The sequence below is a fragment of the Meles meles genome, chromosome 20 (assembly GCF_922984935.1).
Source record: "Meles meles chromosome 20, mMelMel3.1 paternal haplotype, whole genome shotgun sequence".
In the NCBI taxonomy this organism is placed as follows: Eukaryota; Metazoa; Chordata; class Mammalia; order Carnivora; family Mustelidae; genus Meles; species Meles meles.
The window spans coordinates 14,138,392-14,253,614 of NC_060085.1; the positions used below are offsets into that span (position 1 = coordinate 14,138,392).

A 115,223-nucleotide genomic window follows, 5' to 3' on the forward strand; every position below is an offset into this window, starting at 1 on the left:
CGTCTGCGTATTGTATGACCCCGGGAAACCTGGTTCAGAACATTCAGCCGGACCCTGGGGACAGAGGTCAGCCTGGGGTAATAGCAGGCCCAGTGCAGCTCTGGGAGACCTCCTGGAGGGAGGGAGGGAGGGAGAAAGTATGAGGGGGGCAGCCGGGCCAACCCCCCACCCCCAGGTTGCAGATTCTCAGCCCTGGCTGGGGCAGGGCCCCCGCCTGGGACTCAACATTTCTGATAAGCCTTAAATTGTTCCCTTTTTTATAGTTGGGTTTGTTTGTTTTTTTTTTTTAATTAAAATGTGGGGAAAGAGACTATGCTCCTTGCCTTATTTCCTACAGCTGCCAAAGACGAAGCCGAGTAGCTTTGGCTTCCACCCTGGGTCAGAATCTCCGGGATTGAATGCCAGGCTAATGGAGAGGGTTTTGAGAGGGCCCATTGTCCAGAAGGAGAAACTGAGGCCCAGGGACACATAGGAAGGCTGAGCTCAGATTGGAGCTGGACCCCATTCCCCTTCCCTGGTGTAGTCACAGAGGCTGGGAGTGTGAATGGGGGAAGGCTTCTGTTTTCAAGACAGTTCGTGTACCGTGAAATAAGCCACGTGAAAGTGTACCGTCTGGTGGCACTTCGTGCGTTGACATTGTCAGCCACCTCTCACCTCCATGTTTAGCTCCAGGACATTCCCATCACCCCAGGGGATGGCCCATCCCCTGGCGCAGTCCTTGCCCACCCCACCCCCCTCGCTCCTGGTACCCACTCATCTGTGGATATGCCTGTTCTGGACATTTCCTCTACGTGGGATCATGCTCCCTGTGGCCTCATTTGTGTCTGGCTTTTTACTCAGCTTAAAGCTTCATCCAATGTTTCATTCCTTTTTATGGCCAAATAATATTCAGTTGTGTGGATGGACTCCCATTCTGATAGGCATTTGGGTCATTACCACCTTTTGGTGAATGTGAATAGGGCTGCGGGGGACATGGGTGTCCAAGGATTCGTTTGAAGACACTGGGCTTCCAGGCAGCCCTGGCGACACGGAGGTCGCGTCTTCTGGAGGTGAAAGTAGGGAAAGGGAGTCCAACAGAGTGAGGTGACTCGTGCAGGCTCTGGAGTCGCCACTCAGAACACCCACACCTCACAGATCAGCGACACCCGAGGCCCGGCGCTCCCTGCTGGGTAGGGGCTCGAGGCCCTGCCCCAGACTCGAGGCCCCTCCCCAGACCCGAGGCCCCACCCTCCTTGGGGCGGGGCCAAGTTAGAAGCCCATCTAATGGCTCCAGCTGGGATCACAGTTTGTCCAAGGCAGTGAAAATTAAATGGCGGTCTGGGATGACCATTGGCAGGGCTGAGGCACAGGGATGAGGATGGGGAGACCCGAAGGTTGGACACTGGCAGGTATGGGTTCAGGCTTAGCTCTCTGAGTGACCACGGGCAAGTCACTTGCTTCTGAGCCGGTTTCCTCATCTGGGACTCCGGGCACCTCTCCGCCACCGCCTCAAATGCCTCCCATCCCTTGTCTGAATTTGAGTCCTGGTTTCCACCTGCTTCTGGTCCTGGGGTTTACCCAGCCCTCCCTGTCTGGCAACATCGGCCCTGGCATCTAACTCAGAGCCTGTCAGGCTGGGGGTTCTTCTGGGCCCAGCAGAGGGGAGATGGACCCACATGGCACAGTCACTCCAGACCCCCAACATAGCAGCCTCGGGAAGAGGCAGGTTCCCTGTCACCGTGGGTGTGCAGGACACAAGACCCCAGCTTCCGGGTCCGTGTTCCCAAACCAAGAAGAGTCTAAGACATCCCATTACAACTGCAGATGGGGGTACGTAGGAAAAGTTTCTCCCCAGCAGGCTTGGTCGGACAAGCCACCTTGTGTCCCCAGGACTCCTGCATCTGCAACTGTCTGGAACCTGATCCCTAGAAGAAGTGGATTATCTGGTTCAGATAAACGAAAACCGGAATAGAGCAGGCTTGGGTCATCCAGAATTCAGGGAACTCCCTGAACACAGAGTGAGACCCATAGGGTATCGAAGAGGCTGGCCAAATATTCTTCTCCTAAAATAAAATCCTATCCCTCTCTAGGCCCCTAAGATCTCTCACCACCTCTCACCCACCTCTCCTTCCAGCTTCCCCTGAGTGGCAGTCAGGATCCCTGACAGCTACTCAGATACTCCAAGCTGGCTCCTACCTCAGCACCTTTGTACATGTGGTTCCCTCTGCTGAAAGGCTTTTCTCTAGGACTGGCTCCTCTCTGCCTCCTAGCCTCAACTTTTCAGGAAACAGCCCAACCTCCTGGCTAAAGGTGCCAACCCTGTTACTCCCTCTCCCATCCCCCTGTCCTATAGTCTTCATAGCCCTCATCGCTCTCAGGAATTTTTTATTTAGATATTCACCTGTTTGTCTGAAGCTTTGAGGGCAGGGTTAGAGAGGGCTGTGTCTCTGGCCCCAGCACCCAGCAGGCATGAGAGGCATGAAGGGGGTTGTTGATTGGAGGAGACTCCCCGCCCCCGGTAGTGTGGACCAAGATTCTGATGGGGATGGGGGTTTTACCACCTTACATTGTTCCCAGGACCACCTAGAATCAGAACTTGTCACTCATTCGGAGAGTGAAATACCAGGTCTCTTCTCTGACTCACCCTCCTTATCACCGCCCCCTCCAGCTCTGCCTCTCCATGTTGTTTTTGCACTGTCCCTGTTGCTTGCCGTCTCTGTCTCTCATTGTCTCTGTCTCCCCTGTCTTCTGTCTCTGGTTCACCATCTCTGCATCTCTCTCTCATTATTTCTTTGTCTCGTCTCTCCCTCGTCATCTCCTTGGTTATCTCTCAGGCTCTCTCAGTCTCTGACACCTTCAGCAACTCTGTCTCCTCCCCTGGCCTGGCCCGGTCCCTGGGCCACAGGGTGACAGGCAGGCAGGGCGCCCTCCGCTTGTTTTCCGCCCTCGCTGGCCGGGGGCCCAGCTGGGCTGCTGTTCAGGAATCTTCCAGCTGCCCAGCTCCAGCCACCAGGCATAGCTGCTGGCCTCTCCTCCCAGCACATTCTGTCCCGAGCAGGGAGCACTGGGGGTGGGTGGGGTGGGAGTGGAGGGTTCCTGCCAGGCTCCGGTTACAGGACAGCCCGTCCTGGTGGCCTTGCTCCCCACCAGTGCTGCCCCCTGCTGCCTCTCCTCCCTACTTTGGGCTTAGATCTTCCTGAATGGGGCCCCTCTGTCAGATCATCCCTACCTCCGGGGCTTTGCACCTGCTCTTCCTTCTCCCTGGAGCTCCCTCTCCTCAGCTGTGCCCAGGACCTTCTCCCTGGCAGCCTTCAGATCACAAATGACCTCTTCATCCTCTGTGTCTCTGGGCCAAAATGCCCTGCAGTTCCCCAACTTCTGTCCTGATGCCTGTTGCTTCCTGGTCTTTCCCCTTCCCCCGAGTTCTATATTTACTTGTTTGTTGGCGTGGTGTCCGTCACGCCATTGCCCTGCTCTATCTTCAGCCTTGGGTGTGCACTAGATGCTCAGTGAATATTTTAGAGTTTGTGCCATTTCATCCCCAAAGCTCAGCTCTGCCTTAGCCCCCAGGCTCCCACACACAGCTCCCATCCCTTCAGCCGAAGGACCAACCCACTCCCTGTGCCTCCTCCCACCCCTGCGGCCTCACGTTACCTGCACACACCTCCTGCCGCTGTCCCCTGCACCCCCAACACACCATCTCCCAGCCCTCCCATCTCTTCCCAGGGAGTTCCGCCACCTAGATGCACCTTTTCCAGTGAGGGGCTGGTTCTCTCTGTCTGGGCTCCGCACAGGGGCTGTTAGGACACACACACACGCACACGCACACACATGCATGCACAGAAATGCATGCACACACGGGAAACATAGAGATAGGCCCCGGGCTCGGGGCACACAGCCTGGACCTCGATGAGCATGGACCCACGTGCACATGTATGCACGCGCGCATAAAGCAGGCGCAATAGTACTGACACTGGGCGCCCATGGCTTGAGGGGGAGGGCGTGCAGGCTGCTCATGTGCGGAGTCCCCCAGCTCTGCCAGGAAGCAGGCAAGATGCCCTCCATCTCGCACATGGGTGCAGGATGGGGGCTTTGAACCCACGCCAGGGTGTGCACAGCCTTGTCTACAGGCGTGCCTCTGCCCTCGCTTCCCCCACCTCATTTCTGATGGTCAAGGCCAGGAAAGTCCCCAGAAAGCACAGGCCGGGCAAGGGGCCCAGGAGGAAGAAGTGACTCAGCCAGTGTCCATCCGGGCCTGCATAGCTGGGAGACGCTTTGCGGGGGTGGGGGTGGGGGGGGAGGGGAGGGGAGTGGGGGGTTGGAGGGGAGAGTTCGGGGATTCACGGTAAACAGGGCCAGCTGAGCAGGGTTGGGGAAGGGAGAGATGGGGCATGCCTCAGTGGGTCCGCAGTGCTCCAATACCTCCCTTCTGCTGAGCCCGAGTCACAGGTGGGGAAACTGAGGCACAGAGAACCGGTGACTTGCCCAAGACCCTCCGGCCAGGATAGGGCAGGCAGAAGACACCTTAGTCCTTGGTCAAAAGGTTCTGTGGTTTTGTGGCTATTCTCCTCACCTGCCTTCCGGCAAAAGAAGCCAGGTCCCCTTCGTTGCTCCAGATGTGGACATGTGACCAGATCTGGCCAGTTAGAGCCTTTTGTGCCACAGACGCAGGGATTGGTTCAGGAATAGGCATGTGACTCTGAGTGGGCCAATCACCCCGGGAGTTTGGGGGCCCCTGAAGGTGAGAATGGGCGCCATCTTTGCTACCCTAAGGAGGGGCAGAACAGAGAGTCCTTAGGTCATTGTGGTGAAATCCACAAACACCCCTAGCCCTGTGGAGTGAGGCAGAGCCCGAGGGAAGGATGAGGGTAGGAGAGCCTTGGGAGGGCTTCCAGGAGGAGAGGACCCTGGAGTTGGGGCTTTGATGGATGAAGAGGAGTTCGCCAGGGAGCTAGAGAAGGGCATTCCAGGCAGAGGGAACAGCCTGTGCCACCACAGCAGGCCAGAGAGGGCCAGGTGTGTCCTCAGTCATTCGCGCAGCCCTGGGTGACTGGAACACAGAGAGGACAGTTGTAGATGTGTGGGATTCTCTGCTCTCTGGCACCCCCATCAGCCGCTTAAGGGTGAGACCAAGTCTTTGCCGGCAGCTTTGTTGGAACCTGACGTTTCTTTACTGTTTGTAGTGTAGGTGGCCCTTCTTTGGGGACACGGATGAGAGACATGGGTGGGTAGTGAGTGGGAGAGTTGGGTTCACAGGGCAGGAGAACCTGGGGCTGGGTGAGGATGGCCCCAGGAACCCGGGAACAGGACCACAGTCCAAGGCAGGAGGGAGCCTTTCCCTTTTCCCGTCCGTGAGCCCTCAACCCCAGGCATGGTGCTCCAGGGGGAGGCGGGATAGGGGTTCAGGGTCTGGACACCCAGCACTACCTCTTCCTTCCTGTGTGACCCTGGGATAGTGGCCACACCTCTCTGAGCCTTGCACTTGTCATCTGGAACCTTACTTCGTTGTAGGACCGGGTCAGCACTGGGCACAGAAGCAATGAAAGGTCTGTGGGCCTGGATGGGGTGTGCTGAGCCAAGGGAGGAGGGGCTGGGGCTGTCCAAAACATTCCCTCAGCAGTTCCTGGCCTCTTTGAAAACAGGAAGCTGGCTCTCAAGGGAGCCCCCAGCAGTGTTTCCTGAGCCTCCTCATGACGTGTGCTGTGCTTGCGGGGGGTGGGGGTGCGCGCACACATGTGGGTTTGCAGACAGCCTGGAGATAAACGGAGCCCCCAGTGCACACGTGTGTGTTTGCACATCAGCCTTGGCTGTGGAGTTGCCAGAGGCACGTGCATGTGTGTTGCGTGTGCCCAAATGTGGACTGACACATCTCAGCCGGTATGGGGAGCAAACAGGAGCCACCTGGTGCATTTGCGAGTCTGGGTCTAGGTGTTGGGTGTAGGTGTTTGTTGGTAGCGGGGACTGGTGAGTGCTGGCAAGAGCTAGCTTGCGCTGGGGTATACTGCTCTCCTTTCCTTCCATCTGCCCCTTCCTTCAATGGCCTCTGACCCCCTGGCTCTTCCTGGAGACTGTTAGGTAGTTCTTACCTCAGGGCCTTTGCACCTGCTATGCCCACTAACCAAGCTACTCTGCCTTCCATTCCTCTCCATCTCTCAGGCCTCGGGACAATGGCCTTGAGCGAGTCACCCCGCCCACATCTTGGCTGTTCCCCTGCCCTTCCTTAAGTCCTGACTCAGCTTTGACCACTTCCCTCTGCATCCTAGGTTGTGTGGACTCCCTCTGTAAACCTGTTTATTCTCCTGTTACTGGGGCCAATCCCGGTGGTGTCTCACTTACCTAGAGTCACCGAAAAAGTGGAAAGGGTTGACTTCAAGGCTGGAATGGCCAGATTGACAATGCATAAAGCCTTTGTCCTGACTCACATCGAGTGGGGGAACACCTGAGGGGCAGGGGATGGTCTGGGGTCCACTCAGCCACCGGGACCAGATGGGGCCAAACTGGGGACTCCTGTTTGCCATGTGCCTGGAAGAACGGGGACTGCCCCAGAGCTCAGAGCAGGAGTTGATGAATTTTCTCTGTAAAAAGTCAGATAATAGGGGCACGTAGGTGGCTTAGTGGGTCAAGTCTCTGCCTTTGGCTCAGGTCATGATCTCAGGGTCCTGGGATGGAGCCCCACATCGGCTTCTCTGCTCAGCAGGGAGCCTGCTTCCCTCTCTCCCTGCTTGTCTCTCTGCCTACTTGTGATCTCTCTCTCTCTCTCTCTCTGTCAAAATAAATAAATAAAATCTTTAAAAAAAAGTCAGATAATAAATATTGGAGGCTTTGTGGGGCATACAGTCTCTCAGCTGCCAGACGGCTCCCTTGAAAGCAGCCATACACAGACACAAATGAGTGGGCTTGGCCGCATCCCAATAAAACTTTATTTGTAAACACGGAACTTGAATTTCAGATAGTTTTCATGTGTCATGAAGTCCTCTTTTGGTCTGTTTCCAACACCATTTGAAAGCATAAAAGCCACTTCTGGGATGTGGCCAGAGCTGCTGTTGGCCAACCCCAGGACAGGGAACTCATCAGGCAACTAAGTAAGTATCAGGACTCCCTGTTTACAAAATATTGGAACTCTGCTCCAGGTGCTTTCAGGTCAGCCAGCTATGACATAGTATAGAGCTGGTCAGACACCAACAGTGTCTTACCATTGACAAATAACAGCTATCAAGACTCGCTGTTTACAGAGTATTAGAACAGAGCGAGCGAGGATGGCTCACCAGGTGTCGGGACCCAGGTTAAGTTGCTTGAGCAGCGGACTGACCAAACAGGGTGCTGCTGCCCATTCTCAGAACACTGTTTACCGAGTATCAAGTGACAGGGGCCGATGGCAGAGTATCGAGTCACAGGGCAGTCACACTGAGACTTGGGCACTGTGACAACAGCTCTAGACACCAGCTGTTTACAGTGACATGAGACCGGCTGTTTACAGGGGGCCCAGCTGACCACCAGCTTCCGGATGCCAGAGTGCAGATGGCAGGTGGGATGGGCCCCTCTGCAGGTGTTTGCAGAGGGCCCTAGGCCTGGGGACCCCTTTTGCTTGGCTGCCTCCGGCACCAGGAACGGGAATGTGGGAAGAGTTCTTGGCCCAGGCAAGGCGAGGTTTTTGCTCACCGAGGACCCCCAGGCTCATACCCGCTCTTCGGAGGCAGGAATTGAGCCCTGCAGGTGTCAGGTCCCAGGGTCTGGCTTGCATCCTCTCTCTCTGCTTATTCCCAGCTGTGCCACCGTGCGCACATCACGAGCTCCACTTCCCTATCTGTAAAATGGGCATGCCGATGGATCAGAGTGGCCAGATGAAATACAGGGTAGATATCCAGTTAACATTGAATTTCAGACAACCAGCACCCCCCCCTTTTTTTTTCTTCACATGACCTGATTTTTATATTATAGCAAAACGGGTGCTATGGAGAGGGGCACATAGAAGCAGTTGATTCCTTCCAGTGAACACACCCATTGTTATTTGTTTGTAAGCTTTTATTTATTTGAGAGAGAGAGCATGAGGAGGGGGAAGGGTAGAGGGAGAAGGAGAGGCAGGCTCCCTACTGAGTGGGGAACCTGATGTGGGGCTCCATCCCAGGACCCTGGGATCATGACCTGAGCCAAAGGCAGATACTTAACCCACTGCGCCACCCAGGCGCCTCTCACACCCCTCACACCTATTGTTCTAAAGCTTCTCACATGATGATGTCATTTCCTCATATTACTGCTGTTCTAATATCATTCTGTGGCCCACTAGTTGCCATCCCCACGCGTCTATCTGTCACAAGATTCCTGAAGGGATCAAACCCCCACAGTATTCCTCGGGCATGCCTGCCACCATTTAATTTCAATGATAATATCTTGTCCATAATTTTTTTCAACTCGGGAGGGTGAGCTTTGCTTATGGAGTCTACTCGGCAAGCTCAAAGATCAAGCAATATATTTTTAGTATAAGCATATCCCAAATATTGTATGGGATTTACTTACACTAAAAACCACAAAGCAAACAAACAAGAAAATGAGATGTTTATTTGTCACATCTGCCTTTCCTGTGAGGACGTCTTCCCGAAGGGAAGCTGTGAAGGTCCTGAGGGGACTCTCGGGCCAGGCACAGAGAAAGGGCCCAATGCATCGTAGTGTTGATGTTCACTGTCCTTGTCTTCGCCAGGACCTCGTCACAGGGATGAGCCCAAGTATGGTCTGTTGATGAGCTCATAAATGCATCATGTGTCTCTGGGGAACAGGGCCTGGATGACAAGAATGGCACCATTCAAGAATTTCACTAGGATGTCAGCAAGAGGTTCTGGGCCACAGGAAGAAGCGGGGGTTTGTTCACAGGATGTCCCCCGCACCTTGGTGCTTTGACAGGCTCGGGAGTTGCTGATCAAATGTAAGACGATGTTCAATAAACAGTTGTTGAATTCACTGCTCGATTCCATCACTCTTTATTGAATACTTGCTGTATGCCTGGTACTCCAACCCCTGCTTGCTCAGGGCTCCCATCAACAGGAGAGATGGATGTTAATACAGTCATCACTAAATACAAAACTATAACTCGGACAAGACCTGCCAAAGGGAGATACTCAGTGCTAGGACCCCCTGAATAGGGTCCAGGAGGGCTTTCTGGGAGAGGTGACACTTGCCAGAGACCTAGAGGAGGAGGTTTGCAGGAATAGAGAATCCTAAGCAGTGGGATCCATGTGTGCAAAGGTCCTGGGGTGAGAGGGAACATAATGATTTCAGGGGCTGGCTTCATGCCACCCCCAGCTCCCTTTGACAATTTGCAGGCTCCAGCAGATAGTCAAAGCTAAGTTTAGGATGGCCAGTGTTGCCTGACAATTCAGGTAGGATGTAGTGCCCTCGACAGCCCACAGGTGGAAGGACAAAAGTCTGAGCACAACCTTGGCCCAAGGGCCAGGAGAGAGTGATGGAGGGGTGGGCAGCAGGTGAGATGAACAGCCCTCAGCCTCACCTCTGCACAGGAATTTCCTGAGCCACCTGCTTCCCCAATGCACCATCCTTTGCCCCATTGCCATGGCTACCTCCCAGGACACAGAGCAGGAAGAATGAGATGAGACCGCAGGCTGCTGGAGTCAGAAGGCAGAGAGAAGAGCTTTGGGATGCCCAGCTGGGAACTCTCAGGACTGAGAAACCAGGGCTGGGATGGAAACAGTAGCAACCACAGTCATCATAGCTGTCTAACGTCTCCAGCCAAGCCTTGCTGGAGCTACCTCTTATAGCCACAAAAGCCCCCAGCAGGCTGGTCCCAGAAATATCCCCATTTCACAGACCGGAAGACCGAGGGAAGGACGAAGCTACTGGTTGAGGGCACATGGGGACCATGATGCAGCAAATCTTCGTTCAGGCTGCTGTGACAAGCTACCATAGAATGGGGTTAACAGCAAACATGGGCTTCTCACACTTCTGAAGGCTGGCAAGTCCAAGGTCTGATGTATGTTGAGGGCTGATTCTGGGTTTATGGACACACACCTGCTCATGGTGTCCTCACACAGCAGAAAGTAGGGAGAGGAAGCCAGCTCTCCTGTGTCTTTTCTTCTAAGGGCACTAATCCTATCATGGGGGTTCCCCCTCATGACCTAATGACCTCCCAAAGCCCCCACCCCAACACCACCACACTGGGGCTTAGGGCTGCTTCAACTTATGAATGTTGGGCAGACACATTCAGTCTGTAGCAACGGCCACCTTTCCTTTTTGTCCTCAGTTTCAAGGCGAGAAGATGGAAGCCCAGGTTCCAGGGCTGGACTCTGGGTCACTGGACCCTCTCGGCCATTTGTCTCTGGCCTCAGTAGTACCGGCTATGAAATGGGACTTTGGCTGTATCCATAGGCAGACCTTCACCCCAGGCTCCTGGACCCGTTCTGGGCTCAACCCGGGGGGGACCATGGCAAGAGGCAGTCTCCATCTCCCCACCTGCTGAATCTATAACTCACTGTTTCCAGTTGGTAAAGGCAAATGTGTTCACCCAGTGTTTATAACCTACCATATACATGGAGAAGGGGATTGGCTGCAAGGGGGTGGGGGGCAATAGAACTTTCTAGGTAATGGAAATCTATCCGGAGTGATTGTTTCAGGATAGTATCCCTTTGTCAATACTCATCCAACTGTACTCTGTTGTATGTGAGCTGTGCCCCAACAAAGCTGACCTTTAAAATAGGTATATGATATTTTATTTTAAGACTGTGGGGAGGGGAAGGCAACATCGTAACAAAATCCAAATGCTTTGATACAAAGTCTTCTGCTTCAGGAACTTGTGTGATAGGTTACAGCCAGGGAAGGATGAAAAACATTTTCCTACTTTAGAGTCTTGCTCTGCAGCCATGCCTCTTCGTGTTCTTTTTCTCACTTCAAAATAAAGCACATCGTCTTTTCAATCACGTGACTATTAACGTGATACATACAAAGCCTTCGTGCAATTCACATGCGCATACTATTAGGTAAAGGCGTACACCCCAGCCGTATGATGAGGTCGTAACTCCCTGGCCACATGGGGACCAGATGGGTTGGGTTGGGGGTGGTGTAATGGGTGCTATCGAGGAGGGATAAGTAAACCCTGGGTTGGAATTAATATCTTTTATCCTCTCTGCTGTATGTATTTGCTTTCCATTCTGATGGCAATCCACAGAACGGAGATATCGCACATCGCGCCATGGCCCCGCGCTTGAGCTGTTCGTCTACAGGACAGGCTTGCTTGTGTGGCCCAGCCATCCCCAGTGCACAGCCGCCCCCTGACAAGGTCCACTTGTGGTGCTGCTTCTATTCTAGAACAATCATGGGGATGCTGAGGAGCCCAGGCCGGCGTCCTGAGGCCCCGGAGTCCCTGGGTCATTAGGAGGTTGGACTCTGGGTGACAAATGGGGGAGCTCATGGCCCTTCAAGGGGACCTTTGCAGCGCAGGGTGGGGACTCAGCACTGTGACTGTCAGGATGGGGGTTAACAGGCGGGGCAAGGCAGCTGGGCCCCGGCTCGGGCACAGCATGGACAACTTTGACCTCATTCAAAAGTCCGGCCTGTCAACCACTGACTGGACAGTTCAACAGTATGTCTCTTCCCATTCAGACTAGAGGCCCAGGGGTAGATGCCGGAGTTGGGGGTGGGGGTGGGGCGGGGTGAGACTGGGCACCCAATCCACCTGGGAGAGAGACAGAATAAGACAGACAGGGAGAGAGGACAGAGAGATGGGGGGAGGAGACTAGGAGAGAGATACAAAGAGATAGATGGGGGAAAGAGAGATAAAGAGAGACAGGGAGAGACAGAGATACAAGGAGACGGAGTGAGAAAAGATTTCAAGAGTGACTTAGATTTTGGAGCGGGGCTTGTCCTATGAGAAGCATCTCAGGTCTCCAGTAAGGAGTGTGACTCTGGGATGAGCAGTACCCTAATAAGGTCGAGGGGGAAGGAGCGTCATGGACATGGGTCAGTGCCTCCTGGATCACTGCAAGTCTGGGGACAGCCCGTGGGGTCAGTGCGTGTTCTTAACTCCAGGGCACATTTGAAATTTTCCATAACACAAGCATTTTAAAATGATCTCTGGGCTCCTGGGTCTGATCCCAGGCCTGATGTCCAGGATGGAGGGAAATCTCAGCTCTTCCTGGAGACCAGCCCAGAGGCGCTGGAGTGGGGGCTGCCGAGAAAAGTCTGAGAATGCCCCAGGCCTGAGACAGAGGCACCAGGCAGCCTCAAGGAGGCGGCTCGGAATTCTGCCCTTGGCATCTCCCTGCCATTTCAGCAAGAGGTGGCTCACACCCCCACGCCTGCCGGGAGCGAGGCTGGAATGACCCAGGCAGTGACTGCTGCTTCCTAACTCTGGGGAGGCACTTGTAACATACAGAGTGACCACTCCCCCCGCCATGGGCTACCATTCCGGGAGAGGCTGGGGGTGAGGGGAGGCCAGACCAGAAGAATGAGAGGGAGTGAGAAGTGATGGCCTGAGTTTTAGGGGAACTGGGCTGGGAAGAGTTCCAATGGGGCTCATCCCATTCCCTGAGACTGGGGAACTGAGATTGGCCTTATCATTGATGTCCCTGAGGAAATGGGCTGGAATCCAAATGACCAGATCTGGAGAAGCCCCTCATCTCACCAGGAAAAGCCTCTGAACCATGGCCTCCACCAAGAGTGGGAACAGGAGGACAGATAGGCCAGAAGCTTAAAATGAACTTGATGTGTGCCCCCAAAACTGACAAGGGGAGATACTGGCCATGTAAAAATGGGTCCCTCTGAAAACAAACAAACAAACAAAACAACTTGGTACTATCAGGAATGCAGTGGGGGAAACCATACCCTGGTCAAACAGAAGGTCAGCTGGAGGACTCCCTACATGGGAAAGAGAAATAAATGAAATAAATAGTGTTCTCAACCCTTCAGGGAAACAGAAATGGCTGCCTTAAGAGATGCCAAGGAAGATGCCTGGGTGGCTCAGTCGGTTAAGCATCTGCCTTCAGCTCAGATCATGATCCCAGGGTCCTGGGATTGAACCCCACATTGGACTTCCTCCTTGGGGGGGGGGTCTCTGCTTTTCCCTCTGCCCCTCTCCCCTGTTCATGCTTTCTCTCTCTTTCAAATAATAAATAAAATCTTTTAAAAAAGAGAGAGGAGAGAGATCCCAAGGAAGCAACAGGGATAGTGGATGTACCATATTCATGGACAGGGAGGCTAAGGCTCAAACAATGCTGATTCTCCCCATCTGTAGGTTTGGGGTTTTTTTCCCCCCTAACTGAAGTTTTAACACCATCCAAATCAAAGTCACAGCAGGGGATTTCCCTCTGGAACTTGATAAGATGATTCAAACATTTACCTGGAACTTGATAAGATGATTCAAACATTTACCTGGAAGAACAGACGGTTGCAAATAGTCAACATACTTATACAGAAAAGGCGGTGTTACCTGTCCTACCAGATATGGGAACCTATGACAATGCCTGTAATTAAGTCAGAGGGATACTGGCACAGGGAAAGACAGGTTGACCAACGCATTGGAATTAGATGCCTGCAGACACCCTATACACGTCAAGGATTTGCTCCAAGATTGAGAAGGTCTATCCCAGCAGCAGGGAGGGGACACAATTCTATAAAGGAATCTGTGAAGTGAGAGGCCCTGTCAAAACCAATTCACTTGGGTCCTCACATCACTTCACACAAAAAGTTCAGTCTTTGGCTCCAGTCTCTGCTTCCGTCTTACCTGGCCTGCTCGGCTCTCAGATCCTCCCCGCCTTGCTTTTATCTTATAAGCAGACTTATCATTGGATTTGGGGCTCATCCTAATCCGGGATGACCATATCTAGAGATCCTTACCTTAATGACAACTGTAGAGACCCTATTTCCAAATATGGTCACATTCACAAGTTCTGGGTGGCCGTGTCGTTTGGAGGACACCATACAGCCCACTTTGGGGGACCCCGATCTTAAGATCATACCCTAACACCCTGAACATCCATCAACCTGAGGTTCACAGGTCATGTGTCTGGTGCTGCTAATTCTCACTTGCCTCCGTGTCCCCAGTTCTGGCAAGGACGTGGCCCACAGCAGATGGGAGGTGATTCAAGAGCAGGGAAGTGGACGGATTCAGGCTCCAAACAGCCGGGCTTTAAGTCCTAGCCCTTCACATCAGTAGCCTGATCTCTCTGTGCCTCGGTTTCCCCTAAAGTAGTGCTGATAATACCTGCCTGGAGAACGTTAGATTGTGGTCCCCAAAAGATAAGTCTACCCAGAACCTTGGAACGGGACCATAAAGAGCATTAAAAAGAAAACCACCGGCCTAAAAGGGTATTGCTTGGGCCAAGTCACTAGAAAGGGGCTTAATGCCTAACCTAATTGCAGTTTCAACCTCCCCCAGAATGTAAGTCTTAACCAGTCACCCAAGAATTTTCTGATCAACACCAGTGAGCTGTCTGACATGTGGGCCCTCTCCATCCCACTCCCCTAGGGAAGAGGAGGTAATCCACCTAACCAGACCCCCTGTCCTTCTCCCTAAGGGAAGGTGGCCTTGCTTGGAATAACCCTTTCTTTTCTTTTGCTGATAACTGTCTTACCCCATCCTCCTTCCTGTAAAAACCTTCCATTTTGTACAACTCCTCAGCTCTCCCCTCCACCTGCTAAGCTCAATGTTGTCCCATCCATTCGTGGCTTCATAAGGCCAATGAGATCTTCAGATTTACTTGGTCCAATTTTCACAAGGGTCCCTGCAGATGGCATGAGTTATGGGTCTGGGGACAAGATCATCCTGGACTCCGGGGATCCTAAATCCAGACAGGATCCTTATAAGAGAGAAAACAAAGAGAGAGACAAAGGCCACAGGGAGACAGAGGCAGAGATCGGGGTTCTGCAGTCCCAAGCCAAGGAACCCCAAGGGCTGCTGGAAGCCTCCAGAAGCTGGGAGACAGGCCTGGGATGGGCTTTCCCTCTGAGCTCCCAAGAGGAACACACCTTGCCACCACTTCGATTCCAGACCGCTGCCCAACCCCCACGCCCGGCCCCACTGGATTATGTAAGAATATTTTAGTTGAAACCCAGGCAGGCTTCATGGGCATTTGTTCCAGCAGCTCCAGGAATCTCACACGTCGCCTTAACAGAACTGTTGGGGGTGGGGGATCAAATGAGCCAGCACCTGGGACACAACCTGCCAAACAGTAAGCACTTAATACATGCTCCCAGGGAGAATAAAATGTGCTAATTCAGCAAAGCATGAAGTAATGGTTGACTGTGGATTGAATGAGTGATCAAAGCTCGGTGGGGAGGAGGGCTCCATGCACTCCCAGGCCCCACCCCCCTCCAGCTCCACCGCCCACGTGGGCCACCCCTCTGCTTTCTGCCCCCCTCTGTCCAGGGTTGCCCCGCTCCTCGCTCCCCCTCTGCCCCCCAGCCCACGGGCTGCTCAGTCATCTCACACACAGAAAGTGGTGCTGCAAGCCTCCCCGGGCTGTGGCTGGGGCAGGCAGGCAGACAGGCAGGTGGTTGGAGCCTGACACTATTTGCAAACCGAAACTTGGGCTGAGGCTTTGGCCACCCACTTGTGAAACCAGCCGCTGCTGTTTCCTCCCTGTGAGAAAGTCCCCCAGTGAAGCTGCATCCGGGAGGGGCCAGGGGAGTGGAGGAAAGCTGACTACTGTGCTCTCCTGGGAGCTTAGGAAGTGACAGCACCATTGTGCCTCAGTTTACCCGCCTGCAACTGGGCGGCTCTGAGTGGGTAGAAAGGAAGGAGGGATTTGCAGGCTTCTGGTTGGAGACACTAGATTCAGAGATGCTGGGTAAGTGACTTCATTTCCCTGTGCCTCAGTTTCTCTGCCTGTGAACTGGGGAGACCCACACAGCTGCTCTTTCCTTTGGGAGACACGAATCAAATCCTGTTACTTGCCTTGAGACATCCCAGGGTGCCCTGTTGCTCTGAAGGTGAAGAGCAGCCCCCTCCCCGGGCCCCCTGGGCCCCCAGGGCCCCGTGAGTCCAGGCTTACTGCCCTCCCCACATGCTCTCCTGGCTCTGCCTCCACACAAAGAAACAAGCTCATTCTCATCTCAGGGCTCGGGCCTCAATGCCACCTCTTCCAGGAGGTCTGATCGGAAAAAGACCCTCTCTCTGTCGCATCTGGCCACGTGCCCTCTTTTATTCATTCTGTCCATCTCTCTCCCTGCCCCCAGGCCGTACGTCCCACTAGGGCAGGGATATGTCTCAATTGTCCTCAACTCTGTCCCCAGCCCCCAGCCCAGGGCCTGGCACACAGTAAGTGTCTGGTAAATGACTCATCACGAATGTAATTGTGAGCACAATGATGAAGCACATTGGCTTAACACGGCTGTGAATAAAACACAGACTGCCGATGGCAAGAGAAAAAGAAGGGCAATGTGGGTGGACATCGGAGCCAAGACCCAAATGAAGGAGGTGCTAGAGACATGCAGGTGTCTTGGGGAAGACTGTCCCAGGCAGAGGCACAGCCTGTGCAAAGGCCCTGGGGCTGAGTGTGCCTGATGTGGAAGCGTTTTCAGGAAGTCCATGTAGATCAAGGGGAGAAAGGGTTGTGTTGGAGTAGGCAGCTAGTTAGGCTTTAACAGGATGCCTGGAGGCCAGCAAAGTGTGAGGCCAGTCAGCTATCTGGAAAGTCAGAGGTCTGTCCTGGCAGCTCTCCAAAACAAAACCACGAAAAACCAGATTGAACTAGATGGACCCAAGACAAAGAAAAAGAAAAAAAAAAGCACAAAACCCTGCTCCCCAAAAAATCTCCTCCCCAAGAAATAAATATTCCACCCCTTAATTAATAACTAAGCAACAACAGACAGAGACCCAAACCCCAGGCCCAACTGCCTCTCCCTTGAGCTCGCCTGCTCTCACATCTCAGACTGTATTTTTGCTTTAATTATATGTTCTTTCCTGCGCCGTTATGTCTGGTCTCTCCTTGAATGCTTTCTTGCAGAGACGAAAAGCCTCCGGCAACATCCAGGGTGGGGCTGGGAGGTGGGAACAGGGAGACCAGCAGGGTCCTGTGGCTACAAGTGAACTTCCGGCTTTTACCCTAATGGAGGTGGGAGCCATAGAGGGTTCTGATTAAAGAAAGGATAGATAAATCTGCCTCCGGGCACCATGGAGGGAAGATTCTATACAGGCTGAGAGCAGAAGCAAGGAGAGCTGGGAGGCAGTGTCTGTGTTGGTCTCAGGGATAGACTGATACCCGCGCAGGACCAAGTGGGGAGAAAGGGTCCGATATGTGAGCAGTTCTGCTGGAGAATGGAGAAGAGAGTCAAGGATGTCTGTTTGATCCCATATCACAGGAGGTAAACAGGATCTGGGAGCAGAGGGATCTAGGTAAAAGAGAGCCTGAAAGGGACAGTGGGAAGTTAAGAGGTGGCCAGGGTCTGGGAGGGAGATTTGGGGCCACCCCTCACTCACCAGGCCAGTCGGCCTCCTGATACAAACACCGTCGTCGTTCCATCTCTGATTTTCTCTATAATTTCAGTCTTGTCAGAGGGAAGCCGCTCACCACTTATGGTTGACAACAGGCCTGACCCAGCTTTGCACAGGTTCATTTACTCCCCTCAGCGACTCTGAGACCAGGGCACAACCCCTATTTTACAGAAGGGGAAACTGAGACCCAGAGAGACAGAGCAGTCATGCAGGTTGATGAGTGGCAGAGAGGGGAATCGAACCCAGGGCTTCAGGCTCCAGACCATACTGCTGGGAAGGTACTCCGCCTGGGGGCGGGGCTGCGGCATCCAATGTCCCGCCCTAGAATGTACTACTTAGTACCCGGCTTCCTTCCGATGGGGCCTGGGGCGGGAGCCCCCAGGTGTGTAAGAACTCAGGTTTCTATCTGTATGGCCGTCCCAGTCTGGGGTTGTAGAGCTGCTCACTCTCCCATCATTCATTCTTCACCACCTTCAGGTTCCTGCCTCATGCAGGGTGAAGTCCAAGGTCCCAGGTTGGGAGGGTTCAGGCCTAGATACTCCTAGTTCCACAGAGCCCAGGCCAGAAGGCGGTACCCAGACCTGGGGGTCCCCAGGGGCCTGGGGGCTTCCTGAAGAAGGGACCCTCCGCCTGAGACCCCCTTCCTGCGGCCCCACCCCTACGGTTATGATGAAAGGCAGGGAATGGGGCCAATGAGGCGCTTCGTGGGCCAGAGGCTCCAGCTTCAGACCCCGACTCCAGCCCCGACTCCAGCCCCGACTCCTAGCCTGCACCAGGCAGCCTCCGATGGGACAGGGACACGACTTGGGCCACCCGCCAGACCACAGCCGCTGGGAAACCAGCTCGGGGAGGTGAGAGTGTGACTGCCCAGCCTTCCCCGGGGTGGAAGCATTTGAAATGACTATTTCTGGGGCGGGCCCAGGGGACAGCACAGTTGGAGGACGGTCTGAAGCCGCGGAGCCTGGTGGCTGGGCCAGAATGACCAGTGATGTCCCTGGGGCTGGAGGCTCTGGATGCGACTTGTTCCTGATACAGGCCTCAGTTTCCCCATCTAAAAACTTGGTGGCGGGGTGGTGTGTGGATGTTAAGCGGCTGGGTTTCCAAGGTCTGTGAGGGATTCATAGGCAGTCTGGGTGGCAAGTGAGGGTTCCAGGCTTCCTGGAGCTGCCCCTGAGGCCACAGTGGGGACAGATGCAGGGACATTAGGATCTGGGCTTTAGGGAGGCGCCTAGACTGACCACCCTGGCTGGCGCAGGGGTCGTCTGGGCGATCCTCAGGCAGGGTTCTGGGAGAGACAGAAGTGGGGAGACACAGGGAGTGAGAGAGGTGAAGCAGGAGAGAAAGGGAGAGAAATGGGGAAGGATGGAGGGGGGTGCGGTCAGGGAGACACAGGCCGATCCCTGCCCTGCAAATCCAGGGGAAACTGGGGGTTCAGGGTCAGCCCCCTGTCCCCTAATTGGAACAGCCCCTGAGTGGAGCGTTAAATCTCTGGTTTGTTGTTGTTGTTTTATGATTATTATTTTTTTTTAAATTTGAGAGATCGAGAATACAGAGGGAGAAGGAGGGGCGGACTCCCCACTTGGCAAGGAGCCAGATGCGGGGAGCTCCATCCCAGGACTCCAGGATCTTGACCTGGGCAGAAAGGCAGACGCTTAACCGACTGAGCCACCCAGGCGCCCACAAACCATGACTTGAATATTATCATGGATGATGTTAACGACAGCTTCATCTTGCTCCCTCTCCTGCCTTCCCGCCCTCAAAGAAGACTAACTACCCCCATTTCACCCACGTTGAAACTGAGACTCAGAGGGCCCCAGGCTGCACAGCCAGCTGGGGATGGGGCGCAGAGCCGAGGCGGCCCCGGATCCGTGAGGCGGTGTGACCCGCCCCCCTAGCCCCCTACCCGAAGGCACACCCGGGTCTGCCGCCTCCCCCCACCAGCCCTCCCGGAGTGTTTTTCTTCTCTCCTCCTGGGTGTTTTGGTTTCGGCAGGAGCGCCCGCTGCGCGGTAGCAGGCGGTTCCTGCCGGCAGGGTCAGCCCAGGGCGGGCGGGGAGCCAGAAGCAGCTCCGGGCCCGGGTAGGGAGGACTCGGGGCGCGACCCACGCCCTCGCCCCAGCACCGGGGCCAACAAGTCCGTTTCCCCACCCGCCGTGTCTTCCTCGGTCCTGGACAGCGGGGCCCAGCCGGGTCGCGGCCCCCACGTGTGGCCATAGCGGGCGCCAAGGGGCGGATGGGTCCGGGCGGGGTTTCCCACTTCGGTGCCAAGATTCCGCGTGCCCGGTTCGTTATTAAACATTGATGAAGACCGCTGGGTGCCTGCCCGAGAGGCCTCCCGGTTGGGGGACTAGGGCGCAGATGCCCCAACGCCAGTGGGAGGTGGGGTTGCGGCCGGACCCGGGCAGGCGCGGGGGGTGGGGGTGGGCAGGAGGATGGGAGAGCTGCGCGAGGGCCAGGAGCCTTCTGGGCTAGGACACCTAATCACAAACAACCAAAGGAACACGTGAATTGGTCTCCATCAAGTTAAAAAAAATTTTTCTTTTTTCTGCAAAGGACACTCGTAAGACAGTGAAAAGCTAACTCCCAGAGCGGTAGAAAATATTTACAAATCTTGTATCTGACAACAGATCAATATCCAGACGATCTAAAAAATGTCTAGGACTCAGTAATAAAAAGATAAATAACCCAATTAAAAATAAGGAAAGGATTCAAATTGAGATTTCTCCAAAGATACAATAAATGGCCGATAAATACATGAAAACGCGCTCAACGCCAACAGTCCTCAGGGAAAGGCAGATCAAACCACGCCACCTTAGGATGGCTCCCCTCCCCCTAACTGGGAAATGACAGATATTGATGAGGACGTGGGGAAATCTGAACGCTCACACAATGCTGATGGGAATCCAGCAGCGCGCCGAGAGGGAAAGTTAAACACAGAATTACCCTGTGACCCAACCATTGTCCTCCCAGGCATATACCGAGAGAACTGAAAACAGGTGTTCACACCAAAGCCTGTAAACCAAGCTCACAGCCGCACTGCTCACGATCGCCAGCAGGTGGCGCCCACGGGATGCCCATCAAGGAACCGAGAAACCGCGAGATCCAGCCGCACAGCGGAATATGATTCAGCCATAAAAAGGAATGAGGTTCTGATTCATGCTGCAACAACGGAGCTGAACTTCTAAAACATGATTCTGTTTCGTCCACAAGAGGACAGACACAGAAGGCCACGTGCTGTGTGATCCCACGGATAGGAAGTGTCCTAACAGGCCAATCCATAGAGACAGCCGATATTGGCGGTTGCCAGGGACTGGGTGAAGTGTGATGGGGAGTGATGGCTCATGGGCATAGGGTTTCCTTTTGAGGTCATGAAAAAGTTCTGGAATTACACAAGGCGGTGGTTTCACAACATTGGGAATGCACCAAATGCTACAGAACTGTTCACTTTGCAAGGGTGATCTGTATGGTGTGTAGATGACTCTTTAAAAAAAAAAAAATGACAGGGGCTCCTGGGTGGCTCAGCGGGTTAAGCCTCTGCCTTCGGCTCAGGTCATGGTCTCAGGGTCCTGGGATCCAGCCCGGCATCGGGCTCTCTGCTCAGCAGGGAGCTGCTTCCCGCCCCCTCTCTGCCTACTTGTGATCTCTCTCTCTCTGTCAAATAAATAAAATATTTTTTTAAAAAGACAAAACACGGAAAAACAAAAAAGGAGACATGAACAAAGGTGCCCAATTGGGGGCAGGGCAACCTTGTCATCGAGGGCAGTTACGTGTGAGAGGCCCAGCCACGGCTGTCCTATGTCATCTCCCACAGCCCAGAGTCCCCAGGGGGCTGCTGATACCTCAGCCCCATCCTGGCTCGAGGGCAGAGACAGAGACAAGATCTCTTTCTGACCAAGCCAGAGGCCACTGGAGAGATAGATGAGGAATGTATCTGGGCAGGTAAACTGAGGCAGCCTCTCTCTCTGATAGAGACATGCTTCCTGACTCGAGGTGGAAACCATGGTGAAAGGGGGACCAAGAGAGACAGAAACAGAGGAGAGGGAGTGAAAAGGGGCCAAGGGCTCTGGAGAGGCTACCTCATCCATTTTACTGACTAGAACACCGAGGCCAGCGGGGCTGGGTCACCTGCTCCTCTGAACGGCAGCAGGAAGAATCTTTAAACAACTCAGAAATCGGGTTTCAACAATCCTGCTCTAGGACACCAGCTCCCCCAGCACAGGAATAAACCCCCTAAGCCCCTAGTAGGCAGTGATCTCTAACACCCTCCCCTCACCCACTCCCCCATCAACCACACCCACCTCAGGGCCTTTGCTCACTGGTTTTGCTGACCTCCCCTCACCATCTTGACCCTGGTATCACCCCTTCCAGGAAGCCGTCTCTTACCCACTGTTCTTCACTGGGCTGAAGTTCAGCCCCGTTGTAGCACAAATCAGAACCTCATTCCTTTTTATGACTGGGTAATATTCCACTGTGCGGCTGGGTCTGTTTCTCCGTTCCTCAATGGGCATCCCGGTGGGCGCCACCTGCTGGCGATCGTGAGCAGTGCTCCTCACTCTCCCGGGAGTTACTGTAACTCCACGCGTGGTGATGAGATTAGCGTCTGCCCGCCCCACCCGGTCAGAAGTCCCTCTAGACTGAACTGATTCCAACCTCTGTAGGACAGGCCTTGGCACAGAGTAGGGTTCAACCCTGACTTCACGAATCAGGGAATGAATAAAGATGTGAAATGGGGTCCACTGCTGTCCTGACGGCTGCAGCTTCTGGGAGGAGCTGAGGGATGGACGTTCAGAGGGCCCTGGAGTAGTGAGTACACAGCAAGTGCTCAATAAACACCGACCAGGGCTCCACGAAGCAGGATTACCCAACCCACTGAGGTAGGGACCCCAAACCAGTGCTCTGAACCCCTACCTATTATATAGACAGGCAAACAGAGACCCAAAGAGGTAACTCCTATGGGTCATTTCCTTGTAGCAGTAACAACTCAAGGCGACTTCAACAAAAATGGAACCTGGTGAAAACATATATATGTGTGTGTGTGTGTTTTCTGGGATGGAGATTATATATATTATATTTATATTAAATTACATATATATATAATCTCCATCCCAGAAAACATATTTTATATATATATATATATATATATATATATATATATATATATATAATCTCTATCCCAGGGTGGTGGGCTTCAGGCATGGCTGGATCCAGGGACAAGGGAGTCATCTGTCTGGAGTCTGGGCTGCTGTCCTCCCTGAAAACTTCCCTCCCAGGGCAGTTTCAGCCTTCCCCCCAGTGGAAGCAGGGTGTCCATCTTGCCCATTCACAACAGCAAGAGTTCCAGCTGGTGATCAATAAATGTTTATCTCCTTGGACCCAGGGGGTTGTGCCTAGGCGTGGGTTTGTTAACTCCAGGGGCCACCAAACAGGGTTCTGTTGTTCCTTGTGGATTCAGGACTGGGGCAGCCCACATGGGGGCTTTTAGCTTCCTGGAGGTTTCACAGGGGCAGTAGGGGTGGGTGTGGGGCCCTGGTCTTGAGGGGGTAGTTCTGAGCCCGGGGCTCAGGTCCCTCTGGTTTTTTTTCTATGAGGGCGCTGACCCAGCATCCCTTCCTGTCTGCCCCCTCGGTCCGGCGGCCACGGAAGAATGAGAACTGATTCACAAGGGAAGGTCTGCCAGACGGGGAGGTGCCCTCAAGGGAGGGAGCATGCGCGGAACAGGGAGCAGTTACTCGTGTTTGGAACACGGGGCCAAGGCTTCTGTTTCCCCATCTAGATGCATAAATGGGAAACTGGGGCCCCCCAAAGGGGCGGGGCCTGGACCGCTAGTCTCCCAGCCTGTGGGGCCAGACCGCTCTCACCCAGAGGCTTCAGGTCCTTTTGCCACCAAATTCAGTGGCTCTGGGTTCTAATCTCCACCCCTCCCCCTCCCGTCCCCACTTAACACCGGAAAAGTCTGTTTTGCAAATTAGCAGGCTCAGGCGGGCGGAGAGGGGGGTGTGCCCCCACGCCCCAGCTAGGCCAGAGAGACACGTGCTGCTGTTGCCACCTGGTGGCCACTGGGGGAATCCGAGACGCCTCGTTTAACAATGGGAGGAGCTCTGGGCAGGAGGGGAAAGGAAGAGGACAGATTCAGGGTGTGAATGGGGTGGGGAGCGGGCGGGCACGCGTTCCTGCTGTGGGGCGTTGGGTGTCAGGAGAAAGGGGGAACCCCGATTCCTGACCTGAGCCCTGGGCGGAGGGCAGATCGACCCCCAAGCGGGGCGGAGTTGGGGGAGCCGGCGGAGCTGGGGGAATGAACCAAGTCTCCTGTTTGGAGGGAGCCAAATCCCACTCCCCCTCGAGCCGTCCCTCCCCTTACCCAGTCCTGACTCTGCCGAGTGATCACCATTCTGTCTCCCCCAATCCGGGTGCTCCTGGGGGCGCCCAGAAGAAGAGATGGATAAATGCCTGTGGAGAATGAATGAAATCCCCCACTGGGGGATTTTGAACATAACACACAGGCTTCAGCCAGGGGAACGTTACCCAACAGAAGGCTCATTTATTAAGCCGTACACCCCCTCAATAGACCTGTGAGTTCAATATTATCCTCACCCCCATTCTAGAGGGGAGGAGACTAAGGCTGAGGAGGAAACCATCGCCACCCTCAGAATGCTTAGGGCTGCCCTTGTTTTCCAATGACTAGCTCTTCCCAGCCTGGAGCCTGCAGTGCCGCAGGAGTTGGGCCCAGACTCCCCGTCAAGTGCTCTTGGGACACAACGTCCAGCCTAGTGTCCTAGGATAGGCCTAAGCCCCCATTGGGCCCCCCTCTAGTCTACCCTGAAAAATTCTGTCCCTTCCCCATGGGTGTCATGGGGTGCGGCAGCTTCCTTCTCTTGGTGGTTCCTAGGGTTCCCACCACAGGACGTGGTGCAACCTGTGTTGGCAGGAGGGGAGGGGCCGGGACCCGGAAATAGGGTCTGGGTCTCTCTGCCCAGGTTTGACTCCTGCCTGTGCTTGGTAGCTTCTGGCTACCCACTTGCTCTCTCTGAGCCTCAGTGGTCATATCTGTAAACTAGAATAGCCATGTACCTCTCGAGGTGATTATGAGGAATCAGGACATCATGGGTGTGTCTAGACAGAACAGGCTGGGTATGCAATGTTTGCTTAATAGCCAGCCGCCTTCAGTCTTCCTGTCTGAAGGTCGAGACCGACTTTCCTCACTCTCACTCAGGCTTCCAAGTCCATGTCCGAAGGGCCACTGAATATGGGGGTCTGTATTAGGTCTCCCAAGGGCAGTGAGAATCCAGCCCCCTGGTCAATGTTGCCCTCCAGACCTTCCTGCCTGCCTGGCCCCAGAGCCCGAGGCTCGGGATGGCCTTGCAGCTGTCTCCTGTCCTCCAATGGGAGCTCTGTGTCCAAGGTCAGCTCAGGAGAGTCCCGAAGTAGCTGTGTCTTCTCCTTGAGATGCACGGGTATGTCCAGGTCTGTTCCCTCACCTTTTTCCCAGGACATGTTCACCACCAAGGCCTCTTTTGGGGACACCTCCTCCGGGAAGTCTGCCGGGCTTGTCCACTGCCAAGCCTAAATAGGAAGGGTGGGGCCAAGGTTATGGGCAGGGCCCTATTTTCCTGGGATCAGGTTCCTACTGACTTAATTCCCTAAAATCCCGAGACCAGAGGATTAGCTCTGCCTCAAGGACCCACCCCCATTCAGCCCCTTTTAGGAAGCCCTCCCCGCCACATACACCATTTCTCTTTGGGAAATTATTCCTCCTCTTCTCATTTTGATGTGGTTGTGCACTGACCCCACCACAATTTGACTGATGGACATGTGACTTGGCCCAGCCAATCAGAGCACTCTAGCCTCTGATTCCGGCAATGGGCTCAGGGATGAGCATGTGACCCACTCTAGGCCTATTGGTGATGGCCCTGGGACTTTTGCTAAAGTGAATTAACACCCTTCTTCCACTGGGGAAAGGCTGAACCCAAGTGGGAGGGAAGCCTGTGGACAGAACAGCAGTCCAGACAAATGGATACCCAGTCTCTGGATTCCTAGACCTAGCCATGCCTGAAGACCACCATCTGGGGAATCCTCCCATCCCCCATCAGTTTCCCTTTTTGTTGAAGCCATTTTGAGTTGTTTCTACTGCTAGGAAAGGACCCACAGGAGGTTCCTCTCTGGGCCTCTTATTTCCTGTCTGTGAAATCGGACAGGTTCTTGGAGACACCGTGGTTAGGGGAGGATAAAACGAGTTAGTCCATGGCCATTACTCTCTAGAACCCGAGCCCAGAGTATAGACCCAAGAAATAGGACTTTAAATCAGAAAAGGAGTCCTTACCTGCTTTCCCTGGCTGCTAGGGAACTCGATCACAGTGCTGGCGCAAGACGTGGGCAGGGGCGGGCACAGGTACCGCGCAGCCCTGGGGAGGGAAGGAAACTGGTCAGAGAGGCAGCGTTTTGTTTTTATTTTTTAATTGTTCCAACTTACTCTTTCCATCTCCACTACGTTACAAAGGGAGATTGGATGTGGATTGGGGCCGGGGGGTGCGGGAGGCTGACAGACCTGGGTTCAAATCCCAGCTCAGCCCCCCTTGCTGGATACCTGGGCCCTGACTCTCCGGGCCTCAGTTTCCTCATCTGTAAACTGGGCACAAATACCGACTTGGCATGAGTGGTTACTATGACCACTATTGGCATTACAGATCGTCTTGGGGGAGACATGCAAATTACCTGTTCAGGCAGAGGTACCCAAGGACGCCCAGGAGAAGGATGCTGGCGAAGCTCCCCAGAGACACCAGGAGTATGGACAAATCGAACAACCGGGAAACCTGGGCTTCTGGGAGTGCGAGAGGTTGGGTTGGCAGAGGGGCACCCCCTGCCTCTTACTAGGAAGGGGGTTGGGAGGGCTGGACCCTCCATCAACTAGCTGCTGACTGTGGCACGCCGTGGGTCCCTCTGTGCCTGGTTCCTCATGTGTGAAGCAGGGAACCCGCGTGCCCTGGGTCTGCGGGATAAGTCCTGGCACACAGGGCTCCGGGACATGTTAGCTGCACATGCCTGCTTGCTGTGCCCCTGTGGTTGCTCCCCTGGGCCCAGATCTGCCACCCCATGCCAAGCCTGACTCACAGTGGCTCTCTTGAGACCAAACTGCATTATAAGGGCAACAGGCAGAGACCACGTAGGCCACGTAGAGACCAGGTAGGAACAGGGATCATTGGTTTCCAAATCTCTTCCGGCCACACACCCCAAGACAATGGAGCCCAGCTCCTTATCTTTGTGATAAGAGAGATACCCATTCTTTCACTTGCTCAACAAATGCCCACCCCGGAGCCCCCAGGCTGGGGGAGGCAGAGCCTGGACACAGATAGCCTCACCTACTCGCAAGGTGTCAGGCCAGGAAGGGCGGATTGTCATAGCTGGGGGAGCGGGGAAGGGAGGCGTGCGGGGTAGGCACCCTGGAGAAGGCATGGTTGGCTTCCTGGAGGAGGAAGCTTTTGAACTGGCTTTTAAGGATGAATAGGAGTTAAAAGGGAGAACAAACATCCCAGGCAGAGGAGCCTGCACGGGCAAGGCAATGAGAACGTGAAAGGAAGGTTCACGAGGGGACACTGCACAAGGAGGGGAGAGCAGAGTGGGCTGGGACTTTCTCCTGCGGGTGCTACAAGGGGAGCAGGGCCAGGGTGGGGCTGCCTACGGAGGCTTGGGATGGGGCAGTGCATGCTGGGTACATACCCAGGCCCCGCCCTCCTGCTCACCGATGCTGAATGGCTGGGGCCGGCTCCAGGCACCCTGCAGCGTCACTGTGTCTGCTCGAACCCGCACTGTGTAGGCTGTGCCAGCCCGAAGACCATCAAGAGCGACCTGGGTCTCTGTGGGCTTCACGGGCAGCTCTGTGGGAGGGAGGCAGCCGTGGGTCCCCAGACTCCCTTTACTGCCAGGAAGGCAGGCTCAGGAGTGGGATGCCCAGGTCCTGGGTGGGCAGCCGCATGCTGAGTGGGGACTCAAGGACATTTTGCTGAAAACACTTTTTAAAAAAATAATTTAAGATTTTATTTGAGAGAGAGAGAGAGCATGAGAGGAAGGGGCAGAGGGAGAATCCCAAGCAGACTCCTCGCTGAGTGTGGAGCCTGACGCGGGGCTCGATCTCATGGCCCTGAGATCACGGCCTGAGCCAAAACCAAGAGAGGGACACTCGGCCCCTGCTGAAAACTCTGAATGCATCCATTCACCCCAGCTTACTTGGAGGACTGTTCCTCCCTCCAATATTTAGTGAATGATGCTATTTTTCTCAAATTCTGACCTCTGCTGGCTCCTTGCTCTCTCCCCCACCCCACCCCATCCTCCAAGCTCCTTAAAGATACCTGGTTCAGTCGCACCTCAGGACCTTTGCACTGGCAGTCCCCCCCCAACCGTGCTCAGCCTTTCTGCCAGATAGCCCTATGGTTTTCTCCCTCTCCTCCTTCCCATCTTTAGGGTCAAGTTCAGCTTTAACTTTGTCTATCTTGCTTCCTCAGTGTCCCTCGAACCTCAGCACACAGTAGGACCTCAGCACACCTCAGTGTGAAATCGGCTGGCTTTCATTCACAAATAAAGCTCTCCATAAAAGTCCTTAAAACGAGAATACAGTTGTTGGCTCTTATCAAGAAGAAAAAAATTCCTAGAACCCTAAGTCTATATTCAAGAGGAATATTCTTCCAGAGAAACTGGAGTGGGGGGAATTGCTCAGTTTGGCGAATGGGCATTTGCTGCATTCATCTTCAGCATTTTTTACTTTCAGCAAATCAGTAAAGGGGCGGCTTCCAGCTGCACGACCAGAATACGTCCCTGAACCCCACTTGGCCCCACTTACCCCCTCTAAACAGTGGGTGGTCAAGCGAATGGCAGGATGCCTGTGTTTCTGATGCGAGAGCATCCCCCCAGTATCCCTCCCCTGCTCCCCGGCATTCACACCTTGGCCTTGGCCGGTGCTGGGTGCTGGGTGAGAACGCGGAGATACGAAGAGGCCAGTCCTGCTGGCCCAGACTATTGCCGCGGGAGGTGGGTGGGTGAAGCCACAGGAAAAGACTGCATGGGGGGCCCTCAGTGTGTGAAATGACAGGAAACTCCAGCGCTGGTGAGACTTACCATGTACGGTCTGCTCTTTTTCCCTCCCAAGGGGCGGGAAGGAGCATCTGACTGAGCCCAAATCCAGGCTTGCTTAACCCTTGGATAGGAGACCTTCTCCAAGCCTCAGTTTCCCCATCTGTGAAATGGACACCGTCATCTGGCTCCATGGCAGTCCAGTTGCTGATTTGCATGAGGGGCGGACTTCCACACGTGGAAGCGGTGCCCACTGGGCCCTCCCGGGGGTCCGGAAAGGGCAGTCTGGCAGTCTGACCTCTTGGAGTCGAACAACTCTTATTTTATGAGTGGGAAAACCAAGGCCCAGAGAGGGCCAGTGAGGTGCTCAGGGGTCCATAGCCAGGCAGACGTCGATCCCAGGCCCTTTCTTCCCCCAGCCGGGCCCGTGCTGCCCATGTACCAGAGACAAGGTTGCCCTCCTCATCCTCGCAGCGCACGACGTACTCCTTCAGGACACCCGGGCAAGCGCTCAGCGGGGATGGCGTCCAGTCCACGTTCACGGAGCCCTGGCCGAGCTTCTTCACCGATACGTGTTGTGGGCGTCCTGCCCCCGAGGCTGCAACCAAGCCAGTCACCATGGTAAATTCCAAGACCACCAGTTGAATGTTTCCTGCCTGCCCAGCCTGGCGCTGTCCAGAGACCCGGGGAACCTTGGCAACAGAGTCAGGCGGGCCTGGGTTCGTATCCCGTCTCCATGACTCAGGCCCCATCGCTGCCCCTCTCTGAGACTCACTTTTCTTATCTATAAACTGGGGGCAGTGCCCTTCAGGCGGGGGGAGCAGGGTGGGGGCCGGTCTTCAGGATCCCCTGAAACTCCTGTGCATCTGGCTTCTGGCCAAGGCTTGACCTGGAGTAAGTGCCTCTAAGCGTTCATTCTCCTCTCCTGACACCCAAGACCACCACCAAGCCCCTCTGGAGAGACCACCCTGCAGGTGTGGACTGCTCACCATTGCCCCCGAAGTGGTAGGTGGACAAGACCGTGGACCACGAGATGGGCTTCTCTGGGCGTGGAGAGGCAAAGATCGTGATGTGGTAACATACCTTCTGCTCCATTGCCCCAGATCCTCTGCTCCAGCTGTAGGTTGCTAGAAAGATCGGCGAGGCCCAGGCCGGTGATGTAAATAGGTTGTACCGCTGCCTCTGCCCCTTTGCACTGACTGTGCCGCCTGCCAGGAACTCCTAAAGCTCTCCTGCTCACACTTCAAAGCCCTTGCGCCAACGTCCCCTCTTGCAGGATCCCTTTCTTACTCCCACCCCCCACAGCCCATCCCCCACCTGCAGCCCAGCCCGGATGCCACAGCGCCAGGTGCATCTGGCTCCAGCTGTGTCTCCCCAGTCTAGGAACCTCAACGGCCAGGTCTGAGGCCAGGCCCCGGGTAGGAAGTGGGAGTGAGAGGCTGCCAGGGCTGGAAGGCTCCCCCTTTTTCTCCAGAGGTCTCATTAGTTTGCCACCAGCATCTTGGGAGCTGTCACCTTCTCTGGCACAGGGACCTGTTTAACAAACACCCTGGGATGTGAGACTCATTACCTATTGGTGTGCGATCGGCCCGGGGCTATGGCCCTGACACCTCGGGGTCCCAGCAGGAGGCTTCAGACGTGCACGGGCGGCAGGGTCCCAGTCTCAGCCCGTCCCACCTCTGTGTGACCCTGGGCAAGTAGCAAGACCTCTCTGGGCCTCAGACACCTCACATGCACGGTCCCTATGGGCTGGAGCCGACCAGGAGCTCTAAGGGAGGAGGCAGAAGCAGAAGCAGGACGACAGACATGACGGTACCCATTCCTGCAGGGTCCTGGTCCTGGGACGGAGTCAGGGTGCAGTTGGTGAGGTTCCTGTCCTGGTCTTGGGCCTGCCATTCAATGCAATACGCCTTGGCCCTGGCCTGGGCTGGCCAGTGCATGGAGGTCCCATTGGCTCCGACACTGATATTCAGAGCCCCTGGTTCTGGAAGGAGATGAGGGAGGCAGGTTAGGCTAACAATGGTGGTTTGAATGAGTTAGGTCTCCTGGTCTGACCGTGAGTCCCCTGCCAAGATGCCCACCATCGGGGCTGCCTGTGTTGCTAACCCCACCCCCATCCCCCACCTCCCCTAACCGGCTTGGGGAGCATCTCCTGCTCTAGCAGGTGTCTGCAGGGTGGGCCTCCCAGCCGGACAGGAGCTCAGAGGCCTGAGGACACACCCACTCAGTCCCCAGGGCTCCTCCCTTCCTGGGCAACAATCCCAGGGAGGCAGGCAGGCACTGATTCCGGTTCCAGGGACAACAACTACCATTTATTGAGCACCAACTGTATGCGCCAGGCCAGTGCCAAGTACTTCACAGGTGTCATTCTGCTACAAAGTGAGAAGGTGATCACCCCAATAATACAGAAATGAGGCTCAGAGAGGGAGAGCCACCGGCACAAGGTCACACAGTGGGGCCATGACCCAAACCAGGCCAGGAGCTGACAGACTCGTGGCTGTGCCACCTTGGCACGTGGCTTTACCTCTCTGAGCCTCAGAGGTCTCATCTCTGAAATGGGCATGCCCGTACCAGCCCTGTCCTCGCAGGATTGCTGAGTGTTCAGCAGGGATAGGACCAGGGTGGGATGAGTGAGGCACGCATCAGGCACAAAGCTAGAGGCACCAAAGAACTCTGTCGTCAAGACAAACACTGTTCCAATGCCATTTAAAAAAAAAAAAAAAATGAGTGGAGGGGTGCCTGGATGGCTCAGTGGGTTAAAGCCTCTGCGTTCAGCTCAGGTCATGATCCCAGGGTCCTGGGATCAAGCCCCACATCGGGGGGGGTCTCTGCTCAGCAGGGAGCCTGCTTCCCACCCCCCCAACTCTGTCTGCCTCTCTGCCTATTTGTGATCTGTCTGTCAAATAAATAAATAAAATCTTTTAAAAAATGAGTGGAAAAATATGCCATGAGTGCTCTTCGTGATGGCCCAAAGGTGGAAACAGCCCAAACGTTCATTAACGGATAAATAGGTAAACGCCACATGGTCCAGCCACACAGTGGAATATTACTCAGCCACGAAAAGGAGGGGAAGCCCTGATACACTCTACGACGTGGGGGAACCTCAAAAAACATGACGCTGGGTGAGAGAAGCTGAACACGAGAAACCACAGGGCGTCCGGTCCCATGTATAAGCAATGTCCAAAATGGGCAAACCCACAGAGACAGAATGATTAGTGAGTGTCAGGGACCGGGGATAAGAGGCGTGGGGTCTCCTTTTAAGGATGATAGAAATGTTCCGGAACTAGACAGAGGTGACGGTTGCCCATCACTGCAAACGTCGGAAACGCCACTGAACCCTACGTACCAAACTGGTTCGTGCTGAGGTGTGACCTGCACCTCGATAACTTACGTAGGCGTATTCATGTGCATTTATACATACACATAAATCTTGATTTTTTTCCTCTCATATCTATAAATATAGGGACATCTTTAATCACATCGATACCTATACAGGATGAGCAAATATCAAGATCTGAAATGAAGATAGGATCGGCTGCATATTCACGTTGTCCTGCCTCACTCACCACACCCTGATCCCCGCCCTGGTCCCGGGAAACTTCATTTACAAATGGTTGGCCTGGGCTGTAGTTTGCCAGCTAGAGTTTGGTAAAGTACTGCATTCTAACAATATGTACCTTAATTAGTGATTTTGACACATTCCCGAATGAGATACCTGCTTGATTTTTGTGCCTCACCTGCCTCACCCTAGTCTGGTAGAGGCTCAGAGGAGGCGTTTAGCTCTGAGAGGCCCTCCCACAGCCCTCCCCGGCCGGAGGAGGCACCTGTGTGGGTGTGAGTTTGGGCAGGAATGTGCCACGTCTGGTTGGGGCCGGGGCCGAAGCGATTCTGGGAGATGACAGCCAGGTCATAGGCCGCACCAGAGAGGTCGAGCGGTTTCTTCAGCTGAAAGTTCATTGTCGACCTGATCTTACATGTGCAGGACAGCATATGCAGGCGGGCGCGGTAGGTCACTTCCCCGCCAGAGTTGGATCCGAGGCAGCCTTCTGGAAGCTCAACTTGGGGCAGCTGTCGTGAATGTGAGAGATGGTTTGTGGAGCCCTGAACACCGTCATCATCCCCACGGGCCAATATCGGCATGCAGCCCCTGAACAGACTCATCCACGGGCCACAGTCTGTGACATGAGCCAAAAACCTTTTAAAAACAAACAAGCAAAAAAACAAAGCAAAACAAACAAACAAACAAACACTCGGTGCTGGCAAGGCTGTTGGGAAATAGGCATTCGTGGCCAGTGCCTGTTGGTTTGGGAGGGAAATAATTTGGCAAAACCTACAGAGTGTCAGGAAAAAAATGTTTTTCCTATCTTTGGACCCAGTTACCTCAAGCCTGGAAGTGTTTCCTAAGAAAGGGAATTCAGGGGTGCCTGGGTGGCTCAGAGGCTTAAGCCTCTGCCTTCAGCTCAGGTCATGATCTCCTGGTCCTGGGATCAAGTCCTGCATCAGGCTCTCTGCTCAGCGGGGAGCCTTCTTCCCCCTCTCTCCCTCTGTCTGCCTCTCTGCCTACTTGTGATCTCTGTCAAATAAATAAATAAAATCTTTTTTTTCTTTTAAGGGAATTCAAATGAAAGGAACGGCAGGAAGTAAAGCTTCACTGTAGGCTTACTGGGCCAGCCTATTAGGGACCCGGCCAATTAGTTATGGTAAAACCAGTGGGTGAAATATCTGATGGTTTTGCCCCTGACTTGGGCAAGAGATTTTCCCTCTGTGCCTCAGTTTCCCTCTCATAACTTGGGGGTTAATTAAACTGCTCTTAATGGTTTGCTCAGGAGACTTCAAAAAATCATCTCCCACTGAGACCATCCACCCCTGGCCTGCCCACTTCCACCCTACCCCCCACACTCTGTTCCCCCCGTGGGAGCTGGGGGAAGTCGGCGAACACTGAGCCCAGGGTTATGTCCCTCTTCTGCTCACACACCCTCCATTGTTCCCCATTACCTGCAGAGTTAAACCCAAAGTCCTCGGAATCCTCGCCCTCTCCACATCTCCTTTCTCACGGTATCCCCCTTGTGCACCCTGACTCCAGCCTCTTGTCTCCTTCTCCCCATCCCAGGCCACCCCACAGCCCCGTGACAGCCCATTACCTGCCCGTGCAGGGTCACCTGCCTCCTCCCATTGGTGCGGAGCGCCTCCACCGAGAACCTCAAGGTGGGCTGTGGGAGATGTTCTGTAATGGGATGGAGAGACAGTGACTCTGGGGTGGTCCCTTGCTCACCGCCACCTCCCGCAGGCCATGCATGGGGACCCAGGACCTTTTCCTTCCCTCCCTTGAAACACAGGATTCCCACAGGTTGTTAAGAAGTTTTCAAAATCGGAAACATGGAGATCTGGTCTATGACGATGTGACTATACTTAATGCCATAAAACTATCCACTTTGGGGGCTCCTGGGTGGCATTGGACTCTTGATTTCAGCTCAGGTCACGGTCTTGGAGTCATGGGATTAGGCTCCGGGCTTGACGGGGAGTCAGCTTGGAATTCTCTCTCCCTCTGTCCCTCCCCCTGCCGTGCATGTGCGCTCTCTCTCTCTCTCTCTCTCATAAATAAATACTGTCCTAAAAAACAAACAAACAAACAAACAAAGCCCTACGCTTTAAAATGGCTAAAATGGTTGATCTTATATAATGCATTTTCTACTACAATTTTCGTTTTAAAGTCTGAAAAGAACTCTTGGAGCTGTTTCTTAGTGGATAATGCACCGGGGGCAGGAAGAGACCCCCGGGTCACAAGGTCAGGGGCAAAAAGTTGACAATCACCTCATCCTTCCTTGCCTCTTGGGTCCCATCTCCACTTTGGAGCTGCCCAAACCCCAGCTTCCTCTGTCCTTCGGGAAGCTGTGTCTTCATGACACGGCCATTTCCCCCTGCCGACTCCCTGTGTGGCTTTAAAGAACAAAGCCAACAGGACACATGGGAAGGAAAGAAAGACTGGGAAATGTTTCTTTTCAGATTATGGATTCTCCACATTTTACAAAGTGAAACTCGCTCCACCTCTTTTTTTTTTTTTAAGATTTTATTTATTGATTTGCGAGAGAGAGCACGCATGAGTGAGGGTGGGGGTTGGGGGATGGAGGAGCTGAGAGAGATGGACAGAAGCCAACTCCCCGCTGAGCAGGAAGCCCAAGGCCAGGCTCAGTCCCAGGACCCTGAGATCATGAACTGAGCTAAAAGCAGACGCTTAGCCCACTGAGCCACCCAGGTCCCCTGCCCTAGCACCTTTTATTAATTTCCCCAAATTTCTCTTGCCACTTTATTTTTAACACCCGCGCCTTATTTCTAATACCCACTGCTATATTTCTAATGCCTGCCCCGGTTCCAGTGGCTCTGGAGTGCTCTCACCAGGGGGGACACACACGGGGCTGCTCCAGCTGCTCCAGGGGTCTCCTGGGTCTCCTGGGGCTGCTGGCCTGAGTCGCCGCCTACGGAGCTGGAATTCCTGGGCTGCGTCCGTCCGCAGGGGGCAGAGGCAGGACTCTGGCGGGGAAATAGGCTGAACTTCAAGCTGAAGGACTGTCTCACACCTGGGGGTGCCTGGGGCTTGGCACTCATCATTTAGCCATCAGACACTTAATTGAGTGCCAACTGTGTGCTGGGCCTGGGACCACTGTGGGAATAGGCCAGGCCCTGTCCTCTTGGGGACAAGTTGTCCCATTCTTGACCTGGCCCTAGGTCGGAGTCGTGGCAAGGCCACCCATTGGGATGTGAGAGCCTGGTCAGTGGCTTCTCACCCCCAAGCCCGTTTCCTCACCTGAGAAATGGGAATAATCTGATACAGAACTAAGGATGGGCCAGCAAGCATACAAGGAAATTAGCACTGGGCCTGGCACACAGTAGGTGCTCAATTAATGCTAGCACACTGCAGCTGTTGTTGGTACTATTATTCTCACCGAAGCCGGCATCCTCCTGAGGTCCGCAGTTGCCCTAAGACCAGATCATATATACATAGTTTTACCTTTTGGTAAAAGGTTAAAAAAAAGGGGGGGGTTTGAAAGAAATATTAACTCTTTTACAATTTTAAACAATTACTCTAAGTGCAATGTGGAAGCTTGGGTTAGAAACAGAAAGAAACAGGAACAGAAAGAGGACATTTGTTTTTTGTTTTGTTTTTTAAAGATTATTTATTTATTTATTTGACAGAGAGAGAGAGAGTACAAGTAGGCAGAGAGGCAGGCAGATACGGAGGGAGAAGCAGACTCCCCGCTGAGCAGAGAGCCTGATGTGGGGCTCGATCCCAGGACCCTGAGACTATGACCTGAGCCGAAGGCAGGGGCTTAACCGACTGAGCCACCCAGGTGCCCTGAGGACATTTGTTTAAAAAAAAAAAAAAGAGAGAGGACTTTCATGGAAAAACAGGTGGGTCAGAATAAGCCCAGGGATTTAGTCCCCAGCAACGTGGCAACGTTTATCTTGGTTATGGACAGACATGCTCGAGAAGGTAAAATGTTCGCATGTGGGGCACCTGGGGGGCCTTTCTAGGGGAGCTGGCTACTTCTTTGTAACTTTTCTGAAAATCCAAGATTATTCCCAAGGTTAAAGTTGGCTTAAAAGATTTTCAGAGGCAAAATTATTATTCTGTACTTTCCTACGAAAATTATTTTAGGAGGGAAAACCTGTATGTCAGTGGTGTTGGGGGTCAGGAGAGTCAGGTGTAGGACACGACCTGCCCCCCACACCCTGTGTCATGCAGAGAGGTCCCCCAACATCCAGAGCTTCAAATCAAACGGACAGAGATGCCCCTCCCCCAGCAAGGGTCATATCACCTGCCTCTGAGGGATCCCATTCATCGGATGGGGTCACTGAGGCTCAGGGGACCCCAACATTTGGAAGGGAGGTGGGGCTGAAGCTGGGGTTGCTCCCTGGCCTGACAATGCTGCCAGTCTGAGGGAGGAGGAGATGCCACGATGCAGAGGCTGGAGGTCTCTGTCTCTCCCCATCTAGGGGCTTCTTGGGCCCGAAGCAAGGGCTGAGGTTCCTTGCAGACACAGCTTGCTCTGCGTGGGGGCGACAGAAGGGACAGCAGAAGGTAGCTGGAGAATGAACGAAGGTCCGCAGAAGACATACAGACAGCCAACAGGTAGAAAAACCATGCTCGACATCACTCGTCATCAGGGAAGAGCAAATCAAAACCATAATGAGATACCACCTCAGTCCGAATGACGATCATTAAGAAGACACAAGACAGGGGCACCTGGGTAGCTCAGTCAGTTGAGTATCTGCCTTCATGATCCCAGGGTCCTGGGATCGAGCCCCACATCGGACTCCCTGCTCGGCGGGAAGCCTGCTTCTCTCTCTCCAATTCTCCCTGCTTGTGTTCCACACACTGCCCCCAACAAATAAATAAATAGTCTTTTAAAAAATGTTTACTGTAGCCTCATGTACAATAGCCAAGATACGGAAGCAACCAAAGTGTCCATTCATCAGCGGATGAATGGATAAAGAACATGGGGTACACACACACACACACACACACACACACAATGGGATATTATTCAGCTGTAAAAGAAGGACACCCTGACATGTGTGATGATGTGGACGGGCCTCGAGGGCACTATACTAAGGGAAATAATTCAGAGAAGGACAAATACCATAGGATCTCTCACACACATGGAATCCAAAGCAAAGTAAAATGGAACTCATGGACACGGAGAACAGATTGGTGGTCACCAGAGGCAGGGGGTTGGGGGGTAGGAGGAATGGGGGTCAAAAGGTACACACTTCAGTTATAGAATAAATAAGTCCCAGGATGTGATGTACCACATGGTGACTATAGTTCGTAATACTGTATGATGTACTTGGACGTGCCTAGGAGAGCAGATCTTACAAGTTCTTACAAGACATAAGGTTTGTATCGCAGGTGGTGATGGACAGTAGCTAGACTGATTGTGATCGTTTCACAATACATACAAATATCAAATAATGATGTTGTACACCTACAGCCAACATAATGTTACATGTCACTTGTATCTCAAAAAAAAAAAAAAAAAACAGAAGAAGAAAAAGGAAGGGAGGAAGGAAAGAAAGAAGGAAAGAGGAGAGTGGAAGGGGAGCTTCCTAGAGAGGCTGCCCTTGAGCTAGACCCTGAATATCAACCGGATTTTCAGCCACTCATAGAGAAGAAGGCGTGAAGATGGAGGAGACTGCATGGGCAAAGGTAGAGTTTGGAAATTCAGGGCATGGGCAGAGAATGATGGCCATTCAGTGGGGGCCAGAGGAAACACGAGGCAGGTGAGGGTGCCTGGGGCCAGCTGAGGAAAGGATGCTCTCCCAAGGGTAATAGGGAGCTATGGAGGGTGTGTGCGCAAGGGAGATCCTGATGAGATCTGAGTGTCAACGAGACTCCAGAGGCTAGATGCAGGGCAAGAGTGGAAACCAGGCAGGAAGGTTGATGGATGTAGAGATGGTGAAACTGATTTGGGGGTCATGTTCCCCGGGGAGAAGCCTGATTTCTCTCCTGACCTGGGGAATAAACTCACCGACTCCCACAGGCTGCTAGATGTCCGGTGCCGGAACTGCACCTCGGCGCCATCCTGGCGGGCTGGGTTCTCCCACTTCAAGAGCACCTGCCCCGAGGACCTAGACACGGTGATGTCTCCAACCGGCGGAGGGTCATATTTAACTGGGAACAGAGGTGGAGATTGGGGAGGGGAGCCAGCATACGTGAAAGTTATTGATACTTAAAAGTTTGGAAAATCCGCCCCACCCAGCCCAGGGCAACCGACTGAGTCTCCAGAATGTGCATCAGGGAAACCCTTACACATTCCATCTAAGCCTAGGACTCTATGATTCAAAGATTCAAGACTGACACTCCTTGTAGCAACATTGTGGTGAGATGGGAACTTTTGTGAGTTGCTGATAAGAGGATAATTAATTGAATCTATTTTTTAGAAGACTATTAGGGAAATCTTACTGATTTTTTAAACCCTGACTTGAAGAGAAGCATCCATTTTTCTTTCTGCATCTTGGTCATACCATGTCTGATTCTACCTCAGGACCTTTGCACTTGCTGTGCCCTTATGCCCTCTGCCTGGAACACACTTCTCTACCCCTGATTCTTGTTGGATCCTTTTTATCCTTCCAGGCTCAGCTTGACCTCCCAGCAGCATTTCCTCATATGTAATAGTCCTTCCTGATCATCACTTCCTCTTGACTCTGGCCTCCATGAGGGACAGTCAGATCCTGCCTTCATCTTAAAATCTGATACATTGCTCATCATGGATTTTTTTGGCATTAATTTTGATTTTTCAAAAAACATCTCTTTACAAAGTTATTTATATTGACTCCTGAGTTTTCTGGCATCCCTTACAATTTCGTGCCCAAGGCAGGTTCCTCCCTCACCTTACCCTAATGCCAGCCCGGAGCGGCCAACTTTGTTGGCCTCACCCATGTCCCCTATGACTCAGCGTAGCACACAGGAGCATCTCAAACACTAGGTGTTAAATGTCCGTGGTTGCATCGTGAAAAAAGATTTTATTTTTATTTTTTTTAAATATTTTATTTATTTGACAGAGAGAAATCACAACTAGGCAGAGAGGCAGGCAGAGAGAGAGGAGGAAGCAGGCTCCCTGCGGGCACAGAGCCCAATGCGGGGCTTGATCCCAGGACCCCGGGATCATGACCTGAGCCGAAGGCAGGGGCTTTAACCCACTGAGCCACCCAGTCACCCTGAAAACAGATTTTAAAGACCCAACGAGGTCCCAGTGGTATTACAGTTTCGGGGAGAAACCAGAAGTAACCTAAGTGCCCAGCAGATGGGGATTGGTGAAGAACTCTACCATGAAGAAGTCTACCAAGTCCCACAACAGGGTTTGATGTGAAAATCACTGGCATTATCAAGCCCCTGGCCCAAATCCCTGCGGGTCTAGGCTCAGGGACCCGAGGCCTCTCTGGGTGAGGAAGGGGTGGCAGGGAGGAGGAGGAGAACGGGGTGCTGACCTGCACTATGAAGTTTCAGCGTGATCTTAGGTGACTTCTGTGTCTGGTTCTCGGCTCGAGATTCCACCCAGAGCGTGACAGCCTGGAGCACAGCTACACCGTCCTGGTCAGAGAACTGCAGGCTGGTGGCTGAGCCCGCGGCAAAGTAGCAGCAGCGCCCGGACCTGAGGCTGCGTGAGGGGAGCACTGGGGCTGAGTTTGGGGCCACAGGACCCACAGGGGGGCTCAGCAGCCCCAGTAGATGGGCCGTGTCGCATTCCAGGGTCTTCTTCTGACCCTTTGACTCCCCTTCCCCAGCCTGGGGACTCTAGGGGGATCAGCCTGCCACTGAGCGTCTGGGGGAACCCCAGAATCTCACGATATAGATGAAGAAATGAATGGTTGGAAGGATGGACAAATGAGTGAGCGGGTGAGGAGGAAGGAAGGATGAGAGGGACCCTAATTGCCACCCAACTTAGATGCCCACCTACGCTGACACGCCCCCCCCCCAAATAGAGTCCCCACCCTCCCTTCTCACATAAGACACTGAGCCACCAGGAAGGGCAAGGACCTTGCTAAGATCACACCTCTGAGAGTAGAGGCATGGGGGCAGGAGCAAGTGTGGGATGACGGGTGAAGGTTTGGGGACCGGGGCAGGGTCCTTACCAGCACCTCAGGAAGTGGCTGACCCCAGCCGTGGGGCCCTCATACTGCCAGGAGCATTCATAACCAGCACTGACTATCCGGTAGCAGTTCAGGTCCCTGGGGCCTGAAGCCGAGCCTGGAGGAGATCCAGGAAGGTTTTACAAGGAACCAAGAGCTGGGAGGGGGCCCCCCCTTGCTGGTGCGCACTTGGGATGAATCTTTGTGACATTTAAGTAAACCAGTGTCAACCTCAGCCTTGGCACACTCCCAGCACCCTCCCTGTGCCCTTCCCTCCTGTCTCCTGCCTTCTCCCCTGCTCACCCTCCTCCAGCCACACCAACCTCCTCACCAGTCCTCAAACACAGCAGGCTCACTCCCACCTCAGGGCCTTTGCACATGCTGTGCCATCTGCCTGGAATGCTTTTCCCACAGATCTTGACTTTCTAGTTTCTCCTTCAGCGTCACCTCCTTGACCACCAGCCAACCTGGAGCCACCCCTCCTCCATCCTCCCTCCCCTTCCTCTGGTTTCTCATAGCACATTCTGGCATGCTGTCTGTGCATTTGTTTGCCTGTTATCCACCTCCCACACTAGGCTGTGGCCCCAGGAAGTCAGTCGGGCTTGCGGCTGATTCTTTCACGCCTAGAACTGGGTCTGCATGCAGTAGGAGCTTGGTAAATAGTTCTTGCACGAAAGGAAGGATGAAACACCTGTTTGGTGGCAGACCCCGGGACACCGGAGCTTGGTGAGGACAGGAGAGTAGGCTGTCAGGCTGCTCCCAAGACCTCAGATCACCTGAATCTTTGGCTGGGCGGGAGGGAGCTGAGGGAGGAGCGGCTAGGGAAGGGGCAGTCAGACCCCAGCATGACCTCTCCCCACAAGAAGGAACTGTCCCAGACCTGCACCTCCGTCCGGATACGGCGGGTCCTGAAAACAGCACCCACTGGTACTGCAGGCTTCAGCTGCAAAGACAACGAAGAGAGAATGACGTTTCCAGTCTTTCACTGCAGGGCGGAGGCGCTCGGGCCGGGGGGCTTGCCAAGAGATCATCCATCCACCCACCCACTCTCCCATCTATGGATCCACCCACCCATCCATCCACACATCCAATCTTCCATCCAGCCACCCATCAGGCATGCACGCATTCATCTGTCCTACTCTCCATCTATCCATCCATCCATCCAACCTTCCATCCATCCATCCACTGCTCATTCATCCACTCTCCATCCATTCATCCAACCTTCCAACCATCCATCCATCCATCCATCCATCCACCGCTCATTCATCAACCTCTGAGGCTGTTCTTCCAAGGCAAGCTAGGGCCCCCTGTCCTCTTCTCAGTCTCTGGTCTCCAGTCCTGCCTGATCCCTGCAGGCCCTGAAACTTTGCTGATTCTCAGTTTACAGAGACACACAGAGAGGCAAAGTCGTGGCTTGAGGTCACAGAGCAACAACAGCAGAGCTGGAATTAGATTTCAAACCCAGTCATCTGCAGGGGTCTGGGCTCCTTCCCATCCGATCCCACGGAGATGGAGAGATAGTATGTACATATATTTTGTCTAATAATATAATAAAACTATAAACATGTGTATCCATTATATGCATACTTGTTCCTTATCCTTTTTCTTTTTTTCTTAAAGATTTTATTTATTTATTTGAGAGAGAGAGAGAGAGAAAACACAATCAGGGGGAGGGGCAGAGGGAGAAGCAGGCTCCCCACTGAGCAAGGAGCCTGATGTGGGACTTGATCCCAGGACCCTGGGATCATGACCTGAACTGAAGGCAGACGCTCAACCGACTGAGCAACCCAGGCGTCCCACTTTTTCTTTTTTTAAAGATTTTATTTATTTTACAGAGAGAGAAAACACAAGCAGGCAGAACGGCAGGCAAAGGGAGAGGGAGAAGCAGGCTCTCCGCCGACACGGGGCTCCATCCCGGGACCCTGGGATCACGACCTGAGCCAAAAGCAGATACCCAACCAACGGAGCCACTCAGGTGCCCCTCCTTATCGTTTTTGGATTTTAGCATTTCTCACAGAACCCCAGGGAGTGGGAAAGATTCAGAGATTTAGCCCATTCCACAGAAGACAATGTCAAGACCAGAGCAGAGATGCCCAAGTTTGACAGAGGGAAAGACTGAGGCCCAGAGACACAGAAGCCTGGTCCACCGCCCTACACGCACATGCCCCGCAGCAAGAAAAGCCATGGTGTCAAGGTGGGGAACTCACCGCCTTGCCCTCGGAGCAGGAGCAGAAGGAGCGGGACCAGCCTGGCCCACAGCTGTCCCATGGAGCCCACGCTGAAGCTCACAGCCCCAGATGAACTTCTGCCAGCCACCCCGTCCTTGCCCCTGAACGTGTTGAAGCTGAGTAAGAAGGAGGACTTAAAAGATCAAAAAAAAAAAAAAGTAGTTAGATGTCACGGCCCCTCCTGGCACAAGTCAAACTGAAAGAGAAACTAAGAAGTCAGCGTGGTGGTGGCGGCCTCATGCCGGCCACAAACCCACCTAGAGTCACGGATCTGGGAGTCTACACTGCCGGCCCAAGCCTTAGCTGGACACAGGGTACCAACCCCTTGAGTGGCCAGCTGCTCTGAGCCCTTGCTCTGGTTTCCGGCCCTCTCTAGCTGACCTCTGAGACTCAGGTGCCAAACGGGAGCCCAGTGTTCTCGAATGTCTGTGTTCACTCTCCCAACAAATCGCTATGAAGTGTTTGCTCTATGCTGCCCCCTCCCCAAACGCCCACCTCTCCGTTTCCCAAACTCCACCCCAGAGCACCCTGGGTCCCAGCTCCTGAAGAGCCCTTTGCTTCCTCAGACTAAGCTTTGTCTCTCTCTGCGTCTGTTTCTTGGCATCGGGGGCGGGCGGGTCTCAGTTTCTGAATCTTTCTCCTCGCTGTCTACAAAGGCCCAAAATGTCCTTGGAGAAGGACAGACTCATGCTAAAAAGTGGGTGAACCTCAAAAAAGTCCTGCTGAGTGAGAACAGCCAGATACAGCAGCCCACATGTTGTATGGTCCCATGTACGTGAAATGTCCAGAACCGGCAGATTCAAAGAGACAGAAAGATGAGTGGTTGCCAGGGGCTGGGAGATGGGGTTTGGGGAGTGACTGCTAATGGGGACGAGTGTCCATTTGGGGTGATGAGAATGTTCTGGGACTGGACAGAGGAGATGGCTGCAGAACACTGTGAAAGTTCTAAATGTCACTGAACTGTAGATTTTAAAATGGTTTATTTTAGGTTATGTGATTTTCACCTTAAAGAAAAATGTTCCTGGAGCACAGGGGGCCTGAGCAGCATGGTGGGAGTCTCTTCCGGAAGAGCATCTGAGGACTGGGACCCAGGTGGGCTGGGAGGAAGCCCAGTCTCAGAGGCTCCCTGTCCCTCTGGGCAGCTGAACTAGTCAGGGTCAGGCGCCCAGAAGGCCATGAGGTCAGAGACATGGGAACAAAGAGGTAGTGTCCCAGGCCTGGCACAGTGGGGACGGGGACCCCGTGACCCCGCACAGAGCAGCCTTCACTGGCAATAGGGCCCAGGCCAGGCCAGGGGGTGGAGTGGGCTGCAGGACGGATGTGGGAGACCTGAGGGAGGGGTAGAGACAGAGAGAGACAGAGACAGAGACAGATAACGAGAAACATAAAGAAAGATGGAAGGGACAGACAGAGATGGGGCCAAATCCTTGGTCTCCTCTCGAAGATCCTGAAACCCCTAACCCAGGAGACACCATCTCTGTGTCCCATTTCACAGATGGAGAAACTGAGCCCTGAGGTGCCCAGACCCCTCGAGTCTGCACATGAAGAGATGGATTCAGACAGAGGCTCCCCCTTTCCCCCAAGCTAGGGTGAGCTTTGCATCTTCGGGAGCAAGGCTCGTGCCCCAGGGCTGCCCCCACCCCACCAAGGCTTGCCCCGTCTAGGCTTCAGCTACACCACCTGCAAAATAGACTGTTGTGAGAGGCTAAAGGAGGGCGGGCTCCCGGCAGGTAATGCCCACCAGACAGCCAGTGTAATGAATCGTTCTTTGGGGGGCCCCCAGCGGCCTCTGCTCTTGTTGCAGCTCTTTCCCAGCCCCCCCCCCCAAAGTCACCGGACTTTCCAGAGCAGCCACTGGAAAGACATTGAGGGAGGGAGAGGAGCGGAGGAGGGAACAGAGCTGGACACAGGTGCTCACAGCTCCTTGGCAGCAGGGGTGGGTGCAGGGAGTGGCAGAGGCTGGGGGGATGTCCCAAGGGAGAGTCGGGAGGGATGCCCAGAGAAAGGGGCTCTTGAACTCAGTTTATAGAAAAAACATTCCTGGCAGAGGGCACAGCAGAAGCCAAGTTCAGGGACATGCTTTGGGGAATATCAAAATGAACATGGCAATCATGGCTCCACAGGAGAGATGCAGGTGGTAAGGCAGATGAGGACCTCAAGTGCCAGGCCAGAGGGCTGGACTTTCTCCTAAGGGGACTGGGGAGCCATAGCAGGTGTGTGAGCACGACACCAGCTACAGGTGAGGTGGTGTTTCTACCCTTATCATAGTCGGGATCTGAAGTTTGCCCCAAGATTCACTGCACTTCACCTTTCCCGTGCCAAATCTGCACACCCATCTCCCCTTGTCTGCCTGCCCCCTACGCCAGGAAGCCCTCAGGGTGCCCTTATGGGTCCCTCCCTGCTGCCCCAGAAATACAGCCAGGATATGCTTCTAGGGCTGCCCCACTTTCAGGTGCCTCACTAGCTGTGGGGAGGGTAAGACAGGAAGGACTGGGTTAAAAGGGGCCCGGGAAATGGAAATCATGATGGGAGGGACCACAGAATTTCCCCACCCCCTCGGTTTCCGTTTTCTTCCAGGGTGAGTGACCTGCAGCCCGAGGAGGGCTGAGCTTCTCTCCATGTGGCCACGAGACCCTAATGCCTCCAGAGGGCATCTAAGGAGAATGTTGAAGGATAAGTAGGAGTTTGCAAGGAGAAAATCTTAGTTTACAAACACATTTGTGGTTTCTTATTCACCAATAAGATCAGTTTTCATTCATTCAACCAGAACTTTCAGATGCCTCCAGGGATCATTTAAGGATGTTTTAAAGAATACCCAAAGGGGCGCGCCTGGGTAGCTAAGTCGTTAAGCATCTGCCTTCGACTCAGGTCGTGATCCCAGAGTCCTGGGATCAAGCCCAGCATTGAGTCCCCCACCAAGCCCTCCATCACGCCCCCCATCAGCTTCTCTGCTCAGCAAGGAGCCTGCTTCTCCCTCTCCCTCTGCCTGCTGCTCCCTCTACTTGTGCTCCTTGCTCTCTGTCAAATGAATAAATAAAATCTTTAACAAGGAAGAAAAAAAGAAGGGATGTCTGTGTGGCTCAGTTGGTTGAGCATCTGACTCTTAATTTCAGCTCAGTATAGCAATCTTGGGGTCATGGGATCAAGCCCTGCATACAGCTCTGCCCTGGGCATGGAGACTTCTTGTCCCTCTCCCTCTGCTCCTCCCACTGCTTGCTTGCTTTCTTGCTTTCTTTCTTTCTCTCTCTCTCTCTCAGATAAATAAATAAATAAAATCTGGGTGGCTCAGTCGTTAAGCGTCTGCCTTCAGCTCAGGTCATGATACCAGGGTCCTGGGCTCGACCCCTGAATCGGGCTCTCTGGTCAGCAGGAAGCCAGCTTCTCCCTCTCCCACTCCCCCTGCTTGTGTTTCCTCTCTCACTGTGTTTCTCACTGTCAAATAAATAAAATCTTTAAAAACCAACACAGAAGGTTATTAGGAAAATAAACTCTCGTGTTCATTCAACAATCACACTCCCTGATGCCCTCTAGAGACATATGAAGAGGGTTTTGATGGATGTGTAGAAGTTCACAGGAAAAAATTTATTCATTCAATAAGTGTTCTCTGATGCTTCTCAAAGAAAACTTGAAGTGGGTTTTGAAGGATGCATAGGTGTTCACCATGGGAAAATTTCACTCATTGATTCATGTGTTTAGTCAGTCAGTGAGTCAGATGTCCCTTGTAGCCCATTGAAGGGCCATCTTGAAAGTTCTTGTATAAGTTCTTGTCATCTTGGAAGTTCTATGTATTCTCCAGATGGAGCAGGGGCATTTGATACAGCCCTGATGGCCCCTCCAGCAGGTTCCAATTTACCTGGTCCAACCACCTCTGGTTCAGGGATCCTGTCTTTCTCCAGGATTCCAGACCAAGTCCCCAAGGAAGACTGATTGGCTGAGCTTGAGTTATCTTTCCTCCATGAGCTAATCACAGTGGCTGAAGTGGACGATCTCTAGGGGCGCCTGGGTGGCTCAATCGGTAAAGTGTCTGCCTTCAGCTCAGGTCATGATCCCAGGGTCCTGGGATAGAGCTCTGAGTCAGGCTCCCTGCTCAGCGGGATGTCTGCTTCTCCCTCTTCCTCTGCCCACACCCCACCCCCACTCGTACTCTGTCTCCCAAATAAATAAATAAATGTTTCTCCCTCTCCCTGTGCCGCCCCGTTGTGTGCGCTCTCTCTCTCAAATAAATAAATAACATCTTTAAAAAAAAAAACATAAAGGCCTTATCTCCAATTGCAGCCACATTCTGAAGTACGAATTGTAAGGATTTCAACATACAAGTTTTGGAAAGACACTACTCAGACCATGACAGTGACTGCTTTGGACTGCCCGTAACAGTCTGGCAATTCTGGAAAAGCTGAAATAGAGAATTACCATATGAGCCAGGGATTCTCCTCCTAAGGGTAAAAACCCAAGAGCATTGAAAGCATATGTCCACACAATAACTTGTGCGTGAATGTTCAGAACAAAACAATTCACAATTCACTTTTCAATTTTGTGAAAACAATTCACAAAAGGTGGGAAAACTCCGATGCCTATTAACAGATGAATGAGGAAACAAAATGTGGTCCATCCACACAACGGAATACTATTTGGCCAAAAAAAAAAAAAAAAAAAAAAAAAGGAAGGAGGCCCTGATTCAAGCTATGATACAGATGAACTTTGAAAACGTACTGAGTATGCCTGGGTGGCTCAGTGGGTTAAGCCTCTTCCTTCGGCTCAGGTCATGGTCTCGGGGTCCTGGGATGGAGCCCCGCATCAGGCTCTCTGCTCAGTGGGGAGCCTGCTTCTCCCACTCTCTCTGCCTGCCTCTCTGCTTACTTTTGATCTTTCTCTCTGTCAAATAAATAAATAAAATCTTAAAAACATAATGAGCAAAAGAAGCCAGACACACAATGCCATGTGTTGTGTGGGTCCATATATAGGAATGGTCTAGAACAGGCAAATCCATAGAGAGAGAAAGCAGATTGGTGGTTGCCAGGGGCTGGGGAAGGAGGACAGGGACTCCTCCTGGGTCAAGGTTTTCTTTTAGGGTTGATGTAATATTCTGGGGTTAGATAGTGGTGATGATTACACAACTCTGAGAATATGCTAAAAACCACTGAATGGTACTCTTTAAAAAGCTGTATTTAGAAAAATAAAAAATTGGGGCACCTGGGTGGCTCAGTTGTTAAGCGTCTGCCTTCGGCTCAGGGCATGATCCCAGGGTCCTGGGATCAAGCCCTACATCGGGCTCCCTGCTTAGTGAGAAGCCTGCTTCTCCCTCTCCCACTCCTCCGGCTTGTGTTCCCTCTCTCACTGTCTCTCTCTGTCAAGTAAATAAATAAAATCTTTTTTAAAAAATTTACAAAGAGTGTATTTTACCGTGTGTGAATTATATGTCAATTTTTAAATGTGCGTAAGAAAAACAAGTGCTGTCAGGGATTTTTCTGTGTTTTTTTAATGTATTTTTATGTGCTCAATCTGACCATTGTGATTCAGTAGGAGCCTATAGAACGTCAAAGGCAAGTGAACCCTCCCTAGGGTCTCCTCCAGCCTGAGAAGATACTGTTAATGCCCAGGTCCAACAGTGGAGTAGCCAAGGGAACCTGAAGCTGCAGAGACCAGAGAATGGAAGTCCCAGTGAAAGAGAGAACACGGATATCATCTTGGGACTTTGGGATTTTTCCCTGCCTCAGTTTCCCTTCTGCAAAGTGGAGCTGACCCAATTATCATCAGATAACCTGTGAAAGGTGGTCCTCGTGAGGCCCTTAGCCAGGTGCCCAGTTGGCTCAGCAAAAGCAGCCGTCCTCAAAACAGAAACTGGCAACAACAGTGGCTGCCTGTTCTTGTAAATAAAGTTTTATTGGAACTAAGGCAAGGATTAGGGTGAAAAAAAAGAGAGGCAGGGTCACATATGGGCAGAGTTTGGTACTGTCTTTATTTGAAATTGTGATATTTAGTTCATCACGCCTCTTTTGCATTAGTTTAAATTCTTTAAACTAGCCTCTTACGATCTTGGGTATCTTAATTACTGATGTTTGTGGGCCCTCTTGTTTGGTACTGTCTTTATTTGAAATTGTGATATTTAGTTCATCACGCCTCTTTTGCATTAGTTTAAATTCTTTAAACTAGCCTCTTACGATCTTGGGTATCTTAATTACTGATGTTTGTGGGCCCTCTTAAATTTTGAATGGAACTGGGTGCTTCATTCACCTCACCCTAGAACCAGCCTGCTGTGTGCCCTGGTTATATGAACTAACTTCTAGGAGCCTCAGTTTCTTCATCTGCAAAATGGGGATGATAACGTTCCCTTACTTCTGGGAGGATTCATTGAAAAAAAAAATGTTTTCATCTTGGCTGGTGGGTAGGGTGGGGCCTGGAAGGCGGTCCGGCCATCCGATGGAGGCGGGGCCCTGCCAGGAGGGTTCCGAGGGAGGGGCGGGGCCAGACCCATCAGCTGACCGGCTTGACCAATGGCGCGGGGTGGCGGAGCTTGGCAGGTTGGGGCGGGGCCGGGGGCGGGCCGGGCGGTGCGGACTAGCGGGCCATGGACGAACCGAGCCTCCTGCGGCGCCGAGGGCTCCAGGTGAGGCCCCTGCGTGGGCGGGCGGAGGGCACGGCAGAGTAGACCTGGACTGGGTGCCAGGGGCGGAGCTTCGATGTCCGGAGAAACTGAGGCGGAAGGCGGGACGCGCGCTCCGGTCTTTCCTTCTGCCCAGCCGCTTCTCAAAGTGCTTTTTGCCTGGTGGGAAGGGGCTATACCCCGTTTGACATATGGGGAAACTGAGGCTCCAAGCGCTAGCGTGGGAAAAAGTGGTTGAAGGCTGCGCCCCTTCCCACCAGCTGCTCTAATAATAATATGACCAACAGCAGCCTTTGAGCGCTCACCATATGTTCATCCTTGAATTAATCTTTTTACTAGTGATAAATATTAATTAATGTGTATTATTACCTGCCTCTTGGTTTCGCTGCGCCACCGCACCCCAGACTCAGATCACCCCTAAGGTGAGCCTGGGAGGTTGGGGCTGTCCAGGCGCCCATTTGTCAGATAAGGAAAGTGAGGCTCGAATCTGGAAAAGTCACCAACTCGAGGTGGCCCAAAAGGGATTCAATCCGACGGCTTTAACTAGCTCTCTCGTGCACAGGGCACTGCCAACTGGCTGCGGCGGTGGAGGGTGGGGAGAAGAGGGAGGGCGGGAGCCACTTTTGCTTCTCCGGACCTCAGTTTCCCCATTTGCTGTAAGGGCTCTCCTTTTGTGACCTCTAGCCCTGGGTTTGTGTTTGGGAGGCTTAGTTACCAGGAGGTAAGAACATGAGTGTCAGAATTCGAACCCACGAAGGGGGCCCTGTGACCCCGGTGGGCAAAGTCTTTGACTTTTCTGGACCTCTGTGCAAAGGGAATTGAAGCGATTTAGCCAATTCCCTCTGGGGGCTTAGACCACACCCTTAACTAGCTCCCAGGTTGCAGGTCGGGAATCTGAGATGCATCATTTACACAACAAACATTTATTGAGTGCCTGCTGTGTGCCCGGCAGTGGAGAGGCAACTGGGTGCTGACCCTCTAAAACCGCTCTTCGGGATCTCCCAGCCTGTTGGGGGAAACAGTGGGCAGCAGCGACCCCAAGGAGTGGTCAGCTGCACCGTGGGACGCTCGGGCACACTTGGGGAAGGCGCCTGAACCGAGCGTGGCTGGGTGGCCTCGGAGCGGAGGAAGCAGCCGCGGGTGGCAGGGCAGGTGGGGGTGGGTGTATGGGGAAAGAGAAGCGTCTGGGAGAAGCTAAAACCTAGAAAGGACGGGGTGGGCGGTGGGTCAGGGAGGGCAGGGCCAGAGCTGCGGGCAGAAACACCCCCATTCTCGCTCGGCGTTGTGGGGAGGGGGCTGAAAGACGAAAGTCCGAGGCCAGAGGCAGGAGTGAGAGGCCTGGGCCTAGAGGAGGGGGCGGTGAGCAGTGGGGTGTTGTGGGGGGACAGGCCCCGCCCGGAGCCCCAGTTAGACTCGAGCCCCGCCCGCGGCCTCTTAAAATAGAGAAACTGCCATCGGGTAGGCGAATGGGGGCGCTGCTGACGTCAGGAAGTGGGGGCCTGTTCCATGGGGGGGGCATCCGTACCCTGATGGCGAGCCCCATGCTACAAAAGGGGAAACTGAGGCTTTGAGAAGCGTAGCCACTGTTCAGGTGTCACAGCATGTAGGTGACAGAGTCAGGATTTGAACCCAGACAGGTTTGGCTCCCCCTCCAGACCAGCGCTGCACTAGCAGTCCTTCCCCATGGAGGCAGAGGAAACGTAGGGACACCCCCAGGTGGGTGCGGGAATTCTGGGCCCAGAAGCATGTAACTCTATGTGTTGTTTGGGAAAACTAGAAGCCATTTCTTAGCTCCAGAGCTGGGGATGTCAGAGGGGAACTGTCTGCTTCAGGGGCTTCCAGCGCTGATTTAGAAGAGGTTAGACTTTCCCCCTAGGGTGACTGGGAGCTACGGAAAGTGCTGGAGCAGGGGAGAACACACCGGGGGTATGAAGGACTCCCCTGGAGCCGGTGGAGGGCAAAGAGGTGGCCCGAAGCCAGGGAGGGGCCTGGAGTGAACGACCAAGTAGGAGACAAAATTAAGAAGAAGAAGAAAAAAAAAATATATATATATATATGCACACACATATATATACATATATATATATTTTTAAGATTTTATTTGTTCATTTGGCAAAGAGAGGGAACACAAGTAGGCAGAGAGGCAGGCAGAGGGAGAGGGAGAAGCAGGCTCCCCGCTGAGCAGAGAGCCCAACATGGGGCTCCATCTCAGGACCCTGGGATCACAACCCGGGCCAAAAGCAGATGCTTAACCGACTGAGCCACCCAGGTGCCCCGAAAATATATTTAATAATCAAATTAAATTTATTAAATTTAATTAAATAAAATCTTTTTTTAAGATTTTATTTATTTATTTGATAGAGAGAGATCACAAGTAGATAGAGAGGCAGGCAGAGAGAGAGAGAGGGAAGCAGGCTCCCTGCAGAGCAGAGAGCCCGATGCGGAACTCGATCCCAGGACCCTGAGATCATGACCTGAGCCGAAGGCAGCGGCTTAACCCACTGAGCCACCCAGGCACCCTAAATAAATAAAATCTTTAAAAAAAGGGGGGGGCACCCGGGTGGCTCAGTCAGTTAAGCGTCAGCCATCAGCTCAGGTCATGATCTCAGGGTCCTGGGATCGAGCCCCCAAATCGGACTCCCTGCTCAGTGGGGAGCCTGCTTCCCCTTTCCCACTTCCCCTGCTTGTGTTCTCTCTCTCGCTGTCTTTCTGTCAAACAAATAAATAAAATCTTTAAAGTTATTTATTTATTTATTTATTTATTTTAGAGCGAGAAAGAGAGAGCATGAATGGGGGAGGAGCACAGAGAGAGGGTCAAACAGACTCCACGCTGGAATGGGATGCAGGGCTCCACGCCACCGCCCAGAAATCCTGACCTGAGCCAAAATCAAGAGTCAGACGTTCAACCCACGGAGCCACCCAAGTGCCCCAGACAATGAAAATAATTTGAAAAGAATAATATTAGTTTAAATAACGGCTCACATGAACAGGCACCTATAAATGCTAAACACTAATCGTACATTTAATTCTCCTAACATCGCAAGAGATCAGTGCTATTATTAGTCTCCTTTTTCACAGGCGGAAACTGAGGATCAGAGAGGGAGAGTAAGAGATTTGGAATTCTAGCCAGTCTGGCTCCTGTGGGTACAAAGATGTTGAGGACCTCAGTTTGGGCCATTAAGGTATACAGTCCCTTAACTGGAGCTTCGTTAATGGGCCCAGGAGCACCACCTCCCGGCCAATCAGGGGGCAGCCTACTGATCAGAGCCAATCAGATACTCTGGAGGCTGACTTGCTGAAGGTCAGAGAGTCAATTCATAAAAGCTTTAGGAAGCAGTGGCGAGGACTCGGGTCAGTTGCTGACCGAGCAGTCCAGGCAGTGGCTCTGGGCACACTGGCCAGTCTGCTTGTGCCGGTGTAGGCCGCGCAGCTGGCTGTGCGCTGGGAGGTGGTGCACAGGACCTGGTCTTGCCCTCCGACCACCAGTTTGCGTTCGGTCAAGGCAGGAGCCGGCATCTGGGCCTTCTGGGTTTGGCTTCGGCTCCCTCTTCTGTGCGGTGATTTTAGGGGCTAGTTCGTGGAAGCCGTTGTTGCTACAAATGCTATTCTTATTATTTTATCATTATTTTTATCATCTCCCACTTGGCCCTTTGCTTCACAAAGGACAGAATTTTTTTTTTAAGTTTTATTTATTTATTTATTTATTTGGCAGAGAGATGCAGAGAGCACAAGTAGAGTGGCAGGGAGAGGGAGAAGCAGGCTCTCTGCTGAGCTGGGAGCCAGAGGCGGGGCTCTATCCCAGACCCTGGGATCATGACCTGAGCTGAAGACAGAGGCTTAACCAGTTAACTGAGCCACCCAGGCACCCCAGGACAGAATTTTAAAACCCCAGGTGCCTAAATCCAGGCGTCAGGGAGGTGGCCAGAGCTGGTATCTGTACTTTGTCTCTCCCGCAGCTATTGGAGGGCTTCCCTGGAAGGTCCAGCCTTTCTCCTCGTGGCCCATTTCCACTTACTCTATTCCTCCCCAAAGTCCTCAGGCTGGTGCTATGTGGTCCCTGCTGACTTCTCTCCCTTCATTGCAGCTGCCAACTTCCCATGGGGCTTGGTGCCAGGCGGGCTGAGTCCCACCTCCATCCTACAGTTTCCCACTAGCCTGACAGCCCCTCCAGGAAGCCTCTTGGCTCCCTCCAGCCCCACCTCCAACCCTTCTCTCCCTCTGGGTCCCCCCTGTTGCCTCCAGTATGGGGGTGTCCATGTTCTGCTCTGTCTTCTTCAGATTGAGGGTTCCTCAGGATGGAGCTGAGGCTTCTGGCTGGAAGACAGCATTGCCCAGCCCCTCCAAGAACACAAGAGGATGCCGTAAATATTATCTTTAAAGGGCAGCTTTAAGGGATCGGAGCCCCCACCCACCCTGTCTACACGGGAGTCACTCCTTGGGGAACAGCCTGCAAAGAGGGGGCTGAAGGCGGAAGCAGATGGCTCTGGGAGCAGAGGGTCCGGGGGCGGTGCCAGGAGAGTTCCATGTGGTCCTAGCTTTCCACAGAGCCTTTGCAGGGGGCTGCCGACCTTCCCTCGCTTCTCTCTGCCACTTCACATCTTTCTGTATTTTGGAAGCAAATTAAAATATGTGGTTCAATTGGTGGTTATTATTAATCTCACGAAATCACTGTCTTGGCTCTGATTTATCAAAACCTCCCCTGGTGCCAAGCCTTTGGCTTGCTACTCGATTCCTTCCAGGACCTTGTGTCACCAGGAGGCTTTCCAAATGAAGAAACTGAGGCACAGAGGTGTGAGATTGCTTGGAGGGGGTCACACAGCTCAGATGAGGGGGAGCTTGCCAGAACCCAGGACTGCCGGGCTTTGGAAGGAGATGGTTGGGATGGGGGGAGGGGTGCAGCTAGCAGCCCTGGGCTCAGACGCCAGCTCCTCACTCTTTCACAGGTTAGAGGAGAAGGGTAAGCTGGCATAAGATCCCAAAACAATTGGAGGGGGCCGAAGGAGGTCTTAATGGTGGTGGTGGTGGTGGTAGTTCTGGGACTATGATCCGTTGCCCTGAATGATATTAAGCTCCCGGCCCCCAGAGGTATTCATTCAGGCAGACAGAAACATCTTAGGATGGCAGGTTAGCCTCTTCCCATCTTGCATGGCTCCGTTTTGTCTTGTGGGCTCAAGGTAGTTGGTGTCAGCCCTTGGGGTGATACCCCAATCCTGTGGGCCCTCCCCTTCCCTAGCTAGGGGACCCAGCCAGCCTCTCCCAGCCGAGTCCTGCGCGGGGCAGCTTCCGGCCCTCTGGAATTGGCTGCGGAGGCTGATGACGTCAGTGGTTGCCATGGTGAACGCCCCGCTCTGGATGTGGGCAGCCCAGAGCCCACCTGGGTAAAAATAGTCATGTGTCCTCTATGCGACCGCCCTGGTGTGTGTGTGTGTATGTGTGTGTTTGTTGGTGGTGGGGACGGGGAGTGGGGGGAGGAGGAATGTCCAGAGACCCGGATTCCCCACCTTCTCCCTGCCAAGAGACATGGGCGGCAGGCTTCCCTCTGCGCCTCAGTTTCCCAGCCTGTGAAATGGCCCTGCTCCTGGTCTGTAGTAGGCGGCTCGGTAAATGTAAAATGTATCAGGTATTATAACAGTCCGCCTAGGCCCTGGCCGAGCTCAACAATAGCACAGCGAAACACAACAGCAACAGTAATACTAACTGATCCTTATTACCCTGGACCCCTCCTGACGTTACCTCCACATTATAGATGAGAAAATCAAAGCACAGATAATACAAGTTACTTGCTCAAGGTCCCACAGCCAGGAAGGAACAGATAATAAGTAGATCCTGACCCAGGTCTGAGTATCCGCAGATTCTAAACTGGTGCTACATGACCTTTTGAGAATTTAAAAACCTTCTTGGGTGAGCCACATTTGAGGATGGATTCAGGTCACCCTGGAGGTCACAAGTTCAGGGCTTTTTGCCCTGGTGAGGACACCCAGGGTTCATGCAAGTCAGCTTGTTGAGCTCTAAAAGGGTCTTCAATAGGGAGTCACAGATCAGGGTCCCCACCCTCCAATGGCTCCCAGGACACAAAATCCGCATAGGTAAGGGGGGAAGGGCTTTCAGATCATGCAGGGGACAGGGTGAGGAAGAGTCAAGGATCTCCCTTTCTGGGGCATCTGGGTGGCTCAGTCATTAAGCATCTGCCTTCGGCTCAGATCATGATCCCAGGGTCCTGGGATCGAGCCCCCCAGCATTGGGCTCCCTGCTCAGCAGGGAGCCTGCTTCTCCTTCTCCCACTCCCCTTGCTTATATTCCCTCTCTCTCTGTCTCTCTCTGTCAAATATATAAAATCTTAAAAAAAAAAAAAGAGAGAATCTCCCATTCCTCAGCAGATCGTTAGTATTTAGCCACTATTGGCATACTTCTTTATAAATATAACTAATTTGTTATTTAAAGTTACGAAGCTGTTTTTGGTGCAGGTAGGGTATGAGCTGGGCAGGGAAGTGACTGGGAGTCTGGGAGGGCTTCCGGGAGGAAGGGATGCCTGAGCTGAGGAAGGATGTGCAATTAACTAGCACAAAAGGAGAGGGAAGGCAGTCCTGGCAGAAGACACAGCAGGTGCAAAGGCTCTGAGGCAGGGCAGAGCCCAGCATATGGGGCAGTAGAAAGGAGGCATTGGCTGGAGTTGGGTGATCAAGGGGCCAACAGGGGGTGTGGGGGGGGGTGAGCTGGGAGGAGGGCCAGGGATGTGAAGGCCTTGCCACCTCAGGAATGACCTTTGTTTCCTCTCATTTCAGAAGGAGCTGAGCCTGCCACGCCGGGGACGTGGGTGAGTTCATCTAAGGCCAGTGGGCTGGGCCCTATGGTCCTGGATACAGATTTTTTCAGCAGCAGCCTCCAAACTGTGAATATATTTAATAATTATAACAAAGCTTCTCACTTTGATCCTTTCCCCCAGTGTTTGCAAAATGTTTCAGAAGTGCTTTACTTGGTGGTCACAAACTGGGAGGCCCAGGCTAGTTTGCAATTGAGGAAACAACTGACAAGTGCAGCAGGGTTTACCGCTGACACAAGGACATCCAGCCCGGAAAAGGGAAAATTGTCTCACACCTAGAGTCCAAACTATAAAATTCCAGCCAAGTATCCCAGAACCAGCTTTCATGCCTACCGTGATGGGGTGCTCACTCTCAGGAAACACAGGTAGAAAAGTGTATGCTTCAGGGTCTCATTAGTGTTTGTCTGTAGGTTGGCATTTTTGGATCCCAAAAGCTCAGAGAACATTTTGATCCATGCCTTTGCCGGCATGTGGATGGGAAACCAAAGCCCAAGACAGGGAGGGGTTTGCCTTGTGCTGGTGGTCCGGAAGTGTGTGAGTGCAAGACACCCCCTTTTGGGGGGCTGTGTTGGCCTGAGGAATGGGAATTCTCTTGCCTTGCAGTGAAATCACCCACTTAACAAACCTTTTTTAGGTTCCTACTGTGTGTCAGGCCCTGTTCCGGGCAAGGGGGAGCCAGAAATGGGGTCCAATGCTGAACCCTGCCCATGAGCTCATACTCTCTTGGGGAGAGTGATGGTGAAGTGATACTATGCAGGGGAAAAATTAAACAGAGATAGACAGAGGGACTAGGGGGACAGCTTTAGCCCTGAAGATAAGGGGTCTCTTGAAGGAGGTCACATTTGAGCCTAGATCTGGAAAAGGAGGCGGAGGCAAGGGGGAAAGTTCGAGGGGAATGGCCTTCCAGCTAGAGGGAATAGCATGGGCAAAGGTCCTGGGGTGCAAACCAGCTTGACGTTGGAAGAACACCGAGAAAACAGGGGTAGCTGGAGTGAAGACAGCACAGGGGAGGTGGAGGGTGAGCAGAAGGGGGAGGAGGTCCTGGGGGTTGGATGAGAATTTCAAATCTGATGGTGGGGATGGGGTCAAACTGGCCCCCAAGCCCAGACCATCTGTTCTTGTTAGGCTGGGGATAGTGCAGCTGGTGGGGAGGAGCCTGAGGGGCCCAGTAGGGGCAGGGCTCCAACACTGACCAGAAGGCGGGCACTGTTTCTGGCCTTTGCCCAGTTTGGGGGCGGGGTAGTGGGCAGGAAAAAGTCAGAACCAAAGAGGGCAAAGTCCTGGGCTACTGGGGCAGGACGAGGACAAAGACTCCCTGAGAGTTGTCTACTCTGCTACCTACCGTGTTCCTGACTGGGTCCAAGTGGGGTGTCAAGGGGGCCATAGCCAGACACAAACAACCCCGGACTCCTGGGATCTGCACTGGGCAAAAGGGAGGATGGGACTCAGGGAGCCACGCGTCGTTGTGTAGGGACGGCTCCGCGAAAGAGGGGCCCGCGGGACTGAATTCGGATGTGGGTGAGGGGGACGACGCTCTCATGGAGAGGGAACCCGGTGAAGCAAAGGCCTGGAGGTGTCGACCCGGCCCCTGGTAACCGCCGGGATGCTGAGACCGCCAGGAGGGGCTCCGAATGCTGTGCTGAGCTGCTGGGGATGGGGAAGAGGGTCAAGACGCGCTCAGATCCCGGGTGCGAGTGACAACCCTCCCCACCCCACCCCCACCCCCGCAACCCCCGGAACCCCCAGGGGGGGTGGGGCGGGGCGAGGGCAGAGAACCGGCTGGAGCCGGGAGGGGCGGGGCCGGGCGATGGAGCAATATTGCCAATCTGGGAGACAGTGACCGCCCTTCCTTTCCGGCGGCGCAGCCTGGGGGCTCGAGACCTGGCAGCCTTGGCGTCGCTCTCCGGGAGGGGGTGGCGCCCGCGACTCCAGCCTCCCGCAACCCGACTTTTCCTGCTGGGCTGGGCCTGCGCGCAGGTGCGGGGCTCCGAGCCCCGCCCCGAGGAGGAGAGAGCCCGCCCCCCGCGCCCCCAGCGGCCCAGCCTCCGCACGGCGTCGGTAGCGCCTGCCAGGCGTGCTGTCCCCACGTCCGCGTCTGTGGGTCTGTCCGATCACACGGTGATCGGAGTTCAGGGGGCCACAAAGGTGGTTTTGACACCCGGCCACGTAGACACAGCCCCGGCCTCGGCATGAAGTCTCGCAGAGACAAGCTGCACATCCCGGCGCTGACCCTTGAGTGAGTGCTTGTCGGAGAAGGGGGGAAATAGGGTGGGGGGGAGAGAAGTAGACAGATAACCACCCTTACCCGTGTCTCAGTTTAAGTCGCCCAGAGTCGCACCGCCGCCTCCGGGGAGCCCTCCGGGGTCATCAGTCAGGCCCCGCCCTCGCGGCCTGCCAGAGACCCAGAATCCCGGGCCTTGGGTCCCCTTCTCCCTAAGGGAACTGAAGTCCCTGTCCATCTCCGGATTTGGCCACACGCAGGGGCCACCACCAGGTTCACCGTCCCTGGCCTCTTTCTTTGCAGTCTGTCTCCGAGCAGCCAGAGCCCATCTTTGCTGAGCCCCAGCAGCCCCTGCAGCCCCTGCAGCCCCTCACTGGGCCTGCACCCCTGGAGGTAAGTGACAGCATATGGGGGCAGGACTTGGACATTGCCCTGGCACCCCCAGAGCCTCAGAAGCCTCCTAGACCCTCCTCGCCAAGGTACTGTGGGCTGGTGACATTGCCTCTCTGGGCCTCAGTTTACCCTTCCATAAAATGAAAGTGCTATCCACACTAGGACCTTCATGGGAAATTCCATTTTCAGTCCTAGCCAACAGGTCCTCCATCCGACAGGTAGCCAAGGTGAGGCCAGAACTTGAGCTCTTGCCCAAGGACATCCCTGAGACAGGTGTTGGGTTCCCAGCCTACCCCCTACTGAGTCAGCCTCGCCTTCCAGGCTAGGACCTCAGGGACCCTCCCCACACCCAGGTCAGCTGGTCGGAAAGCTCCTCCCTCAGAGTTTATAGACACACACACTCAGGCGCGTGCACACACACACACACACACACACACACACCCACAAGGCTGAGAGTTCACCATGATACCCTCATGCACTGAACCAAGCAAAGTGGTGTCAGGAGAGAATCAACCTGACTGGGGCCAGCTCTACCAAATGCCTTCTGTTTCCTCCCCCAGGAGGGAGGAAAGGTGCCCCCAGAGGGAGGTGCCCTTCCTGACCGCATTTCTCAGCTGGAGAAACCAAGGCTCAGAGAGGAGACACCAGTTCTCCTCGTTTAGTACATCTGGAGACTAAGCATCAGGGCCAGCTTGGTTGCCCAAATCTGTTGAGGGTCTGAGCCACCCTCTGTGACTGGAGCATCTCAGGGCCCCCCCCCCCCCCACCCGCGGTACAGGAGGGAATATAAGGGTTATCTCGGGCTCTTCACACAGCTTGGGAAAAGTTCAGGGAGGCGACAGATGTGTGAGTCAGTGATGTCTAGAATTCGAGGGCCCATCAATCATTTATACCTTAGTGTGAATGAGCTGCTTAGATTCCTTCCACAGACCTTTAATGGGGAGAAGAGAAAACAATTTGGAGCCCACACTGGGTTCTGGGTAACAGACAGTTAACATTAAGTAGGCTCCTACTGCAAGCCAGGTGCTAAGGGCATAGATGTGAACAGGACTGAAATAGCCCCTTCTTCAAGGGGCTCTCAGTCAGCTCTAGGGAGGTGGGCAGTAAAGGAGTGAGTGGACAAACAGGATACATTGAGATAGTGACCTCTTGGGGGAGGTGGTGTTTTATTTTATTTAAGATTTTATTTATTTGTTTGTTTGACAGAGAGCACAAGCAGGGGGAGTGGGAGAGGGAGAAGCAGACACCCCACTAAGCAGGGAGCCTAACGTGGGGCTCGATCCCAGGACTCTGGGCTTGTGACCTGAGCCGATGGCGGATGCTTAACCACCTGAGTCACCCAGGCACCCCAGGGAGGTGGGTTTTAGTCAAGGCCTAGGCAGAGCCAGGGGCAGGGGGGCACCAGACAATGGGAACTGCACATGCAAAGGTCCTGAGGCAGGGCCAGGGTTTTTGTGGGTTTTGGGGAAGATTTTATTTATTTGAGAGAGAGAGAGATAGACAGAAATAGTGACAGAGAGCATGAGTGGGGAGGAGAGGGAGAAGCAGGTTCCCCGCCGAGCAGGGAACCCAGTGTGGGGCTCGACCCCAGGACCCCAGGACCACGACCTGAGCCGAAGGCAGATGCTAACCAGCTGAGCCACCCAGGCGCCCCAGGACCAAGATTTTTAAAGCCTCTGCGGCTGTTTTGGGGGGAAGAGTGTCTGCTGGGGCATGTGACAGTAACGGAGGTGGCAGTCAGGGAGGTGGCTAGGACAACATCTGGGTAGGAGATGGTGGGGGCTGGACCAGGTGGGGGTGTCCTGTGGGAGGCAGGGACTGCTGTACCCCCTGTTTAGGAGAGGAGGAAACTCAGGATTTAAGAGTGTCTTGTCCAGGGCCACCCTGGGAGAGAATGTCAGGCCAAATCTGACCCTGACTCTTTGGCCTCTCCCACCTCCTTGGCCTCCACACCGGGTGAGGACCAGAGGAGGGGAGGAACCTGTTGTGAACTGCTGAGCCAGTTTTACCAGGAGCAAATGGAGGCAGTGTTTGGGGTTCTGAGCAGAAAAGTCTCCTCACCCACCACCAGAGGGCAGCAGAACCACATCACTTGGGGCCAGGAAAGTAAAAGGGTCTCTACCTCCCCTGCCCCAAGCACCCTAGGAATAAGCCCACATTTGTTCCCTCAGCTTCTGAGGCCCCATCAGTCTGGCCCCTGCAACCCCCACCTCCTCCCCGTCTATCTCCCCATCTGGCTCAGCCTAGCCATGAGACTTCCTGGCCTGCCAGAACACGAGCTGGTCCAACCTCAGGGCATGTGCTGCTTGTCTGCCCAGAGCTCCATTTCCTCCATTTCTTCATTTCTTCATTTGTCAAATCTCTATCAAGTCCCCATATAGGAAGCTTTTCCAAACCACAGCCCCCCATTCAGGGTCTCCCAAGCCCGGATTATGTCCATTACACCTGTCCCTTTCCCTCATGGACACTGCATTATAGCTGTGATTTCCATGTTTTCTTGTGTGATTATTGGGTTGTTTTTCTCACCCAGAGGCTTGGGAACCCCTTGAGGACCAGACCTGGATCTGTCCTCTATCCTAGGGCAGGGCTTGGTCTATAACTGATGCTCGGTTTAATGCTTGTGGCATGGACACATGGGAAGCAGGTAGGGCTCTGCCTGTGGTGGTGGTGCTGGTGGTGGGTGGGAGGTAATCGAAGAAAGCTGTGAGTCTGGTCCTTTCTGACAGGGTCACAGCAAAAGGCTTTGTCAGAAGAGTGTTCCCTCTGGGGCCTTGAGTGCCAAAGACAGGAAGAATTTGCATTTTTCTCTCCAGGGTACTAAGAACTGCACAGCATCCTTGACTGGGAGGGATGTGGACGGACAGGGCCTGGGCAGGTGGGAAGGGCAGTCAGACCAAGGAAGAGTTGGGGGTAGGGGTCTGTGTGCTCCCTGTGGCTTTGCCATTTGGGCAGTCACGAGTACAAGCAGAGGGAGACAGATCCCGAGTCGCAGACGGGGTTAGGATCTGAGCCCTTGGAGACGAATTCACCCAGAAGTGTGGTTTGGCTGTAAAAGCAATGAGGAGCCATGGAGAATGTGTGAGCTGGGGAGGGACGATCTGCTGGGCAGCGAGCTGGCGCCAGAGCTCAGCGGCTTGGTCAGGCTTTCATGGGAGGCCTTTGCCGTGGCCATGGGCATTCTGGATTGTCAGCTGCATCCCTGTTCTGCAGAGGAGGAAACTGAGGCCAGATGGCCGTGGGAGAAGTGGCTGCTGGGGATGCCAGAGCAGTGGGCGTAATGGGGCGCATGTAGATGGTGCGGGGTGTGGCCACAGCTGGGATTAAGCAGGGTAGTTCCTTTCCTATGTGCACAGCATTGTCCCTAGCACACGTGGACATAGCATGTCAGCAGAGGGTGATGCGAGACCATGACTCCGTCCCTACTTGGGTCTACAGACCTGTGGGAATTTGCATTTCCCATGAGCAGGAAGCTCTGTCCCTGACCCATGGCTCAGATGGAACACCTAAGGGTCAGAAGTGACTGCTTCCATCCTCCCTTCCACATCTCGCCCTACAGCAGGGCCCATCCATTGGCCTCAAAACAATTCCAGAATCTCCCCCACTTTTCTCCACAGCGTCCCCCTGGTCTAGGCCTCAGTGTCTCCCCTCCCAGACCCCATCACAGCCTCTCATTGGCCTAATGCCATCTGCATTCCTGTCCCTGATAACTCCTGTTCCACATGGCAGACATGGGAGGGCGGTGACCGTTCTGATGGTGCCCCACCCCTGCCCACACACCCTTCATGGCACCCCTTTGATTCTACTGTCCAGCTGCACTCCTCTTACAATGCACAAGGCTTACATGGTAAGCCCTGCTGGCATCCTTCCCTCAGTCCTGTCTCAGGACCTTTGCACAAGCTGTGCCCTCTGCCTGGAACACTGTTTCCATGACTGGCTCCTCTTCCTTCTCAATGTCTCTGCTGGCTTTAGTGTCATCTCCCCACCGAGGCCTCTGGGCTAAAGTCATCCTTTGCCATTGTTACCTCTGTTCCTTCCTTTCCTTGACTTCAGTGTTCGAAACTACCTTGATCATTTCATTGTTTCCGGTTTACTCTCTGCCTCCCCCTCCAGACTTGGGGCCTCTTGAGGGCACGGTCTTCAGGGTTCAGCACAGGGTCAGGCACACAGTAGGTACTCAATAAATGTCGAGTGAGTGAATGACCAGTTATGGGCGTTTGAGACCCAGGCTTGGGGGAACCTAGAGATGGAGCGCGTTCTGGGGGACACACCCAGGAGATACCTGAGAGTGACACTGGCCGGGAAGACAGGGTGGGGAGTCTCTTGGGAGACCTGAGAAGCAAAATTGGTGGCAAGAGGGTTGGGGAGAGTTAGTATTACATATCAGGCAAGGGTGCCTTTCTGTGCCTTCCCTTCTCAGATGTGGGGTCTGGGCTTCAGGGTCAGGCCCCTTGGGTTAGTTCCCAAATGTGTCCTGTGGCCTGTGAAGGGGCCACTCTTAAGGTGACACTGTCCCTGTCTTCTTGGGACTGTCACGAGCAGAAGCAGCATTAATTCTGCCTACTGCCTACTGTGTGAGACAGTCCTATTCCCATGGTGAGCATGTGCCATACTCCCAGCACTTTCTGTCCCTCTGATTCGATTCCATTTTCATGAGGGGACATTTGTAGATGGAGAAGCAGAGGTGTGGAAGTTAGCCTGATGCTAACATTGATCAAACATGTATCGGGCACTGTGGGTGCCACCTTGCATCTTATTCGTGTAATCATCCCGTTGGCCTGGTTTCCCTCCCATTTTACAGTCGAGAAGACAGGCCTGAGGCACCTGTTAGGTGTCCTCTGAGTCCTGACTGTAGCCAGGTTGGTGGCCTTTCCATCACATAGACAGGCAGAGCGTGTCAGATGCCCTGACTCGATTAATCATGCCCTTTCTGCCAGTCCAGTGCTGGGAGGTGCTGGGACCCCCAGGAGCCGAAGCCTGGGGAAGACAGAGCCAGACACAAGAAAAGGCTGCCTGGGAGAGGGGACGCTAGATTTTGCCAGGCAGGAAGGACTGAAGAGAACTGAAGCCAGCGTGGGCGCGGTAGCATGAGCCAGGCCAGGCCATTGGAGAGTTCTCAAGTGCCACACTCCGAAGGGGTTAGCGCGGGGGAGTGGGGGGAAAGAGAGAGAGGGAAACAGGGACGTGAACAGATTTACATTTCGAGGAAAGGGGCCAAGTTCCAGGGCCTAACCTACTAGGCGCCAACGCCCCGCCTCCGCTGCTCGCAGCCCTGGCAACGCCCCTCCCCTCCGCCCGCGGCCCTGGCAACGCCCAGCCCACTAGCCTGAACGCGGGTCCGCCAGCCTAGCTTCCTCGTCGCTCGCCCCGCCCCGCAAGGCCCCGCCCCCGCAAAGCCCCGCCCCCGCGCTTGCCTGGGCGGGGTTCCCGGCCGCGCTGCGGGGAGCGCGCTTCCTCCTCGCCCCCTACCCCAGCCCCGCAGCGCGCACCCTCTGCCCCGCTCCGCGGGGCTCCCGGGGCCAATCCGGCCGCGGAGGTTCGCGCCCCGCCGCCGCCGGCTGCGCCCCCGCGCCTCCCGGGTCTCCGACGGCGGCGGCGGCACAAAGAGAAGCAGCATGTCCGACCCCAGCTACTGGACGGCGGTGGCTGCGCCAGGCCACCGGAGCCGCCTTGCCAAGGGCGCGCTGCTGCAGCGCTCCAAGAGGTAGGGGCACCGTGCGGGCAAAGGCTCGGCGGCCGGCCAAGCAAACACGAGTTGCCAGAAGTATATCCCGGCAGCGTGGCGAGGGCCGCTGTGTGCGACAGTAGGGGGAAGGGGGAGGACGCTTTGGGATCAGGGTATTCGTTAGGGGTCCAGACACCCTCCTTTCGCCCTTCGTTACCCGGAGTTGGATGTCTGCCTGCCGGGGTCGCAGTTAGGGTGCGGGACCGAGCCAGGATTCAAACCCGGGTCTCTAGGCCTGGGCAGACCTGGGGAGGATCTTCTTGGAAAAACTGAAGCTCGTCTGTCCCTGGGGCCCCCCGTCAGCGGAAATATTGTTTCAGAAGCAGATATTTGCCGCACGAGGCTGGGGTGCAGGTGGTGTGGCAGGAGCGGGTAAATCGGGTAAAATACTGAGTTTAACCACAGCAAAGCTTCGCCTGTCTTGGAGTCTCCGTTTACCTTTCTGAAAAGCAAAGGCCAAGTAAGGGCTGTGGACTTTAGAAGCCAGGATTCGGCTTCAAATTCCAGCTCCGCCACTCCCTGGCTGTGTGACCTCAGGCAGTTCCTTAACCTCTCTGTTTTCTGGCCTTTTACTGGTGCTGGGTTGGGGCATTCCTAGAGGGGAGCACAGGCAAAGGCCGGGCAGGGACGGCAGCTGCTAAAGGACCTGGAGTACTAGGGTCAGGACTTAGACCCTTCTCCCAGGTCCTGTGGAGTGCCAGAGGGCTTAGGGGCACCTCAGGGATCAGGTGTAGGCAGCTGGCCTCAGGCCAGTGTTTTCTGCCATATTCTCACTCTGTGTTGTCCCACGTGGGTGTTTATTGAATGGCCAGGCAGCCTCTCAGGGTCGTGGGTCTTCTCCAGGGAGGCTGAGCGAGTGGACACTGGACAGATGCTAGGCAGTGAACAAATGATGCCCAGGTTCCCCTTGAGACATCAAATATGGCTGTGTTTTCAAGAAGGCCCCGCCTGAGTGCAAGATGGAGGTGGGGCAAGTGTTTTTCCCAAAGGCTGCGGCTGGCGTCAAATGCTGCAGCATGGGGCTGAGGACCCAGATGAGGGCTGGGAGAGGATGTGGCACCAGCGGCTATATGGGTGGGGGGCTGGGTGTTGGCAGGAAGTTTTGCAGGAACCTGTGGGTTTCACTTTTGCTTCTGCACATCAGCCTACAGGCAGTTCCCTGTGGCTGTTGACATCTGTGGCCTCAGTTTCCTAGACTGGGAAATGGGTGCAGGTGGTCTCTCCCACCTCTGGGGCTGTTGGGATGGGCAGCTGGTGACTGAATTCACTGGGGAGGCATTGCCTGGCCTCCCGCTGCACGTCCCAGGCCCTGCAGGACTTGTGGGGAGAGAGACAACACCGCCCATGCCTACTGCTGTCTACCCAGTGCTGGGCCCAGACCTGAACACTGTGTATATACTTCATCAAATCTTCCTGGTGCCTTGCAAGGTATACAGATTGGGAAACTGAAGCTCAGGAGGGCAGCTGCTCATGGAGCCTCCCTGCCTGTCTTGATGCCTCAGTCGGTGGCTGACCATGCCGTCCCATGCCTTAACCTGCACTGTGCCTTCTGTCTGGGACACCATTCCTGGCCCCATGAGGCCCTGAGGTTTCATCTCTCCCTCCCTGAGCCACTGAGCTGCGTTGGCGGCTGGGAGTCTGTGGGCTGATGCACTTCCAGAGCCGTTGCTGGGCGACTGCACCGGGGAGGGAGGGGAGATGATGTTGCTCTCAATTTCCCTCTGCCAGGGCGGGGGCTGGAGCCGGGGCACAGGTGGGAGAGGATGGGCCAGGGTGGGAGTGGCTTGGGCCAGGGGGTTCTGGAAGAAGGGAATTGGGATGGAGGGAGGGATATGCATGGACAAAAGTTAAGAAGGATGGGACCTTCTGCAAGGTGCTGACTTGAGGGTTTAAAAACCTTAAAAGGGTCAGTTGGCCTTTTGGGGAGGTCCAGGGGAGGAGGGGTTGCCAAGACACTTGGGGCCATGGGCCTGGGAAAGGGTGCATGGGATGGAGTGGACACCTGCCTCAGTTCCCCAGTGGACTCCAGGGTCCTCTCTGCCATCTGCTTTATTTGCCAGTGCTCCTGGCAGCGGGCAGGGCATAGGCAAACGTGTGGGGGTGAGATCATGAACACGGAAGCCCGAGAAGGCGAGCCAGGGGGCTCCTGGCCACGGGCAGGGTTCACTAGGAGCCCGGAAGTGCTCAATGCCACCGCTGATAATAACCACAGTAATCTTAATAATAGGTAATATTTGTCCAAAAGGGCTACCCAGGCCTCAAAGGTGGTGTGAGCAAGGGGCCATGCCGGCGTCCAGCTGGGATCAGAGGGGTAGTGGTCACGCCTAGCTTCCCGTCCTGCCCCAAAGCTGGCCAGATGTATTCTCCGGCCTGGGCATGCAGGTCTCTGTGCCCGGAGGCCTGGGCCAGTGCCTGACCCTGTCCCCTTGTCTCCCGACAGCTGCCGCAGTGGGAACCGCAAAAGCCTGGTGGTAGGAACGCCCTCGCCGACCCTCTCCCGGCCCCTGTCTCCACTTTCCGTGCCCACAGGTGAGTGTGGGAGCAAGCACGCAGGGGCGGCGTCCTATCTTCACCCGCTCTGACTCATTGTCCCCCACCTCGTCCCCAGCAGGCAACAGCCCCCTGGACAGTCCTCGGAACTTCTCAGCGGCATCTGCTGTGAACTTCCCCTTTGCCCGAAGGTGAGTGGTCACTGGCTTTGAGGGTTGGTGTCAGCACAGCTGGGGAGGGGACAGGCAGGAGCATGTGCTTGGTGGCTGGGCCTGCCTCCTCATTCACTTTTTCCCCCTCCCCTATCCCCTGCCCTGTGGTGGTCTCTCCCTCTGGCTTCTGCCCCTGGCAAACATGCACGGCCTTCTGCAGCCACATCCCACGCGTGGAAAGGTAATTTCAGGGAGCCCTTGGGGAGGAGGAGGGCACACCTTCCAGTCTAAAAGCCATTAACTCACTAAAAGCCACGAACTCACTTAATGAGAATTGATGAAGGACCTATTGGGTAGCAGATGCTTAAATGTCGCTCATTCACTCCGTAACATTTACTCGGTATTTGCCACATGCCGTACCCTATGCTGGGGGCCGAGGAAGGGGAGGCCAGATTCTGGCCCCTGAGGAGTCCTCAGTATGGCGGGGTTGGGGGGGGGGTGACTAGCATGTGTCCCAGCAGCTGCAACTCAGAGAAGTCAGAGTTTTGACGGGGTATGCTTTGACAGCTGGGTCAGGGAGGACTTCCTGGAGGAGGTGTCTGAAGGATGAGGAGAAAACATGTCGCGGACCTGTTGACCTTGAATCTCTGTTCTCAGCCTTTTCAGAAGATTCTTCCTCCAACAGAGCCAGAATCTGCCAGCCATGGTATCTGTCTTTTGTCCCCGCATACCACAGGGGCCATGCCTTCCTTCTAACTCTTCTGGTTCTCCTCTCTAGGGCTGACGGCAGAAGATGGTCCCTTGCATCCCTCCCATCTTCTGGCTACGGAACCAACACGCCCAGCTCCACCGTCTCGGTACCCACAGTCCCACCTTGGCCAGCAGACAGGCGGGTGCGAGGTGGGGCGGGACACGTCTTTGGTTTTTATCAAGGTGTTGGATAGTTGTCCAGTCAGCCAACATCCTGGCTGCCCCCTTTGTGCCCCATTCTGGGCAACATAGGCGTCCCTGAAAAGACCCAGCCTCAGTCCCAAAGAGCCCCCAGTCTGGAGGACACAGACATCCTCATCCCGTGGAGTTAGTGCCCAGCCAGAGGGAGTCTTGGGGTTGCCTAGGGAGCAGGCGGGAGGATTGCTGGAGGAGGGGGCATCGGAGCTGGGGTTTTGAGGGATGCATAGGAGCCAGGCAGGAGCATATTACCATCCAGTGACAGCAGGCAGCCTAGGCCTTGACGGGTAATGCTGGGGTTCTTGCTTTGGCGCTGACTGTGAACTCGTGGTCCTGGTACCCCCTCCTGCCAGTCGAGCTCATCCTCCCGGGAGCGTCTCCACCAGCTTCCTTTCCAACCGACGCCGGATGAACTATGCTTCCTGTCCAAGCATTTCCGCAGCTCAGAGAGCGTGGTTGATGAGGAGGGTGGCCACCGCTCACCCCACCTTCGCCCCCGTTCCCGCAGCCTCAGGTGGGTCTTGACCTCGGACTCCAGCCCCTCCCTGGGCTGGCTTTGGGGCCCACATTGTGACTCCTCCTCCATCTCTGCCCCCGACCCTGTCCAAGCTTGAACTCTGATCCTCGACCCTCCCCTGAACTGGGTCTCTGGTCTCACGTCGCAAGCTGACTGTGTGTCGTCGTCCCCCTCGCCCCGCCCCGCCGCAGCCCGGGACGCACCACAGGGACCTTCGACAATGAGATCGTCATGATGAATCACGTGTACCGGGAGCGGTTCCCGAAGGTGGGCAGTGCCGGTGCCTGCACCGGCCCTAAGTCTCCTCCATGTCATTGTTCCTCCGTGGCACTCTGTCTTCCTGGCTCTGTCACCCCTCTCTGTCCCTTTCCTGCCTGTCCTTATCTGTCTGTCTCAAACCGCCCCTCCCACAACCTAGGCATATTGTTCCCCGTCCCGCCCCCAATTCCCTGACCCCATCACCACGTCTCTCTCCCCAACTGTCTCTCTTGCCCCCATCTGTGTGTTGCTCCCCAGCCCCATCCAATGACCAGGTTGCCCCATCCACCCTGCCCAGGCCACGGCACAGATGGAAGGCCGTCTGCGGGAGTTCCTGGCTGCCTTTGCGCCTGGCGCTCGGCTGGCACTGGCCGATGGCGTCCTGGGCTTCATCCACCACCAGATCATCGAGCTGGCCCGCGACTGCCTGGCCAAGTCCGGAGAGGCGCTCGTCACCTCCCGCTACTTTCTGGAGATGCAGGAGAAGCTGGAGAGGCTGCTTCAAGATGTGTGTGGGCAGTGGGGGGAGATCAGGGGTTCAGGGGTCCCCAGGCTGGCCAGGGCCCAGGGCTTGCGGGTGACGCCATCACCCACCTGTCCCCTCCGCCCCCCCACAGGCCCACGAGCGCTCAGACAGTGAGGAGGTCGGCTTCATTGTCCAGCTTGTCCGGAAGCTGCTCATCATCATCTCGAGGCCGGCGAGGCTCCTCGAGTGCCTGGTGAGTCTCTGCACACGGCCAGGTGACAGTCCCGCTGACGTACAGGAGATGGTGCCTGTGGGGGTGGAGGTTTGAGGGGCACCCAGGGCGCCTCCGGGCTGGGGTGGGCTTCCTTCCCCAGGGAAGGGTCAGGCGCTGAGACTTAGGGGAGAGCTGGAACCGCCCCTCAGGCTGCTCCAGGCAGAGGGAGCACCACGTGCAAAGGCCTGGGGGTGAGACCAAGCCCCGCTGACCAGCCTCTCTGCACCTCCAGGAGTTTGACCCCGAGGAGTTTTATCACCTGCTGGAGGCTGCTGAGGGCCAGGCCCGAGAGGGCCAAGGCATCAAGACGGACCTGCCACAGTACATCATTGGGCAGCTGGGCCTGGCTAAGGACCCCCTCGAGGGTGAGCTGACAGGGGAGTGGCGTGGAAAGGGAAAACCCAAGGCAAGGCGGGAGCAGACCGGTGGTTCGAGCCCAGGCCCGTTGACTTCACAGCTGCCATATTGTCCTTCATCCCTCTGGGGCCCTGCCCTCAGCCACCTGCGGGGCCCACTGTAGGGAAGTGTCTGGGGTTCCTTCGTCGGACAGCCACACGTCAGACCCCCTGACCTGCCAGGGCCTAGGAGCCGCAGTGTTTTCCAGTGCAAGGTTAAGATGAGCCAGGGAGGCACCATTAACAATAGCATTCCCATCATCCCGCGGACTCAAGAAATACTTCCCTGAAGTCATCTGACTGTGGCCCAGGAGGTAGACTCGGAGTCAGACAGGGCGACCCATGGGCTGGACCAAGCTGGCCAGGAACTACCCCCACCGCCCACCCCCCCACCCCCGATAGCTGAGGCAGGAGAACTGAGACTTGGTACTAGGCGAGCATCGAACTTGGACCTGGCCTGGTCCAGGTGTGGTCACAGGTGGCTCTGGGGAAAGGTGACATGTAAGCTGAGTGCTCGCAGATGGAGAGGTGACCAAGTATAGCTCTGGGGAAGAGAAGGGGTGAACCAGGCAGGGGGAAGGGCGAACGCAAAGGCCCTGAGGTGGACCCGTGCCTGGTGCGTGGGCAGAACAGTGGGACGAGGGGTGTGGCTAGAGCCGAGGAAGGAAGGAAGCTAGGAGGAAGGCAATGGGGTTGGCAGGGCTCCATGCCGTGGCCGGTGTCCACCAGCATCATTGCTATGTTAACCTTGGGACTGGGCTGCCATCGTCCCCATTTAAAGCTGGAACGACTGAGGCTCTGGGTAGATGAGATCGAGCAGGGGTCAGACCTCAGTGGGCCCAAGGCCAGACCGCTTAAAGACTTGCTGTGTGGCCATGGCCAGACCCGGCCCTCCAGTGGAGATAACGTGGTGCTGGGGGTGGCCCCAGTGTCAGAGGAGACAGAAAGTGGCCAGGTGGTTGGCGGCTGACACTGTGGGGCAGATCATCTGTCCTGTGCCCCCGGCAGGGAACCTTCAGCATGGAAGGGAAGTGGAAGGGGTTACATTCAAACCCAGGCTTCCCTCGCCTGTGAGATTCCACTGTCCCATCCCAGCCATGCCCTGTGATCATGAGACACTGTCTTCGTTGCTATCCTCACATCTCATGTTCACCAACCACTCAGTTGGGGCCACCCCTCTGCCAAGCCCTAGGGCCAGAAAATGGCGGGGGCTCCCTCTGGGCCACACCCCAAACTGACGAGGATATTCGGAGCCAAAACCCAGAGGGCCCATGTCACAGCCTGTGTTAACAGGCTCAAGGCTGGGAGCCAGGATGACAGCTGTGCCGTTCAGAGGCTGGGCTTCCCGCTGGTCCTTCTAGAAGGTTTCCTGGTTATTGCTTCATTTGGCCTCGTGGGTTTGGCCAAGAATTGGATGTAGTAGGGGCTCAATGAATCTGGAATCTGGTCAGGGAATCTGGTCAGGGAAGCACCATGTCCCCAGCCCAGGATGAGCCTTGGAAGCCATAGGAGATCTCTAGGGGATCGAGGGGCAGGGCATGGAGGCCACATTTCAGCCTCCTCCCTTGTCTTACAGAGATGGTGCCTCTGAGTCACCTGGAAGAGGAAGGACAGCCTCCAGCTCCTGAGTCCCCAGAAGTAAGTCACACAGCTTTGATGCTCCCACGACCAGGCGGCCATGGGAAGGGTTGGGTTTGTTAAGCTTTTGCATATAGTAGGTACTTAATAAATGCCTGTGACTTCAGGGAGAAAGTAGAGGCAAATGAGACTACCCTGCCATGGTGGTTGGGCAGGGTCAGACTGGAGGGGGCATCAGAAAGGGGAGTTTTGGAGGATGTAGAGGAGTTTTCTGGAAGGAGGACATTGCTTGAGCCAAAGCTTAGAAACTCAGAAGCTGAGCTGAAGAAGTTGAGGAGGAGGAAATAACACCAGGCCCAGTGGTTGGGACTTGAGGGCAGGGACCCTGACCCCTTCTTGCCCTCTAGAGCCGTGCCCTCATCGGCCCATCACGGAGGAAGCCATGTGAGAATGACTTCGAGACCATCAAACTCATTAGCAACGGGGCCTACGGGTAAGTCCTCGGGTCCCCCATAGACCCATTTCTCAGATGCCCATGGGGCTGCCTGGGATCCAGCAGTGGCCCCTGAATGTGGGGACGGGGAAACCGAGGCCTGACGAGGAAAGTAGAAGCACAGTACAGCCAGGCCAGAGCCTCAGACGGTCTCGTCCATGGTCTAGGCCGTAACCTGCCCCAGGTAACTCTCCAGGTATAGGGAGTCATAGGCATTTCAGGGCCACACAAGCCAGCAGATGGCTGCACGGCGGCAGGAGCGTGCAGCAAGCATTATCTGAGCGCCCCCCCACTCATGGATTTGTGCGGAGGTGGGGGGGGAGGGGCCATCCTCACAGCATCAGACTATGGAGCAGGTGGCCGGAGAGGGGTGCTTCTCGTCTGGGTGACGTCACTCAGCAGCGTGGCCAGCAGTCCGGGTCAGACAGCTCCAGAAGGCTGTAGTGGCTCTGGGGTCTTCATAGCCCCCTGGAGGATCTTATGGTTGGCTAGTCAGTTCGAAGCACTTTTACTAGATACACAAACCTGGCAAGCTCTAAACGGGTCAAAATCTGCTCATTTAGGCTCGCATAAAGCAGTTTGAGCCTGGTGCTGGGGCTTTTTTTTTTTTTTTAAAAGATTTTATTTATTTATTTGACAGAGAGAGATCACAAGTAGATAGAGAGGCAGGCAGAGAGAGAGAGGGAAGCAGGCTCCCTGCTGAGCAGAGAGCCCGATGTGGGACTCGATCCCAGGATCCCGAGATCATGACCTGAGCCGAAGGCAGCGGCTTAACCCACTGAGCCACCCACGCGCCCCGTGCTGGGGCTTTTGATCTAAAAGGTCGCCGTCTGCTATGAAGAAGTAACCTAGAGGCCATCTTGGGCTTCTCTGTGACACCAGGGAGAGCGGCTGAGACCCATAGCAGGGCTGTTTTCGGAGAGGGGCTGGGGAAAGAGAGAGGCTGTCCCAGATGTAGGGCTGGATGGCTTGGGTGAAGTCCTGGCCCCACTGAATGTGGGGGCCTCAGCGTCCGGCCTCAGCAACCCCGGCTCCCCCAGGGCCGTCTACCTGGTGCGGCACCGAGACACACGGCAGCGCTTTGCCATCAAGAAGATCAACAAGCAGAACCTGATTCTGCGCAACCAGATCCAACAGGTCTTTGTGGAGCGTGACATCCTCACCTTTGCCGAGAACCCGTTTGTGGTCAGCATGTTCTGCTCCTTCGAGACCCGGCGCCACTTGTGTATGGTCATGGAGTATGTGGAAGGTGCGGTCACAAGGGCTTTGTATGCCTCTGGTGATGGGGAGCTCACCCTCTACCCTAAAAGAGAGTCCCTCCTTTGACCATGCCGGGGTTTGCTCTGTCCTCCAAGGGGTCCCAGCCTGCCTTGGGGGACCCTCGGTCTGTGGTGGGGGGCCCATCCTCAGGGCTTGGGGCTGAGGGAGCTCAAAGAGGAGTGTGAGAGTAGAACCTTGCGGGGTAGGGTGAGGATGGGCATCTTCGGCAGGGGGGACCTGATGAGCAGAGGCCTGAAGGCCAGGAGTTAAAGCAGGGAAGGAAGGGAGATGTGGAGTGTAAGGGCCAGCATGGTTGGGGGCTAGGGAGAGGAGTTTGGGGAGCAAGTTTGCAGTTTAAGAATGAGCAGGCCCTCCAGGTGAGCGCAGGGGTTTTAGGCAAGGACAGGGAATGACCACTTAGGAGGCACCAGCTGTGTACAGGGCAGGGGACTGGTGCCCTTCTGGAGCTGCTGTCCTGCCAGCGGGAGAATCAGGAGTCAAGGTCTGCCCTCCCTCCTGCCCCTCTTGGTTCCCTGCCTTGGTTCGGTCCAGACTGGGGACGTTCTGCAGGAGGTTGGAGTGGTCCTGTAGGCCCGGGCGAGGCTGTAGAGCCCAGGGCCTCTGTGAATGCGTCTGCGCCCCCCACAGGCGGCGACTGCGCCACGCTCCTGAAGAACATGGGCCCGCTGCCCGTGGACATGGCCCGCATGTACTTCGCAGAGACGGTGCTGGCGCTCGAATACTTGCACAACTATGGCATCGTGCACCGTGACCTCAAGCCCGACAAGTGAGCAGCCTGGGGGCCTTGGAGGTGTGGGGGCAGGGCCTCTGATTGGGGTCTGGGGCTGCTCAGAGCCCCGCCTGCCCGGATTCTTCTGGCCCCGGGGCCCCTGGTGACAAGAAGACACAGAACAGTGGCAATCTTGGGCAGCTGGTGCATACAGAGGCGAGCAGGTACTTAATAGGTACCTGCTGTATGCAAGGGAGAGACAGTACATTTATAGAGGGGCTGCCAAGCAAAGAGAGAATGGATGCACAAAATATACAGGGGAAGGAACTGTGCACTCACAGAGCTGCTGCTCCAGGGGAAGAGAGAGCGTGCACTTAGGAGACAATATCTGTATACTGGGAATAGGGATAGGCCCTCTGCAAGACCTTACATGTGAAGGAAGGGACTGTGCATATCTTGAGCACGTGTTCTCAGGGAAGAAAGGAAAAGTTCATGCAGGGAAGAAAGGAAAAGAATATGTTTCTTGAGAGCCTCGGGAGGTTTACTTTACTCTAGCACCTAAGAAGCACCTACTGCATACCAGGTTCTCTATGGGTGACACGTGTGTGAATAATCCTTCATGCTCTGTAAGCCATACATAATTTGCAAGCCACTCTCCCCTGCATTAATTGAGCACCTTCTGTTTATAGAGCCAGGGGCTGTTTTTATATCAAGTGCCCTGTGGCTACTAGGCAAGAAGCAGTAAGAGCCCTGCCTGGTTCCAGGGCATCTCATAGTTTGCCAGTGGCTCAGAAGATGAAGTGTGTATTTGGCACCTGCTGTATACCTGGGCCTCTATGCTCAACCCTCTAAGGAAGCCCTGTGCCCGGCAAAACTCACTGGATCATCCTAGAGTGGGGTGGGGTCTCCCAAGGGTCTCAGGTCACACCCCAAGGCAGGACCTGCCCCTTCCAGGCGCAGGACCATCATCTGCAAAAAGGCGCAGGCAAGTGTCCAGCCCCAGAGGGCTCAGGGAGATAGGCACACATAACAGGTGCTTGAGAAAAATAGATATTTTTTTCACGTTGGAAAATTTCAAATACATCCCAAAGTCAGGAGAAGGTGCATTCCTTGGCGAGGGCCATCAGAGCAGAGTAGCACAGACTAGGCCGCTAAAGCCACCGAAATGTGTTCTCAGGGTCCCGGAGTCCAGAAGTCGAAGATCAGGGTATTAGCAAGGGCTGCCTCTGGAGGTGCCAGGAAGCGATCTCTTCCAGGTCTTTCCCCAAGGTTCTGGTGATTTCGTGGCTTGTGACAGCATCGCTCCAGCCTTCATGTGGTATCCTCCCTCTGCACATCTGTGTCCACGTGTCCCCTCTTCATAAGGATACTAGTCCTGTTGGATGAGGGGCCGCCATGCTCTAGCATTTATTTATTTATTAATAATGTTAATATGTTTATATATTTTTATAATAATTTTAAATAATATAAAATAAATATTGGGGTTTTTTAAAGATTTTATTTACTTATTGGACAGAGAGAGACACAGCAAGAGAGGGAACACAAGCAGGGGGAGTGGGAGGGGGAGAAGCAGACTCCCCGCTGAGCACGGAGCCTGATGTGGGGCTCGAACCCAGGACCCTGTGATCGTGACCTGAGCTGAAGGCAGACGCTTAACCGACTGAGCCACCCAGGCGCCCCAAGCCCTTGGTGTTAACTGCGCCTGGTGGCTACACCAAAATGGTTTTCCTCAGCTGGTATACAGAGTAGTTGCTCAGGAAATGTCCCTTATGTTTAAAAATAGTGTCTGCACATAGTCGGTGTACGGAGTTTTTTCTTCATAGAGTCGAGGTATACAGGATGTGCCAAATGAAGGGTTTATCAGACCGCTTGGATCTACACAGTGAGTTCTCTAGAAATGAACCAGCCCGTGTACCAGGAGGTAATGAAAATGTGACTTTATAAAGATGGTGCGGGGGCGGGGGCGTTCTATGACCCAGCAAAACGTGTATGTACTTCAGCTGATGGGAAAACTACAACAGCAGCATACGCAGTAGGTGTACAAGTTTTCAAAGGTGGGTCCTCTTAGGAAGTGCACAGAAAGATTTCTGTATACAGCAGCTGCTCAAGCTATGTTCACTGTTCAACAGGGAATGTAAACAATAAGTGCCTGAAAGGGTTTAGTTTGTTAAAAAGAACAGACACATGTACAAAAATACATTGTAGATCCCTCCAGTAGGGGTGCAGGTGTTTTAACACACGGTGGGGAAACAGAGTGATTCTCAGGAAGTTTATATTTGAAAAGTGGCGTATACAGTAGGTGCTCAGTAGCGACAGCAGAAGCATGCAGTAGGTGCACCAAGATGTTTGCCAGATTTGAAATACCGCCTAAGAACCTACTGGTTATTATGAGAACGTGCCAGCATTCGGGAAGCTTCCCTGGCTGGACCTTCGCTCAGCTGGGGTGGCACCAGGGTTCTGGGGTGGCGTGAGCAGGCACCAGGCACCTCAGGGGGGTCCCCCCCACCCGGCCCTGAGCATACCACTTACCCGCCCGCAGCCTGCTCATCACCTCGCTTGGCCACATCAAGCTGACTGACTTCGGCCTGTCCAAGATTGGGCTCATGAGCATGGCCACCAACCTCTACGAGGGTCACATCGAGAAGGACACCCGGGAGTTCGTGGACAAGCAGGTGTGTGGGTGGGCCAGTGGCCCCAGGGGTGAGACCACCTCCCTCTGTCTGGACCCCGACCCTTGGGATATGGGGAGACCCTGCAGCACCTCCACGCCTGTGCACAGCCTGGCCTTGGCCGTTGCCATCTCTCTCGCAGCCTTTCTGGAGTTGGAGGCCATCCTCCTTTTCCCCCTTCTGCCTGACCCAGGTGTGCGGGACGCCTGAGTACATCGCGCCCGAGGTGATCTTCCGCCAGGGCTATGGGAAGCCAGTGGACTGGTGGGCCATGGGCGTGGTCCTCTATGAATTCCTGGTGGGCTGTGTGCCTTTCTTCGGAGACACCCCTGAGGAACTCTTTGGCCAGGTGGTCAGTGGTGCGTTTCCCCCCCGCATGGCCGTGGTTCGAGTCTTGGCCCCCCATCCCGGGGCTCTGGGCTGCAGTCCCCCACCCCCTTCAGGGTGCCTTGCCCCAGCCAGATACTGGGGACATGGCCAAGGGCAAGACAGACAGGGAGATCAGTATGCAAATTATGGGACATCGGATACCAAAAATGCCAAGGAAAAGAAGCAGGAAGAGGGGAAGGGATGGGGTACCAGACGTGATGGGAGGCTGCCTTAAATAGGGGGTCACAGAGGTCTCGCTGAGGTAACAGTGTGAGCAAAGCCTGAAGGAGCAAGAGGGAGCCACAGAAGTAGAAGAAGGGTACAGCCCTGGTAGAGGGGCACAGCCAGAGCAAAGGCTGTGGGCAGGACTGAGCCTGGTGGTGTTGAGGGGACAGAGGAGTCTGCTGGTTTGGTGTGCAGTGGGTGAGGGGAGGTGGGGGGGGTTGCTACGATGGGCTATCCTCACGCTCTCACTTCCTCTCTTATTTTATTCTATTTTATTTCATTTTATTAATTATTTTTTTTCCTCACTCCTGATTTTAGATGAGATCATGTGGCCCGAAGGGGATGAGGCCCTCCCAGCTGATGCCCAGGACCTCATCACCAGGCTGCTCCGACAGAGCCCATTGGACCGTCTGGGCACTGGTATGTGAATGTGGAGGGCAGGGGCCCAGGTGGGGGGTAAGCAAGAACTCTACTTGAGAGGCTGCATGGAGGAGGGGGACTTGGGGCTGGGGTTTTGAAGGATACATAGGAGTTCACCAGGAACTTGTAGACAAGGGGCACTGAGGCCAAGTATGGGAGCCTGTAAGGTCACCATAGGCTATGTCCTAAGGTCCTCAGAGGCCAGCCCACTGGATCCCACTGTTTGGATTTCCCTAGCCATCTAATTAATGGTTAAGGGACTGTTTGAGATTCTTGGAGCCACTATAGGTCATGTTCATGATGAAGCTTAGCCACTGGGGAGGAGCATAGGGGCTGAGGCTGGGGAACAGGATACCTTCACGCAGTCAGCTCTACTCCATGGAGTCGAAATACATGGAAAAGGCCTGGGAAGGAAGCCCTCCTGGGGCTCAGGGGTTTCTCCAGGTGGTGGGATCTCAGAATCCAGCAGAGACAAGAGCAAGGCCTGGGTTCTAGGCCCAGCTCTGTCCCTCTTCAGGCTCTGAAACAGTGGCTGCTCCCATCACTGTCTTCATGGTTCTGTGTTGGCCAAGTTTGGGCTCACAGCTGGCCAGGGGGCAGTGGGGACGGGGACCCACAGGGCTAAGCTGGGCATGTCTGCAGGGGGCACCCATGAGGTAAAGCAGCACCCCTTCTTCTGGACACTGGACTGGGCCGGGCTTCTGCGACACAAAGCTGAATTTGTGCCACAGCTTGAAGCCGAGGACGACACGAGCTACTTTGACAGTAAGTGGGGCTTGAGGGGGTGGGCTCTGCCATCCCACATTCTCCTGAGACAGGGAGGAGGGTGTCTGCCAGGGTCTCCACCCAAGTGCCTCACCCTGAGCCTGGAGCTTCTGACGACTTCCTGAGCTTTCTGAGAAATTAGAGCATGTCTGCTGGCAGCTGCTCCCCACTTGACTGGTTTCCTGTGCATCCTGTGGGTTCAGGACGCCACGGCATCCTCCCGGTTGCGGGAGGGGAAGCCGAGGTGCTGAGTGTGGCAGACCCTTGCCTAGCAGGTTCAGCCTCCTCAGTGTCCAGCCCTGACCAGGCAGGGAGCCCTGTCTGTCACACAGGAGGGCAGGGCGCTCTGCTGTGCCCCTCTGCCACTGTGAACGGGCTCAGACACGTCTTCCTCTGCCTACTTGGGGTTCCAGCCAAATAGATGAAATGCCGTCGGTCTCCAGCGCCTCTTCCAGATCTTGCGGTGTGATCTTGGGCCTGTCAGAGGTCCTCTCTGAGCATCTGTTTCCTCTTCTGTAAAATGGGGAGCATCCTTTTAAGATGCATAGTATTCCCTAATTCTGGGTGACCCATCCCAAGGGTGAGGATACGGAGGGCTAGACACAAGAATTCCCACCCGCGATCCCATAGATCATAGGGACTCAGCTGGGGTTTATTGCCGTGTACTCTGCCACTCAAGCCTCCTGTGGTCCCTGAGTACACCAGATACGGTCCCACTTCAATGCCTTTGCTCTGACAGTGTCTCCCTGCCTAGGACGCCCTCTCCACATCACCCCCACGGCCTTTGCAGCCACCTCTGGGCATCGGGTGGGCTGCACGTGCCTTTCCCTCCCGCAGCACGCTCAGAACGGTACCGCCACCTGGGCTCGGAGGATGAGGAAACCAACGACGAGGAATCATCCACAGAGATCCCTCAGTTCTCGTCTTGTTCCCACCGGTTCAGCAAGGTGGGCAGGGGCCCCGGACACTGCTAGCCCTCTGGAAGCCTGGTGAGATGTTCATTCTGGGGGCGCAACGGTGTTCTTTAATACGTTCAGAATGTTGGACCCCCATCACCTCTGGTCTAGCTCTAGAACCTTCCTGTCACCCCAGAGGGAGACCCCTGTCCTCAGGAGCAGTCACTCCCCTGCCCTCCTCCTCTGGCCCCTTGCCCCTGCAACCACAAATCTGCTTTCTGTCTCTGGATCTGCCTGTTCTGGATCTGTCACCGAGGCAGAATCCCACAACACGTCTGGGCCCTTGCGTTCTCAGTCCGACATCTTCCAGGCTCATCCGCGGTATAGACCGCATATCAGCTTCGTTCCTCTTTATGGCCCAGTAATATTCCGCTGTATGGATGGGCCCCACCGTGTTCCCCCCTCCAACGATGGACATTTGGGATGTGTCCGCGTTGGGGTCGTCGTGAGCAGTGCTGCTCTGCTGGGTCTCACCTTAGAGCCTCACCAGCTTCAGTACCTCCTTCCTTCGTAACTGGATGAAAAAAACCTGTGTTGCTCATGGGCCTGAGCCCCCTACCATGAGCGCCCTGATCAGCAGCAGAAACCCCCAGCTGTGGCCCCATTGGTAGCCAGGCCCCTCTGAACCTCAGTTTCTTCATCTGTACAGTGGGCTAAAGACTCTTCTGTTCTTAGGGATGTGGCGGGTAGGGATGGAAGGAAATGACTCACGAGGAAGCATGGGGAATACAGGAAGCTTTTGACTCAGCGGGCTCTTCTTTCCTGGGGGTGTGGTTGCCTGTCTCCTTGTCCTTACTGGTTTGTTCTCTTGCCGCCAGGTCTACAGCAGCTCCGAGTTCCTGGCTGCCCAGCCCACTCCAACCTTCGCCGAACGCAGCTTCAGCGAGGACCGGGAGGAAGGCTGGGAGCGCAGTGGCGAGGTGGACTACGGCCGCCGCTTGAGCTTGAGCAGTGTCTTGAGCACTGGCTTGAGCACTGGCTTGAGCACTGGCTTGAGCACTGGCTTGAGCACCGGCTTGAGCACAGAGATCCGGTAGGTGGGCTGGGGAGCATGCGCAGATCCAGCCTTCCAGCCCGCCGGGGGCTGGAGCCACTAGAAAGCTTCCCAGTGGCCCAGTCGAAAAGGGTCAAACCCATGGGCCAGCGTGTTCAAGCCCCGCCAACGTGGCCGGGGGCTTTGCGTCTCTAACCATACCAAGCATAGCGCGGCGGTGCGACCATACCGTGTTGGCCCTGTTCCCTCCACTAGAATATCCTTTGCTAACGAACTCCTGTTCATTCCTCAAACACCAGACTCAACAGAAAAATATTCAATGTCTGCTAAAGGAAGAGTGTTGGAAGCTGGATTTTAATAAAAGACAGAAATTCCTTGGGCAGACAGAAGACCCAGCATGCAGAGGGAACTCACTTGCATTTACAGATTACCTCTGTTTCTAAGCTGGGCGTTAAAATATGGCCTCTAGGGGTGACTGACTGGGTGTCCTGGGGCCAGGGTACCTGGAAAGTGTGACTTTAGCTCTTCTCTGCTGCAGACTGCGGTCCTGGACATCCTCTGGTTCTTCCTGCCAGTCGACGTCTTCCCAGCCTGAGCGGGGGCCCAGCCCATCCCTCTTGAATACTATTAGCCTGGACACAATGCCTAAGTTTGCCTTCTCGTCAGAGGATGAAGGAGCCAGTACAGCCTCTGCGGGCCCCAAGAGGCCCATCTTCATTCTGGGGGAGCCTGATCCACCCCCAGCAGCCACCCCTGTGATGCCCAAGCCCTCAAGCCTTTCTGGTAGGTGAGGTCCCGGATGGGAGGGGTAGCATTGTAGAAAGTTACCCAGAGGAGGGACTATTTGAGATGGGCTTTGAAGGCTGAATAGGAGCTCTCCAGAGAGACCATTCACTTGCCTAACAAAGGCTTTAAGATAGGAAAGGCCAGGGCTTCAGAGAGACCTCAGGTCTCAGTGTTACTCTCGCGTGATACCCCCAGCTTCATGGGGTCAGGATGGGACTGGAGACGGAGAGGAGGCTGGGGAGTTCTGAGAGGGATGTAGGGGTGTGAGGGGTAGGGGAAGGCTTCTCAGAGGAGGGGACTTGAAGAGTGGAGCTTTCCAGGGAGAGCAGGGCAGGAAGGAAGTGTAGGAAGAGGGAACTGCCCGAAGAAAGGCCAGGAGGAGGCTGAACGGTGTACACGCCGACTGGAGAGGAAGGGGCTTTGCCCCCTGAGGGCAGAGGGGCAGAGTGGCGAGACTGGCCAGGCTAACCCCCAACCGTGCTGACCCCCAGCTGACACAGCCGCCCTCAGCCACGCGCGCCTGCGAAGCAACAGCACCGGAGCCCGACACTCGACGCCGCGGGCCCTGGATGCTGGGCGGGGCCGCCGCCTTGGGGGCTCAAGAGAGCCAGCTCCTGAGAAGTCCCGGGTCTCCCCCAGCGGGGGCCGCGTGCCCAAGTCTGCCTCAGTGTCCGCCCTGTCCCTCATCATCACAGCCGGTACCGCGCATGGCCCAGCCTTGTCTTTCTTTGCCTGCCCACGTCTATTTCGACCTCTGGGTTGGGGCCATGCCATGGGACAGGGAGGCGCAGCTAGACCCAGGGAGCGCTGGGGGACTGGCATTCCTGTGCAGAGGCCAGATGGGGAGACCGTGCGTGGGGCACTGGAACAGCAGCAAAGCAGCCAGAGTGATCAGCTTGGTGGGGGCTGGGGGGTGCCCTCCCAACCCTGGTCTCTGCAAGGGAGTGACTCGCTCCCAACCCTGGTCCTGCAGATGACGGCAGCGGCGGCCCCCTCATGAGCCCTCTGTCCCCACGCTCACTGTCCTCAAACCCGTCATCCCGAGACTCCTCTCCAAGCCGAGACCCGTCCCCCGTGTGTGGCAGCCTGCGGCCCCCCATTGTCATCCACAGCTCAGGCAAGAAGTACGGCTTCAGCCTGCGGGCCATCCGCGTCTACATGGGCGATAGCGATGTCTACACTGTGCACCACGTCGTCTGGGTAGGTTGGCCGCGGGGTGAGCAGGAAGAGCGGGACCTGGTTTGAGTCTAGCTTCCCCCTGGCAAGGCACCTCACTTTTGGAGCTGCCCTCTCTAGTCTCGGGAAGGCAGGCTCATTCTCTGCAAGGTTTGGAGTCCAGGGCAGGAATCTGGGGCCACCTGGGCCTTTGCTGTCCCTCTTCCTTATGGGTAGGGGGTTGGGCAAGACAGACAGGGACAGACAGAGAGATAGAGACCTCAGTGGGGCACGAAACTCCCACCCCATGTCTGCAGGTGCAGAGTGGGGTGTCGTCCTGCCTCCCCCCAGCCCAGGGCCTGTTCCCTCCCCACTGGTCACTCTCTGAACAGCCCCCAAGGTCAAGGAAACAGCATGGGCAGCAGCAACTCGCTGAGCTCCCGCGGCTGACTCAGGTGTCATGGGGTCTCCAGCCGCGGGGCCCCAGACCACTGACGCTGCCATCCACCCTCACCCCCAGAACGTGGAGGAGGGAAGCCCCGCCCAGGAGGCGGGCCTGCGAGCTGGAGACCTCATCACACACATCAACGGGGAGTCCGTCCTGGGGCTGGTGCACATGGACGTCGTCGAGCTGCTGCTGAAGGTGCAGCCCCCTACCGCTGCCCACCCTTGGGGCTCCCAGAACCCCTGCCCCTGACCTCGACACTCTGGTTTGCTCCTGTGACCCCCTGACGGCTCCAGACTCTGAGGTTCTTGCTCCAGAACCACACCTTTCCACACTTGGTCCTGCCTCCAGGCCTTGCAGGTCCCCTCCCCTCTGCCCAGGTTGTACCGCCGCCTTTGTCCCCCTTCCCCACGTCCCATGCCCCTGCGTTTGGCTCTCCCTCTGGCTTACCCCAACCATTTGAGGCTGGGGGTATCTGTACTGTCTTTGTCTTCCTCAAACCATGGGTCCTTTGGGGCTGAGGCCTGGGGGTGGGGAGGCGGGCCCAGGCCAGGAGGCAAGGCCTTGCTTGGATAGCTCCTAGGACCAGCAGGTGGGGGGGCGGGCGGCTGATTGCGTGGGCAGACAGATAACGGACATGTACCTTTGGTCCACCGGGTGGTGGGCATTAGGCGAAAAGTGGGTAGATAAGATCGGGAGCTTCAGTGGATGAGGAGGGAGGCAGGTGGGCAGGTGGCTCCCTAGATGGGAGGCACCCAGGTCACCCCTCGCTATCCGGCCTGCAGAGCGGCAACAAGATCGCCCTCCGGACCACCGCCCTGGAGAACACCTCCATCAAGGTGGGCCCCGCCCGGAAGAATGTGGCCAAGGGCCGCATGGCTCGCCGGAGCAAGCGGAGCCGCCGGCGGGAGACCCAGGACCGGTGAGCGGCGGGTGGGCCCTCCACCGAGTGTTGGTGGAGGACCTGGGGCCGCTCCCGGGGCTGCTGGGTGTGGGGAGGTGAGGGTGGGTTCTGAAGCATCAGGGCCTCTCACCCTCAGGCGGAAGTCGCTCTTCAAGAAGATCTCAAAACAGTCCTCTGTGCTGCATACCAGCCGCAGCTTCTCTTCCGGCCTCCACCACTCCCTATCGTCCAGCGAGAGCCTCCCAGGGTCGCCCACCCACAGCCTCTCCCCCAGCCCCACCACGCCTTGCCGCAGCCCAGCTCCCGATGTCCCAGCAGGTACAGGTACGTGTGCTCCCCGGGGGCGGCTCAGGTCTGTGGTGCCTGGGCCACTGAGGGAGCCAGCTGGGATTAAAGGAGGGAATGACGTGAGGTGGGAAATGAGGCCCCCAGAAGGGCCTTTCCAGGCAGCCTGGCGGTGGTAGGAGACAGGTGTGAGAGCAAAGGAGAGTGTACCCAGCCAAGGGAGCATCGCGAACAGCAGACACAAGGGTTGTGAAAACGGGAAGGCTGGGGAGGGAGGAAGCTGGGAGATGGGTCAGGTCAAAGAGCTGGGCTTATGTTGGTGGGCAGTTGGGAGCCATGGAGGGTATGTGAACAGAAGAGGGCATGTTTTCGATGGATCTGAGTGTTAGAAAGATCATTCTGGGGTAGGAAAGGGTGACTTGGCCCAATGATGAGCACCCCAGTCCATGAGACAGCCAAACACAGACACCCCCAGCCTCACTGGGTTCGCATTCGGCTGAAGGGAGGAACAGGCTGGGGCAACCCAAAGGGGAAGCAGGGAAGGCCTCCAGGGAGCCAAGGCACCCCAGCTGCTACCCCTCTGGCTCACTCTGACTTCATATGGTGGAGCATATCTTTGGCCTTTTGAGAGATAGGTCATTAGATGGGAAGTGGGTGGATAGGAACTAGGGCTTTGATGGATGAGTAGGAGTTCACCATATCCAAGACATGGGAACAACTTGCACACAGAACAGGAGACAAGAGAAGCAGACATACTGGGTGGCCATGGGGAAGGATGTGGGCTTCGGCAGGTGCGCTCAGCCCCACCTCTAGGCTAGAGACATTGATGCTGGTGGCCCTGACCCTCATCTGTCCCCACAGACACCACATCCCCTCCCAGTGTCTCCCCGAGCTCCAGCAGCCCTGCCTCTCCTGCCGCCGGTGGCCACACCCGCCCTAGCTCCCTGCATGGCCTGGCTGCCAAGCTTGGGCCCCCCCGCCCCAAGACCGGCCGCCGCAAGTCTACCAGCAGCATCCCGCCCTCGCCACTGGCCTGCCCACCCGTGCCTGTGCCCCCACCCCGCTCACCCTCACCCCTCCCCGGGCACCCGCCGGCGCCGGCCCGATCTCCGCGGTTACGCCGGGGGCAGTCAGCTGACAAGCTGGGTTCTGGCGAACGGCTGGATGGGGAGTCGGGGCGCCGCGGCCGTGGGCCAGACTCAGAGCTGGTGGTCATGCGGCGGCTACACCTGTCTGAGCGCCGAGACTCCTTCAAGAAGCAGGAGGCTGTGCAGGAGGTGAGCTTTGATGAGCCACCCGAGGAGGCCACCGGACCGCTCACCTCTGTACCACAGATTGCCGTGGAGGGCGCTGAGGCTGTGCTGGGAACTCTTGGACCTGCCGGGAGGGAGTGATCCCTCCCACCTGGCCTCTCCCTGGCCTAGGAGTTGGGCTTTTTTTTGTGCAATGTGTTTTCCATAAAGTGACTTCTGGATGGAGACTGAGCCACCAGACTAAGACACCTGGAAGGCGAGAACCCATCTCGGTCCTTACTGGAAGGCAGAGACTGCACCTCCCTCGTGTTCTGGTGCAGATCAGGGGCCGTAGGGACCGGAATGGGGGACGAGGGTGGCATTGTAAATAGCAGCAAATCCCTACGACTAATTTATTACTTTTTATAAGCGCTGGGTAGACTGAGCTGCCACTGTGAAGGCGGCTGCCCGGGTCCTGCCCCTTGCACCTGGGACCCCATTTGCAGACGCTGCCCCCTGGGCTGAGAAGGAAGCACTTTGGACAAGTCATGTATGTTCATGTTTTCTAGGTTTCCTGTATTTTTTTAGTTTTGTGTGTGTGTGTGTGACTTGATCCCATCCTGGCCCAAGACCCACTGATTTGAGGGGATACAGGCAAGCTTACTTGTCCGGGCCCAGTTTGGAGAGTCTACAAATGATTCCCCTCTATCACAAAACAAGCAATGGCGATGATGGACTGGATTCTGGAAGCTACTTCTCACTATCATAGCCTCCATCCTTAGGCCAGTCTTGCTAGAGTTTGCTTCTAGTCCTGAAGGCTTCAGCTTAGAGGAGGGGGTGTGGGAACTGGGACTTTGATGGATGAGTAGGAGTTTGCCAGATCTAGGCAGAGGGGTCATCCATCCCACAGGGTGACACAGATGCTCTGGGAGGGAGGCTCAGGACTCCAAGGGTACTGCCAGGGCAGAAGACTGTCCGCCCTGCACAAGATTTCATGTGCTTGATGCCCACCAGGGTGAACCCTTGACCATGATGTGTCTGAAACACCCCATGGCAGAGGGTGGTCCCTCCATGTGTCACAGCCTTCCTAGATTGAAATTCAAGTGAGAAAACCCAACTGGGGGTCAGTGGGGCCCAAGTTTGAATCTTGGCTTCCATGTGTGGCTCTGGGAAAATGGCTTTCCCGCTTTGTGCCTCAGTTTCCTTGTGTTTACAAAACTAATCCCAATGACTATTTATTCAGCATCTACTCTATGCCAAACGCTTTTACTCATGGCTTCTTCCTCAGCCAGCCTTGAGAAGGCTGCAGGTGGTGTCGTCATCCCCATTTTCCAGTCAAGTAACTGAGGCCTGGTGAGGAGTGGAGACTTGTCCCACAAATCACCTGGTAAAAATCATGCAGCCAGGCCCTTTGATGGGCCTAGTCGACAAGGGAGCTTGAATGGAGAGTCTGGTGCCAGATACAGCTGACTCCCATCTCCAGCTTTCTTCCCTAGGATGCTATGTGACCCACTGGGCATGTGAGACAGAACCTCCATTTCCTATTTGGAGGTGCCTGGCAAGATCACTGTGCCCCACATGGTGAGGGCACTTTCCAGGCACTGCAGCCCACTCTGCATCCCTCCCAGAGACCCCCACCCAGCACTGGCTGGTGTTGGAGCTAGACCAAGGCTGTGCATGACTTGCTCCCTCTTTCCATCCTGGAGCTGACCGTGAATAAAAGCCCACATTTACAAAGAGGTCCGGTGTCTGGATTTGTGAGGGGCAAAGGAAGGGGTAAGGGAAGAGTGCGGTGGGGACCGGGTGAAAACTGACTTCATTTACAAGGGTTTTGAAGGCTGCATAGGAGTTCCCCAATGAGGTATCTCCCTGATGCCTTCTCAGGTCCCTGGCCTCCTGCTGCCCTCTCCCTGAATACCCATCATAGGCTCTGCCCTTAAAATCTTCATCCAGACACCAATCTGGGGCCCTGAAGCTATGTTAATTAAATAAATAAATCATCTTTGTGCCCTTTCTATACAGGTTTTTGTTTGGACTGTACCCCACCACCCCACCCCCGCCCAAACCCCCCCCCCCCCCCCCCCCCCCACTCAGCTCTAATGCTTTGGGTTCCTTCCTGAGCTCTGGGTAGTACCAGAAACCTTTGGCCACGCCCCCGTCCCCGAGTGTCTTCGGCTATTTCCGGAAACACTCGTCCTCATCTAGGCTCTTGGGCGTGTTCTCGCGCTCCCACGGCTGCGTTCGTTCAGCTGTTTCCGCAAGCTCTGGCTGCCATGGAAACGCTTTCAAACCCGGCCTGTTCCGCTTTCCTGAAAAGCTCAGCTTTCTGTGGCGAGCTCCTCTTCCACCCGACGTCCCTTCCCTGAACTCCGAGCCGCCTCAATCGCCCTCTGGAGTTATCCATTCTTGGCAAGTTCCGGAAGTTAGTGGTCAGCCTGTGGATCTAAACTTCCAGGGCCTCTATCTGGGTCCAAGCACACTCGGTTCTTTTCAAAACTCTCCGCAGTCTGGAGGCTCAGCCTCTGTTCCATCAATCCTGCTGGAAGGCGCTCGGCGATTTCCGGAATTGCTCCGTCATCTCAAAGCCCAGTCGAGCAGGGGAAAGGCTTAGGGGACCCGATTGCACTCGGCTGTTTCCGGAAATGATCGGCGATCTCGTGGCTGCCTCTACCCGCCAGTCCCGCGGGAGTATGTTCGGCTCTTTCCGGAAATACTCGGCCGTCCCGAGGCTCCGCCTCCGCCGCGTTTCGCCCGCCCGGCCCGAATGCGCTCGGCCATTTCCGCCGGGGGCGGGCCCGGCTGTTCGGAACCGCGGCGGCGGTGGCGGAGGCGGGGATCCCGGGGCTGCGGCGACGGCGGCCGCGGTGGAGCCACGGGTCGGCCTCTGCTCGGTGTGACGGCGGCCTCGGCGGCGGTGGCGGCCGCGACCAGGTAAGTCCAGGCCGGCCGGCGTGGCAGGCTGGGCTGGCGTGCGCTCAGATGCGGGGCTCCTAAGCAGAATGTGGGGCCGAGGTGGAAGTCAGAACGCGAGCGCCGAGCTGCATCGCGCCCCGCGGGAACTGGGGGCCTCAGGGGACGGGAGGGAGGCCTTGGGCTCGACCTGGCAGCGGTGTTGCCTGCCCGGGACTGTGGGAGGGGAACGGAGTGCTCGCAGGCCGAGATAAGGGGCTGGGGCTGCGGCCCCGAATGGAAGGAGGCCCTGCCTGGAGTGGGGCGTCGAGCAGTAATGAGGGGCACCCAGGCATTGTGTGGGACATAGTGGGATGCAGGAGGGTCGGGGGTCGACTCCGCTTGCGTTCCCCGGGCTAGGCTGCTGGGTCCACGGAGGCCCGCGTGCGCGTCTGAACACGCATGAGCGCGCGCGGGCCCTGCGTCCAGCCGCCAAGCCCCTGGCCAGGCCTAGCCCCTCCACCCCGCCTTTTGGATTCGGGGAGCGCTGGTTCCCGGGCGCACACACCGGGGCGTGTGCAAACCTGTGCATGCTGGAGCGCGGAGGCGGGCAGGCAAGCGGATCCGGGCGCTTTCCTGGATGTCCCCTGGCTGGGCCTCAGTTTCCCCACCTGTAGAATGGGCGTACGGGGCGGGGGGGGAGACCAGGAAGCGGGTAAGTTTGGGCACCCCGAATGTGGAGCCTCTGCTCCCTGCTCCGACACCTTCTGAGGCTCTCGTGGCCGGGGGTGGGGGGGAGTAAAGCCCCCAACCCGCTGTCTGGTACTCGAGCACCAGCGTGGTCCACGCTTGGTGGCTTTATAAAAGCCAGCCTGAACTCTTGGCAAGCAACTTCCCGCTGTTAAGCCTTTGCAGGGACTATTTCCTCTAGCCGGTGCTGTCTCCTTGCCTCTGTGAAGACCTACCCTCTAAAAAAGCACGCCCTCCCCCACTACCCAGTCTCGGGAGAACTGAATCGGCAGGGCGGAGGCTGGGAATGCTATCTGTGGTGGCTGTTTCCCCAGAAGTTGGGACTCCTGGGGCTTGAGCATCGCCCTGCACCCAGCAGCCTCCCCCATTGGCAGCTGTGATGCCCTCCTCCCATTCACGCTCTCCTGGCTCCATGTCTCCCTTGGGGCCAAGATCCCCTTGATCTCCCATGACACCCCCCCCCCGCCATGTTTTGAGATCCTCCTCTAGGCCCCTGGTTTAGCCAAGCCGGGACATGGTTTCCCCCTCTTCATTTCTCCCCTGCAGAGACCTTGGACTCACTTCTTAGTCCTTTGACTGTGCTGGGGCCTCTGCCTGGACCGGCTTTCCTACCTCTTTGCTTCCTGGCTACTTCCTCCTGTGCTTAAGTGGCCCAGCCCCTCCTCAGGCTCCCACAGTACCCTGAGAATTCCCCATCACACTCCACCCACTGTGGGTATAACCACCTGGCCATGTGGCTGCTGCGTCCTGCCTCCTGCAATCCATTCTGGGCCTTGAGGTTGGGTGGATCCCGGTCTTTGAGTCCTGGCTTCCTGGTGCACTGAGTGGTCCAACAAAGACCTCCAGCTCTGAGCCTCAGTTTCTCCATCTGTAATAAAGGGGCAAGGAAGAGCTGGTTTACTGAGCATGCATTATGCCTGGGGCAGGTTCCTCAAAGCTCTGCTCGCAGGGACCCCCAAGGTAGGACTGTTGTTACACCCATTTTACAGCTGGGGAAACAAGCCTGGAGAGGGGCTGGGACTGCCCTAGTGAGTCAGGGGATTGCGACCCCGTATTGGGGCCCATCACTGGGGCGGGGGTGGGAGGAACCCAACCTGGCTGATGCCACCATGCCCATCTCCCCCTAGGTCGGCGTCCTGGCCAAGCATGGTGACAGCCTGTGCCCTCGGCCCCCTCGTCTGGCGCAGCCGGAAGAGCCGCCAGCCTCGGGCGCCGATGGCCCCCCATGTGAGGGAGTGAGCAGCCTGGCATTGCCCTACGGATTGAGGGGGGACGCAGCGGCTGAGTGAGCTGAGACCACGCTGCCGACCCCCTCCCACCAGCTGACGAATGGTGGACCGAGCAATGAGTGACCCATGTCAGGGTCATGGAATAATGGTGGGTAGCAAGGCATGAGTGACCCCCGCGGTCACCTGTAACTTCTCAGTAGAAATAGTGGTCCCAGTGCCCCAGGCCGGCTCAGCGGACCCTCCCAGCCCTCGGCCCAGCTGATGGGGCCACTGGGGCCCCGAGCAGCAGCTTGACCGTCCAGACCCCACCCGGCCCAGCCATGGCCGGTGCCGAGGGCTTCCAGTACCGTGCACTGTACCCGTTCCGCCGGGAGCGGCCGGAGGACCTGGAGCTGCTGCCGGGCGACGTGCTGGTGGTGAGCCGGGCAGCCCTACAGGTGCTGGGCGTGGCGGAGGGCAACGAGCGCTGCCCACAGAGCGTGGGCTGGATGCCTGGCCTCAATGAGCGCACGCGGCAACGAGGCGACTTCCCCGGCACCTACGTCGAGTTCCTGGGTCCTGTAGCCCTGGCCCGGCCTGGCCCTCGACCACGTGGCCCCCGCCCACTGCCCGCCAGGCCCCGGGATGGGCCCCCTGAGCCAGGTGAGCAGCAGGCAGGGGCTCTGGCAGGGACGGGTCCCCTCAGACCCTCAGTTTCCTCTTCTTTCTAGTGAGGCAATGGCACGTCTTCCAGGGGAGGAGGAATAAGCTCATTTGGTCAGTTGACAAGTGTTGACTGTGCTGCTGTCAGGGCTGGGCTCAATTCATGGCACTGGGAACACAGTGGCGGGCACAGGCCTGGCCCCGCCCTTGCGGGGCTCCCTGTTCAAGAAGTGACAAGGATAAGGTTAGGTGATGAAAGATGCTGTGAGGAAGGAGCCTTACATGGGGAGAACTGAGGGTGAAGGGCTCCAGGCTGCGAGGTAGGAATGTAATGGCAGGTTCGGGGAACAGCCAGCAGTGGAGTGGGAAGGGAAGGGCAGTGGGGGCTGTGCCTCAGGGACTCCTTGGGATTGATTTTGATGACAGTGGGGAGCGTTCAGTAGGATTCAGAGGTTCAACTTAGCTTCATCCCTCAGTTTGCAGATAGGGTCCCTTGAGAAACGCCCTTTGTTACCTGGTTTCCAAAGTGAAGGGAGCCACAAGGCCAAAAAGGATGGACTGATCCCTCGAGGCCATGCAGCGTGAGGACCCCATATCCCTCCCCGAAGATCCTTGGCCATCTGCACTTCCAAGGGACGTGCTGGGAGGGAAGAATTGAGGGCACTCGGGGTATGCGGAAGTTTCTGTATGCCGGGCAGAGTGCATGGGTTCCAGCCAGGGAAACTGAGGCTCAGCTTATGGGGAGGAGGCCAAGTTCCCAGTGCCTGGTAGTCTGCACCAACCTTCACAACAACCCAGGGAGGCCCCGTGTACAGATGGGGAGACCGAGGTGCAAAGGGGTCAAACCACGCATTCGGGGTCCATCCCCCAGTGAAGGCCAAGGCCCTGGGAAGCACCATGGCCCTGACCTTGGCCTGCCTGGTTTTGTGCCAGAGGGACCCTGGTGCCCCAAGAGGGTCATGCCAGAGCCCCACAGCGTGGGGTCGGATGGGAGGCATGGAGGCGACGGGTTTGCAGCATCTGGTGCCTCCAGGGCTGGGGCCTATGTCCCGCCTCAGCCTGGAGGAGCAGGAGGCGGCCCCATCCGGGCTCCCAGCCAAAATCTGCCTCTCCCCCTGGTAACAGCCGCCTCCCTCCTCTGCCTGGCCTCCTTCCAGCCTCCACACACATGCCCACTCCGGGTGGCTGCCTGGCCCTGCCCTCCAAATCCTCCAGGGCTGTGTGACAGCCGCCGGGGCCAGCCCTCCCAGGGCCTCAGTTTCCTCATCTGGCAACTAGAAGGCTTGGTCCTTTGCACGCTCAGGCCCGGCCGCTTCAGATCCTAGGACCACCCAGCAACATGGTGTGGCTGCCTGTGTTTCCTCCACTCAACCCCACACCCAGAGCTGAGAGCAGAACGGTGTCACCTGGGTCCCCAGAGGGAGGTTGCTCCCTCTCTCAGCCTCAGTCCCGATCCACAAAATGGGCGTGACACATGTTCTGATGAGTCTTCCCTCCCTGCTTCGCAAACTCATCGCAGGCAGATTTTAGAACTGTGCCTTCCCCTCCGTCACCCACCTCCTCTCCCCTTGTTCTCTCGCTCCTTTTTTTTTTTTTTTTTTTCTCTTCAGCGTTTTGGACTTAGCTGGGCCTTTCTCCAGCTTGAGGCACCACCTGGCCCGTCACTCAGGGACGCCCCGCAGGCCTGGGCTTGCCCCTGCTCTATGCCAGGGCGTCCCTGCCGAGGGCCAAGCCGCATCAGACGGTGGCCGGGCAAGCAGAGCGCGCCTGCACACAAAGGGCCCGGTGGAGCGAGAAACACAGGGCCATGGAGGCCCCCGGCACCCGCTGGGAGGGCTTTCAGCATCATTAAAAGGGGGGAAATACTTTTTTTTTTTTAAGACAAGATGACCTAGAGAATGAAGGAAGGTCCTCAGAATGAGGTGTTCTGACCTGCAGAGGGATTTCGTTGTTTTATTCTTTTCAACCACTTTGTTGTTCACACTGAGGAGGGAGAGAGGACACCGTGAGCAAGTTTCTTACTTGAGGAGACTGAGGCACAGAGAGGGCGAGTACGGGGCCCCAGGTTGCACAGCAGAGCCCTGGCAGGCCCCTGAACCTGCTTTCCTGAACACCCACAAGCTCGATGGCTTCAAGCAATAGTTTACTTCCTCGATGTTCTGGAGGCCGGAAGCCCAAGATCCAGGTGTCGGCGGGGCCCTGCTCCCTCTGGAGGTTCTCGGAGTGCTTCCTCTGGCTTCTAGTACCTCCAGGTGTCCCTCGGCTTGCGGCCGCATCACCCCAATCTCTGCCTCTGTCCTCATGTGGCCTTCTCTTCTTATAAAGATACCAGTCATTGGATTGAGAGCCCAAAATCTAAGATCTTGCCTCAGAATTCTTACTTCATTATATCTGCATAGTAAGGTCTTAGTCACAGGAATCAGATTAAGATGTGGACATATCATTTTGAGGGACACTAATCAACCCACTATACCTAGTCTCTGAAGTTGTGTAAACTGATTTTTTTTTAAGATTTTATTTATTTATTCGACAGAGAGATCACAAGCAGGCAGAGAGGCAGGCAGAGAGAGAGGGGGAAGCAGGCTCCCTGCCGAGCAGAGAGCCCAATGTGGGACTCAATCCCAGGACCCTGAGATCATGACCTGAGCCAAAGGCAGAGGCCTAAACCACTGAGCCACCCGGGTGCCCTGTAAATTGATATTTTAACCCAGAAAATTGCTGACCACCAACTCAGCCCTCCCAGCCCCTCCAGCCAGGTTTTGGCTTCCCTAGGATGGTGGTACAGATGTCAGGCACTTGCTTAGACCAGACCCTACCTGGAGCTGCCCAAGCTGAGGTCCACCAGGCAAAGAAAGGGGCTGGGGTTCTTCCAGGGACCCCACCAACATGCTGTCCCCTTCTGCCAGGCCTCACTCTCCCCGACCTGCCAGAGCAATTTTCCCCACCTGATGTGGCTCCCCCGATCCTGGTGAAGCTGGTGGAGGCCATTGAGCGGACAGGTGAGCCTCAGCCCCCTTACAACCCCTGTATGCTGCTTGCTTACCTCTGGTGATGGGCAACTCATTCCTTTAGGGGGCTGCCAGACACTCTGCATGGAAAGAAGCTGAACTTGGATGCTCTGGGTCTCCATGTTGAGTTGGGGCAGTAGTGACTCCTAGGGTGTGGATGGGAATGTCACCAGGCCCTCCATTGCATGTACTGTGCCATCTGGCACCATCTTTCTCTCCTCCCTCCCCCCCCAACCCCCCCCCCCCCCCCGGCCAATTATCTCCGGGAGGTTGAATAGCCATCCCAGGCCCCACAAGGGGTCCAGGAACCATCTGCGAGCTGGGCTTGCCACCTGGGGTAGAGCTGATCCACCCCTTCCCCTTTCTCCCCAGGTTTAGACAGTGAATCCCCCTACAGGCCCGAGCTGCCTGCCCCGCGCACAGGTGAGGGGAAGCTTCGATGGTCAGGGGTGGGGGGACAGCTGGCCCCGACATCACGGCCGACATGCCCCCCTGCACCTGCAGACTGGTCCCTGAGCGATGTGGAGCAGTGGGACTCCGCAGCCCTGACAGACGGTGTCAAGAGCTTCCTGCTGGCACTGCCCGCGCCCCTCGTGACTCCCGAGGCCGCGGCCGAGGCGCGCCGGGCCCTTCGGGGTGAGCCTGGCGGGAAGCCCGGTTGGGGAGGGGGCCCCGGCAGACAGGAGCCGACTCTGGCTCACCCTGCTCCGGTCGTCTGTCCGCAGAGGCCGCGGGGCCAGTGGGGCCGGCGCTGGAGCCCCCGACACTGCCACTGCACCGCGCGCTCACACTGCGGTTCCTGCTCCAGCACCTGGGCCGGGTGGCCCGACGCGCCCCCGCTCCGGGCCCGGCTGTGCGAGCCCTGGGCGCCACCTTCGGGCCGCTGCTGCTGCGTGCGCCGCCTCCCTCGCCGCCGCCAGGGGGCGCGCCCGACGGGTGAGCTGCCAGGGGGGTGGGGCCTCGGCCCGATTAGCAAGGGGTGGGGCTTAAGTGGAGGAAGGGCCGAGAGCTCTGCCTGGCAGGAGTCCCGACCGAGTTAAAGGAGTGTGAACAGGGCCCTGGGGGGAAAGAGGCCAGAGCTGTTCTGATAGCAGGCCAGGAAGGATAGCGAGGCTGGGACCTGGGCCCCAGGAAGACCCCAGCAGGCCTGAGAGGGAGTGATGGGACCCAGCCCAGAGGGAAGGCACATGGGTGGTACGTGTCCCATCGCTTCTGCTCCCCGCCACCCGAGGTGCTGGACTCCTGTGCGTTTGTTGTAGGAACGTTTATTGAGTGCTTGCTGCATATACATAAACAGGAGTTGGCCTCCCACACCTGCCTGTCATCTGCCCTTCTTCCCTACACCTGCTTTCCCGTCCAGCCGCCCCAGGCGCGCAGACACGGTGCAGGACCAGGCGCGCGTCAGGCCCTACCCACTGCACTCCCCTTCCCCCCAGGACTGAGTCCAGCCCTGACTTCCCGGTGCTGCTGGTGGAGAAGTTGCTTCAGGAACATTTGGAGGAGCAGGAGGTTGCACCCCCAGGTGACCCCTGTTCCCATATTATCTCTTATTGTTGGGAGTCTCGAATGCTGACTCGGGGTCTTGGGGATACCCACAAGGTCTGTTGGAGTAGGAGCTGGCCACAGTATACAGTCGGTACTCAGTGTGCATTTTTTCCTGTCCCTCAGCGCTGCCTCCAAAACCCCCCAAGGCAAAGCCTGCCCCTTCAGGCCTGGCCAATGGGGGAAGCCCACCCTCCCTGCAGGACGCGGAGTGGTACTGGGGTGACATCTCCAGGTAGGGTTTGGGGATGGGCCACGTGGCGGGAAGGGCAGGGTCTCTGGGCGTGCGCCCCCAATCCTGGGTGTCGCCACAGGGAGGAAGTGAATGAGAAGCTCCGGGACACACCTGATGGCACCTTTCTGGTCCGAGATGCATCTAGCAAGATCCAAGGGGAGTACACGCTGACCCTCAGGTGGGGGCCTGTCCCTTCAGGGGTGACTGGGTGTGAAAACTGCAAGGGAGGCTACCAGGTCACGAGGACTGGGGGTGGCGTGGGGAGCAGGACATGTACAGTTATCAGGATGGCCGGGGGTCCCCCTGGCTGCTGACGCCCCCTCCTTGCCCCCAGGAAAGGCGGGAACAACAAGCTGATCAAAGTCTTCCACCGCGACGGGCACTACGGCTTCTCGGAGCCGCTCACCTTCTGCTCCGTTGTGGACCTCATCACCCACTACCGCCATGAGTCGCTGGCCCAGTACAATGCCAAGCTGGACACCCGGCTCCTCTACCCCGTGTCCAAGTACCAGCAGGTCTGTGGCCAGGGAGGGCGGCTTCAGCCTCGGGCCTAAGTGTCCCCGGCAGCTTCTCTGATGATGCTGGCTCTCCCCAGGACCAGATCGTCAAGGAGGACAGTGTGGAGGCGGTGGGTGCCCAGCTCAAAGTCTACCACCAGCAGTATCAGGACAAGAGCCGCGAGTATGACCAGCTCTATGAGGAGTACACCCGCACCTCCCAGGTACCACAGGCACCAAGGGGCAGTGGCGAGGCCCTGGGGACAGACATCTGCTTCCAGGTCACAAAACAGCCACGTAGTGCCCAGGACTCCCCTACAAACAGAAATCAACATTTTCAAAAAAATACAAAAGAACTGATCAGAAGGCACCAGCCAACGCCCTGGGGAACAGCCAAGTCAGGACCTTGGAGTGTCTGCTTGAGCCTCTGTGTCTCCCTGGGCCTCACTTTCCCCATCTGGAACTGTAAACTGGGGCCACAGGTCTATTTCTCCTGGCCCTTCAACCTGGATGTTATTCAAAGTGCTAGCTAGTGACCTGATGCGAGTTGACAGAGACAGAGAGTCAGGAGGTCATGGGAAAGGGCAGGGTCTTTTAAAACAGGGAAGGGGGAGGACGGTTTTGTCATACGAGGACTTTGTTAACAAATTACTTTCAAAAGCTGGGATGTAGCTTATTCAGACCAGACATCACATCTCAGGCAGAGAATATTTCTGTCTCCCCTGTTATCCCCTAGAAATTTCTTTTTTGTGCCCATTTTATGTGATGGATCACCTGAGGCTCTGAGTGGACAAGACGCCTGTCCAAGATTGGTTATGAACATCAGGATCTTGGAAGTGACTTAGGGTCCCTGAGTCTGTTTCCCCATGAATAGTTCTGACTTTGTAGGAGGCTGTTGGCAGGTTCTACAAGATGATGTATAGGAAGTACTCGGCAAAGCATCTACCCTGAGGGGGAGCCCCGTGAACTGTATGTTGCAACTAGATCTGTCTGTAATTCTTAGCAGTGCTAAGGAGGAGTGGGTTTGGGGAGTGGGGTTCTGAAGGCTGAATAGGAGTTTGTTGAGTACAGTAGGGGCGAAAGGAGTGAGGCACCTGATAGAGGGAACAGCATGAGCAAAGTCTCCATATCAGAGTTGGGATCTGCCTTTGCCCCTCATGAGGGGCTTGTCAGGAGTCTCAGCAGAAACTGAGATTCGCCCCCGTTCCCACAGGAGCTGCAGATGAAGCGCACAGCTATAGAGGCTTTCAATGAGACCATCAAGATCTTTGAAGAGCAGGGCCAGACGCAAGAGAAGTGTAGCAAGGAGTATCTGGAGCGCTTCCGACGTGAGGGCAATGAGAAGGAGATGCAGAGGTGAGTTGCCTCCTCTGCCCTACCCTGCCCCACCTGATCTGGCATGGGCAAGTGGGGAAAGAAAGGAAACAGTGGGCAGCCCGAGTTCCAGGAAGAGGGGCGTCATTTAAAAATGGACTTTGGTGTGCCTGGGTGCCTCAGTGGGTTATGCCTCTGCCTTCGACTCGGGTCATGATCTCAGGGTTCTGGGATCGAGCCCCACATCGGGCTCTCTGCTCAGCGGGGAGCCTGCTTCCCCCTCTCTCTCTGCCTGCTACTCTGCCGACTTGTGATGTCTCTCTATCAAATATATAAATAAAATCTTAAAAGTAAATAAAAATGGGCTTTGAAGGATGAATAGGAGTTCACTAGCAAGCAATCAGAGAAATCGGCATGTGCCAAGGCTTGGAGGCTAGGAGCCTTCTAAGGCCTCAGAGCTGCTCCTCTGCCAGGATCCTGCTGAACTCAGAGCGCCTCAAGTCTCGCATCGCCGAGATCCACGAGAGCCGCACAAAGCTGGAGCAGGAGCTGCGGGCGCAGGCCTCAGACAATCGGGAGATCGACAAGCGCATGAACAGCCTCAAGCCAGACCTCATGCAGCTGCGCAAGATCCGAGACCAGTACCTTGTGTGAGTGCCCGGCCCTGTGCTCACCGGCAGGCCCCTTGGTTCGGGGACATCTGGTGAGGTGATCTCTGCCGCTGTCACACTTGCGTTTTCTCCACCGAGTGGTCCCACCTTGCCCCTGAGACCCCTCCGCTGTCCAGGAGCCCCCTCCCTCTCTATCAGGTCCTTCCTGGCCCCCTCAGCAGGGCTCCCTGTGGGTGGGTCTCAGCCTCCCAGGTGTCTGTGCCATGGGAGCACTGCTCCCCTGGGGCTGGGTCACTGGGAGCCTCCCACAGGATGGACTCCGTGAATGCTAACTGGATGCCCTTGCATGTGCTGGGGCCGCAGCAGCCCCAGTCTGGGCTCAAGTCCTGCCTCGGCCCGCTGGGAACCTCCCTGCCTTAGGTGCTCCCATGTACCTGCCGTGTACCAGGCACTGTGCTGAGCACCCCGTGCACGTGAGCTCACTCTGTCTTCTCAAAGTTCTTTGCAAAGTTGCCCCTTAATAGCTGAGGGAAACTGAGGTACAGAACAGACAGCTGCCCTGTGTGAAGTCACACTGCCATTCAACCCTCAGGTGAGACTGGTGGTGATAAGACCTTGCTGGAATGGTGCATTCTGGGGGTTCAGTAAGAGTGAGCAGACACATAATAGTACGTAGTAAGTCAAGCTTTCCTCGACCAAGCCAAGGCTGACCCCTTGTGGCAACTGGCGTCATTGCACCGAGAACCGGCCCTCGGAGGTTCCCCACCCCGCCCCCCTGCCTCCAGCCAGGCCCACTGGGGGCTAGTCAGCCTGTGCAATGGCTGATGTTCCCCTACCAGCAGTGTGGAACAAGCCCACCTTTCCTCTTCCTCCAGGTGGCTCACTCAGAAAGGCGCCCGGCAGAAGAAAATCAACGAGTGGTTGGGGATCAAAAATGAGACTGAGGAGTAAGTGAACCCCTATCTGCTGGGGGCCAGGGAAGGCTTCCCAGAGGAGGGACTGTTTTCAGGGGGTTTTGCAGAACGAGTAGGAGTTCGCCATGGAGCGCTGTCCAGGCGGCAGGGGAGCCTCAGAGGCTTGAGGATGGGTGACCAGGTACCCTCCCTGCTTCCTCCACAGCCAGTATGCGCTGATGGAGGATGAGGACGACCTGCCCCACCATGAGGAACGCACGTGGTATGTGGGCAAGATCAACCGGACACAGGCCGAGGAAATGCTGAGCGGCAAGCGGGACGGCACCTTCCTCATCCGCGAGAGCAGCCAGCGTGGCTGCTACGCCTGCTCCGTGGTGTGAGTGCCTGGTGGGGGCTCCGGGAGTGAGCTGAGGGGTGGAGGGATCTGCCCTCTGGGAAGACCTGCCTGGAAGGAGTCCTGCCCCCCATGGCTGCCACAGGCAGAAGGGATTGTTGGGGGGCAAGGGAGGAAGCTAGGGCCACGTTTGGGCAGGAGGTGGTGGCATCTGGGCCGGGTTAGGGTCCTGGGCGGAGGTCACCGGAAAGAAACGGCAGGAACTCAGGGGAACCTTGCAGGAGCGCCCCCCACCCCCTGACCGCCGGCCCCTCCGCCCATGCCTGCAGGGTGGACGGCGACACCAAGCACTGCGTCATCTACCGCACGGCCACAGGCTTCGGCTTCGCGGAGCCCTACAACCTGTACGGGTCGCTGAAGGAGCTGGTGCTGCACTACCAGCACGCCTCACTCGTGCAGCACAACGACGCGCTCACGGTCACGCTCGCCCACCCGGTGCGCGCCCCCGGCCCTGGACCCCCGCCCCCTGCCCGCTGAGCGCTGGGCGCAGGACAGCGCAGAGCGGATATACCCCAGGGCCTGGAGGCTGGGGTGGCAAACCCCCCCACCACCACCACCACCGAGGGCTCCATCATTCGGGTTTTCTGTCTGCCTCTCTCCTTTGGGAGTCTCTTCCTGTCTCTTTCTCTCCATTACTGTCTTTCTGAGCCTCTCTCTCAGTCTCTCCCTGTCTCTTTCCCTCCCCATCCATCTGTCCTTTTCTCTGTCCCTCCATGTCTCTGGGTTGGGACTCCTGCCTCCCCTGCCCCATATGCCCCTCTCCTGTAGACACTGCCCTCAGGCCACCCTGAACCCTGTGCCCTGCCCTCCCGAGGCCCCCCCTCCCCAAGGTCCCCGAAGACCCACCTGGCTGCACCTGCCATGTTTACAGAGGCCCCTGGGCTGTGCGGCCCCAGCCTGGTGCCCCAATTTTTAAGCCATAGACCTGGGGTCACGGCAGGAAGGAACTTTACTTGGCCACGTCCAAGAACCACCTTGGCCGGGACATTCTGGGCCGGGCGGGACCCGCCCCACAGACCCCAACTTCCTCTCCAAACCCTGAAGTGAAACCACCACTTGGTCGTCCCCACATAGGGGCCACTGCCAAGAAGTACCCCCCCCAAAAAAGAAAAGAATTAAAAATAAACAGACGAGCCGGCCCCACCCGGCAGCAGGCCTCCCAGAAGCAGAGGTGGCCCGGCCGCACCGCTGCCCACGGCACTTCTACCCCGTGCAGAGTCAAGGCTTCTCCTCGATCATCTGGGTTCTGATTTTATTTCTTCTTGACTGTAAAGCCCTTTTTTCTCTCCTCTTTTGGGACGAGAGCCCTGGTTTTCTACACTGCCCGCGGACCCCCACCCCCCCCTCCTGCCTGCCCAGCTAGGCTGGCGGGCCAGTTTTGTATGGTACGTTGATACTGATACGGATATAAAACACAGAACATGTGGACGCTTCTGTTGGTGGGGGGGGGGGTGCTTCTCTATGGCCGCGGTGTGCTGGGGACCCCGGCATTCCCAGGGTCACACGCACATCTGGCCCCTGGGTTTATAATTCCAGGGAGCCAAGGAAGGCTGACGACCCTCCCCAAGCACCACCCAGTTTAGCTGCCGGTGACCAGAGAAGGTGGGAGACTTGCCCAACCAAGGTCACACAGCAAAGAGGTTCAAACCCTGAGCTCTGCTCTACAGTACGGCCTGCTCAGGGCACCCCAGACATCAGCCCAGCTTCTCACCAGTACCTGGGCTGCCCCCTACCCTGGCCCCAGCCCCCCAGGCTTGAGTCACAGCACTCAGACACCACCAGCCAGGCCCTTCGGAAAGTCCCCTCCCCTCTGACATGCAGCTTCATCATGGTCGGGTGGAGGCAAGAGCACGACACCTTCCCGAGCACCCGGAGAGGTCCCCCAACGTCCTTAATGCCTTCAGTGCCACCCCTCCCTGCCGACTCTCTTCTGACCTCCCCCCATACCAGTCCCTGACGTGCAGGCCACCAGGTCCCAGGAGGACATTGACTTGGGGCCTCATGGCTTCTTTGACCTGGAACATTCGTCATCCACCCCTGCCCAGAGTCCCTGTGTCTTGACCCTTACGTTCTTAGAAGACTAAACCTTCTGCCCCCTCCTCTCCCCATACGGCACCTGTCAGGGCCCAGCATGCCCACAACAGCCGGAGGTGAACGAACAAAGCTGCCCTCTAATCTTTTCTCCTCCGCTGGAATCTCAGAATGGCCCCCTCACCCCCGGACTCAGAGACCGCAGGCATTTCCCAAGTGCTGTCCCTGCTGTGTGCCCAAGTCAGGAACTGCCCCATGAGGAACCCCAGCCCAGATGCTATCTCCCCTGCGGTCTTCACCCACTCCAAGGAGGGCACAGGGTAAAGGTCACTTTCTAGATCCCATGACCCCAGCCGGTGGAGCTTGGAGACAGAAGATAACAGCCCACGTGGCCTCACATGGCCTCTACAGGTGTCTGTCCCCCACCACCGGCCTGGGCATGTCACCTCGGGGAAAGTCACCCCCCACCTCTGATCCTCAAACTCCTCTTATCAAATACGGTCAATATCTGCTTCCCCCACCCCCCCAAGGGGAAGTCGCTCGAGGATCAAGGATCGGACAATCCAATGAGTGAGGTTACCTTTGAAGCCATTCGTCAGGGCCCTGCTTAGTGAGCCCTGGGAAAACTGTAGCCACCGATGACGGCTTCTGTCCCGCCCAGCAACGGGGCAAGCATGGGCTAACTGTGGTCGGGCTGCTTAGTCTTAGACGCATCGCAGAGGATCTGGGGTTTGCAAAGGAGGGCAGGACCCTCTGGCCGTGGGGACTTCAGTAAAACCCCAGTCTGGGGCTGCTGCTCTGGACAGCAGGCTGAGGCTTCCCCCAAACCGGAAGAAGACAGGAGCGCGGGACTTGCCTGTAATCTGGGCCAGGCGTGGGTGTTTCCTCCCAGGGGATCAGGTGCCGGGTAATGCCTGGCATTTGAGGCCCTGCAAATTCTGAACATCTGGGTTATTCCCTCACCAGCCCAGCCTCCACGCCTAGGCCCTTCTCTGCCTGCCTTACCCTGGGCTGTCGACACCTCTCCACTGGCTTCCCCCACCCCCACCCCAGCCTGGGGCAACTCTGCTTCTGCCTCTGAGCCTTCCCTGTAGCTTCCCTCCCCAAGCTTCACTCTTGTGCCCACGGACAGAAGGAGAAGCTGAGGGTCCAGCGCTTGAGGTGCCTGGTGCAATCCCGAAGCAAACCTGGTGACTCCAGGAGGTCTGGGTCCCACATCACCAACCCCCAGTCTACAAGACATGCACAGTATAGGCTTCGCTCCAACCCGGGCTTCCCTCTCCCGTGGGAGTACCCTGCGGGCCTGGATGCCCTCCATCCCACCCCAACCACCACCTCGAGCTCTGGATGCTGGAAAGAAGCAGCCCGGCTTTCCTTTTACCCCACCCCCACCCCAGACAGGGCTGGGGAGACCAAGAGAAGTCAGGCGCCCTCCCCGCGCTGCCTTCTGCTTTCTGGCCTAGCAGTGACGACGCCTGAGTCAGCCCCACGCGACCACGCTTGGTGGGACTGGAGCGTCGGGGCGGAGGACCCTGAAAGGAGGACCGGGCGCCCAGGGCAGCTCCGATGGGTTGAGCGGGAGGGGGTGGGAGAGGGCCGGGTCGGGTCGCCGCAGTCCCTGCCCACTATCCGGCAGGGGATCAGCCGCCGTAAGAGGTCGGGGTAGGGAGGCGAGGTTCCCAAGCTAGGAACCGGGGATTTGGATCACCCCGGCCGCCCCCAGATCGATCCGCGGGGCGTGCGCGCGTGGAGACCCGTCTCAGTCTGCCTGCCCGTGTCTCCCTGTCTCCGAATCCGCCACCTAATCTCTGCTCTTGCCCCTGGCTCACATGACCTGGCGGCCCTGACGGCCCGGAGGCGGGGGGGGGGGGGGGGGGCGGGGGAGGGGGAGGGCGGCCCCACGCCCCACGGCCCCGTGACTGCGGGCCGCGCTCCTGGCGGGAGTGCGGATGGGGACCAGGTTGCAAGAGGACCCAGGCCGGCCAGTAGACACCGAGAGACGCCCGCCCCAGCCCCCAGGGGCGTGGGCACCAGGAGGCGGGTCCGGCCCGGGGGCTGGGCCACCGCCGGGTTAAAGGCGGCTCCTTCCCGAGCCGCTGCTCCCGCCTCCGCACCCTGGCCCCGCTGTGATGGCCTCGTCGCCACTCCTGCCGGTCCTGCCGCCCCTGTTCTTGCTGCTGCTGCTGCTGCTACTGCCGCCGGAGGTCCCCGCGGCGGCGCGGGCGTCCCCGCTGGGGACACTCCCCGAGGGGGCGGCCCCTTGCAAGGTAGGGACGGCAACGCGGTGGGAGGGCCAGCGGGACGGGCGACCAGGCAGCGGGTGCTGCGGGACCGGCGCCTCCTCCCCTCTCCCCAGGTTTTGCCGCGAAAGACCGGTTCGGAGACGGGGACGCTGTCCCGCTCGGGACTGAAAACCCCCCCGCACTGTGGCCTCGCGCCGAGTCGTTTCACTTCCCCATCTCGCGTCTGACACTCTCAGCTGTCCTCTACCCCATCCCCGTCCGCCCCACGCGGGGGTGCATTGAACTCCTGCTGTGTACGTCTGGGGCGGGAATGGAGTCTCCTCTCGGAGTCCAGGGGAAGCCCAGAGAAGTCGGGCCGTGGCACCGACCCTCTAGGTGCTGCTTACTGGGTACCTCTCGGCCAGGGAAGAGCTCACTTGTTTCTGGTGCGGGGAGCAAGCAGATGCCCCGGAGGCTGAGCCACTTGCTCACGGCTGCACAGACACTGACTGCCTGCTGCCAGGCAGCTGCAACCGGAAGTCGGCACATATTAGGCGCCGCCTCAGCAACAGGGCTCGGGAGGGGTTCACCTGGGCCCCTTGAGAGGAAGAATAAATAAGGGCTCAGCGCGAGTGTAGGGCCTTGCTCAGGTCAGGGCCAAGGCTCTGGGGATGAAGTGGCAACAAATGAGCATGCATTAGTCTCCAGTGGTATGCACCTTGGGAAGGCAGGATGGAGAGCAGTGACCCGAAATGTGCATGTGTTGAGTCCTTACTGCGTACATTTCCCCGGGGGTTGGGGGGGGGGGGGCGAGGGGTTTCACCTCAACTGAAAGAAAGCAAGAGCTGTTCATAAATTAAGTGCCTACTGTTTGCAAATCTTTGTCACATCCGTTTTGCAGAAAAACTGAGATCAAGGAAGATTAAGGGATGCAATAAAATCTTAGAGTCAGGATTCCACCTGGCCTTGTCTGGAAAGAGTGCATGATAGACCACCTACAGTTTGTAGCTGCCAGAGAACCAAGCAGGGCTAAACTCCCTTCACACCCCTTCCTCCCGCATAGGCTGGGGGCCTGTGCCTGCCAGTGCCCCTCAGGAAGTCACAAGCACCTCCTGTCAACGTAAGCCTCTACTACGAGGCACTGTGCCCCGGCTGCCGGGCCTTCCTGGTCCGAGAACTTTTCCCGACCTGGCTGATGGTGCTGGAGATCCTCAATGTCACACTGGTGCCCTATGGAAATGCCCAGGTATGTTGGCACTGGGGAAACCGAGGCATTAGGCCAGGGAGGGGGGCACCTGATGGGCTGGCCAGCACTCACCTAGCTGCCTTGCAGGAACAGAATGTCAGCGGCCGGTGGGAGTTCACCTGCCAGCACGGGGAGCTGGAATGCAAGCTCAACAAGGTGGAGGTGAGCGGCCCCCCGGGAACCTGAGCGGTGGCGGGGCACAGAGGCTGGGAGGCCTGCCCATCGTTGAGAAAGGCTAAAGCCAGGCTCAGAAGGGACTGGAAGCAGCCCCATCCTCTGCCTCTTCAATCACCTCTTCATTCGCTGCTTCATTAGGGAACACCCGTGATCACTCCCAGAGCGGTCTAGGGCTGCCCTGGGCCCACTTTCTGCCCTTGCTTATCCACCCACTATCCCACAGGCCTGCCTGTGGGACCAGCTGGAGAAGGACACAGCCTTCCTGACCATTGTCTGCATTGAGGAAATGGATGACATGGAGAAAAATCTGAAACCGGTGAGCAGCACCCCTCACTTGGCCCTGGGTTGGGAGACCCTGATCTTCCCTGTCCCCAGACAGACCCACCCAGGTTCATGTCCTGGCCTGACCACCACTCTCTGTGTAGCCCCAGGAAAATGGCATTCCCTCTGGAAGCCTCTGATCTCTGAAGCAAGGGAACAAAGATCTTTGGGAAGCATGAGTAGATCAAGGAGGGCTTCCTGGAGGAGGTGCCTCTGAGCTGGGCTTGGTTGAACCAGAAACATACAGGGACGTAGATGATGATCCTCACCTGGGGTATGGGGACGGCAGGACAGGCCCGCCTGCTTCTTTGGAGGGTTATGAAAAACAACTCCCAGTGGAGTGACTCATTGACACCAATAGCTTATTCATTCGTCAAACATCTGGACCACCCAAAAGGCTCACCCTGGGACACCCCCAGGAGCCCTGCAGAGTCATAGAGGGGCCAGAGGCGGGAAGAGGAGGAGGGACCACTGGAAAGAATCTGAGGGAAGGAAGTGGAAGGGTGTTCCTGGTGGAGGGAATAGCACGGACGGAAACTCTGAGGAAAATGAGATCCCTGTAAGGGGTCCGGGGCTGCGGTCTTCTGAAAACCAAGAGCAGCCTGAGCCCCTGCCTTGGGGGAGTCCACTCAGGTAAGTGTTAAGCATGTGCTGTGTATGCTGTGGACCCGACTGTCTCCTGTTGCCTGGGAGGTACAAGCTTGGCCCTGGTGGCAGGGGGAGGGGGTGGCTGGAGGAGGGAACACTGGGGAGACAACGCCTAGGAAGCTGAGGCAATGCTCCCACTCACCAGGCACCCTTGTCCGCCCTCAGTGCCTGCAGATCTATGCCCCAGAGGTGTCCCCGGACACCATCATGGAGTGCGCAATGGGGGACCGTGGCATGCAGCTTTTGCATGTCAATGCCCAGCTTACCGATGCCCTGCAGCCGCCCCACGAGTATGTGCCCTGGGTCGTCGTCAATGGGGTAAGAGCTCTTACAGCCCTCGCTCTGGCCACCGGGCCAGCAGCAGCATGAGGGGTGTGCCCTCTGGCAGGAGGCCAGCCATGGGGCCATGTGCCGCCCTTCTGGGCCGGGCATGGGTTGGCTGGGGGCGGGAGGCAAAGGAGACTGTGTGACTTCCTGACTTGCTTTCTGCAGAAACCCCTGAAAAATCCAAGTCAGCTCCTAAGTCTCGTGTGCCACCTGTACCAGGCAAGCCGGAAGGGGAACAGAGGGATCCACTGGGGGCAGGGGTGGGCAGCGGCTGCTTTCAGGAACCCCAGCTCATGGCCCTCTCCTCCAGGGTGAGAAGCCAGACATCTGCCAACCCGTGGCCAGCTCCCAGAGGGAAGTCTGCTTCAAGTGACAGCTAGTGCCCCGGGAGGGACCTGCTGGAGGAAAAGTAGGAGCGCACCTGTCCCTGCTTGTCCGGTCCCCGACTCTCAGCAGCCCCTGCCTACCATCCAGATAACTTCTACACATTCCATGAAAGCCCAGACTCAGACTTCTGCCCCAAGATCAAACATCTCGCCCCACTGAGAATGGTGCTACATTGAAACGAGTTTAATAAACACTTCTGGATTTTGTGACTCATTTGATAAGTTAACAAATTCCCCCTGGACCACAACACGCTGCTGCAACCCTCGGGAAGGCAGAGGCCGACAGACACCCCTCATCCCACGGGGAGCAGATATGGGCCAGAGGGAGGCACCAGGACTGGAGGCTCCCAGAGATCAAGTGAAGACTCTGCTTAGGGAATAGGAGCACAGGGGTTGGGGTTTTGAAGGGTGACTAGGAGTTCCTGAGGCAGAAGACATACTCAGTAATTCAACAAACAACCCTAACTACTCCCTTTTGCAGACCCCACACTGGGTGATAGGAGTTGAGCCAGAAGATGGAGCTGGGGATCTTGGCTGGGAGTTTCAAAGAATGTGTTCACTGGTGGTGGGGGATGGGTCACAGAGTTCCAGGAAAGAGGAACAGAGTGCCCAAAAGACAAGCCAGCAGCAAAATCTGAAGCTAGAATGTGGAGCTGAGACATCTGAGAATACCAGGGCATGTTAAGGGGTACTATAAAAAAAAAAAATCATGATTCTTAAACTGATCTAGAATGATTACATGCCAAAGATTTTATTTAACCCATGACTAATGAGGAAAACTGGTCAAATGTTTCAAAGAACAGATAGATTTATAAATGAGAAATCTTGAAATGATGGTGCAAAGAGAAACAAAATTGATACACTTTTTCACAAAGCAGTGGGTAGCACTTTCTTCACTCCCAGCTTGTTTTTTTTTCTTTCAAATTTTAATAATAGGCTTTATTGGGGTAGCGCAGCCGGTTAAGTGCCCAACTTGATTTTGGCTCGGGTTGTGACCTCCAAGTCATGCGATCAAGTCCCGCTTCGGGCTCCACAGTCAGCAGGGAATCTGCTTGAGGTTCTCTCTCCCTCTCCCTTTGCCCCTCCCACCACTCTCCATATAAATCTTTGCCCCTCCTCCCCCCCAAAAATAGATTTTCTTTAACCTGATACAAATCTGATACATTATCATTTCAACCCGTAGGCAATACGAAAAAACTTAATGAGAGCCTCCTCATTCTTTTTTTCTTCCTGAGTCTTTTTCTCATACTAAGTCTTAACTGCTGTGTATTTTATAGCATCTCTCAACTCAGATTAACTACACTGCAAGTGCGCACGAGCCCAGTTGGTGACTGATTACCGTACAGGGCAGGAAACATCACTGCCCCCATCCTGGGCTCTGCAGCGAGACTCCTGTAAGAAAGATTAACAAGAGAAAGACGAATTTAATAATACGCGTATGTCATGAATATATGGGAAATCCCCACTAAAACTGGGTAAACTCCCCAAAGTGGCCAAAGCCACCACTTTAATTTTTTTTTTTTTTTAGATGTTTTATTTTGGGGGCACTTGGGTGGCTCAGTCATTAAGTGTCTGCCTTCAGCTCAGGTCATGATCCCAGCGTCATGGGATCGAGCCCCGCATTGGGCTTCCTGCTCGTGGCAGAGCCTGCTTCTCCCTCTTCAGCTCCTTCCTGCTGTGTTCCCTCTCTTCCTGTTTCTCTCTGTCAAATAAAATCTTTTAAAAAAATTTTTAAATTTTTTTATTTTAGATTTTATTTGAGCAAGCGAAAGACAGAGCATGCGCAGGCATGAGCAGGGGGAAGGGCAGAGGGAGACCCAGGCTACCCGCTGAGCAAGGAGCGCAACATGGGACTGGATCCCAGGACCCTGGGGTCACGACCTGAGCCAAAAGCAGACCCCTTTTAACTGACTGAGCCACCCACACGCCTCTTTGTTTTTCTCAGTCATCTCCACACCCAATGTGGGGCTGAATTCGCAGCCTGGAGATCAAGAGTAGCTCTACCAGGAGAGGGAGCCAGGTGCCCCCTGAGTTGCTATTTTAAATACCACCCTCTGGGGGCGCCTGGGTGGCTCAGTGGGTTAAACCTCAGCCTTCAGGTCAGGTCATGATCTCAGAGTCCTGGGATGGAGCCCCGAGTTGGGCTCTCTGCTCACCAGGGGGCCTGCTTTCCCCTTCCCCTCTGTCTGCCTCTCTGCCTATTTGTGATCTCTCTCTGTCACATAAATAAAATCTTTTAAAAAAATAAATAACTAAATAAATACCATCCTCAGCTAAAGCAAAGGGAGGGGTGTTCCCAGGTTTATTGAGGTATAATTGAGAAATCTGTATATATTTGAGGTCTACAGTGTGATGATTGGGTATGTGTATATCCTGATCAATCACACCACCAAGTTGATGCCCCTATCAGCTCACACGGCTACCTTTTCGTGTGTGTGATGAGAACACTTCAGAGCTCTTGGCTTAGCTACTTTCAAGTATACAATATGATACGGGTACCTAGAGTCACCCTGCTGTATGTTGGATCCTCAGAAAGCACTCCTCTTATAATAAAAGTTTGTACCCCTTAACCAACCCACTTCCCCGATTCCCGCTGTCCCCGGCAGCCAATGTTCTTCCGTTTCTGTGAGTCTGTCCTTTTAGATTCCACACATAAATGAGATCACATAGTACTTGCCCCTCTCTGTGTGGCTTATTCCCAGCATAACGTCCTCCAGGTTCCTCTCTTGTTATCATAATTAGCTGGATTTCCTTCCTTTTCTTTTTTCTTTTTTTTTTTTTAAGATTTTATTTATTTATTTGACACAGAGAGAGATCACAAGTAGGCAGAGAGGCAGGCAGAGAGAGAGGAGGAAGCAGGCTCCCTGCGGAGCAGAGAGCCCGATGCGGGGCTCGATCCCAGGACCCTGAGATCATGACCTGAGCCGAAGGCAGCGGCTTAATCCACTGAGCCACCCAGGCGCCCGGATTTCCTTCCCTTTCTTAACGGCGGAGTAATATTTGAGTTGACCCCTTTTGTTCCAAGTCATCTCAAAGGAAGACCTCCCTTGGCAGGTCTCACTGGATTTGCCCTGGTTCTCTACACAAGGGCAGCAGGCATCCAATTGGGTTTGCTGGAAGTTTCCATAAGGAATTTCAAGTTTGGACTCTTGAAAACCTCTAACATCCGTTCACTCCAGGCAAGAAACTTCACCATGCCACCGGGTTTCATCTGCAGTATCTCTTCCTTCTGGAAAATTCTTCTACTCTGGACATCCCTAAAACAGCCCAAGAATCTTGGTTGACCAAGACCAACCTGTAAGACTGACCCTGCCAGCCAGGCACAAGCCAGTTTTCCCATGAGGATTTTGTAAGCATTAGTTCCCAAAAGCCGAACTTAGTTTCTCGAAATTGGCGGGTCAAATCAAGTATATGGATAAAGCGCTTTCGACTTCAGGAGGAGCCTAATTCTAACCCCTCCCCCACCCGCAGAACCTTGAGAGTGGACTGGATTTTGTTACTTGATTCCGAAGAGCAGAGAAAGGGAAAAAGAATAACTGGATGGGAGCACCTGGTGGCTCAGGGGGTTAAACCTCTGCCTTCTGCTCAGGTCACGATCTCAGGGTCCTGGGATCAAGCCCTGCATCAGGGAGCCTGCTTCTCTCTCTCCCTGCTCATGCGTGCTCTCTCTCTCAAATAAATAAAATCTTAAAAAAAAAAAGAAGAAGAAGAAGAAGACACTCCATCTCTGTAGGACTCTCCCCCAAAACCCAGAACACGGGGCGCCTGGGTGGCTCAGTGGGTTAAAGCCTCTGCCTTTGGCTCAGGTCATGATCTCAGGGTCCTGGAATCGAGCTCTGCTCAGCGGGAAGCCTGCTTCCTCCTCTCTCTCTGCCTGCCTCTCTGCCTACTTGTGATCTCTGTCAAATAAATAAATAAAATCTTTAAAAAAAAAAACACAAAAACCCAGAACACCAGTCCAACCATGAGAAAACATCATCCCAACCCAGACTGAGGGACATTCTACGAGATATCTCACCAGTACTCCTCCAAAGTGCCAAGGTCATGACCAAGAGAAAATGGAGAAAGTGTCACTGACCGGAGGAAACTAACTTAGCGGGATCCTGGCTAAAGGAACATTTTAAGGAATAACTGGAATTATGACTAATATGGTACTATTCTTCTTTTCTTTCTTAAGATTTTATTTATTTGACACAGAGAGAGAGAGAGACAGCGAGAAAGGGAACACAAGCAGGGGGTAGTGGGAGAGTGAGAAGCAGGCTCCCACCTGAGCAGGGAGCCTGATGCAGGGCTCGATCCCAGAACTCTGGGATCATGACCTGAGCTGAAGACGGACGCTTAATGACTGAGCCACCCAGGTGCCCCAAACACGGAACTATTCTTGCCTCAAATCAGCCAAGGCTCCTCTAGGAATCTGACAGATAGAAATGCATCACAGATAGTGAGGGCATTAACCAAACCCCCTTTAGAGGAACTGATTAGGATAATTATGCCTGCAAAATCCTTCCTGGAATATCACCTATTATCACATTCACATTCTATCATACCGACAAGATCTACCTGCGCTGGAGGCAGGCACGCAGGTGCACACCTGCGGTAGAAACCCCGGGGCCATCCTAGACTCCTGCCTCTCACACCTCCTGACGTAGAAAAAGATGACCGACTCACACAGCGAGAAGACCTCTCTGAATTACAGACCAGTATATGGGCAGAGAGAGTTTATGGCTTCAATTCTAAAAATTTTCAGCCACTGGGGCGCCTGGCTGGCTCAGTCGGTAGAGCGTGGGACTCTTGATCTCAGGGCTGTGAGTCAAGTCCCATGTTGGGTGTGGAACCTGCTTACATAAATAAGTAATTAATTAAACAAAATAAAATAATATTTCAACCATGGGCGAAAACAATACACGGTGAAGGCAAGGCAAAATTTAGAATTTGATTTGGGGAACTTGGTTGAAAATGTCAATGGTTTGAACATTTGATTAAATAGGAGGGCAGGGGGCGCCTGGGAGGCTCAGTGGGTTAAAGCCTCTGCCTTCGGCTCAGGTCATGATCCCAGGGTCCTGGGATCAAGCCCCGCATCGAGCTCTCTGCTCAGCCGGGAGCCTGCTTCTCCCTCTCTCTCTACCTGCCTCTCTACCTACTTGTGATCTCTGTTTGTCAATAGATAGATAGAGAGGAGGGCAGAAGCCTGGCTTACCCAGTCAGTGAAACATGTGACTCTCAGTCTCAGGGTTGTGAGTTCGAACCCCAGCTACGAAACAATACTGGATTATTTATTGTTTTTTATTTTATTTATTTATTTAAGAGAGAGAGCTTGAGCAGGGGGAGGGGCGGAGGGAGATAGGAGCAAATTCCCAGCTGAGCAAGAAGCAGGAGGTGGGTCTCGATCCCAGGACCCTGGGATCATGACAACAACCTGAGCAGAAGGCAGACTCTTAATCAACTGAGCCACCCAGGTGCCCCTTAATCTGTTACTTATATAACCAAAGTGACAACAAAAGGCTTTAAAGACAAAAACAGTAAGTTCTACAGTTGGGGGTGAGGGGAAGACTTAGCTCTTTTAATATTGAGGACACTCAGTTTTCCTAAGTAATCAAAGAGCTCCGAGCAACAGCATTTTGGTAAAACATAAAGAATCTTTGTTTTCCGCATGAATCACACTCAACAGGTAAAGAAAAGCCTTTTACCATAATCCAAGATCATATCATCCTTTTAACAGAGAAAGCAGATCAAATTCTAGTCTGCACAGTTACACTTTTTTTTTTTTTAAAGATTTTATTTATTTATTTGACAGAGAGAGAGATCACAAGTAGGCAGAGACGCAGGCAGAGAGAGAGGCAGAGAGAGAGGCAGAGAGAGAGGAGGAAGCAGGTTCCCCGCGGAGCAGAGAGCCCGATGCAGGGCTTGATCCCAGGACCCTGAGATCATGACCTGAGCCGAAGGCAGCGGCTTAATCCACTGAGCCACCCAGGCGCCCCTGCACAGTTACACTTGATATTGAAGCTCATTGTTAAAACCCTTATAATAAATCCATGTGATTGGCACGACCTTGCCCGCACAAGATAAAATTTTCTCTCTCTTTCTCCCTCCCCGACTTTCTCTACCTGCTTAGATTTGGGTCCTTTGTTTTCCTCATTCTTATTTTGAACCAGTCTTTAAATACCGTTAAGTTAAGACAAAATTACTCACCTTCCACCCTTCATATTTCCTTCATTTCCTACCAAAACACACCCTATTTTCCTTGCATATTTTATGAGTTTTTTCCCTGAACCCTGATTCGTAATAATAGTTTCATTTTCTTATATTGATTCGAATATATAACACTTATTTCCAGTAAAACCAGGAAGCCAGCAATTGTAAACTGCAGACATGCCAACATTCCGCCCTAGGTCAGCAAATCTTTGAGTCCACAGTTTTGTCATTCCTGAAGGCATACGCTTTCTTATAGTGCAATATTTCAATGTGTCAGGGGCCCCTGGATGGCTCAGTCAGTTACGCATCTGCGTCCGGCTCAGGTCATGATCCCGGGGTCCTGGGATCCAGCCCTGCATCTCCCTGGTCAGCAGGCAGTCTGCTTCTCCCTCTCCTTCTGCCCCTCCCAGCACTCCCCCCAACCCCCTCCGGCTCATGCTCTCTCCCTCGCTCTCTCAAATAAATAAATAAGATCTTTAAAAAATTTTTTTCAAAAAAGAAAAAACAATATTTCAATGTGCCAAAGGACACGTTCACAAACTAACCAAATATCTTTTAGTCCATCTGTAAAAATCAAGAAGCCAAAGGAGAGAAACTTCAACTTATGTTTAGCAAGCATGTTTTGGCATTTTATCTTATTTGGAAAGGATCTAGATATTCAACGATTATCCATCATCTAACTTAGCCAAACTTCAAGGTTCCAAGTTTCCCAAAGGATCTGGCAAACTATTTTTGAGCCGAGTTTTTTTTTTAATATTTATTTATTTATTTATTTGACAGACAGAGATCACAAGTAGGCTGGGAGGCAGGCAGAGAGAGGGGAGGGGGGAAGCAGGCTCCCTGCGGAGCAGAGAGCCCAATTTGGGGCTCCATCCCAGGACCCTGGGATCATGACTTTAGCCGAAGGCAGAGGCTTAACCAACTGAGCCACCCAGGCACTCAAACAATTCACTTTTAACATAGGTTTTGTTCTTAGGGTTGAATTTATAGTTTCATAATCGTAAACAGAGAGATAATGTGTTTGACTAATCTTATGTAAGCACCTTTTTAACAAGTCAATTAAATATTTAGAGCTCTTGACAATGACTTTTTAGCAATAGCTTCTGGAGGTAGAAAAATATTACATAAACATGAGAGACACATACAATCACAGATCATAGTCCTGCATCGGGCCCCTTGCTCAGCGGGGAGCCTGCTTCTCTCTCTGCCTCTGCCTGCATGTGCGTGCTCTCTCTCTCTCTCTGTCTCTGTCTCTGACAAATAAATAAATAAATAAAATCTTTAAAAAGAAAATGCATTCTTCCCAAGATCCAGAGCCACTTCCAAAGACAGCCAAAGGACAGACAGACAGAGAGTCGGCATATAGTAAATAGTTTAGTTACAGACCATACGGTCTTTGTTGCAATCACTCATTGTAGTAAGAGAGGAGACAATACAGAAACTAATGGGCAAGGCTCTGTTCCAATTATAGCTTTATTTATGGATTCAAAAATTTGATTTTCATGTCATAGAATATTATTCTATTTCCCCCCAACCTTTTCTCAACTAAGAAAAGGAGGCAAAACTGAAAAGGAACAAATGCTTCTTTTGGGGGCTCAGAATCACAATTGGGAGCCCAGATTCCAGAGTAACCAGAAAAGTGTGTCCTTCATGGAGGGAAAGGTTTTTTTTTTTTTTAATTTATTTATTTGACAGACAGCGAACACAAGTAGGCAGAGAAGCAGGCAGAGAGAGAGGAGGAAGCAGGCTCCCTACTGAGCAGAGAGCCGGATGCGGGGCTCAATCCCAGGACCCTGGGATCATGACCTGAGCCGAAAGCAGAGGCTTTAACCCACTGAGCCACCCAGGCGCCCCGAGGGAAAGGGTTTTTATGAGAAAGAAAGAAGGGGTAATTACCTGATTTAGATAAAGAAGAAAGAAACCCTACTAATTTGGTGCTGACTGATGTTGGAAAGATGTTAGGGTTCCAAGCTGACGGCCAAGAAGGAATTCTTGAGACATCTTTGGTGCAAAAAGGTGGTTTTATTACAGGAAGAGCACAGGACCCAGGGGCAGAAGGAGCTGCACTGTGGTCATAAGGAGTGGCCAGTTACATACTTTCAGGTTGGGAGGGGGTTAGGGAGAGCGTAAGTCCCTAAGCAATTCTGGAAGCAAGGTTTCCAGGACCTCCAAGGGGCTAGCTCTTGTTGGGAAAAGGTCATTTATTACTGTCTAGTAAAACCTGAGTCATGAGAACATTCTGATACATATCGGTGGGTCATTGGCTTGGGGGATGATTGCCAACATGTATGGGGTGGGGAGTAGAGATAAAGGAAGTTTCCGAAGGAATTTTTATGTTAAAGTAGACTGACAGGATCCTGGGGGTCAGGTTAAGATTGCCTTTTGCCCTTAGCAAAGTATTATCATCAATGCAGCTGAGTCCCTAGAGGAATGTCACTTTGCCTGTTTCAAGGACTTGTCAGTGGGCTGTAGGTAGTAAAGAAATTACATTTTCTTTTACCTTTGTTTCCCACATCACTGACCAGCTGAGTCACTTCTGAGTATTATAATTTTATTGGTGCTATCAAATGAAACTGTCCCTGATATTATTAACTTTACTTGTCCATATGATCCCAACGCCAATTGCTCTGTTGAAATTTTATGAGCAACTGCTTGTAAAATTATTGCTGCTTCTGGCCAGTCCATGAGCTCATCCGTTGTAAAGGAAACTGGGGATTCAAAACGGATTCGCTCATGTCCAGAAATTTTATACTATTTCACACATTTAAAAAATATAAGAAACATTTTTACCTCTTGAAC

The 115,223-nt window shown here is 55.2% G+C and overlaps 4 protein-coding genes and 1 pseudogene across 25 annotated transcripts; 3 read left to right on the top strand and 2 right to left on the bottom strand.

Annotated features, from left to right (window-relative positions):
* Positions 1-8,183: 8,183 nt before the first annotated feature.
* LOC123933117 lies at positions 8,184-8,405 on the bottom strand (annotated as a pseudogene).
* Positions 8,406-23,949: 15,544 nt separating this feature from the next.
* Positions 23,950-42,429, bottom strand: IL12RB1 (interleukin 12 receptor subunit beta 1). Of its 3 annotated transcripts, none has more exons than XM_045989621.1 (16): positions 42,306-42,429; positions 40,979-41,041; positions 40,102-40,216; positions 39,457-39,626; positions 37,998-38,140; positions 35,412-35,445; positions 34,864-34,998; positions 33,612-33,694; positions 32,295-32,538; positions 30,287-30,454; positions 29,460-29,513; positions 28,913-29,068; positions 27,147-27,281; positions 26,122-26,227; positions 25,730-25,811; positions 23,950-24,972 (listed from the first exon to the last, which is right to left on the bottom strand). In XM_045989621.1, exons 1-16 carry the CDS (start codon positions 42,364-42,366, stop codon positions 24,619-24,621), a joined length of 2,103 nt encoding a protein of 700 aa, XP_045845577.1. In that variant the 5' UTR covers positions 42,367-42,429; the 3' UTR covers positions 23,950-24,618. The 3 variants fall into 3 exon arrangements, 2 of the variants coding, with proteins under 2 accessions (XP_045845577.1, XP_045845576.1); XM_045989620.1 differs by having other exon boundaries at positions 29,460-29,597; XR_006816385.1 differs by having other exon boundaries at positions 24,926-24,972; positions 27,124-27,281; positions 29,460-29,597.
* A 6,438-nt stretch (positions 42,430-48,867) lies between these two features.
* On the top strand, positions 48,868-86,588 carry MAST3 (microtubule associated serine/threonine kinase 3). Of its 20 annotated transcripts, none has more exons than XM_045990097.1 (28): positions 48,868-48,930; positions 55,710-55,741; positions 66,524-66,612; positions 66,692-66,764; positions 66,946-66,966; positions 67,504-67,618; positions 68,027-68,187; positions 68,382-68,457; positions 68,747-68,956; positions 69,066-69,167; positions 69,421-69,553; positions 71,160-71,221; positions 71,569-71,654; positions 72,695-72,903; positions 73,563-73,701; positions 76,184-76,316; positions 76,507-76,672; positions 77,226-77,327; positions 77,970-78,092; positions 78,930-79,039; positions 79,867-80,081; positions 80,581-80,825; positions 81,320-81,526; positions 81,802-82,028; positions 82,504-82,626; positions 83,214-83,350; positions 83,469-83,656; positions 84,479-86,588. In XM_045990097.1, the coding sequence occupies exons 1-28, from the start codon at positions 48,892-48,894 to the stop codon at positions 85,009-85,011; spliced, it is 4,056 nt and encodes a 1,351-aa protein (XP_045846053.1). In that variant the 5' UTR covers positions 48,868-48,891; the 3' UTR covers positions 85,012-86,588. The 20 variants fall into 20 exon arrangements, with proteins under 20 accessions (XP_045846053.1, XP_045846054.1, XP_045846038.1 ...); XM_045990098.1 differs by having other exon boundaries at positions 66,695-66,764; XM_045990082.1 differs by lacking the exons at positions 48,868-48,930; positions 55,710-55,741 and adding exons at positions 56,906-57,435; positions 58,272-58,361.
* Positions 86,589-90,034: 3,446 nt separating this feature from the next.
* PIK3R2 (phosphoinositide-3-kinase regulatory subunit 2) lies at positions 90,035-100,302 on the top strand. The gene is made up of 15 exons (XM_045991869.1): positions 90,035-90,359; positions 93,266-93,358; positions 93,740-93,790; positions 93,872-94,003; positions 94,093-94,303; positions 94,804-94,889; positions 95,036-95,144; positions 95,224-95,322; positions 95,479-95,659; positions 95,740-95,865; positions 96,855-96,997; positions 97,429-97,605; positions 98,442-98,513; positions 98,686-98,856; positions 99,144-100,302. The coding sequence occupies exons 1-15, from the start codon at positions 90,038-90,040 to the stop codon at positions 99,349-99,351; spliced, it is 2,181 nt and encodes a 726-aa protein (XP_045847825.1). The 5' UTR covers positions 90,035-90,037; the 3' UTR covers positions 99,352-100,302.
* A 2,519-nt stretch (positions 100,303-102,821) lies between these two features.
* IFI30 (IFI30 lysosomal thiol reductase) lies at positions 102,822-106,446 on the top strand. Its single transcript, XM_045989694.1, has 7 exons — positions 102,822-103,172; positions 104,191-104,373; positions 104,461-104,535; positions 104,774-104,866; positions 105,685-105,837; positions 106,012-106,065; positions 106,157-106,446. Exons 1-7 carry the CDS (start codon positions 103,035-103,037, stop codon positions 106,217-106,219), a joined length of 759 nt encoding a protein of 252 aa, XP_045845650.1. The 5' UTR covers positions 102,822-103,034; the 3' UTR covers positions 106,220-106,446.
* The last annotated feature ends 8,777 nt before the right edge of the window (positions 106,447-115,223 follow it).

Bases quoted from the DNA above. Each gene is read 5' to 3' on its own strand.
- IL12RB1 (XM_045989620.1), bottom strand. From the start codon at position 42,366: ATGGGACAGCTGTGGGCCAGGCTGGTCCCGCTCCTTCTGCTCCTGCTC. The intron at 29,598-30,286 runs GTACCGTCATGT...CGATCTTTCTAG, and splicing joins CCAGGACCCTGCAGGAATGG to CAACCTACAGCTGGAGCAGA. The intron at 25,812-26,121 runs GTAATTTGCATG...TTCCCTCCCCAG, and splicing joins GGGTACCTCTGCCTGAACAG to GGCTGCGCGGTACCTGTGCC.
- MAST3 (XM_045990082.1), top strand. From the start codon at position 57,260: ATGTGGGTGAGGGGGACGACGCTCTCATGGAGAGGGAACCCGGTGAAG. The intron at 69,168-69,420 runs GTGAGTCTCTGC...CTGCACCTCCAG, and splicing joins CGAGGCTCCTCGAGTGCCTG to GAGTTTGACCCCGAGGAGTT. The intron at 72,904-73,562 runs GTGCGGTCACAA...CGCCCCCCACAG, and splicing joins GGTCATGGAGTATGTGGAAG to GCGGCGACTGCGCCACGCTC.
- PIK3R2 (XM_045991869.1), top strand. From the start codon at position 90,038: ATGGCCGGTGCCGAGGGCTTCCAGTACCGTGCACTGTACCCGTTCCGC. The intron at 94,304-94,803 runs GTGAGCTGCCAG...CCTTCCCCCCAG, and splicing joins CCAGGGGGCGCGCCCGACGG to GACTGAGTCCAGCCCTGACT. The intron at 97,606-98,441 runs GTGAGTGCCCGG...CTCTTCCTCCAG, and splicing joins ATCCGAGACCAGTACCTTGT to GTGGCTCACTCAGAAAGGCG.
- IFI30 (XM_045989694.1), top strand. From the start codon at position 103,035: ATGGCCTCGTCGCCACTCCTGCCGGTCCTGCCGCCCCTGTTCTTGCTG. The intron at 103,173-104,190 runs GTAGGGACGGCA...CCTCCCGCATAG, and splicing joins AGGGGGCGGCCCCTTGCAAG to GCTGGGGGCCTGTGCCTGCC. The intron at 106,066-106,156 runs GCAAGCCGGAAG...CCTCTCCTCCAG, and splicing joins TCGTGTGCCACCTGTACCAG to GGTGAGAAGCCAGACATCTG.